Source organism: Bos indicus x Bos taurus, chromosome 4 (assembly GCF_003369695.1).
Source record: "Bos indicus x Bos taurus breed Angus x Brahman F1 hybrid chromosome 4, Bos_hybrid_MaternalHap_v2.0, whole genome shotgun sequence".
Classification (NCBI taxonomy): Eukaryota; Metazoa; Chordata; class Mammalia; order Artiodactyla; family Bovidae; genus Bos; species Bos indicus x Bos taurus.
In genome coordinates this window covers 105,172,886-105,317,064 of record NC_040079.1, presented here as the reverse complement: position 1 = coordinate 105,317,064, position 144,179 = coordinate 105,172,886, and the positions used below count along the sequence as shown (strand labels likewise).

Here is a 144,179-nt window from a genome sequence, read left to right as displayed (position 1 = left end):
GGCAAAACCAATGTCTGCTCTACTGAAAACATGAGGTTTTTAGCATTTGTTTAATTAAATACGGCTGCTTCCACAAGCTTCTGAGCCGGTGTTTTGAAGAAATAAACTCTCTTTAAAGAAAAACTTATTCATTTCATTTTATTTGCACAGTTGATGCCAAGTTTTCCAACCAACTCTCTTTCCAGACCTGTAATAATATCCAGGGGAACTCAGGGAAATATGTGAAAAATGGATTGACTACAGAGTGTTTAGAGTAGGGATTTGGGTTCAGCTCTGGGTGCTCACAAGTTCATATTTAGCGACCCGATTTAGCTGTAAAATGCTGGTGGCATTTACAGCTTGCCTGATTTCTTGCCATCGGAACGCACACCCAGAAAGATCCAGTTGCTGAGGTCGTGATGCTTGTTGGAAGGATTTAGTGGATTAGACTAGAGGAAACAGGATTTTGGTTTCTGGCTCTGTTAGTGATTGTCTGTGTTACTTCAGACAAGTTACTTAGCTGCTTTGTGTACCCCTTTCCCACGTTTCCCCCCAGCAATGAAACGGGCAGTGAAAAATCAAGGGGAAGAATACAATACTAACTTACATTTCAGGGCCAACAAAAGTAAATCTGAACTGATGCTTGGTGGTACCTTGTCTCTTTGTGATCAAAACAGAAAAAAGTGTGATTATTCAGACAAAAGAAGAAGTCATCTTATGTAGGGTTTCCCAGGTGATGCAGTGGTAAAGAATCCACCTGCCAGTGTGGGAGATGCAGGAGACCCTGGGTTCGGTCCCTGGGTTGGGAAGATCCCCTGGAGGAGGGCATGGCAATCTGCTTCAGTATTCGTGCCTAGAGAATTACATAGACAGAGGAGCCTGGCGGGCTACAGTCTATGGGGTCGCAAAGAGTGGGACATGACTGAGCACACATGCATCTTATGTAACACGGTCCTTTTGTTTACACTTTGAGAGAATTCTTTTATTATATGCTTCCCTGCATTGTTGAACAAATTCACGTCAGTCAGCTTCTCATGGTTTATATATATCTGAACCCCATAAGCTGGAAAGTGTATCTGTTTTCAAGAGATAGTTTTCCATTATTATTTTTTACAAAGGTTTTTATTGTTCAATTTCATGCAAGACAAATTTCGCTCAGAGGAAAAGATAATAATGACTGGTGTGTCAAAGGAAGTTTGTCTGGGCATGCATTAAGGATACAACTTGATGTTTTCATAAAATACTGTGCACAATAGATCTAGTCCTGTGCCTGCTTTTAGCAGTTGCCTACTTCTAAAAGAGAGCATTAGTTTTTGTCTGTGGGCAGGAAAGCACTTGGTAATTGATCACCTGCAAGTATATTCTGCCTGTTATAAATGACCACTTTGTGATGATTTGCTCCTCAACCCCGTTTAGCCTAGGAGCATTTACCCAGTTGAAGGCACGGAAATACACGTATGCTATGTGCCATGAGGTCTAAAGTTAGGGACTGTGTGATTTTCCTTAGTCCAGCTCAGGGCTATGATGTTTGCTGCTCCCTGCTCAACTGGGTTGACTCCATCCCTTGGCATTAAGATTGGCACATGGTCCAGGCCTCACAGATGAAGGTGCCACTCTGTTCCTTACCCATGGTGACTGGCTCTGTCTGTCACCCTATCCAGGCCAGTGATGGTCAGTTTGGGAAAGAAAGGCTCTTCGAGCTGGCACTGCTCTGCTAGTAGGAGGTAAGCCTAAAGCTAATATTGCCCATCTTTGCCGTCATACTCTATTCATTTTTGTAAAGGGACATAAGTTTTTAAGGTAGAAATTTCAGTAATTTTTTTCATACCCAGGACTCATTTATTTTGTAACTGTAAATCTGTACCTCTTAATCTCCCTAATCTATTTTGTTCCCCTCCCCAGCTTCCTCCCCTCTGACCCACCTGTTTGTTCTCTTTATCTACGACTCTTATTCCTGTTTAGTTATGTAGATTTTACAGATAAGTGAAATCACACAGTATGTCTTTCTAAGACCTTACTTCACTGAACATAATACTCTCTCGGTCCATCCATGTAGTCACAAATGGCAGAATTTCATTCTTTTTTATGATTGCATAATATTCCATTGTGTATATATATATATATATATATATATATATAAAACATCTTCTTTATCTATTCGTCTTTTGACGGACAATTATGTTGCTTCCACATTTTGACCATTGTAAATAATGCTGCAACAAACATAGGATGCGTATATATTTTTGAATTAGTGTTGTTACTTTCTTTGGATAAATACCTAGGAGTGAAATTGCTGAATCATATACTGTTTTCCATAATGCCTGTTGTAATGTTTTTTTGAAAACAATTGAAAATACTTATTAATATTCTTTGTCAGTATCATGTTCTTTGGGAACAGACAACTGGGAACCTATTCTAAAAAAATATTTCTAGATATTGAAGAATTTTGGGCACAAAACCACAAACAACTATTGTCCAAAAAGAAGAAAATATTAAGTAAATTAAAGTCGATACATTTGACATTTTAAGGTCAAGTGAAGAAAGCAGAATAAAAAAATGTACTCTCATAGTCCCTAAGTATCATTTATATTATAGTTATAATTGATTTGCTATAATATGATTTGAGATAGTATGATAATATGAGATGGTTAGAGAGCATCGCTGACTCAACGGACATGAATTTGAGTCAACTCCAGGAGGTAGTGGAGGACAGAGGAGGCTGGCATGGGACTTCAGAGTTGTACACAACTTAGCAACTGAACAAATAATATAATTTGTCTCTGATATTTTGCCTTAAAATATACATATTAAACAACAACTGCTGTACACTTTGAATATCTTTCCACACGTATTCCAAGCTCTAGTATGCTGTCTCAGCCAGTGGTACAGTGGAGTCTTAGGCCAAAGGCCTCCAGCCTCAGCTCGCCCACATTCAGCATATTGTGCGGGAGATGCTGTTTGTCCTTCCAGGGTCTCTCTTCTGCCATTCAGTGTGTACTTAGGGAAGAGTTTTGCCTTCAAATGGTTGACAAAAGTGTGTACTAGCAGTAGTGGAGCAACTGTTCCCAAGCGTCAGATCTTAAAACTAAAGTTTTCTGGAAGCTCAAGGAGTCTTCATGGAGATGGGCAGAGGCAGTAATAAATAAAAATAAAGAGGATCAGGAGATTGGCGGTTGGTGGAAATCCTCCAACCTCTTGAAAGCATATACACATCACTGCAAGTCAGCAAAATTTTTTAGGACAGCATTCCTCTCTCTCTGGGAAAACAGCTCTTTGTGGTTGTGTAACCTGTAATACATAATAAAAAAACAAAAACCTTCTACGTAATACATACGTAACACCCTACAGAATAAAAACTCTTTCAGACTGCATACTTTGCAAGATAAAAATGTGGAGCCCTTGTTTGGAAAGCAGGTGGAAAAGTGCTCTTCCAGGTATACAAGAAGTATTTTCCTTTTTACCATCATCTCTCTTGACCTTGCCATGGTGTTTTATTTATTTTTTTTAATGTCATTCTAAGTAGAGAAAAAATAGATATTAAATTAGATATTAAATGAGTATTCCCACTTGTCTTTATATTCAGTGAGTAAACTGGTCAGTCACGTCCCAGTCTTTGTGATCCCACGGACTGTAGCCTGCCAGGCTGCTCTGTCCATGGAATTCTCCAGGCACCTGTACCAGAGCAGGTTGCCATTTCCTTCTTCAGGGGATCTTCCTGACCCAGGGATGGAACCTGCGTCTCCCTCATTGCTGGCAGATTCTTTACCATCTGAGCCACTGGGGAATCCGTCTCTTTATATTGTGCCATGCCACTTTGAGATACAAATATCAGAGCACCATATAAAAATGAAGGGGAAATATTTCCTGGTTCTTAGCAGAGAAGGCAGTGGCACCCCACTCCAGTACTTTTGCCTAGAAAATCCCATGGACGGAGGAGCCTGGTGGGCTGCAGTCCATGGGGTCGCTAAGAGTCGGACACGACTGAGCGACTTCACTTTCACTTTTCACTTTCATGCATTGGAGAAGGAAATGGCAACCCACTCCAGTGTTCTTGCCTGGAGAATCCCAGGGACAGGAAACCTGGTGGGCTGCCGTCTACAGGGTCGCACAGAGTCGGACACGACTGAAGTGACTTAGCAGCAGCAGCAGCAGGGGCCAGAAGAGACAAATACCAGCGATACTCAGGCAGAGTGGAAGGAGGAAGAGAGGACCCCCAAACAGGAGCTGGGGGTACTTGTGGGATGAGTGCAGCCCCTCACAGCCTCCCAAGGCCCGACAGTTATCACCTTCTGCTCCTGACAGCTCAGGAGGCAGGCCAGCAGCTTCAGTGGGAGGCGGGGTCTTGGGCTTCCCTGGCGGCTCAGCTGGTAAAGAATCCACCTGCAATGTGGGAGACCTGGGTTCAATCCCTGGGTTGGGAAGATCCCGGGAAGAAGAGAACGGCTACCCACTCCAATATTCTGGCCTGGAGAGTCCATGGGTCGCAAAGAGTTGGACTGAGCAACTTTCACTTTCACGACGGTAGCTGGGGCTTCCCAGGTTGCGCTGGTAGTAAAGAACCTACATGCCAATGCGGAAGAGGTAAGAGACACAGGTTTGATCCCTGAGTCTGGAAGATCCCCTGGAGAAGGAAATGGCGACCCACCTCAGTATTCTTGTCTGGAGAATCCCATGGACAGAGGAGCCCAGCGGGGTACAGTCCATGGGGTTGCAAAGAGTCGAATATGACTGGAACAACTTAGCACGCTAGGGAAGTTGAGGCCAGAGCAGAAAGATGACCACCTGAGATCTTTAAAGCACAGGGCCGGCATGTGCCTCGGATCTGCATTGGAGTAGCAAAGAGGCTCGCCCGCGCCCAGACACGGCCTCTGGCGTGCTTGCTGCCCAGCAGATGCAATGCCCACCGTCATCACTTTAGTTCCCCTGCTGAGCCCAGGCTCCTGCCAGTGGCGAGGGTGGCAGCCGTCCTGGGGCACGAAGGGGGAGGTGGGACTGCCTAGTGTGGGGAGTGTGGCGGGGGGCAGCAGACCCCTGAGAACCCGTTCTGGGGAGATGCAGGGAGGCGGGGTCACACTGGAGCTGAGGCGCTAAGATCCTGGTGCATGCTCCGTTGCCCCACCGGACTTGACTCACAAAATCCACATCCAAAGATAACATTATTAAGACTTTCAAGACGGCAACCACAGAGTGTTAAACCCCAACTATGGGGCCCTTCCAGCACCTGGGCCTGTGTGACTGCGCTGGCTTTACAGCCCTGACTTTTTGCGGGAGGCACCTGGGCGAGGTAATCTTGCCGCAGCCTTCCAGTTTCAGGATATGTGGTCCCAGCCTGGGTCACGTTTCTGTCTCTGTACGCATATGGCATTCAAGATTCTATAACCTAATTCAGTACTTATTAAAAAAAATACAGCCCCAGTGAAACCACCTGGACACCAATCAGACCCTTAGGTGTTCAAGACAGTGTGGATATTACCTGTCATTTTCTTATACTGAGGGTTCTGTCTCCCCTGCTGGCTTGTTAACGCCTCGGAGGACAGAGACCTTGGTTTTTACTTCTGTAATCCCCTTGCCTGTCATCATCACCTCCTCATTGCCTAACATGTGACCTGAGTCTTCTATGTATAGTGGTGGCAAGATGGTGTGTTTGAAGTTTTCTCTCTCCAAAGGAGGTAGTTCCCTTCTTTAGAACAGCAAACTCAAACCTAGTCTTAGAGAAATATTTATGATTCCTTAAGAAAGAATATTGAGTCTTAGGATTTTAAAGTTGGAAGGAAGATGGGGGATCCCAGTGGATTTGCACTGCTGGTATAGAGTCACACAGCTTATTATTGACAGGTCAGGATGAGAAAACATCTCAAAATTCCAGCTCAGAACCTTTTTATAATATATGATACCTCTTCTGCTGCAAGTTAAATTAGGAACCTACTTTGAATCTTCATAAGCTCAGAGCTTGTTGTACTGTACACAGTGGGGAGATGACTTATGGGTATCTGAGAAAGAAGAACAGATTATGAGAGTTATTTGTTTTAGAATGTGATTTATGAGCAATTATTGAGAAGGATAATGAGAAAAAGGAATGGCTTGTTCACATAATATAAGTAATACTGCTGTCTGTATTTTTTCTGTTAAATCTCTGTGGCCTCCATGAAGTATATTCTTTGTGGTATAGAAATGGAAAATGTAAATTCCAGATCAGCTTCCTCCATCATTCTCCCATCTGGCTAGCAGCCTTCCTTCACCATTTATAATGCTAATGTTAACATTAATTTGCTGCTCCTCGAAGATATCTCAGTTTATATCCCCCAATTATCCTGTGAATGAAACTGAACATATTTTTGCTGAAAAACTGTACTGTGTTAGATACGTGGCAGGATATAAAAATAATTAAACAAACAAATCAAAACAACCCCAGGGACTTCCCTGGTGGTCCAGTGGTTAAGAGTCCGCCTTCCAAAGCAGAGGACATGGGTTCGATCCCTGGTCAGGGAACTAAGATTCCACGTCCGTGGGGCAACTAACCTGGCACACCACAACTAGAGAAGCACCCCCCATGCAGTAACCAGAGAAAGCATGAACCACAGTAAAGACCCCGTGTAGCCAAAAAAAAGTTTGAAGAAGCCCAGGAACAAGGAAAAGGTACACCGAGTTGATTTGCTGTTTTGTTTAATCCAGGTCACCTCTTACTAGGACTAATCAAAAGTTGAGATGTAATGGAAAAAACAAACAGCAGATGGGGAAGCTGGAGACATGGAATCTAGTTCTTACTCAACTTCTAATTAGCTATATGACCTTGGGCAGGTCACTTAATCACAATGGACCTCAGTATTTTTTTCATCTCTAAAATGACAGGTTTAGATAGGAAATAATTTCAAAGCTCCCTTCAAAGTCCAAAGTCTCAATTTATGATTACAATATATTTATGTGAACCAAGCAATCATCTAATTTATTCCAGATTATGTCAAAATTAACTTATAATTAACCGATGTTACCCTCACTTTAATTCAAGAGCTCTGAATAAAACTGAAATTACAAATTGAAATAAAAATGAAACAAAGCTTTTAGTGTTAGTGATGTTGGCAAGAAAGTTGATACTTAAGGTTCAATATTCTTTTTGTTTAGCTTTTGCCCAATCCATAGTTGCTGAGTGGGAAAGCCTTACTGTCTGATGTCTTTTTATTCTTCTTTAAGGTATGAAGCACATGCACACGCGCGCACACACACACACACACAGATACAAGCCCTATTTAAGGAAGAGAAAGGTGAAAGAAGGCATTTGGACCCAGGGCTCACAATTCACCTATTCTTTGCACCAAGTGAGGGTTCCTCTCAGCTGTGGTTGATCATGCTTTCTGTGTGGAGCCTTGGGCAGGCTGGTACAGATGCATATACAACTTTGCCACAGATCGTGCCCTCACAGCTAAAAGCTGTGCATTGGTGGTCTTGACCCTTAGGAGCCCTTTTTGACAGGGTACAGTATAGGAGAACTCACATTCTTGCTGGTGTGCTCAAAAAAAAAAATTTTTTTTTTAACATTTCAGCATATCTTTGCTTTCCTTTGATTCTTCTGAGGTTTAAGGGTGGTCATTGGCAGAATTACACAAATAGAGTGTTCACAGCTCAGCAGTCCTTGGAGCCACATTTGGAGTTCTACGTGGGTGGCACAAGAATAAATGCCAATAAGAAGCCAGGACAGATCTGTTAACAGAAATTAAGTGACTCAGGCTACAGCTCTGAAAGCTTCCATTAAAAAGCCCGAAACACTTAAGAATTATCATCGTAGGAAAAAGGCTGATTAAAAATTGCTTTGAATCCATTAATCTTTTCAAAAACATGAATCTTTTCATATGTCCAACAATTAGTATTTTTAATACTTTGAAAAATGAGAGGCAAAGTAGCCTTTAGCATCGAGTTTTGCTTCACATTAGATTTTTAAAAATTGAAGCCAGAAACAAAATTTCTTTGTGTTCCTACTCTGGCAAAAAAAAAATGGGTTTGTGGAAAGTGATTTTAAAAATGAGGAAAATGTTACTCAAAATATAGCCTATGAAATACAGCATGTTTTTCTACCTTTATATCTTTCTATGGGATGTTATCAGTTATATTCATGCAATCAAAATCATTTTCTCTGATTCAACATAAGTTTTTAATTAACTTTCCAGAATCCTAATTAGTGCAGTATCAATGATCTGTGCTCATCTTTCTTTTTTCAAAAATATTGAGCTTGGCTGGCCTTACTGTTAATAAATAGCTTGTTCAAAAATTTTACTCAAAAATTATAAGGATTGAATGATGCATTTTGCATATGTGTAGAAGTATAGACATATATCTTTCAGAAAGTAGTCTCAATTTTAGCAGTTAGGGTAGCAGCTATTTCTGGTTCTGCTTCTGTCTGGGTACGGGCAGGATAAATGTTGAAATATACAGTGAAAATAATTAATTTTCAATATTTTCCTTTAACCATTGAACATTAGAAGCAACCTACGTTGAGAACTGTCCCCGCAGTTGCTGCCCACCTGGTTGGCTGGCCACCCATGCTGGGAAGCCACAGACCCTGATTTCTATATCAAAGCACTATTTTCCTTCAGTAGTCCCCATACCACGCTGCTGCTGCTGCTAAGTCGCTTCAGTCGTGTTCGATTCTGTGCGACCCCATAGACGGAAGCCCACCAGGCCCCACCGTCCCTGGGATTCTCCAGGCAAGAACAGTGGAGTGGGTTGCCATTTCCTCCTCCAATGCATGAAAGTGAAAAGTGAAAGAACGATGGCCTCAGACAAGGCTTTCCTGGGACACTGTAATGTGTCCTTCCCTTCCTCCTTGGCAGGGTGATTGTTCTCAGTGGAAAAGAACTATTTCCAGAGGGATTATCAGAGACTTGCTGGCTGCCCAAAGAGGAATTTTGAAAAGAAGTGTGATGCTGGAAGAAATGATCCTAACCGTGTGTGTTCCCTGATATCTCACAGAGAGCAAAGCCGAGAAAAAGAGGTCCTTTAGAGAGAAGACTTATTCTCCTGTTTCACCCATTGAAAACCCCCCAGGGCCTGCTGCTATAGAGTCTGTTGTTGTTTAGTGACTTCAGTTGTGTCTGACTCTTTGCAACTCCATGGACTGTAGCCCGCCAGACTCCTCTGTCCATGGGATTCTCCAGGCAAGAATACTGGAATGGGTTTCCATTTCCTTCTCCAAGGGGTCTTCCCAACCCAGGGATTGAACCCATATCTCCTGCATTGGCAGGATTCTTCACCACAGAGCCACCGGGGAAGCCCCACTTTGGAGTTGCAGAATAGAGATTTAGGATGGGAAGCAGCCTTTAGGATGTGAAGAGCTTGTGCCGTCCATCTGTAATCAGAAGGTAACTGACATTGAGTTGAACTGGCATCCATGAACTCTATTTGAGTCTGTGCAGATGCACTACAGGAAGTTGGCTCATCAAACTGTTGTTTGACGAGGTAAGTGGGCATGAGGATATGAAGCCACAGTGGCATTTACTGAACACTTGCCTTGGGAGTATTGTTCCTCCTCTGTCCTGTTGATCGTCACAACCTTCCTAAAAGCTCCTTAGGCTCTTTGTAGATGTGGAATCAAAAAACTCAGGTGAATTGCTTAAATCCATCCTCTTTAGGCAAGTTGGAGCAAAAAAAGGTAAAGACTAAGCATCTTACCTCCAAACCCTGTGGTCTGTATGTGAAAATTCTCAGGCAGCAAGGCTTCTGGCCAGAAAATCTCTTTCCCTCAGGGCCCCAGCAGAATTAGGTAGTGAGCTCTGTGCTTTTGATGACTGTTCTAGTTATCTGTGCTGTGTAACAAACTACCCCAAAAGTTGGTGGCTTAAAATAACAACATATCTTATAATATTTTGTGGGTTTTGTGGGATAGCAATTCAAGAAGGGCTCAGCTAGGTAGTTTCTGGCTCAGAATTTCTCATCTGATTATAGTTAGACAGTGGTTGGAGCTGGAATAGTAGAAGATTAGAACGTCTGGAAGCTAACCAGTCATCTGTCCCTTGCTATAGTCCTGGAGGCCTTTCCCTGTGGACTCACTGTGTAGGTTTAGTTTGGGCTTCTTTACAGCATGGCAGCCCCAAGGTAGAACCTCTTCACATGGCATCCCAGGGCTTCAGCGCAAATGTTTGAGCAATCTGGGTGGGCACTGTCTCTGAAATTGTATCCTAGCTGGAATCTAGGCATGGGCCTCTCCCTAAGTGTAAGGAGAACTGGACACTATGATGTCAGCTTGGCAACTCGGTGTTCAGTTAAAATGTGAGATTTCTAAAAGGGAGAAGGGAGGATAGAATTAGGGGCAATAAATAGTCTCTGCCACAAAATTATCATGGAGTTGCAGAGTCCACGTAGAAATGCTGGTAGCAGGTATGCTTACAATGAAGACACTGTGCCTTCTTCATTCTCACCTGACCCGCTGCAACCATGTATAATTTGAGTGTATTGAGACTGTAAAAGGGGTCTGGCTGGCTGAGGGTCCGAAAGGAGTGAAGCTGGATAGCTGATCAGCTCCAGATTTACAAGGGATTTTTTTTTTTACTTTATGGTATTTCTTTTTTAAAAAACTGTATTGAAGTATAATTGATTTACAATGTTGTGTTTAATTTCTGCTGTGCAGCAAAGTGATTCAGTTAAACACACACACACACATATTCTTTTCTATTATGGCTTATCATAGGATATCGAATATAGTTCCCTGTACTGCACAGTAGAACCTTGTTGTTTATTCATTCTGTGTATAATACTTTGCATCTGCTAATCCCCAACTCCCCATCCTTCCCTCCCCGACCCTAACCGTCTTGGCAACTGGAAGCCTGTTTTCCATATATATGAGTCTGTTTTGTTTTATATATATGTTCATTTGTGTCATATTTTAGGTTCAGCATATAAGGGATACATGGTATTTGTCTTTCTCTTTCTGACTTACTTAGATTAGTATGATAAATCTCTAGGTCTATCCATTTTGCTGCAACTGGCATGATTTCATTATTTTTAATGGCTGAGTAATATTCTAGTATACACCCCCCCACACACACACATATATATACACCACATCTTCTTTATCTATTCATCTGTTGATAGACATTTAGATTGTTTCTATGCCTTGTCTATTGTAAATAATGCTGGTGTGAGCATAAAAGTGCATACATCTTTTAGAATTATAGTTTTGTCTGGATATACGCCCCACTGGTTTCCATAGTAGCTCCACCAGTTGACATTCCTACCAGTAGTGTGAGATGGCTCCCTTTTCTTCACACACTCTTCAGCATTTATTAGACTTTTTGATGATGGCCATTCTGACAGGTGTGAGGTGATACCTCATTGTAGTTTTGATTTGCATTTCTCTAATGATTAGCAGTGATGAGCACCTTTTCCTACTGGCCATCTGTGTGTCTTCTTTGGAGAAATGTCTGTTTAGGTCTTCTGCTCACTTTTTGATTGTTTTTTTTTTTTTTCCTGGTTATTGAATTGTTTGCGCTGTTTGTGTATTTTGGACATTAAGCCCTTGTTGATCACACTGTTTGCAAATATTTCCTCCCATTCTGTAGGTTGTCTTTTCATTTTGTTTTTGATCTCCTTTGCTATGCAAAAGCTTATAGGTTTGATTATGTCACATTTGTTTATTTTTGTTTTTATTTCTATTGCTTTGGGAGACTGACCTAAGAAAACATTGGTACGATTTATGTCACAGAATGTTTTGCCTTTTGTCTCTTCTTGGAGTTTTATGGAATCGTGTCTTATATGTAAATCTTTAAGCCATTTTGCATTTACTTTTCTGTATGATGTGAGGAAGTGTTCTATCCTCATTGATTCACATGTGGCACTCCAGCTTTCCCAACATCACTTGCTAAAGACACTGTCTTTTCTTCATTAAATATTCTTGCCTCCTTTGTCAAGATTGATTGTTCACAGGTGTGTGAGTTTATTTTTGGTCTCTATATTCTGATCCATTGATCCATGTGTCTGTTTTTGTGCCAATACCACACTGTTTTCACTGCTGTAACTTTGTAGTATTGTCTGAAGTTTGGGAGAGTTATGCCTCCTGCTTTGTTCTTTTTCCTCAGAATGGCTTTGGCAATTCTGAGTCTTTCATCAATTCAGTCATTCAGTCGTATCTGTCTCTTTGCAACCTCATGGACTGCAGCATGCCAGGCCTCCCTGTCCATCACCAACTCCCGGAGCCTGCTCAAACTCATGTCCATCAAGTTGATGAGGCCATTCAACCAGCTCATCCTCTGTCATCCCCATATCCTCCTGCCTTCAACTTTTCCCAGCATCAGGGTCTTTTCCAATGAGTCAGTCTTTGCATCAGGTGGCCAAAGTATTGGAACTTCAATTTCAGCGTCAGTCCTTCCAATGAATATTCAGGACTGATTTCCTTTAGGATGGACTGGTTGGATCTCCCTGCAGTCCAAGGGACTCTCAAGAGTCTTCTCCAACACCACAGTTCAAAAGCATCAATTCTTCAGTGCTCAGATTTCTTTATAGTCCAACTCTCACATCCATACATAACTACTGGAAAAACCATAGCTTTGGCTAGATGGACTTTTGTTGGCAAGGTAATGTCTCTGCTTTTTAATATGCTGTCTAGGTTGTTCATAGCTTTTCTTTCAAGGAGGCTGCTGCTGCTAAGTCACTTCAGTTGTGTCTGACTCTGTGCGACCCCATAGACGGCAGCCCACCAGGCCCTGCCGTCCCTGGGATTGTCCAGGCAAGAACACTGGAGTGGGTTGCCATTTCCTCCTCCAATGCATGAAAGTGAAAAGTGAAAGTGAAGTCGCTCAGTCGTGTCCGACTCTTTGAGACCCCATGGACTGCAGCCTACCAGGCTCCTCTGTCCATGGGACTTTCCAGGCAAGAGTACTGGAGTGGGGTGCCATTGCCTTCTGGCTTCAGTCACCATCTGCAGTGATTTTGGAGCCCCCAAAAATAAAGTCTGTCACAGTTTTCATTGTTTCCCCATCTATTTGCCATGAAGTGATGGGACCAAATGCCATGATCTTAGTTTTCCGAATGTTGAGTTTTAAGCCAACTTTTTCACTCTCCTCTTTCACTTTCATCAAGAGGTTCTTTAGTTCTTCTTCACTTTCTGCCATAAGGGCAGTGTCATCTGCATATCTGAGGTTATTGGTATTTCTCCCAGAAGTCTTGATTCCAGCTTGTGCTTCATCCAGCCTGGCATTTCACATAATGTACTCTCCATATAAGTTAAATAACCAGGGTGAAAATAACAGCCTTGACATATTCCTTTCCTAATTTGGAACCAGTCTGTTGTTCCATGCCCAGTTCTAACTGTTGCTTCCTAACCTGCATACAGATTTCTCAGGAGGCAGGTCAGGTGGTCTGGTATTCCCATCTCTTTCAGAGTTTTCCACAGTTTGTTGCAATCCACACAGTCAAAGGCTTTGGCATGGTCAATAAAGCAGAAGTAGATTTTTTCTGGAACTTTCTTGCTTTTTTGATGATTCAGTAGATGTTGGCAATTTGATCTCTGGTTCCTCTACCTTTTCTAAATCCAGCTTGAATATCTGGAAGTTCACGGTTCATGTACTGTTGAAGCCTGGCTTGGAGAATTTTGACCATTACTTTGCTAGCATGTGAGATGAGTGCAATTGTGCAGTAGTTTGAACATTCTTTGGCATTGCCTTTCTTTGGGATTGGAATGAAAACTGACCTTTTCCAGTCCCATGGCCACTGCTGAGTTTTCCAAATTTGCTGGCATATTGAGTGCAATCCTTTCACAGCATCATCTTTTAGGATTTGAAATAGCTCAACTGGAACTCCATCACCTCCACTAGCTTTGTTCGTAGTGATGCTTCCTAAGGCCCCCTTGACTTTGCATTCCAGGATGTCTGGTTCTAGGTGAGTGATCACACCATCATTGTTATCTGGGTCATTAAGATGTTTTTTGTATAGTTCTATGTATTCTTGCCACCTCTTCTTAATATCTTCTGCTTCTGTTAGGTCCATACCATTTCTGTCCTTTATTGAGCCTATCTTTGCATGAAATGTTCCCTTGGTATCTCTAATTTTCTTGAAGAGATCTCTAGTCTGTCCCATCCTATTGTTTCATCATTCCATATAAACGTAGTCTTTCATGGTTCCATATAAACTTTAGGATTAGTTGCTCTAGTTCTGTGAAAGCTGTCATGAGTATTTCTATGGAACAACTTTTTCACTGATAGTATTGAATAAAAACATCAAGAAGCACTAATCTGTTGAGCACCGAAAATATGCAGAGTGTTGCCTTGGGAACCTGAGAGATAAAAGGAGTATGAGATGATAGTTGTCTCCAAAGAACACGAAGTCTACTTGGATGGGTAGACTCAGTGTTGAAAAGTTAAAGAGGCATGAGTTTATAAAATGATTACTGAACATTTCTTTGGTTACTCGTCACATGCTCTGTAACACAAAAGGACCCTACATCCCATTGAAGATCCATCTAAGCTCTCTATTAGATGGGCTGTCTTATGCAGGCTAAAGATAAGCAAAACCAAAACAGCAGTACTGAGTGGTAAGGAGCTGGAGAGAGAAGATGCTCTGAGAGTGTGTGGACTGGGGACTGACCTGACCGTCTCACCCAATCCCAGCCATTTACCCCTTAGTCCCACTCATGGCCTCATGAGCTCTATAGAGAGAAGCATAGTGGAGTCCAAGGATAGGGGGCAATCTGGAGGTTCAAGTCCTCTTAGGGAGTTTCTCATTAAGAAATAAATGTCCCCTGAAGAATGGATAGAATGGAGAAAAGAAATCTTTTGAGATTAAGAGACAAGGGGAACATATTTTAATTAAATATGTTTAAATTAAAAACATATTTTAATTAAAAAAAAGAGAGACAAGGGGAAGAGAGAGGCATATTCTAGGCCTTGCTAGTTATGCCGATTGACTGGAGTGAAAGGTCTTGCAGACACAGAGTGTGAGGAACAAGAGTTGTCATCAGTATATGAAGGACCATGAATGCCCGTTCAAGAAATTTTTTCATATGCTGTCTGTTGTGGAAAGCAGCAGGGTGGGCTTGGCAGCAGATGTTTTTAAATAACACGCTACACCTAGACAGTGAAGGCACACCACTTAGCTACATTAGACTTTAAATGTTAGCTGGAAGTTGTTAATCACAGTGGTTTCTTCTGGAACCTGGGGCATACACAAAAGTTCCATTTTGAAGATCTGTATTTAACTAGCTAAGCATCTTTTCCAGACTTTGGTCTTTGAGCGTTTAATCAGTTTTTGTTTATCCTGTTTGATGAGCCTGGTCTCACAGAGCCTTCGTTGGGGGCTTCCTAAATATGAGTGTCTTCAGAAGGGAGAGGAGCAGGGGGTCCACAGGCCGTCTCTTCAAGCGTGTCCCTACCTAAAGGGGTGTGGGGACTGCTGTACCATTACTGCTCCTTGGCACAGAGCCACAGAAAGATGGACAAGAGGCCTGTACATTTGTGTTTTCCCATGGCTAAAGGCAGTTACGTTGGCAGGATCAAGGAACATTACTTTCACTAAAGATCAGAACAAAGTGATAAAGTTTCCTTAGAGTGAGTCTGCTCTCAGTGACATTAAGAAACGGTGGAGAGGGAAGCTTTAGAGCAAGGGGATATATATATACAGACACACACATACATATGGCTGATTTGCATTGTTGTACAGGAGAAACCAACATAATGATTGTAAAGAATTATCCTCCAATTAAAAATTTAAAAAATAAAGAATGGTGGAGAACAAGGAGAAATTTATTAGAGGATCAGATGTAAGTTGGAGCCTACATTTCTAACACTTTTCCGTAGGTTAGTGAAGAGCATTTGGCTAATACTTGTTTGATAAAAACATGTATGTATAATAGTGCATTCTCATGCCAAGCACAGCGCCTGGGACATAGGAGAGTCCTAATAAATTGTGTTGAATGACTGAATTAAGTAATCTATATAAAATAGTTGTGGAACAAGTATCAATAAGAGAAATCATTAATCATGCTTCTGCTTGTGGAATAGTCTTTTATGTTTGCTTGCTTTGGTTTTAAATGGCTCTGCATACAGATTTCAGAAATTTAGGGGGAGAGGAGAAGAGACACATAATGAAAAGAATCACCTTTAATTTTACCTTTCAAAGGTAATCACCTTTATCATGTAAGTATATTTCTTCCATGGGCTTCCCTGGTGGCTCAGATGGTAAAGTATCTGCCTGCAATTCAGGAGACCCGGGTTTGATCCCTGGATTGGGAAGATCCCCTGGAAAAGGAAATGGCTACCCACTCCGGTATTCTTGCCTGGAGAATTCCATGGACAGAGGAGCCTGGTGGGCTACACAGTCCATGGGATCGCAAAGAGTTGGACATGACTGAGTGACTAACACTTTCATATTTCTTGTCATCTTCTTTTCTATATACATCTATGTTCATGTATAAATTCTAATTTGTTTAAACCAAGTGCATAACCTGAAGAACAGAAGCATAAATTAAAGAATACTGTATAGATTTATGGGCTTCCCAAGAGGCACTAATGGTAAAGAACTCACTTGCCAATGCAGGAGATGTAAGAGACATGGGTTCAATCCCTTGGTTGGGAAGATCTTCTGGAGGAGGGCATGGCAGTCCACTCCAGTATTCTTGCCTGGAGAATTCCGTGGACAGAGGAGCCTAGCGGGCTACGGTCCGTGGGGTCACAAAGAGTTTGACACTACTGGAGTGATTTAGCATGCACACATGCATATAGATTTATTAAGTCTTCTTCTCTGCTGTAGCCTTAAGACACAAACATGGTATGTAAACATATACCTATATTTTATATGAGTCACCATTCACTTAATCACACATTTGGAGCCTGCTATATCAACACACAACTCATATTATACACATGTTCATTTTTGCTCTCTGTTTTAGCAGTGTGCAGGTCTAATGTGAAAACTCAAAACCAAATCCACAACAAAAATGCAAAAACTCAGGACGTTTTGAGGCCATTCAGCCTTCTGGTAATAATCCGACAGCTGTTCAGCGCGTGACCATTTGTCAGACCTTGCCTTCCTGGCTGAGACTTGAATAAAAGAAGTCAGAGTCCTGTGCATTTGCTGAGATGTGATTACCACCTCTGAAATTGGCCTGCAGAGGAGCCTCCAGGCCAGGGATCTATGGTGAAGATAGCACGGGGCCCAGTGAAATATTCTAGTACATTGGCACTAGAAAATTGGACACTGTCCTTGTTTTCTATAAGCCTTAGAAGGCTGGCCATGTACTCAATGTTAAGGGTTTTGAGTGTCTCCCATTCTGTCAATAGGGTTGGAAAATAATGGGCTTTTCTTAGGTGAAATAAGGGGGGTTCCGTGAAGGGCATGTATTGCACAGCTGGGAGGTTTTGCCCTCTTTTTTCTCTTGCTTTCTCATTGAGCTCTACAGGAGGAAGGGCCATACGAGGAGGCTGGTATGTGCTCTCCCAACCCTTCACCACAAACCCGGCTGCCTAAGCTGAAGCAGCCACACAGAGAGCTAAGGAAACTTTAAAAACTTAATTAAGGGAAAAAAGCAAACAAAATAATGCTGTAGTGGATTTACTTAGGGCTGTAGCCTTGCCAGGAAAACCACAGAGTCTGCATGTATATGTTTCTTATATAAGACATATCTAATTAAAACGGGAGACGGGACAGCAAGCTTTCTTCTAAGTTCATTTAAATACATGTTTATGTTGTATTTAAATTCCCTGTGGGGTAATGTAATGCTGATCCAAAGACATAAGAGCAATTTGATTAGGCAACTGCAGGCCTCTGTGAATACTTTGAGCCTGAAGTACTTAAGACTTAATCTCCCCCGTACCCTATACCCCATACCAAGGTTACCCACGGAGGCTGGGCCAGCCCCACCCCTGACGGCAGTACCTCTGAGGCTGGACTGATTCATCTTCCCTTTGTAACGCCTTTTACTCTCCTGCCGTGGTTCTTTAACTCAAGGTTATCCTACTCAAGCCTTCTTTTTGCTTTTCTCTGCTCTCGATGATTTATGTTATCCTTTCAGATGACATTTTAACTTAAAAAAAATTTAAAGAAAAGAGTAATTCTTCTTTCTCTTTGCTTCTCATGCCACTTCTTTTTGAGGGCAATGAAAATATTCTAAATAGAACTTCAGTTTGCAGAAATGTAAAATGTTTCCAAGTCCGCCAAAATCTCCACTTGTATATGTCTAAACAAGAAGATGACGTTTGGGGAAGTAAAATGTCATTGTCTGTTTGCTTGTGATGTGGATTACGGTTTAGGACTTCGCTTCTTAAAGCGGGCATCGTCAGCATCATTCCCTGCAAGCTTGCGGGAGACGCAGAATCTCAGGGCCACCCCCAGGCTGACTGAATCAGAGTCTGCACTTTAATAAGAGACCCAGGTGATTAGTGAGCACGTTATTAATTAGGTACCAATTTAGGCACCGCTTTAAACACCGATTTAGGATAAATTTGCCTGCTGGACACATCATTTTTTCCTCAGGCCCATCTTCTTGAAATTTTATATAGGTTCTCCAATAGGAAGACTACGGAAAATGTTCTGTGCGCTCAGATTAGATTCTGCCTTGGGCGTCTTGAATAGCCTTTTTATGGACTTATTAGAAATGTGCTACATGGAATAAAAGTGAAGAATCACTGCCCAAGGTTTGAGGTCCCCCCCTTTAATTACGTCTGAATTTAATTTATAATAGTTCTGGACTGAAATTAGTATATTAAAAATTGATTTACTATGCATTTATGAATATATTTAAATAGAGTACTTGTGAGCAAAATATTTTATTTAGGATAATATACCTGTATATACCAAAGTAGATTCTCTGTAGAATATTTATTCTGCATAGTTCTTGAAAAAGACTATAATTCCATCATATATCCATAAAGGAAGGCTAGTGTTATGTTCTTTTTTTTAATCCTTTCCCTCTTCATATTTTCCCCTTTATTTCATTTTTTTGTTTGTTTTTCTACTTTTTTATTGAAGTATAATTGCTTTACAATGTTATTTAGTTTTTGCTGTACAACAAAGTAAATCAGCTATATATGTATACATTTTTCCTATCTTTTTTATTTTAAATTCATTTTTAATTGGAGGAGAATCGCTTTACCATATTGTGTTAGTTTCTGACCTGCAACAACTTGAATCAACTTTAAGGACATACAACCCCCTCTCTTCTGAGCCTCCCTCCTACCCCCACACCCAATCCCACCTGTCCAGGTCATCACAGAGCAGCGAGCTGAGCTCCCTGTGCTACACAGCCTCCGCCCACTAGCGCTCTATTTTACACATGCTGGTGCATCTATGTCCATGCTAGTCTCTTCATTCGTCCCGCTCTCTCCCGCCACCTTCCCATGTCCACAAGGCCATTTTCTGTGTCTACGTTTTTATTCCTGCCCTGAAAATAGGTTCTCACATTTTAAAGTTGGATCTTTCCTGCCTCTGTTAATCTGATTATGTCCCACCAACCGTGAGTTTTGGAAGCTCCGTTTCCAGGCCCAGTTATTTTAAGCCACTTTCTTATTAGGTCCAAGGACTGAGATCCATATTCCACGACACTTACTGTCGTACTTTCTTTCATCTCGAGTTGACTTGGGGGGTGTGTCCTCTCATTTCTCCTTGCCACTCCCCTCTTCCTTCATAGCGTCTCTTAAACTTGCCTCCTTGAGCTTTCCACACCCTCAGGTTTTCAGCAGCGGTAGGACCTCAGTTGGAATACGGTGTTGATACCTGCTGTGGTTGTTATTGGTTTTTAAAATTTATTTATTTTTAATTGAAGGATAATTGCTTTACAATATCATGCTTTTGGCCGTACATCAGCATGAATCAGCCATAGGTACACACATGTCCCCTCCCTATGTTCTTTTTCTTCTTAAAACTTGTGTTAACATAGACCCTATCAGACCTAACTGAAATGGATATGTCATTACTGACTGCATATGGTATCACCTTCTTGAAAGAGGCTATAATTCCAGCATATGTCCATTTTAAAATAATCTCATCTGCTTAAAAACATTATTATACTATCTGAAAGGCCATTTGGGGTTCAGTTAAACAAGTGACTAAAATAAATTTATGATTTCTTCTAAAGCTTGAGTTGAATTCTAACACCTATATAATATTTGCTGTTACATTTTAAAGAAATACAGTAACCACTCACTGCCGAAGTCTGGTTTTATGGAGGAAGAACACATGCTTCCTTGTTTAGCCATTCTTGCTGCAATCTTGAAATTAAGTTTTTTTTTTTTTTTTATGAAAGTGACTTCAACTTTTATTACAATTTAACTTCATATACCAAAACACATATACATAAGATTTTAAAGGTATACTAAACACTATACATACATATATTTTCTGAATTATTACAGAGTAAAAAGAATGCTTTTTTTCTACCCTCATTTTCATCTACTCTAAAAACACAAACAGTAAACGTGGTTTTCAAAAATCTCAGAAGCTCCTCTATTTCCCAATGCTTAATGAAATCTCCTTCTAAACAGATTTTTAGAAAAATTGAAAACTTAATTTTCAATGTGGATATCAGAATGCCCTTTTTCCTTCTCTAATCCTAATAGAATGTTGTTAGGTGATATTTCTTAATATATAAATAGTGAAACAGTTACTGAAGGATATCTCCTCCTCATCAATTACTGAAAAAACTACATTCAACTAACCTTCTAGCACTGCCCACCTCCCTTCATACAGCAGTGAATGAAGCTAATGGCAGCTATTCTGTGGACTTATTTTCTTTCACCCTAGAGAAAAGGCATGGGACAATTTCTAAATAAAAATATTTCTTAAATTATAGGCTTAAATAATAATGCCATTTGTTATATGCCCAATATAGTAAATGTAAAAAAATGGTATCAAAGTAATATTACCATATTTTTTGCTTAAGAAATATGTAATCATTTATATATAAGTATAAATGCCTGAAAAAAAAGTGAAAAGAAGTTATATATGAGTGGAAGGATTACACATAAATAAGACAGGAGGTTTTTAAAATTTTTTTTGCTTTTTTAACTTTACATTTATATTATCCGATTTCCCTACAATGAATACAATAATATTAATTTAAAAAACATACCATCATTAACTCGGTAACATAAGTTACATTTCCATCTCCTTTGATCAAGAAAGCTGACAAAAGGGTTGATGTATGTCCTGCATGAACGGCATCTCACAATTGTACTAGAGGTAACCACAGGCAATTGCACTAGGTCTTTAAAAGGATGAAGCAGCAGTCCCAGAGGAAGTTTGGCTTTATTCAGTAAGGCCTGAGTCTGAGGAATGCTGGTCAGTGTGCAGCGAAATAACTCTGGGTTACAATTCAGCTTCTGGATATCTTCATGCAAATTTGGAACTGGAGGCTGCAAAGGTGTCGATGGAAGCATGTTTCTTTCTTGAAGAAGATTGATAACTCTTAGCCCCTCTGGATGTAGGCTTAATCCACTCATACTTGAAGTTAAATGATTAGCACCTAAAGGAGTCTAAAGAAATATAACTGAGTAAAAGCTTGTGGACCACTTGGGTAATTCAAGGAAGAGGGTGGTAGTCCTGCTCCTGTTGTACTAGGTGGTGCTGTGTTCTGATAACCGGGTGGTAAGGTGGGATATGAATATCCAACACTTCGGCTCATTGTGGGATTCTTAGTAGTAGGCTGTGATGTTGCCAAGAAGCCACCGCCTTCAATTTCATCATAATTATTGTGAACCACCATAGATCCATTATTGGTATTTGATATAATACCTTCTTGGTTGCTAGTTGAATTAAATGAGGGCTGGGGCACAGTTCTAGGTGTCAATTTCTGAGGAGTAAGGGCCCTCACTGGAGGTGGTCCTCCAGTTGGAGGGGGGCCAAGAGGAGCTCCTGGTTGAAAAGTAGTAGGCAGAGGTGGATTCGCTAAGGGCAGTGCAGACCCTGATTTTATGATGTTGTTTTGAAGTGAAGAATCTCCAGAAGAAACATATTGAGGACTCATCAAATTTGTATTCCCAGTCATGGTTGGTTGGGATGACGCACGAGGACAATGGTTTGTCTGTGACAAATAGTTATACTGCCAATTCAAAGGTGATGATACACTGGCTCCAGGAAGAAAGCTACCGGAAGGCATTGGTGTAGCAGCTGGGTTCTGAGAAGTAGGTAGTGGCATTTGGGGACTAGGACCACTACGGAGTGAAGGTGTCACTGGATGAGAGGCCACAGGTGGTCCATAAAGAGCTTGTCCAGGTCCCTGATAATTACTTAATGGAGAAACAGTCTGGGAACCACCAGAGTTAGACTGTCCGGAGACTGGATTCAAGGTCTTTGCTGGTATTAGATGAGGGTAGGATCCTGGAAGCTGAGAATTATACCCTTGGCTCACTGACACTTGTGAAGACATCAGGGCATTCTGGACAGGACCATTCGTGTAGGGAGACCCCGAGGCCGAGGCGGCCCCGTTCTGGGCCTGGAGGCCGGTGGAGGAGCCGCCAGAGGCGGGTATCCTGGGCTGGGACATGACGACGAAATTAAGTTTTAAGAAGTTATTGGTTCAGAATTATGTGGTTTCCAGAATTATCCAGCCCCTCACTCTATTCTATAAGTGACCCTCGTTCCTTATCCTACGGCTACAAAGTCGTAGACAGAGACTAAACACTATTTTTTGTTTCATTTGTCAGAAAAATAATAGCCATCATGAATAATAGCAATTCAAGTGATTTCAAAACACAAGATTGAACAGTCCTGTTCCCATTGTTGATGCTGAGGGTCTGTCAGATACTCATAACATTGTACAGGAGGTGGTGACCTAAACCATCTCAAAGAAAAAGAAATCAAGAAGGCAAAGTGGTTGTCTGAGGAAGCCTTGCAAATAACCGAAAAGAAGACAAGTGAAAGGCAAAGGAGAAAGGAAAAGATATACCCAAATGAATGCAGAGTTCCAGAGAATAGCAAGGAGAGATAAGAAAGCCTTCTTAGATGAACAATGCAAAGAAATAGAGGAAAACAATAGAATGGGAAAGACTAGAGCCCTCTTCAAGAAAATGGAAGATACGAAGGGAACATTTCATGCAAGGATGGGCACAATAAAGGACAAATGGCAAGGATCTAACAGAAGCAGAAGATATTAAGAAGAGGTGGCAAGAATACATAGAACTATACAAAAAAGGTCTTAATGACCCAGATAACCAGGATGATGTGGTCACTTACCTAGAGCCAGACATCCTGGACTGTGAAGTCAAGTGGGCCTTAGAAGCATTACTACGAATCAAGCTAGTGGAGGTGATGGAATTCCAGTTGAGCTATTTTAAATCCTAAAAGATGATGCTGTTAAAGTGCTGCACTCAATATGCCAGCAAATTTGGAAAACTCAGCAATTGCCACAGGACTGGAAAAAAGTCAGTTTTCATTCCAATCCCAAAGAAAGGCAATGCCAAAGAATGCTCAAACTACCATACAGTTGTGCTCATTTCACATGCTAGCAAGGTAGTGCTCAAAATTCTCCAAGCCAGGCTTCAGCAGTATGTGAACCAATAACTTCCAGATGTTCAAGCTGGATTTAGAAAAGGCAGAGGAACCAGAGATCAAACTGCCAACATCCATTGGATCATAGAGAAAGCAAAATTCCAGAAAAATCTACTTCTGCTTCAATGACTATGCTAAAGTCTTTGACTGTGTGGATCACAGTAAACTGTGGAAAATTCTTAAAGAGATGGGAATACCAGACCACCTGACCTGCCTCCTGAGAAACCTGTATGCAGGCCAAGAAGCAACAGTTAGAACCAGACATGGAACAACAGACTGGTTCCAAATTGGGAAAGGAGTACATTAAGGCTGTATATTGTCACTATGCTTATTTAACTTATATGCAGAGTACATCATGTGAAATTCCGGGCTACATGAGCTACAAGCTGGAATCAAGATTGCTGGGAAAAATATCAGCAACCTCAGATACACAGATGATACCACTGTAATGGCATAAAGTGAAGAGGAACTCAAGAGCCTCTTGAAGAAGGTGAAAGGAGAGTGAAAAACTAGCTTAAAACTCAACATTCAGAAAACTAAGATCATGGCAAATAGATGGGGGAAAAGTGGAAACAGTGGCAGGTTTTATTTTCTTGGTCTGCGAAATCACGGTGGATAGTGGCTGCAGCCATGAAATTAAAAGACACTTGCTCCTTGGAAGGAAAGGTATGATGAACCTAGACAGCACAGTAAAAAGCAGAGAAATCACTTTGCCGACAGAGGTCCATATAGTCAAACCTATGGTTTTTCCAGTAGTCGTGTATGGATGTGAGAGTTGGACCATAAAGAAGGCTTAGAGCTGAAGAATTGATGCTTTTTAACTGTGGTGCTGGAGAAGACTCTGAAGAGTCTCTTGGACAGCAAGGAGATCAAACCAGTCAACCCTAAAGGAAATCAACCCTGAATATTCATTGGAAGGACTGATCCTGAAGCTCCAATACTTTGGCCACCTGATGTGAAGAGCTCACTCATTTGAAAAGACCTTGATGCTGGGAACATTGAGGATAGGAGAAGGGGGCAACAGAAGATGAGATAGTTGGATGGCATCATGGACTCAACAGACATGAGTTTGAGCAAACTCCAGGAGATAGTGAAGGACAGAGAAACCTGCCATGCTGCAGTTCATGGAGTGGCAAAGAGTCAGACACGACTTAGTGACTGAACAACAACAGGTACTCGGAATTTATCTTGCATCAGTAAACACTGTCCAGATTTACAGGAGGTGCTCACCCCAAGAACAATTGTTATTGTTGCTCAACGAAAGCCATCATGCTTGTAGGAGCTCAGGCACAAACTCGGGTTCAGAATTTTAGATGTCACAGTATAATTGCATTATATCATTTCAGTTCCATATCGCTAAGACTGTTACATTCTGAAGCAGCAAACAGTTTAAAAACCTTACTTTTAAAACTAAGATTCACGGTTTTTACTGGCTGTCATTTTATGTCACCATCATTATTCGTGACACCTTTTGCACTTTCTATGTGCTGTAGACAAGCTAGTCTAAATCCCTTTTCCATATCAAATCACTAAAACACGTAGGATTTTTAGAGACATGATATTATTCTCATTTTAAAAGAGGGAAACTTGAGACCCAGAGAGCTTAAGCCTCTAGTTCCAGGTCACATAGTTAAGAAACAATAAAGCTGGAACCTAACTGTATATGAATATAGAGTTTATTCCTCTTAAATTTGTGAGCATGAAAAACACATATTGTGAAATTATTCCAGTTTGGGGTGGTGGAGAATGCCTTGTCTTGGAGGACAGTTATTTTTCGCATTTGTTTATATACTTTACTTTTGCTTTCTTCAGGTTAAAAATATAACGGCATTATAAAGTTGAAATCTCTGTCTGAATTTATCATTTAAAAATTTTTCCTTCAGTTTTAAGAAAATTGGATAATATACAATATTATAATGAAAAATGTACTTTTATACATGTATAATATAATGAAACAGTGGATTAATAATAGCTACTAGCCTTGCCTTTGGTTGCAATGTGATTTTTAAAATCCAGTTTTATATCCTAGGAACATATATTTTACCCCAGAAAAGGACAATGGAAAATCTTTCAAAGATTTTGAACAAAGGAAATCCAATTAGAAGACTGTTAGAATCTTTTAAACAAGGGATAGAGTCTGGAAAGGTGGGAAAATGACATGGGAAAAAGTGACTGATTTAAAAAAAAGTCTCAACAGAGGTTCCTCAGTAACAAGATATATGAAAAGGGTGAAAGATATTACAGATCCTTTGTAAGCCTTGAGTCTAGGTCAATTTAAGAATGGTGGATAGAGAAACATCTTTGAAGAAAAATGACGAGTATAATTTGGGACACGGACTCTGAAAGGTTGACAGAGCATCCAGTTTGAACTTATTCAGTGGTTAGAAAAGGAAGGTTGAACCTGGAGATGTCAGGTTAAGATGCCCTGGCATTTTTCCAGCTAAGGGTCCTACGAGGGCCTCCGGAATGGTGAAAATGGGCTTGGCCGGGTGGGGGCAGCAGAGCCTCACCGATTACTGAGGACAGCTGGCTGGGACACGGGCACAGACCGTGGATGTTTGGACCGAGCCTTTGGATGTGCTCTCACTCAGAGGCAGGTGGCAGAGGACACTGAGGCCATGGGGCCTTAGAAGTGACCTGCACAATATAAACCACGGAAGCTGAAAGATGGACGGTTTCTAGACGGTCAGGGGAGAGTAGATGCGCCGTCAGAAGCAAATAACCAGGGACTCTGGAGAAAGTGATTTTAAAAGAGTAGAGCGGCCAATAATAGATTGAAAGGGGTTCAGCAGGGAATGAGAATGGAGATGGAGAAATATTTTTTTCAAGTTTGCAATGAAGGAAGCAGGGTGATAGGATGGTGGTTTGAAGGGGAAGGAGTATAGATGGAGTGTTTTTTTGTTGTTGAGGTATTCTTGTGAATGTTTATGAGCTGAATGGACTACTCTGATGAAGGGAATAGTTGAGGATTCCAGTGAGAGGAAGAATGAGGGATAATTATGAAGCTCCCTCTCAGAGGAGTTGGGGATACAATCAGGAGTTCTAGTGGAACGCTTGGGCTGGAGGAGAGTACAGAGAACAGAGGTTTTGTGCATCTTTATTAAGAGCACCAACTGTGGGTAAGAAAGCTGTGTTTCGAATGTTCATTTGGAAAGCTTAAACCATTTCCTTGGGGGAAATACGGTAGTGTTGTGGATGTGGCATGGGGGACGTGGGATGACTCTGCCATGAGCTCTTCAGACGGCCCTTAAGGTATTAATCCCCTCCTGTCAATAAATGTGCATACAGCCTGGAGTTACAGCATTTCTTTTTTCACTCTTACACTCTCTTTCTCACAGGCGTTTAGTTTTTTTCCTTTCTCTCGCCTTCCCCCCCACCCTACCCCCCAAGAGAGAGTCTGATGACTTTAGTTTTTTAAAATGTATTTATTTTAATTAAAGGATAACTGTGTCAATATCGTGTTGGTTTCTGCCATACATCAACACAAATCAGCCATAGGTATACATATGTCCCCTCCCTCTTTCTCTTTTTGATTATATTTTTAAACTTTTTTATTGGAGTATAGTTCCTTTACAATGTTGTGTTAGTTTCAGGTGTATAGCAAAGTGAATCACTTATACATAGATTCACTCTTTTTTAGATTCTTTTCTCATATAGGTTATTACAGAGTATTGAGTTCCCTGTGCTATATAGGGGGTTCTTATTATTAACAGTTATTTATTTTATATATAGTAATGTGTATGTATCAATTCTAGTTTCCAAGTTTCTCGCTTCCTCCATTTTATTTTTAGGATATTTTTAGCTGTGTCAAAATCTTTATCCCCATTATTGCAGGAACACTTTAGTATTAAAGCACTAGATGTTTAGTAACCAATTTTTAACAGTGTCTTAATATCCTGAATACTCTTCCTAGAACCCAAATGTCTCCAAGTTGGAAATTTAGACCACCGGTTCTCAATCCTGGCTGCACATTAGACTCACTTGGAGGGGCATCTAAGCAAAAGCAATGCCGCTCCCCACTCGCAGAGATTCTGATTCAAGTGGTTTGTAGTGGGGCCCTATTATCAGTCTTTTTAAAACCATTTTCCCCTAGTAATTGTAATATACAGTCAAAGGTAAAACCACTGACGTAGACAAATGGCAAATTGTTTGTCTGTGCTTAGTTGCTAAGTGGTGTCTGACTCTTTGCGCCCCCTTGGACAGTAGCCTGCCAGGCTCCTTTGTCCATGGGATTTTCCAGGAAAGAATACTGGAGTGGGTTGCCATTTCCTACTGCAGAGGATCTTCCCCACCTAGGGTTTGAACCCACATCTCCTGCATTGGTAGGCAAAGTCTTTACCACTGAGCCACCTGGGAAGCCCTAATAGCAAATTACACTGTTACTATCAATGGCACCCCACTCCAGTACTCTTGCCTGGAAAATCGCATGGACGGAGGAGCCTGGTAGGCTGTAGTCCATGGGGTCGAGAAGAGTCAGACATGACTGAGAGACTTCACTTTCACTTTTCACTTTCATGCATTGGAGAAGGAAATAGCAACCCACGCCAGTATTCTTGCCTGGAGAGTCCCAGGGACGGGGGAGCCTGGTGGGCTGCCGTCTCTGGGGTTGCACAGAGTCGGACAGGACTGAAGCGACTTAGCAGCAGCAGCAGCATTAGGTAATTTGTTCAATGCATCTTTTAACATAGGCTGTCCCTGCAAACTCAGTAGGACTAAAGTAAAATGTGTTTCCAAAAGCAATTTCCCCTTCTGATTTTTCTTTGTCAATTACACCTCCATAAAGGAAAATATGGAAACCTCTTTGATTCAAGTTTTGAGGAATTTTCCCTTTGTTTTTAAATAAAAATCTTTTCAACACAGTTATTTCAGAGTGGGTTACATATCTGCTTCTGTGTGCTGAATCGCTCAGTCATGTCCGACTCTTTGTGACCCCATGGACTGTAGCCCACCAGGCTCTTCTGTCCATGGGGATTCTCCAGGCAAGAATACTGGAGTGGGTTGCCATGCCTTCCTCCAGGGGATCTTCCGACCCAAGGATCGAACCCAGGTCTCCCCAATTGCAGGCAGATTCTTTACCATCTGAGCCACCAGGGAAGCCCTATCTGCTTCTACTTTTGCAAAAAAATTTGGAGGGGAGTGGGTACAAAACATGATTAGACTAGCAGTTGAAACCTGAGAATTAACCTAACCCCACTTTGACACATGAGAAAATCTAGGCCCAGAGTGATTGAGTGACTTGCCGAGTAATACAGAGGAAAATAGACTACATGGAGGAAGGATAGGGAAAGGTTTGCATGAAGTGTACTTATCTGGATTAGTGGCCAGGAACAGAACTCAGATCTTAGTTTTAGTTCATGGCTATTTTGACCACAAAAGGAAAACTGGTCAGCCTAAACTGGAAGGTGAAAGAAACAGAAAATTTTGTCCTCAAAACATAACTCCCTGTCCAGCCCACCATAAAAAATAAAGGTCATATACCATTATTCTCACCGTTATTCTGGATTTTTCTCAAGTCCTAACCACACCATTATGTCTTGGCTTCTCTCTTACCCATCATTTGCCATTTTTGAGCGTTGATTGCCCAAAGCTTTCTGGACCTTTTCTGCTTCCTTTATGCTGAATTAATTCTTTTATTGTTATTTTTTATTAATTTATTGGCAGAATTTTCCCCACATTTTTATAAGAGCTTTGGCTCTGATAGAAGTATTTATTATACATGTACTTTAACCCCAAAGGAAACCAGAAAAAAAGTAACCTGGAACAATAAATTAATTTTTAATTTACAGGGATATTAGGAGATGAAGTATGGTTAGAAAAAATTTCCTGAAGTAAAATAACCATGCTGCCATTCAATCCTTGCCATGAATGTGGTTTGTCAAAAAACCAAATTAAATCCATTAAAAAAATTTTTCTGTGCTCTTTTAAATAAATATTTTTCCAAAATTTAAGCAAAAGGAAAAAGTCCATTCAAGGTAATAAATGTTAGAGTGCTCACTATTCGTAAGGCACTGCTGCCGTGGGGCCTGAAAAGAATACTAAAATGACTACAGCCTTGCCTTTGGGAGAGAGATGTGCGTCTTTTTGTCTTTCAAAAGTCTTTGCATAAACAAACCTCTGGAATCTGGGAGGGAATCACAGAAATTTCCCCCTACTCTTGCCCCTTCATCACCAGCAGGTCATTTAAGTCACTGACACACACAGAGTCACAAAATCCCTGCCCTCCTGGAATTTGTAATCTAGTGGGGGCAAGGGGGAGGGCAGGCAATAAACAAACAAGTAAAATATGTAAGTGTTATAGAGAAAAATAGGGCTTCCCTGGTGGCTCAGTGGTAAGAATCTGCCTGCAATGCAGGAGACTGGGGTTCGATCCCTGGGTTGGGAAGATCCCCTGGAGGGGAGGGCATGGCAACCCGCTCCAGTATCCTTGCCTGGAGAATCCCCAGGACAGAGGAACCTGATGGGCTACAGTCAGACATGACTGAGGTGACTTAGCAGCAGCAGCAGCATAAAGAAAAATAAAGCCGAGAGGGACTTAGAGACTTTTTTGCATGATGTGGTAGCAATATTAAATATGGTTGCCAGGGAGGGTCTCATCAGAACCAGACCTGAAGTAATGAGCTTGTTAGCGGAAGACTATAGAGACCATTTCTCCTGTGGACCTCACGTCTTGGTAGGGACGCAAAGAAGAATCTAAGGTCTTACCTGTTGCAAGGAAGTTTATTAACCATAAGGAAAGAAAGATCAGGTGGCAAAGAGTTGGATACGACTGAGCTACTTGAGCACACCCAAAGGAGAGAACAACTCAAGAGAGAAGGGGCCACACCAAGGGAGGCAAATGGCCCCAGAGGTCTGGAGTCCAGTTTTTAAGGCAGAGTCATTTGCATAATCCAGAAGGGGTCGTTGATTGACAGCCTTGATTGACAACTGCAGGTTATATAAAAAGATGTGCTAGCTACCATGCACATCCCATAAAGGTCATAATTAGATGTATGAATTCATGGACTACTTATGAGCAGTAAAAGAGTCCAGTGGCCGCCAAAGGTTACTTTAGTACAGGATAGTGTGAGGTGAGCGCATGTGCCAGAGTAGGGAAAGTCCTGGCAGTCTCTGGTGAGTTTTTTTTTTCCCCCACTGGGCCCCTTATGTGGCAAGAGTGGTAAAGAACCTGCCTGCCCATGCAGGAGAGGTAAGAGACACAGGTTCAATCCCTGGGTGGGGAAGATCCCCTGAAGGAGGGCATAGCAACCCACTCCAGTATTCTTGCCTGGAGAATCCCATGGACAAAGGAGCCTGGTATGCTACAGTTCATGGGGTCACAAAGAATGGGACACGACTGAAGCTACTTAGGATGCATGGACTATTTTTGGAGTCCTGGTGGGGGCCTAGAAGGGGCCAGGCTGGTAAATGGCTTGGTGAGATTAGGCGGCTGCTGCTGCTGTGAAGTTGCTTCAGTTGTGTCCGACTCTGTGTGACCTCATAGACTCATTGGAATTGACTCATTGGAAAAGACCCTGATGCTGGGAAAGATTGAAAGCAGGAGGAGAAGGGGACGACAGAGGATGAGATAGTTGGATGGCATCACGGACTTGATGGACATGAGTTTGAGCAAGCTCCAGGAGTTGGTCATGGACAGGGAAGCCTGGAATGCTGCAGTCCATGGGGTCACAAAGAGTCAGAATGACTGAGCAACTGAACTGAACTGACTGAGGACCAAAGTTGATCATGGCAGAAGCAGAAACACAAAAAGTTACTACCACATCCAATAAACAGACGATAGTGGTGGAGGGACTAGTGAGAAGTGATCAAATTCTGCATATATTTTGTTGGGGGAGCCATCAGAGTTTGTTGAAGGACTAAACGTGATGGGACAGAAAGAACGAGGCCAAGTTGCTGCCAGCTTTCATTGGTCACACTCTATAGCCTTTGTAAAAGGTGAAGATTTGTGTACCTCCCGATTCTACATTTTCCTCTCAGACTATTTAATCATAATCTCCAGTATCATGGCCTTGGAAACAATACATTTAAAAGGTTCCCTAATGATTCTTCTTCAGCCAACCCGACTTCAGCTAAGGGTTGCTACCTGCTGGCTCAGGTCTCACTTGAGTTACAGGAAAGAATCCACTCCTTTGGGGCACAAATTAGGAGCACAACACTGCAAGGTACGTAGGTGGTTGGGCTTGTGGATGAAGAGATTCATCTCATTGCTTGAAGGCAGGAACACTCTGCTGCTAAGTCGCTTCAGTCGTCTCCGACTCTGTGCGACACCATAGACGGCAGCCCACCAGGCTCCGCCGTCCCTGGGATTGTCCAGGCAAGAACACTGGAGTGGGTTGCCATTTTCTTCTCCACTGCATGAAAGTGAAAAGTGGAAGTGAAGTCCGACCCTTAGCGACGCCATGGACTGCAGCCTAGCAGGCTCCTCCGTCCATGGGATTTTCCAGCAAGAGTACTGGAGTGGGGTGCCATTGCCTTCTCCGGAGGAACACTCTAAGACATCTTAAATGGCTTGAATTAAGGCATGGGAGGCTTCCTGGAGGAGCCCGATTTTGACGACGGCTTTTAGAGAAAGGGGTAAGATTAATGGACAAGATGATGGGGTGTGAATGAGGGGTGACAAGAGGTCCAGGTCAGACTCTTGGTGGAGGACCCCCTCGGCCCAGGACTCAGTCCTTGAGTGGTAGCATCCCAAGCTCTCCACGAAAGCCACGCCCCTTTGGAAGGAGGACGGGCCCGTATCCCGCCTGCTGCTCCCGCTCGTGTTTCAGGAAGGTCCTCATATTAGAACGTACCAAACCGGATGAAGGTCGCGTGCCCTCTTCCGCTTGTGTTCGGGTTACTTATATCCGGCTTGGAAAGAGAGGCAAGCGGGCGCTGACCTTCTGCGCAGGCGCGGCCTGGGGTCCACGCGCGGCATTATGTCTGCTCTGCACGTCTCGCGTGTCCGGGCCTTGTATCGGCGCATTTTGCTGCTACACCGGGTTCTGCCCCCAGACCTCAAAGACCTTGGCGACCGGTACGTGAAGGACGAATTTAGGAGACACAAGACCGCTGGTTCTAAAGAGGCCGAACGATTCCTGCAGGAATGGGAGGCAAGTAACTGGTTTTCATCGCCCCAGACCTTTGGGGTCTCTCGGAGATGTCCCGGTTTGTAGTTAGGAGAGACCGCCTGACCTGGCTGGTTTCCCGGGCCCCACACAAGCTCGGACGGAGCGGCAGCCTGTTCCGTTTGAATTGAACAGCGCAGAGCCGTTTAAACAATACCTCCCAAAGTTACATCCCAAGCCAGTCTCTGTCCCACGGGTCCTCGCTGCAGCACATCTCATACACCAGCGCTTCAAATTCAGTTGACTTTTGCCTGGCGCTGGAGGAGTGAGGATGGAGGTTACAAAATTGACTAAGTCACCTGGTCAAGTTTTTAAAGAGCTTCCCGTTTGGCAGCTTTTTGTCCCCTCCAGTGCCTTGCACTTAGCAAGCGCCTGTTGATAATAGTTTTCTCCTTACTGGTTTTCAGAATTTTAGAGGCTTGTTTCTATAATCACCATTTTTAAATCCCAGTGCTCTTTGTTGGGTCTTAATATTCTCATTTTATATCATGACTGATAACAGAAATGGGAAAAGCCTGGGGTTTATTACAAGCGGTGGGCAAAAATGCTGGTCAGAGTTAAGTTAGGTGAAAGTTGGTTTCTTCGTAATCATCTACTTCGTTTCACGTAGTCACGTTACTTTTTAATTTGTATCATTGCACTAGATCTTAAGCAGGCAGAGGCATTGGCTCCTTTGATTTCCCTTCCTTTTTCTGAGTGAAGTCAGAAGATATTCAGAGTATATATTTTTAAATAACTTTATTTATTTTTTTGCCATGCTGGGTCTTGGCTGCTGCGCGAGTGTTTCTGTAGTTGTGGCCAGCGAGGACTACTCTCTGGTTGCAGTGCGTGGGCTTGATTGCCGTGGCTTCTCTCATTGCGGAGCTCGGGCTCTAGGCACGCGGGCTTGGTAGTTGTCCGCAGGTGGGCTCAATAGTTCCGGCTCCTGGGCTCTAGAGCACAGGCTCAGTAGTTGTGGCCCACGGGCTTAGATGCTCCCTGGCATGTGGGATCTTACCCAATCAGAGATTGAACCGTGCCTCCTGTATTAGCTGGCGGATTCTTTACCACTCAGCCACCAGGAAAGCCCCCAGAATAGAGTATTTCGTGGGGTTAGGAGCCATGCAGGATTACCCCTAGATATGCTTTGCAAATAGCAAGAAAGGAATGGAATTGACTATTAAAGGGACAGGCATTTGAAAGCACGTAGTAGTGCTTGTTGGTTGAAGAACCTAGTTAAGCAATTTCTTACCCTAAAAAGTTGATGACTACAGAAACTACTGAAGGCTGTTTAAAAAAAAAAAAAAAAAAAAGCCAAAAGAGTGAACATTAGGGTGAACACAGAACTTTTTAACTGAGTCACAGGATTTTTTATTGTACAAGCCTCATTGACGCTTTCAAAAGGGACATTTAGGACGAGGGTGAAATGTAGAATTTGCCTAAAAATTATATGTATTAGATGCAATAAGGTTGCCTAGAGCCAGGGAAGTTGAATCTTTTTAAATGCAGACTGCTTTCTTTTAATATGGTAACTTGATCTTGAAGTCAGAAGAACTGGATTCAAATTAAAGTACTGGCATTTATAAATGTTATATCGCTTTTCCTAATTTTATTATCTCATCTGCAAAATAATAACAGTAATTACAATATGCACCTCTAAATTAGGGCCTCCCAAGTGGCTCAGTGGTTAAAAAAACAAACAAACAAACAAACAAAAACCCACCTGCCAGTGCAGGCAATGCATGAGAGATGAACTGGATACCTGGGTGGGGAGGATCCCCTAGAGGAGGAAATAGCAGCCCACTCCAGTATTCTTGCCTGGAGAACGCCGTGGACAGAGGAGCCTGGTGGGCTACAGTACATTGTGTTGTAAAGACTGGCACCCGACTGAGCACACACACACACAGCTCTAAATTAGTGTATGTAAATATAAGTGACATCTTTTAAACCAGATCAGTTTGTGGCAGGAGCAGGAGTTTAGCTTTATATTGGGAAGAAATAAGGGCATTTTGGGAGGTCCTAAAACTGGGAAACTTTTTAGGGAAAGAATAGGAACCCAGAATACCAGTAGGCTGAAAGTTGCTCAGAAGTGTCCGACTCTTTGCGACCCCATGAACTATACAGTCTGTGGAATTCTCCAGGCCAGTGCACTGGAGTAGATAGCCTTTCCCTTCTCCAGCAGATCTTCCCAACCCAGGGATCAAACCAGGGTCTCCTGCATTGCAGGTGTATGTTTTTTTGTTTTAACCAACTGAGCTATCAGGGAAGCCCGATAATAGGCTAGAGACAGTAATAAGAATATACATTAAAAAAAAACTAGAGTAAAAAAAAAAAACACTGTTGATCAACCCATTAGAATTGGTGTCAGGAATTCAGCTTAAAAAAAAAATTATTCCAGTGCTGTGTGGCTTGGTCTTTGGGATTCTTTCACACACTTCTAAAATTAGTTGTGAACTTGAATTTGTTTTACTTTAAGGAGCAAAGTTGTGTGTGGGTACTACTGGAGAAGAGAAAGGGGAAGGATCAGGAATGCTAGGGGGCTCAGTATTGGGAGGAGGGTTCTCTATTCCCTTCTCTGATCCCAGAAAACTGTTATAAATCTTAGAGCGAGTTCAACTGGGCAAATTTCTCTTCACGGACCATTTGAGGGATGGTAAAAGGAAAGTATTTCATTTTATCTTAAGGATAGAAATGTAAATGCGTATTTGCAAAGTAGTGAACCAATGTTAATTTCTTATGATAAAAGAAAAAAAAGTTAAGTTCAGGAAAATATGTTGGGATTCTATGGAGAATGATAACTGGTTAGTAAAATACCCATTGTAATCTTACTCCCAAGTCTTTTAAGAGACAACTCTATAAAGAGTGGAATTGGGGTTGGGTGGATCGGGTGGGGTTCTTACTTATTATAGAACTTTAAAAATTCTAATTATGCTCAGTTTTGAAGAATAGCTGATTTAGGTAATACTTCCCATTTTTCTTTCTGTGCTGACCCAGTTGCAGAGAGAACAACTTTTTACCATTTATTTTCTTGGAAATCAGAATAAGCACTGAAAATTAAATAGCAAGTATGACACGTTTGTGTTAGAACGTGAGACGTTTCTCAGAAACAACTTTGAAAAGTATATTTAATTTTTCATTTTTTGGGCCCCACTTACTGCTTTCTTGCCTGGTTTCAGTTGTTTTCCTTAAGTAGCTGCTTTGTTCTGTGTCTCTGGGCAAGGCTGATAGTGAAAGTTTCTGGAAAAAGCAAAAATTCTTCAACATTCTTTAGTTATTGATCACTTATTGCGAGGCAGAGTGCTAGCATTGTGGGACACAAAAATGAATAATATATGTATTTCACTTATATGGTGTCCAAGTTTCAAGTTAGTAAACATTTGTAGTATGGAAGGATGTCTGTTAAAATGCTGTGGGACCAAAGAAGGAATGGAAGTCGAGGCCACGTGTGGTGAATGAGAGGACGTTTGGGCGAATCAGAGTTGCCTTGTCAAGAAAAAGACCCTGGTAAAGTGGAAATAAAGCATCTGCAGAGGTATTGAGGTAAGAAACAGTCCAAGTTTTTCCAGGATCTGCAGTGACCAGAATTTAGTGTATTATATGGGAGATTAGAAAGAGATTAAAGATAAAGAGGTGACAAGAAACAGGATATTCTTCTAAGGATTTTAGGTCTTTATTTTGAGTCATTGAAAGATTTTAAGCAGTGGTGATGAAAATGATTCAAATTATATTCTAGAAAGATCATTTCAACATGAGTAGAAAGGAATGATTGAAGAATTAAGCCAGATTGAAGGCAGGGAGAGCTTTTAGGAGAGATGTAGTAATCCCAAATATGAGTTGGAAAAAAGTTCACCTGAGTTTTTCTGTAAGATTTAAAAAAAAAGGTTTTACAGAACTTTATATATATATATATATATAAATATATATATAAACCCTAATATATATAACATGTATTAATGTAACTATGTATAAACTATTCATTTATATTTTATATAGATAATATGTTATATAAATATACAACATATTTATAAACATCTGATATATATTAATAAATATAAATACAATATAAATATTAATATAATATATTCAAATATATTTTATATGTGATGTATAAATATTTTATATTGATAAAATAATATAAATATTAACATATTAATTTATGTGTATAATTTGTATATATATAAATATATATGTTTATGTATATAAGATATATATAAAATGTAACCAACAGCCCTAATATATTTATGTAATTGAACCAAGACAGAGCTGTTGAGCATGGAGAGTATGGATTTTTGTGTTACTCTTTTTACAGTAGACTAGAACTTGAGTTGGTGACCAATACAAGATTAGTTAGAGGGGAGGAAATAGAATGGATAACTCTTAAGTTTTGGAATATGATACCAATAACCAGAATAGGTGTGTGTGTGTGTGTGTGTGTGTGTGTGTGTGTGTACAGAGGGAACAGTGGCAGATGAGTTCATTATCGTTCATTTTTGTGTTAAAAATTCTGATGGGACAGTCAAGTGACAATGTTCTGAAATACATATTCCTCTGATACTCAGGTGACAGATTGTGACTGGAGACAGGGAGTTAAAATTTATTACTTGTAGTCGGTCGGTAGGCCAAAGATGTGAATGGAAGTGCCCAGGCTGGAAGGTGGTCACAGACAGACCACTAACCTTGAAGAGAATGAAGGTGGTAGTGTAGTGCTGGAACGCTCTCTCCTTTCCTTTTCCTGTGTTCTGTTGTTCTAGCTACTTCTGCAAAGCAACGTACTCTTTCCTTTCCTGATGATGTTTAAGTCTTTAGGCTTGTATGATTGTCCTTATTATAATACTTGCTTTTTTTATTTTGTTGTACTCATTTTTGAGGCAAGAAAATGCTTCAGATTCATGTAATTGTCCATTTGTAACTCCTATATCTTTTTCTTATTTATAACTTTGATTATCAGATTTAACAGTGTATGATGAAGTTGCATGTCATCTATGTTCAGAGTTTCCTTAACTTCATATAATTAGGGTTAGGTGGGTATTTTGCAGTTTTTATAATTGTACACCTCTCTTACCTAATTTGAAGACCTCATTGCTTTTTTGCTTTTGGACATCCTGATTTGTACTTTGTACTTTAGTTTGTGGGAGAAAGGGAATGAATCACCTCTGTTGATGGATTATACATGTGGGGGATCATCTACCAAGTGTGAGGGAGTCATCTGGGAGCCTCTTGGTTGCACCGTTTGCTGTGCGTGTTCCTCTGTTTTTGTGATGGTTTACTGGATGATGATGGTTGATTGGATGGTGATGTGTTACACATGTGTTTTCTACAGTAAGCTTTACCATTTAAAAATTTTTAGCTGGGCTGTGGTTCTTAACTAATGGTTGAAAAAGGGTTGCTGCTGCTGCTGCTGCTGCTGCTAAGTCGCTTCAGTCGTGTCCGACTCTGTGCGACCCCATGGACGGCAGCCCACTAGGATCCTCTGTCCCTGGGATTCTCCAGGCAAGAGCACTGGAGTGGGTTGCCATTGCCCAGTCGTACCCGACTCTTAGCGAGCCCATGGACTGCAGCCCACCAGGCTCCTCCGTCCATGGGACTTTCCAAGCAAGAGTACCGGAGTGGGGTGCCATTGCCGTCTCCAGAAAAAGGGTTAAAGGAAAGGATTTGAAACAGTATATCCTTGGAATATAAAATGTTGCTGTTTTAAATTTCTGAACCATTTGAAAGTTTTTAAGATACTGTTTGTTTAGAGAAATACTTTTAATTGGTGTCATGAGATGTGTTAGAACAGTGCTTATCTTTGAAGTAGCTAAAGATGTTTTTAAAAAATAATAGTTTGATCAACATTGCATGTATTATCGACTTTATACTATGTTACTGGAACATAGGGGTATGTCTTTTTATTTAAATGATTTTAAATGTATTTGAATTTATAGATTTAAAATAATGATAATAGCATGATAATATGCTAGTGGTTATGGTTCTAAAACAAGACTGTATGTGTTTGTAGAGGTGTGTGTATCTGTATAGCACACAGAGTTAAGAATTTGAAAGTTTTGCGTTGAATTTAAAGATTTTGTATGCATAGTATTAATCTTACTGGTTTACTTATTTTATGACATAATTATGTGTTACAGTTGCTTAATAAGAGCAAATGTCTGAAATTTTACATAGGGAGAGTATTAGAATTGATTGAAAGGACTTCAGTAAACTTTTTTTTCAGTTAATGCACTTAAGCTTTTTTGAAAAACCAAAGTATGTATGCATGTGGTTAAAAAAACTAAATTGTGTAGAAGGGCTTATAATAAGGGCCAATATTCTTTTTTATTCCTTAATTTCTCTCCTGGGGACAGTTTTTATTTTACTTTGGTGTCTTTTTTTCAGTTTTCCAGTATCTTGTGAATTTTGGTTATCTGTCTAAATTTATAAGTAAAGCAATAATAAACTAAGAACTCTGCATATAGTGAGGTGTGTGGATTAGAAAGTTAGCATTTATTTGTTTGTTTTTAGAGAATTACTTTTTGAATTAGAGTCTCAGTTAGTCTCCCTTGCATTTGCTTCCGCCTCCCCCTCCTCCTTACCTCCCTGGTGTGCGCGTTCAGTTGATTCTAGCAGTTTGGCTTTGTCCTCAGATCTTTTCTGTTTTGAAGCTGTGACTGCTTTTATCGAGGCTATTTTATTCATTACATTCCTCCACCTGCTTTCCATCTTGAGAAATTTATTGAACTCTGTCTTCTAATGGCTCCTTTCCTTAATTATTATGGATTGCTCCTTTAAAAGTGTCTTTATTATCAGATCACTGGAATTTTGGAAGGGTGAAGAAGTAGGAAATAAGCTGCTGTGATTTCTCTAATCTGCTGTCTCAAACTGGGGCTCCTTAGATTTTTCGTTTTAAAGCTGAAGAAACTAAGGCTTGTAGAAGTGAAATGCCTTGTGTGGTGTAACACAAGTAGTTGCAGTGAAAACCTTGTGCTCTTACCTCATGATCATCAGTTATTTTTGAAATGTTTCCCAAAAACGATTCAACTTTTGTTTAATATAGAATGATTACATATTTTTTTCTTACTACAGTTTATTTGTATATTTGGTTTGTTTTCCATTTTGGATATTTTTCTTAAGGGACAGGGAAATTTTTTAAAGTCATATTTCTATCAAATACACCTCTAGCTTAATAGGGAAATGTTTAGGTGTTGTTTAGGTAATTTAATGTTTATTAACCCAAGATGCTAATTGGGATACATTTCTCTCTCAAAGATTGTTTTCCTTAACGAAATGAGAATGGAAGTTACTGCAGTGTCAGACAAATGTGTCCTGTGTGATTACTGGGAATTTTCTTTGGACCTTATTTTTGTCTTTGTAGGGGAAGTAATATTTTACCCTTGAGATTAAGGATGGACTGAGTTCTCTTTTACCTAAGATATGGTTATATTAGGAGATGAGTTAAAACTGTATCAAATGGCCTAACCTACTTTACACTTTTCATTGGCACCACTGATTTTTCTCTTTAATCTTCTCTTTTAGTTTCAGGGCTTTGTATTACTATAGTGATAGAATGGATAATAAAAACAAAATATATTTTATTTGTCTTTGTAATAGTTACCATTAACATAAAATTAATAATTCCTGAATTAAAAATAATAGAAAGGCAAATGAAATACATTTGGGATTAATGTGGTAGATGATTGATAGCATTAGTATAAGAAGAGCTTGGATTAGGAAAACACTGGTAGCTTTAATAAAGGAACGGGCAAAAGGGACTCTAATAAGAGGTCATTCTGATTTATATACAAATTTAACTGCTGTGCTTAATGTATATGATAATAGTGAAAACTTTAAAGCAGTGTGGATATCCAGTGATGGGAGAAGAATGAAATTATAACATAGCCATATGATGGATGGGTTAGTATGGAGCTCTTAGTAATGGTGCTTCAGAAAAATTAATGCTGTAGAAAACTGCTCATGATACAATTAAACATAAACAGTGTTTATCTTTGGGTGATAAGATTAAGGATAATTATTATTTTCTTCCTTGTATCTCAAAATTCCAGATCATGTGCTACTTTAGTAATTATAGGAAAGCCAATAAATGTGATTTTTTAAAAAATGCAGTTGAATATGCTCAGTATTTCTGTTTCTGATTATATCACAAAGCATAGGCAATCTCATTCAGTGAGTCAACTAGCACATTATAAATATATTTTGTAATTTTACCCTTTAAATTATTTAGGGTAAACTTAGACTTCTTCATGTTTAATGAATCTCAGTGATATATTTTATTATTTCTTGCTGAGCTTTGTAAAATTAAAACAATCTAAATGTGTAGACTTTTAGTATTATAAATAACCACTGAAATAAGACAAGAGAAGAAATAAAAGGCATCCAGATTGAAAAGAAAAAAATAAAACTGCCTTTATTTACAGGTGATAAGATTATGTAGACAATTTGATGTAATCTACAAAGAATCTTCTGGAATTTAGTAAGTCAGTTTAGCAATGTTGTATGATACATGACTAATATATAAGAATTAACTGTACTTTTTTATACTAGCAGTGAAAACTTGGAAAATAAAATTTTAAAATACCATTTGCCATAAAAAACTATGAAATACGAAGGGAAACTTCAGATAAAGGATGTACAAACCTGTACACTGAAAACTATAAACTCTTGCTGGAAAAGAATAAATATGTGTGGATTAAAAATGAAACTTTAGTTATTACTCTTTTTCCCTATATAATTCTTAATATATTTAAGAATTTAGAACCTTTAGAGCTGTAAATTGAGATTAGAAAAGAGTCAGCAGGACTATCCACCTGGTATAGTTTTAAGTCTTTTTAAGCAAGGTGAAGAATCTTCTCATGTTAATTTCTTAGAGATCATGTTTAAATAGTGATAATTCTCCAATAATTTAATTTGATCAAAATTGTTACTTAACTTAGAAATCCATTTTAATTTTTTACCTTTTCTTTTTCTAACTATTGTAGAAGGTTGCAGGAAGGCTGACAGTGAATTATAACTGGCAGAGGAGATTGCTTAACTGTTAGTTTGTCTTCTGGAAGGTCAGACAGAGGATGGAAGGTGGCTTGGAAGACAGTAGGCTTAGGATGGAGATTCTAGACAGATTTGTGCCACCTGGGCTTGTCAGCATAAGCCCTGGTAATTGTTTTTGTAGATTTGGAATTGGACTTTTATCAGTATACCTAGAGATGATAACATATTCACACTAACTTCAGTTCAGTCGCTCATTCGTGTCTGACTCTTTGTTACCCCATGGACTGCAGCATGTCCGGCCTCCCTGTCCATCACCAACTCCCAGAGTAAAGTCGGTGAGGCCATCCAACCATCTCATCCTCTGTCAACCCCTTCTCCTCTTGCCTTCAATCTTTCCCAGGATCAGGGTCTTTTCCAATGAATCAGTTTTTCGCATTAGGTGGCCAAAGTATTGGAGTTTCAGCATCAGTCCTTCCAAAGAATATTCAGGACTGATTTCCTTTCGGATGGACTGGTTGGATCTCCTTGCAGTCCAAGGGACTCTCAAGAGTCTTCTCGAACACCACAGTTCAAAAGCATCAATCCTTCGGCACTCAGCTTTCTTTACAGTCCAACTCTCACATCCTTAAATGACTACTGGAAAAACCATAGCTTTGACTAGACAGACCTTTGTTGACAAAGTAATGTCTCTGCTTTTTAATATGCTGTCTAGGTTGGTCATAACTTGTCTTCCAAGGAGTGAGTGTCTCTTAATTTCATGGCTGCAGTCACCATCTGCACTGATTTTGGAGCCCCAAAAAATAGTCTGTCACTGTTTCCATTGTTTCCCCATCTATTTGCCATGAAGTAACGGGACCAGATGTCATGATCTTAGTTTTCTGAATGTTGAGTTTTAAGCCAACTTTTCCACTCTCCTCTTTCATCAAGGGGCTCTTTAGTTCTTCTTTGCTTTCTGCCATAAAGGTGATGTCATTTGCATATCTGAGGTTATTGATATTTCTCCTGGCAGTCTTGATTCCAGCTTGTGCTTCATTCAGCCCAGAGTTTCTCGTGATGTACTCTGCATATAAGTCAAATAAGCAGGGTGACAATATACAGCCTTGACGTACTCCTTTTCCTATTTGGAACCAGTCTGTTGTTCCATGTCCAATTCTAACTGTTGCTTCCTGACCTGCATACAGATTTCTCGGGAGGCAGGTTAGATGGTCTAGTATTCCCATCTCTTTAAGGATTTTCCATAGTTTGTTATGATCCACACAGCCAAAGGCTTTGGCATAGTCAATAAAGCAGAAATAGATGTTTTTCAGGAACTCTCTTGCTTTCTCTATGATCCAACGGATGTTGGCAGTTTGATCTCTGGTTCCTCTGCCTTTTCTAAATCCAGCTTGAACATGTAGAAGTTCATGGTTCAGGTACTGTTGAAGCCTGGCTTGGAGAATTTTGACTATTACTTTACTAGCGTGTGAGATGAGTGCAACTGTGCGGTAGTTTGAGCATTCTTTGGCATTGCCTTTCTTTGGGGTTGGAATGAAAACTGACCTTTTCCAGTCCCGTGGCTACTGCTGAGTTTTCCAAATTTGCTGGCATATTGAGTGCAGCACTTTCACGGCATCATCTTCCAGGATTTGAAATAGCTCATCTGGGATTCCATCACCTCCACTAGTTTTTTTCGCAGTGATGCTTTCTAAGGCCCACTTGACTTCGCATTCCAGGATGTCTGGCTCTAGGTGAGTGATCACACCATCGTGATTATCTTGGTTGTGATTCTGTATAGTTCTTCTGTGTATTCTTGCCACCTCTTCTTAATATCTTCTGCTTCTGTTAGGTCCATACCATTTCTGTCCTTTATCACACTAACTAAATTTATATAATACTGAACTATATGGATCATAGAAAAAGCAAGAGAGTTCCAGAAAAACATCTATTTCTGCTTTATTGACTATGCGAAAGCCTTTGACTGTGTGGATCACAATAAACTGTGGAAAATTCTGAAAGAGATGGGAATACCAGACCACCTGATCTGCCTCTTGAGAAATTTGTATGCAGGTCAGGAAGCAACAGTTAGAACTGGACATGGAACAACAGACTGGTTCCAAATAGGAAAAGGAGTTCATCAAGGCTGTATATTGTCACCCTGTTTATTTAACTTATATGCATATAAGTTAAATACATCACGAAAAATGCTGGACTAGAAGAAACGCAAGCTGGAATCAAGATTGCCGGGAGAAATATCAATAACCTCAGATATGCACATGACACCACCCTTAAGGCAGAAAGTGAAGAGGGACTAAAACGCCTCTTGATGAAAGTGAAAGTGGAGAGTGAAAAAGTTGGTTAAAGCTCAACATTCAGAAAATGAAGATCATGGCATCCGGTCCCACCACTTCATGGGAAGTAGATGGGGAAACAGTGGAAACAGTGTCCGACTTTATTTTTCTGGGCTCCAAAATCACTACAGATGGTGACCGCAGCCATGAAATTACAAGACACTTACTCCTTGGAAGGAAAGTTATGACCAACCTAGATAGCATATTCAAAAGCAGAGACATTACTTTGCCAACAATGGTTCGTCTAGTCAAGGCTATGGTTTTTCCTGTGGTCATGTATGGATGTGAGAGTTGGACTGTGAAGAAGGCTGAGCACTGAAGAATTGATGCTTTTGAACTGTGGTGTTGGAGAAGACTCTCGAGAGTCCCTTGGACTGCAAGGAGATCCAACCAGTCCATTCTGAAGGAGATCAGCCCTGGGATTTCTTTGGAAGGAATGATGCTAAAGCTGAAACTCCAGTACTTTGGCCACCTCATGTGAAGAGTTGACTCATTGGAAAAGACCTTGATGCTGGGAGGGATTGGGGGTAGGAGGAGAAGGGGATGGCAGAGGATGAGATGGCTGGATGGCATCACTGACTCGATGGATGCGAGTCTGAGTGAACTCCCAGAGTTGGTGATGGACAGGGAGGCCTGGTGTGCTGCAATTCATGGGGTCGAAAAAAGTCGGACATGACTGAGCGACTGATCTGATCTGATCTGAACTATATGGTAGAATGCTGATTTCTCTGGGTAGGGGAATGGGGCTGGTGAAGCCCAGGAGTCAGAATATTTATATTTAGATCCAGGGACACTTCTTTCAGAGGTGCCTTAGAATTTAGAATTTTTAGATTTTAGAAAGGTAAGGAGTGTGATTGGATTGTAAGAAACCCTCCAGTGGGATCTGGAGTGGCACCCTATAATCAAGTAGATTCATATTTCTGCAGCAAAGCTTTCAACTTTTCATATTAAGTGGAGTAAATAAAAGCTGCATGGCCATTTAGGTCAGGATTTGCCACCAGATGAGTTCTAAAAGGAGCTTTTGTTTTTTGAAACTTCTTTGACTTCAGAATTGTGAGTCAGGGATGGTGGACCTCTGTTAAGCTTTCTGGGAAAGTGAATTAGTGTTTAGAAGGTTGCCTGGTAAACATGGAATTAAAATAATGGGAAGCAAGTCCGCATGAGAGATTGCTCACCAGGGCTCACTGTGCTCGTAGAAGAAAACATCCATTTAGTTAACAGTGGAAAACATCATGGGGCCTCCTGCGTCTCTACCCTTTTCTCCTGGATGGTGCAGAACACGTATTTAGGGAGTTTGCCCCCTCTTGTTACTTTATTTTTTTTTTTTTCTTGTTACTTTATTTTAAGCACCTTTTTCTTCTGTCAAAGCATTATTATTATTATTAGTGTGTGTTAATAGATTAAGCTACCTGATCTGTCTTCTGGGCCTGAGAGAATTCAGGTATTTCCCATTGCATGTTGATTTAATTAGCTCAGTTCCCAAGGGCTGCTGCTGCTGCTGCTAAGTTGCTTCAGTCCTGTCCGACTCTGTGCGACCCCATAGACGACAGCCCACCAGGCTCCCCTGTCCCTAGGATTCTCCGGGCAAGAACACTGGAGTGGGTTGCCATTTCCTTCTCCAATGCATGAAAGTGAAAAGTGAAGGTGAAGTCGATCAGCTGTGTCCGACCCTTAGTGACCCCATGGACTGCAGCCTACCAGGCTCCTCTGTCCATGGGATTTTGCAGGCAAGAGTACTGGAGTGGGGTGCCATTTCCTTCTCCGGTTCCCAGGGGAGGATCGTATTTATCTTATTTACAAGTCTTTGGTCTTCTTTGGTCTTGAATCAGTAGAACTTGAAGCATTTCTAAAATAAATTGAATTTTGGCTTTCAGGCACTGAAATATTTTTGCTTTATCTGAATAGATTTTAAACATGTACACAGTCTTTTTTTTTTCCCCCCAAAAAAACATTATAAACATACAAAAAAGTAGACTGCTGTTTGCTGTATGGTTAAGTTGCAAAGGATTCTGGACTTTGCTTTAGTCATGCTTTGGTGAAGATGAAGCTGTCCACAGTTTGTTTAAAACTATCCCATTGAATGAAAAAAATCATGCACTTCTGATAGGAACTTCTCCCTTTTCAAACTAAGGTTGGCAGCTTATCACACAGCAAATACATACATGTATATATATGTTTATGTATGTATATATAAACAACTACAGCCACATCAGCACACAGCATCCGTGGGTGCAGCTTCACAGCACATGCCCAAAGCTCTGACACCTCCCAAAGGCACCGTGTTCACTGCCTCACGCTTCCCAGCCTGGCTGTCTGAGTTAGTTATTCTGTAAGGTACAGATATGTGCAATTGATAATGCAGGATTTCTAGCCAGTAACCATATTTAACACCATTCAAAAACACCATGAGGCTTCCCAAGTGGCGCTAGTGGTAAAGAACTCACCTGCCAATGCAGGAGACAGAAGAGGCACGATTCATTCCCTGGGTTGGGAAGATTCCCTGGAGGAGGGCATGGCAACCCACTCCAGTATTCTTGCCTGGAGAATTCCATGGACAGAGGCGCCTCGTGGCCTACAGTCCATAGGGTTGCAAAGAGTTGAACAAAAGTGTGGTAATGTAGCACACATGCAGAAATACCACAGGCATTTAAATGCCTTTACAAAGCTAGTATAAGCAAGATGCACAGAGTGAGCAAAGCTTCTTATTTTAAAATGTTTGGAAATATGTACAATTTTGATATAGTTTCAGAGTGTTCATAACACCCTTGGCTACTTCATGTAAACTGCTTAAAATTCCCAGTGCACTTTTAGAAACTGCAATAGGATCATAATCTAATTCAGTCTAATGCAGGCAGAGCCACCTCAGAGAGGTTTGTTATGGGGTTTTCTCTGCTCTGGGATTCATATGGCGTTAGATGCTCAATTTTATTTCTCTGGCCTTTTTGGCCCTCTCCCCCTCTTGTCCTCCGGTCCTCCTCTTCATCTTCCTTTTTTTCAGGCAGCAGCTGTCTCTTTTGCACCAGATTTCCTCAGCTGGCTAAGTGTTTCTCCTCCAGCCTCACTGCCTTATTATTGGAAGGCTGCTTTTTTGCTGTCCAGTTACTCCGTGTGTGTCTGGTCTTTGGTGGAGGTGCGGGGCTCGTGGGCGTGGTCCCAGGGTGGAGCATGGAACAGGGAATACACCCAGTAGTTGCCCACTTGGGAACGTTAGGAGTCCTTCCTGCTTCCTTCAGTTGTTCCAAAATGCTCCATGTCTAGATCATCAGATTTGGATTTCCTTTTCCCAGACGTTGTCGTCTGTATCTCAGAGCACTTCTTCAGTTCAGTTCAGTCGCTCAGTCATGTCCGACTCTGCGACCCCGTGAATTGCAGCACGCCAGGGCTCCCTGTCCATCACCAACTCCCGGAGTTCACTCAAACTCACGTCCGTTGAGTCGGTGATGCCATCCAGCCATCTCATCCTCTGTCGGCCCCTTCTCCTCCTGCCCCCAATCCCTCCCAGCATCAGAGACTTTTCCAGTGAGTCAACTCTTCGCATGAGGTGGTCAAAGTACTGGAGTTTCAGCTTTAGCATCATTCCTTCCAAAGAACACCCAGGGCTGATCTCCTTTAGAATGGACTGGTTGGATCTCTTTGCAGTCCAAGGGACTCTCACGAGTCTTCTCAGAACACTGCAGAAGCAAAGCAACAGCTGCAGTGCTGATGGGATTCCTGGCTATTTCTTCTTTTTGTACCTCTGGCTTGCCTACACAATGAAGGCAGAGAAGCCCCGTTGCTCTTTGGTTTCTTAGGTTACTTTTAGCCATATTTACTCATTGTTTGCTAGCCTCTGGATAAAATTTTAAAGAAGAATTGGGTAGTTTCTTGATGATTAGGATAGTCATGCACGTATGCATTTAAAAACTATAGTAAATACACCTTTCTGTGCCATTTTAAGCAGTTGTATTTAATCTTTTTGTGTCCCAGGCTAGATTAGTCAAGCAGTTGAGACAGTTTGTAATAATAACATATTGGAAGCTTAATACTTTTGTAACTACTTTTATGCTATGAGTACATTTCTGAAAAGTTGTTTATAAGTTGATTTTTAAAAATTTTAACTGTATTTTAAGTATACTGGCAGGATTAACTATTTAAAGAAATTCTTTTGTTAATCCTTTTGTAAAATGAATAATCAGCCCATAATTTCTTTCTCTGTGTAAACCTGCATTTGCATACATCAAATTTGTTTTAAAGAGGGTATGTCTACAAATGTCAAGACATGTGTCTAAAAAGAAGAAAATTTAATTTCTGTTTGATGTGAAGAACAAAATTCAGATATGGCACCTTTGATAAGTGAGACATACTGGATTCTTTTAGTTCTTTTCTTTTCAACTAAATGCTATCAAAATATGCTCTACACCTTTAATTAAGAGGTGGCAAGAAGTTCATATATTAAGATTGAACTGCAGTATGTTTTTAAACTATATTTTCTTAAATAGTAATAGGGCTAGTATGAAGTTATATAAAGTTTAAAAAGTTATTTAGTAGTTTTATCTTTTTTTAAAGCATAACTGGAATCTCACATCTTAATGATTCTTTTCCTTTAAAAATTTTGCTTTGCCTTAGTTATAGAAGTAAATGTATTTGTTGGTTTTAATTATATTTGTTAGCTTTCTACTTAAGTGTAGTTTGGTGATAATACTCAGAAGTTTATTGCTCTGCTTAATACCTGGATGGTAATTCATCCTTTTTTTAGTATGGATACTGAAGTCTTATTAACCAGTATTAACCATAAACAGCTATTTATTTAGTCCACAATATAGCATAAATACAGTAGATTTATCATGAAAAAAATAATGTAGTTGCCATTGTGTAATACTTTAACTGCGCTGTGGTTAAATAGATTTTTTCTGCAGGGCTGTCTGGAAGCCTAATTACCAGTTGTTACACTGTTTCTCTGGGAAAGTATATACAAATTAAACCCTAGAGTATTGGAAACTTGACCCCATCTCTCAGACCCTCTGCACAGCCTATTGGATAGTCAGTCAAAAGAGAATCCTCTCCTGATTTCAGATGGGTACCGTTTGATTCCATGGAAAGTAAAGCCTTCCCTCCATAACTGAGGAAGAACACAGTGGGTTAGAGAACCGTTGGAAATGTTCTGGGATCCCGTACAGACATCTCCCAGTATACCAATAAATAAGGCCAGGCATTTGTTTGTTCATGGCTTTAACAATTTGAGTGTCGGGTAATCTAGAAGACATTGGTAAGGACAAAAACTGGAAAGCAGAGAAGCAGGAGCAGAGGTTTCAGCAACGAGTTCATGGAGAAATTGTTCCAAACGTAGGTCTTGAATTGTGTGAGGATGTTGGTCACACTCTGCCAGGGAGAACTAGACAGAAGGAATTCAACTGAGTTTATTTGTTCCCTCATTCATTCAGTACCTACTGTTTTTCAGGGGATACAGAAGATATATGTGGTCAGTATATTTAAGGGGTTTTTAAGTCTGGTACAGGTCTGTATAAGACTAAGACTCATCGTATTCTAAAGAATCGTAGTTTAGAATGTTGGTCTTTTGGCATCGGGGCAAACTGGTATGAGTACAGGAGGAAACTTCTCTTTCCCTTAGCCATCCAGTTTATGATTATTAGATTGTTTTCTGCTCACTGTATCTACCCTGCCATTTGCTGTTCCTTCATCTGACTCTCTCCTGTTAGATTTTGAAGATCTTTTTATCTTTGAGTTTCTTTTTAAAATATAACTGTCCTGTGAGAAATTTCATTTTAAATTATTGTCAACTAATACTTTAATGATTAACAGTGACATTGATTAACATCTAACTGTTTACTATGTGGCTCAGAGGTAAAGCCTTTGTCTGCAGTGCGGGAGACCCAGGTTTGACCCCTGGGTCAGGAAGATCCCCTGGAGAAGGAAATGGCAACCCACTCCACTACTCTTGCCTGGAAGATTCCGTGGGCTACAATCTTTGGGGTCGCAAAGAGTCGGACACAACTGAGCGACTTCACTTTCACTTTCACTTACTGTGTGAACTTGGATAGTGAAGCCTCAGTTTCCTCATCAGTAAAATGAGAATACCAACAGTACTTACTTCAGAAACTAAGGATTGAATAGGATAATAAATACATGCACAGTAGTTGCCTTGCACATAGTAAGTTCTCAGTAAATGTTAGCTGTTTCAGCTCTAGTGTATGGTAGGAAGGAGATTGCTAGGAAGAAATCTCAAAGGTACTGAAAACGAAGTTTGTAATTTCATTTTTCTTACTTCTTCCTTCTCTCCTGTCTCCCATACCCAGTTTGTTGTCAAACCTGTTGATTCCTTTTACAATATCCGAACTCTGAGCTGTTGCCTCCATTTCCATTGCCTCTGGATGTTTGTAGTAATTTCATGAATAATTTTGCCTTTAGTCCCTTTTAACTAGCAGCTTGTAAAACACAACTTTGATCACATTATTGCCCTTGTGAAAAGCCATCGCTGTTTTCCTGTTGACGTCTCTTTAACGTGGAGTTCAAAACTATTCAAAATCTGACTTAAGTATGTTTTTCCTGCCTTACATCTCAAAATTCTTTGTCAAGTCTCCTCAGTTTCAGTCATATTCAACTGAGCGTTGTCTCTAAATGTGGCCTAATGTTGTCTTGGCCTCACTATTCGTTCGGCCTAAAGGTTTTCCTGTCTTTTTCTGTATAGCCAAATCCAAAATGTCTTTCCAAACAGCTCTAGTCCTTTGCTATCAACTCTTTCTTGATTAATTCTCCCAATTAAAAGCAAAATTCTATATTTTTTCTTTTTGATTTTTTACTGAATGCTGTTTACAGTGTATTATAGTTATTTGCTGTACATCTTTTTCTTGTGTTCAGATCAGATCAGTCACTCAGTTGTGTCCGACTCTTTGCGACCCCATGAATCGCAGCACACCAGGCCTCCCTGTCCATCACCAACTCCCGGACTTCACTCAGACTCACGTCCATCGAGTCAGTGATGCCATCCAGCTATCTCATCCTCTGTCGTCCCCTTCTCCTCTTGTCCCCAATCTCTCCCAGCATCAGAATCTTTTCCAATGAGTCAACTCTTCACATGAGGTGGCCAAAGTACTGGAGTTTCAGCTTTAGCATCATTCCTTCCAAAGAAATCCCAGGGCTGATCTCCTTCAGAATGGACTGGTTGGATCTCCTTGCAGTCCAGGGGACTGTCAAGAGTCCTTCTCCACCACCACAGTTCAAAAGCATCAATTCTTCGGCGCTCAGCCTTCTTCACAGTCCAACTCTCACATCCATACATGACCACAGGAAAAACCATAGCCTTGACTAGCCGGACCTTTGTTGGCAAAGTAATGTCTCTGCTTTTGAATATGCTATCTAGGTTGGTCATAACTTTCCTTCCAAGGAGTAAGCGTCTTGTAATTTTATGGCTGCAGTCACCATCTGCAGTGATTTTGGAGCCCAGAAAAATAAAGTCTGACACTGTTTCCACTGTTTCCCCATCTATTTCCCATGAAGTGATGGGACCAGATGCCGTGATCTTTGTCTTCTGAATGTTGAGCTTTAAGCCAACGTTTTCACTCTCCACTTTCACTTTCATCAAGAGGCGTTTTAGTTCCTCTTCACTTTCTGCCATAAGGGTGGTGTTATCTGCATATCTGAGGTTATTGATATTTCTCCCGGCAATCTTGATTCCAGCTTGTGTTTCTTCCAGTCCAGCATTTCTTGTGTTAGTAGAGGGTAAATTCCTTGGGAACAAAAATGATGTTTTACCTATCTTTGTGTGCTTTAAAGCTCTTAGGACAGTATTTTGCTTATAATAGATGCTCAGTAGATCTTGTTTTTTTTTCCTCCAAAAGAAAAAATGTAATTTTTCAGGTGAAGACCAACAACATGTTGGATTAAAAACTTAACCATTCGAATATGTGAATTATAGTTTGTAAAAATTAATAATTTAAGGAAAGGCTTTTATCCTGATTATGGGAATTCTTAAATTATATTTTGTAAATAAATGAGAATTCAGTGTTATATTTCATAGCATACTAAGCTTATTGCAAGCACTTTAATCCGTGTGTTTAATCTAGATATACTTTCAAGTCATCAGGCATATGAATGTATGAATAGCTGGTTCCTTTTTAAATATGTATATATATGGTTGTTTTTTTTGCTATGTGTGAAACTTTTATCAAGCATCTGTGGTTCCTAATGATTCAAGATAAAGTAGCTTACTCTGATTTTTTTTTTTCCCTTTTTAATATAGTGTTTTACGTGCGTTAGGTTGGGGAAAGATAAGTAAAGAGTAAGAAATTTACGATCACAAACTGGGAGAGTCCTAGGATGGCCGGAACTGCAGAGTCTTGGAAACAAAGAGGCGGCGTGTCAGGCATGCAGTTTCCATAAGCTACAGTGAACATCATCTTCCCTCCGGAAGAAGAGAGAAGATAGTAACAGCTGTGCCTGGTTATTTTCACTAAATTTTTCTAAGAATACTTACCTTGTTTACAAGTGGAGTCATTCTTGCTAGTATTGACTGGAATACTCCAGTCAGATAAAGGAATTTTTTGTGTAACTGTAATTTCAAAAATTTCCACATGATGGCAGAAGATCCTTTTATCTAGAAACACATTATTGAGTGAAAGTCAGAAAACTTTGTATTTCAACTTTATCTAAAATAGTATGTGTCTTTTCATATCTCTACTAGTAATTTTCATACTTGTTTTATCTGATAGTTATGTTATTGCCATTTAAAACATTTTAAATGTCTTCACTGATTTAAAATTTTAAAAAGAATTTTTTTTTCTGATTTCTTGTGTATAATTTTATTTTTGAAGGTTTCATGGGTTTCCCCTGAATAGTGTTTTAAATACTTGTTTTTGTAAATGTCTTTTTTTTTTTTTAGTAAGACAGTTTGAGAAAATTGAGTGCAGTTATTTACTCTTTATAAATAAATGTATGAAACTGAATACGTGTACTTTTATTTGACTTTATTTTAGAAATTAAGGAACTGACTCAACATACATTCTTTTGTGTGAATGGCCACCTAATGCTGTCTTAACTGTTTTGTTTTTTGGCTCCCTTCTCTATCACCGTCAGGTCTTCTCTAAAATCATCCCTGTCTTAATTTAAGAAATTCATTCATTCTGGGAATGAATGGGTCCAGTGGTGAAGACTCTGCGCTTGAACTGCAGGGTTTGGCTGGCTTCCCTAGTGGCTCAGACGGTAAAGAATCTGCCTGCAGTGCAGGAAACCCAGGTTCAGTCCCTGGGTTGGGAAGATCCCCCGGAGAAGGGAATGGCAACCCACTCCAGTGTCATTTCATTCTTTCATCATTTTCTCTCACTTTCTCTCTCATCCCCTGGAGAAGGGAATGACAGCCCACTCCAGTGTCATTTTTTCCTGGAGAAAACCATGGACGGAGGAGCCTGGCAGGCTGCAGTTCATGCAGTCACAGAGAGTCAGACGGGACTGAGCGACTAACACTTTCAGTTTCACGTTGGGAACTAAGATCCTGTACATTGCATGGTGTGGCTAAAAGAAAAAAGAAAGAAATTCATTCATTCTGTAAATGTTTATTAAATATTTGGTTTTTCATATACTGCCCTCAACATTAATAATTCGTAGTATTAGAAAAAGTCACCAGATATAATCCTCATTTTTTGGAGTTCACATCTTACAAGGCAGATAACTACCAATTAGATGATTGTGGTTGAGTTAATTTTTGTGATTCTTAGTAAAACAGTATTTTTTTTTTGTTTGTTTAGTTGCTAAGTTGTGTCTGATTCTTTGTGGGCCCATGGACTGTAGCCCATCAGGCTTCTCTGTCCGTGGGATTCTCCAGGCAAAAATACTGGAGTGGGTTGCCGTGCCCTCCCCCAGGGTATCTTCCTGACTCGGGGATTGAACCCACGTCTTCTGCTGCTTCTGCATTGCAGGCGGATTCTGTACCTGTTGAGCCAGCTGGGTAGCCACCTAAAATAATATACTTTGCTTAAAATTTTAAGGAGTATGCATCTTTTACATAGGTATGGTAGATTAATTGTGAAAGCATGAGTTAGATGAATGATGACATGAGAAAGATCAAAGTAAAGATTTGGAAATTTTGTGCAAGCTTAGACCAAAGTATTTTTGTTTATTTTTTGAACACTAGATGATAGATTATCTAGTTTAAAAAGTGAAGGGCGTTTACATGGCATTTTTTGTTTTGGTTAGTAATAGTCTGCCCCCCCCTCCCCTTTTTTGTAAATGATGTATATCAAGAAACTTCTATTTTTATTTTTTGATGTTCATTAAACTTTATTTTTTATTGTAGTTGATCTGACCTTTTCAATGTGCAGATGTTTTATATGTGAATTTGATTGTGTAATTTGTTAAAATTAGGACACTTGAGAGTTCAGAAATACTAAAATGAAATCATAAACATATCTGAAATGTTTATTTACTTATAAATTTGGTTTATTGATGGAACTATAAAATAGTTTTTTATGAAAACTGTTCTCAAAAATAAGTTTTTAAAATGTAAAAACTATATATATATCTATCTATATATCTGTTTAAGGCTAAAAATAATTGCCTTTTATAATGACTATATAAGCACTACAAAAAAGTACATAAATAGAACAGTTATTCTTGGGATATATTACTTTCTTTTTAGCTGTTTTTCCCCATAATATTGTCAGTTTTTCCTGATTTTGCAATATGGTTTTATTTAAATTTTTTTCTTAAAATTGCCTGCCAGCTTTATCAGCGTTACATTTTATAATGAATACAATTGAATTGTTGACTTCTTTAATTGAGAAAACCATCTTTCTGTAAGTGTTGAAATATCAAAGGAACTCAGGGCAAATTCTTCTTGATGGAGGATATTTTAAAATCAATATTTTTTGTATTGGAATTATGTAAATATTTAAGCCCCAGTATTTTGACAAGTACTTTTCAGTCTTCGTTTATGGTAGCTTTCAGATTTCTCAGGTGGTCCAGTTGTTAAGACTCTGCACTTGCACTGCAGTGGACATGGGCTTGATCCCTGGTCAAGGAATTGAGATCCCATATGCTGTGCAGCCTGGCCAAAAAAAAAAATAGAGATTGTTGTATGTAGTAGCTTTCTTTCACAACAAAAAAAGTTTTTTGGCTGTGCCACACAGCTTAACGGGATCTTAGTTCCCTGACAAGGAATTGAACCCATGCCCTCTGCAGTGGGAGCTCAGAGCCTTAACTACTGGACTGCCAGGGAAGTCAGGACAAGTAGTATTATGAGACAAAACTTGTCAGGTAAATTGTCTTTTTTATTGGTTGTTTTGAATGTTTTATCAAATTCAGATGATCCAAAATCACATGCCTTTTAAATTTTCATCCATTTTTGTATGAATATTATTGTTGTTCAGTTGCTAAGTTGTGTCCAACTCCTTGTGATCCCATGCAGCATGCCAGGCTCCTCTGTTCTGCACTATCTCCTCGAGTTTGCTCAAATTCATGTCCATCAAGTCAGTGATGCTATCTTAACCATCTCATTCTCTGCTGCCCCCTTCTCCCTCCAGTCTTTCCCAGCATCAGGGTCTTTTCCTATGAGTGGGTTCTTCACATCAGGTGACCAGGGTATTGGAGTTTCAGCTTCAGCATCAGTCCTTCCAATGATTATTCAGGGTTGATTTCCTTGAGGATTGTCTGGTTTGATCTCCTTGCAGTCCAAGGGACTCTCAAGAGTCTTTTCCAACACCACAGTTCAAAAGTGTCAGTTCTTTGGCGCTCAGCCTTCTTTCTGGTCTGACTCTCACATCTGTACATGACTGTTGGAAAAACTATAGCTTTGACTGTATGAACCTTGGTCAGCAAAGTGATGTCTCTGCTTTTTCAAATGGTATGAATATAAATACATCCAACTATAAATATTGGCACTCCTTTAAAAGGTTGTTCCTGTAAGTTGAGATAAATAGGCAATGATAAAATTTCAAAGTTAAATCTTGTATACCATTTGTGTTCTTAAAATTTAATTATATTGTTTCTTGTTTTTTAAATTTATTTTAATTGGAGGATAATTACTTTACAATATGGTGATGGATACATCAACATGAATTGGCCACAGGTATACATGTGTCCCCCCCATCTTAAACCCCCTCTCACCTCCCTCCCCACCCTATCCCTCTGGGTTGTCCCAGACAACTGGCTTTGGGTGTCCTGCTTCTTGCACTGAACTTGCATTGGTCATCTGTTTTACATATGGTAATGTACATGTTTCAATGCTGCTCTCTCAAATCATCCCACCCTCCCCTTCTCCCACTGAGACCAAAAGTCCGTTCTTTTTTAAAAAAAAATAATTTATTTAAATGAAACAAAGATGAATAGTTTTAACGATAAAAGGTACAATTCACAAAGAAGATAGACATCATAAACCACTAGACACTTCAACAACAAAGAAACAAAGATACATAAAGCAAAAATCAGAAGAAATATAAGGAAAAGAAAAATATATAATCATAGACATATTAACATTTCTCTGAGAATATTTTATCAAGGGCAGAAAAAAAGAATAGCGTCTTGAATTTTGTCATTAATAATTTAAATATAATAGGTTTATACTTAATTTTATATTAATCATATCCTACATAAATGTATGTAAAATTTTGTATCTCATACATTGTTATTAGATGTCCATAGGACATTTGGAAAAACTGGCAAAAAGCTAAACATTACTAAATTTCAAAAAGTAGAATTCTTTTTTGTGTGTGTGATTCAGTTATACTCATGTTATTTTTGAAACTATTTTCCATTAAAAGTTATTACAAGATATTGACTGTAGTTCCCTGTTCTATACAGTAAACCTTTGTTGCTTGTTGCATATCTATTTTTTTAAGTTAGAAATCTAGCATTCTGTTCATACTAAGTCACATAAAATTAAAATGTCATAAATTTTTTAGTTAGGCAAAAATTTGTAAGTTTTCTAAAATATATTTTATATGTATATATATGTATACAAAAGCTTTTCTACTATGCTTGCTAAAAGTTTGAGAAAGAACATTTAAAAAAAAGAGATGGAGAAATTGGAAAACATAAACTAGATGAATTGGGAGCACTGAATATGAAATAGAAAAAGTGAAACAAACTAGATAAAAGTAGAAGATCCTCATATAGTCCAGTTGTTTTTAAACATGGATGCTCATTAGAAATATATCTGGAGCTTTGGCAAAAAAAAAAAAAAAAGCAGTACTTGGGCATTTGTATTTTTAAAAAAATTCTGAGATAATTCTGATATGCATCTGGATTTTAAAAAGTGATTACAGGTTTTTCTATTAAATGGTAGTTTTAGTGATACAGAGGGCTTCCCTGATAGCTCAGTTGGTAAAGAATTCACCTGCAATGGAGGAGACCCTGGTTCAATTACTGGGTCGGGAAGATCCTGTGGAGAAGGGATAGGCTACCCACTCCAGTATTCTTGGGGTTCCCTGTTACTCAGCTGGTAAAGAATCACCTGCAATGCAGGAGACCTGGGTTCAATCCCTGGGTTGGGAAGATCTGTAGAGAAGGGAAAGGCTACCCACTCCAGTATTCTGGCCTGGAGAATTCCATGGACTGTATAGTCCATGGGGTTGCAAAGAGTCAGACATGACTGAGCAACTTTTACTTTCACTTTCAACTTGGTGATACAGAATTCTATAATTTTTCTATTGACCAATCATGATACAGTGGTATTGAGTAATAGTTACATAATCACAATAGTAAAAAAGATGTTTATCAGTTTTCACAATCAATAACCAGATGAAAAATAAAAGTAATTACAATTGCAGGTGATAATGGGAACACGATTAACCAAACAATATAAAATAATTACAATTTGAGGGGTCAAGCAGAGTGATGAGGTAAGTGGAAGTGCATACATGCACGTGTTTTTAGCTAGTCTGTGTCTTTTTAGTTGGTGCATTTAATCCATTTACATTTAAGGAAACTATATAATATATATGTCCAAGATATGTATGATGCTGTTACCATTTTCTTAATTGTTTTGGGTAGGGCTTTTCATTTTCTTGTTTTCTGCCTAGAGAAGTTCCTTTTGCATTTGTTGTAAAGCTGGTATGGTGGTGCTGAATTCTCTTAACTTTTGATTTTCCATCAAATCTGAAGGAGAGTTTTGCCAGCTAGAATCTTCTTGGTTGTAGGTTCTTCCCTTTCAGCACTTAAAATATGTCATGCCATTCCCTTCTGGCATATAGAGTTGCTGTTGAGAAATCAGCTGATAGCCTGATGGAATTTCCCTTGTGTGTTACTTGTCATTTTCCCCTTGTTGTTTTTAATTTTATCTCTGTCTTTAATTTTTGTCAGTTTGATTTCTGTGTGTCTTAGTGTGTTCCTCCTTGGGTTTATCCTTCCTGGGATTTTCTGGGCTTCCTGAACTTGGTTGACTGTTTCCTTTCCCATGTTTTCAGCTATTATCTCTTCAAATATTTTCTCAGTTTCTTTTTCTCTCTCTTCTCCTGGGGTCCCTATAATGCAAATATTCGTATGTTTAATGTTGTTCCAGAGATCTCTTGGGCTGTCTTCATTTCTTTTCATTCTTTTTTCTGTATTCTGTTCTGCAACAGTGATTTCCACCATTCTGTCCTCCAGGTCCGTGTTTCTGCCTCAGTTATTCTGTGGCAGAATTCAGTTAATCACTGTGGATTCCTTCTAGTGAACTATTCATCTCTGTTTGTTCTTTAGTTCTTGTAGGTCTCTGGTAAACATTTCTTACATTTTCTCAGTCTTTGCCTTCATTCTTTTTCTGAGATCCTGAATCATATTCACTATCATTATTCTGATTTCTTTTTCTGGAAGATTGCTTATCTCCACTTCATTTAGTTGTTTTTCTGGGGTTTTATGTTGTCCCTTTTTCTGGGATGTAACTTTCTGCTTTTTCATGCTGATTAATTTTCTGTAATGTGGTTTTGTTTTAGTTGGTGTGGGATTGTGGTTCTTGCTGCTTCTGTCTGCCCTCTGATGGAGGAAGCTAAGAGGCTCCTGTAAGCTTCCTGATGGGAGGGAGTGGTGGTAGAAAAAACTGGGTGTTGGCTCTGGTGGGCAGGGTCTTGCTCAGTAAAGCTTTAATCCAATTATCTGCTGATTGGTGGGGTTGTACTCTCTCCCTGGTATTTTTTTGGCCTGAGGTGGCTCATTGCTGTGGTTGGGTTAATGGCGACCCATGGTGCTGCAGTCCATGGGTTTGCAAAGAGTTGGACAGGATTGAGTGACTGAACAAGAAGAAGAGTGTTTACACCAAGGGTAAGTTTCTTAGACACCTGCCGCCAGGCGCCCCCACCGCCCCTCCCCGTGGAAGTCTTGTAATCAAATCCCTCTGGGCTTCAAGGTCAGATTTCCTGGAGGTTCCCATTTGATTTTATCATGATTGTGGCCCTCCTGCCATCTCCCTTTGGCTTCTTCTTTGTCTCTGGACGTGGGATACTTTTTTTTGGTAGGTTCCAGTGTCCTGTCAGTGGTTGTTCAACAGCTAGTTGTGATTTTGGTCTCGCAGGAGAAGATGAGTGCACATCCTTCTACTCCACCATCTTGAACTGGAAGGAAAACCCCCAAATCTGTTCTTTACATCTATGTCTCCTTTGCGTGTAGAATCGTCGGTACCATTTATATGCATTAATACACCATATTCGTCTTTCTGACTTACTTCACTCTGTATAATAGGGTCCAGGTTCATCCACCTCATTAGAACTGACTCAAATGCATTCCTTTTTATAGGTGAGTAATATTCCATTGTGTATATTTACCACAACTTCCTTATCCATTCATCTGCCAATGGACATCTAGGTTGCTTCCATGTCCTAGCTATTGTAAATAGTGCTGCAGTGAACGTTGGGGTGCGTGTTTCTCTTTCAGTTCTGGTTTACTCAGGGTATATGCCCAGCAGTGGGATTGCTGGGTTGTATGGCATTTCTATTCTCAGTTTTTCAAGGAGTCTCCACACCATTCTCCGTAGTGGGTGTACCAGTTTGCATTTCCACCAACAGTGTAAGAGGGTTCCCTTTTCTCCACACCCTTTCCAGCATTTACTGTTTATAGAGTTTTTGATGGCGGCCGTTCTGACCATTGTGAGAAGATACCTCATTGTGGTTTTGATTTGCAGTTCTCTAATAATAAGTGGTGTTGAGCATCTTTCATGTGTTTATTAGCCATCTGTATGTGTTCTTTGGAGAAATACCTGTTTAGGTCTTTTGCCCACTTTTTGATTGGGTTCTTCATTTTTCTGATATTGAGCTGCGTGTATATTTTGGATTTTAATTCTTTGTCAGTTGTTTCATTTGCCGTTATTTTCTCCCATTCCGAGGGCTGTCTTTTCACCTTGCTTATAGTTTGCTTCATTGTGCAAAAGCTTCTTTCTTGTTTTTGTAGCAGTAAATTTCAGTTTTTCTGTTTATAAGCTTTACTTTTAAAAAATGCCATTTAAGAGTTAAGAGCTTAAGCTTTTTGCCTGTATCTCATATTTTAAGAATTCCTACTGATTTGAACAAATGCAACCAAAACATAAGAAATTCCTTTGCAAAAATTCAGTATCACTGTGGGGACACTTAGGTTAATTTACAAATTAGTTTTTTAAAAGCTCCAGTGTTTCTAAAATTTGTTCATGGTAGGCAGCACAAAGAGAAAGTTCCACAGCCATGCTGAATAATTGTGTTCAGTGTCAGCCATGTCATAAAGTTTTGTAGATTATTCTTTCTGTATAAAAAGAATTTTATTTTTTTAAGTATCAGTTTTGACAACAGATTTTTTTTTTTTGAGTATTAGAATGCATAAATTTGGCGTAGCTATAAATTAGGTACACAACACAGTCAATGCCAAGTGCCTTCCTTCTCTAGGGGTCTTTAAATTTAATAATAATATTTCTTCTTGGCATTCTGTTCTACCAAGATTTATATTCCTGTTATCACTTTAAAAACAAATAATTTTGCCTTTCATGCTGAACTTTGAAACAGAATTTATAGTAGCACTCAATAATGTCAGATGTGTCACCTTTAAGGATGAATTTCTAATAGCTTTACTTTGATTCCATGAACTGGATAAAAAAAATAAAGCTGTTATTCGATTCAGTGTAATTGGTTTTCTATTTGAAGCATCTGGTATCACTGATACCAAGCTGATATCGTTTAACTTTTTGCAAAGTTGTTTTGCAAACAGTTTCACGATTGCTTTATATTTAAGCATAAGATAATCTAAGATAAAAAAGAGTAAAATTAATTTAGATGATTAGGGATTTGAGCTAATTGAGACAAATGCTATTAGTATAATGTATAAACATTCTGTCTGTAGCTATGTGTGTTAGATTGTTTCCATGTACAGCCTTCTTAAAATAATTTAAAATATCTTTAAACTAGATACTGGTGCTGAATCAGTGAATTTGTATCATCTGCTTTTCATGTGGTCAGTGATACTACAGTAGTGTCCATGTTGCATATTTATTATCAAATTATTTTAGGAATGGAAATTCCATACTTAATTTTTTATTTAAGATGCATTTTTAAACACTGATGTCAAAAGTTTATGACAAAATGAAAAAGCATTCAGTTCAGTCGCTCAGTTGTGTCCAACTCTTTGCGACCCCATGAACCGCAGCACACCAGGCCTCCCTGTCCATCACCAAGTCCCGGAGTTCATTCAGACTCACGTCCATCGAGTCAGTGATGCCATACAGCCATCTTGTCCTCTGTCGTCCCTTTCTCCTCTTGCCCTCAATCTTTCCCAGCATCAGGGTCTTTTCAAATGAGTCAGCTCTTTGCATCAGGTGGCCAAAATATTGGAGTTTCGGCTTCAACATCAATCCTTCCAATGAACACCCAGGACTGATCTCCTTTAGGGTGGACTGGTTGGATCTCCTTGCAGTTCAAGGGACTTTTAAGAGTCTTCTCCAATACCACAGTTCAAAAGCATCAATTCTTCAGCGCTCAGCTTTCTTTATGGTCCAACTCTCACATCCATACATGACCACTGGAAAAACCATAGCCTTGATTAGACAGACCTTTATTGACAAAGTAATGTCTCTGCTTTTTAATATGCTGTCTAGGTTGGTCACTTTCCTGCCAAGGAGTAAGTGTCTTTTAATTTCATGGCTGCAGTTGCCATCTGCAGTGATCTTGGAGCCCAGAAAAATAAAGTCAGCCACTGTTTCCATTGTTTCTCCATCTATTTGCCATGAAGTGATGGGACTGGATGCCATGATCTTCATTTTCTGAATGTTGAGCTTTAAGCCAACGTTTTCACTCTCCTCTTTCACTTTCATCAAGAGGCTTGTTAGTTCTTCTTCACTTTCTGCCATAAGGGTGGTGTCACCTGCATATCTGAGGTTATTGATATTTCTCCTGGCAATCTTGATTCCAGCTTGCGCTTCCTTTAGCCCAGTGTTTCTCATGATGTACTCTGCATGTAAGTTAAATGAGCAGGGTGACAATATACAGCCTTGATGTATTCCTTTCCCAATTTGGAACCAGTCTGTTGTTCCATGTCCAGTTTTAACTGTTGCTTCCTGACCTGCATACAGGTTTCTCAAGAGGCAGATTAGGTGGCCTGGTATTCCCATCTCTTTCAGAATTTTCCACAGTTTATTGTGATCCACACAGTCAAAGGCTTTGGCATAGTCAATAAAGCAGAAATAGATGTTTTTCTGGAACTCTCTTGCTTTTTTGATGATTCAGTAGATGTTGGCAATTTGATCTCTGGTTCCTCTGCCTTTTCTAAAACCAGCTTGAACATCAGGAATTTCACGGTTCATGTATTGCTGAAGCCTGGCTTGGAGAATTTCGATCACTACTTTACTAGTGTGTGAGATGAGTGCAATTGTGCGGTAGTTTGAGCATTCTTTGGCATTGCCTTTCTTTGGGGTTGGAATGAAAACTGACCTTTTCCAGTCCTGTGGCTACTGTTGAGTTTTCCAAATTTGCTGGCATATTGAGTGCAGCACTTTCACAGCATCATCTTTCAGGATTGAAATAGTTCAACTGGAATTCCATCACCTCCACTAGCTTTGTCCATAGTGATGCTTCCTAAGGCCCACTTAACTTCAGATTCCAGGATGTCTGGCTCTCGGTGAGTGTGAGTGACCACACCATCGTGATTATCTGGGTCGTGAAGATCTTTTTTGTACAGTTCTTCTGTGTATTCTTGCCACCTCTTCTTCATATCTTCTGCTTCTGTTAGGTCCATTCCATTTCTGTCCTTTATTACCAGAAAAAGCATTACCAGGCAATATACATAAATAGTTGTAAACAGAGATTCGTGCTGTATGTTAAATGACAGAACTGCTCTGGTAGGATGGAACTCTCGTATACTGAGTTTGTTCCCTTGCATATTTCACAGGTATCTAACCTGTAATGTCCCATATTTCCCGCTGAGCCTGCGGAATGGCCGCTCTGTATTTGACTGAAGCACAGACCGGAGCAGAACCGCCTTGTAGATTAAGTATCTGGTGAGGAAAGTAGAGTCAAAAACTTATTTGACTGTTCTAGTCCAGAACAGAAGGAGTTGTATCTCTGGACCAGTGTACTTGCTTTTACTTGTTACGTAGCTGGCCAAAGCTATACGCTCAGGTCTTGTTAAAAATTGTTTACATATTTTTTATTTGACATATAATTGATTTAAGGTAACTGATTTTATCAGTTCTTTAACTTTTGAGAGGAATCTTACCAAAATCACTGTTTACTAAATATATCTCTCCAGATTTTCTGTTATCTGTAAAGTACTTTTTTACAGGCCTGGGACCAGTCAGGAGGGGAAACCACACAGGAGATGGGAATAACAGAGAGATTGGCCAGCAAGAAGTGAAGAGACTAGGATCAACATAAACGGAACCACCACTCCCTTCAGAACTGAGAAAGAGTGGACACAGCTGAGATCCAGACCTTGTTGGAGGGGGCACAGCCATGGTTGTCGGGATAGCAGAGAAGTTGCTGTGGTACCATGCTGGTGGAACTTGCCAGAAATGAACACCTAAGCATGCTAGGAAAGCGTTTACAGGGACGTGTCTCACTGCGGACATCTGAGGGGGTGACTAGAGGAGTGTGGGCTGCTGGTTGCTCTTGGCCACTGGGTACTGCAGGAGATGCGAGTCCCACAGGAGAGGGTCTGGAGAAAACTGTGCACGCTCCAGTGCTCCAGATAAGGAGCGAAATCTTCCCCCTGCGCTCTCAGCTGTGCCCCCTCCTGACTAAGCTTTATGTCAAGCCTGCTGGTAAAGGAAACATAGTCAGAGGGCCCAAATTCATTTCACAGAGCTGGCTTTGGGTGAATTTGGAGCTGTGGCTATAAATTAATAACTGGCACAAAAACGAGCACCCTTCTCATTTTGTTGTGCTCTAGTAAATTTTAGTTTCAAATTTCAATGTGAAGTTTGTAATACCTTCTGTTTTTGTTTTTTTTTTAATATTTTGGTCATAGTACTAGATTTTGTATCTGCTCGATTCTGCATCAACATGTCTATTAAATTTAAAAAGTTGTGCATACTATTTTTTAAGCTTAAAAATTATATTTTAACTTTACAACTATTTTGACTTAATTACCAATTAATAGATATCATTGTCATTCTGTCTTGCATCAAATATTCTAATATACCTTACATTGTTGCCTATGAAAATACCACTTGAGCTGAACCAGTCCACTCACGCTAACTGGTTTGGAGGTATGCTTGTGTGTAATACTAGAAGTCATGGTTGTATTCCCCTCTCCTTAGTATAATACAATAGCGATATCTTACACAAAGCAACTGTTACACTGAAATCAAAACAAAGTTGTATTTACTGGAAGATATTTTATGCAGGTTGTTTTTTCTAAAAACTTTATTTTGAATTCAGTATAGATTCATAGGACATTGCAAAGAAGTGTACAGGGGCCTTGACTTGATTTTGCCCAGTGTTAACATTATGTATAACTTGCAGTACCATATCAAAACCAAGTCACTGGCATTGTTTACAATCCAGAGAACTTACTCACATTTCCCTAGTTACAAATGCCCTTGTGTGTGTGTAGATCTGCGCGATTTTAAACGGGTAGGTGAGCATCACCACAGTGAAGATACAGATCTGTGCCATCGCTTAGGGCTTTTAGTACTATCCCTGTGTAGCCACGTTTACCCCATCCCTGATTTCTGGCCACCAATCTGATCTCCATTTTCATAATTTTGTTATTCAAAAATGTTATATAGATGGAATCCTGTAACTTTTTGAGGTTTATCTTTTTACTTAGTACAGTTCTCTTGAGGTTCATCCAAACTGCTTTGTGTATCGCCAGTTCTTCTTTATTGCTGAGTAATACTCCATGGTGTAGCTGTACCACAGTTGGTTTAATAAACCACTGTTCATTGAAAGACATTTAGGTACTTTGCAGTTTTTAGCTATTCTGAATAAAACTGTTACGAACACTTGTATGTAAGCTCCTATATGAAATGTCTTGATTTTTCTGAGCTAAATCCCCAAGAGCACAATTGTTGGGATGTATGGTAAGTCTATTTGAAAGAAATTTCCAGGCTATATTCCAGAGTGACTACCATTTTATATATCTACCTGCAATATATAATTGTCCAATTTCTCTATATCCTCATTAGTGTCTGTTGTCACTATTTTTAATTTTAGCCATTTTGGTAGGTGTGCAGTGATATCTCATTGTGTTTTAATTTGCAATTTCCTAGAGACTAAGGCGATGGCACCCCACTCCAGTACTCTTGCCTGGAAAATCCCAGGGACGGGGGAGCCTGGTGGGCTGCCGTCTCTGGGGTTGCACAGAGTTGGACACGACTGAAGCAACTTAGCAGCAGCAACAGAGACTAAGGTGGTGAATATCTTTTCATGTGCTTATTTGCCATTTGGTAAAATGTCTGTTCATGCCTTTTGCCCATTTTCTTTCTCTTGAGTTTTGAGAATTCTTTTTTTTTTTTTTCTTTTTTTTATTCTTCCAATTTTATTTTATTTTTAAACTTTACATAATTGTATTAGTTTTGCCAAATATCAAAATGAATCCACCACAGGTATACATGTGTTCCCCATCCCGAACCCTCCTCCCTCCTCCCTCCCCATACCATCCCTCTGGGCCATCCCAGTGTACCAGCCCCAAGCATCCAGCATCGTGCATCGAACCTGGACTGGCAACTCGTTTCCTACATGATATTTTACATGTTTCATTGCCATTCTCCCAAATCTTCCCACCCTCTCCCTCTCCCACAGAGTCCATAAGACTGTTCTATACATCAGTGTCTCTTTTGCTGTCTCGTACACAGGGTTATTGTTACCATCTTTCTAAATTCCATATATATGCGTTAGTATACTGTATTTATGTTTTTCCTTCTGGCTTACTTCACTCTGTATAATAGGCTCCAGTTTCATCCACCTCATTAGAACTGATTCAAATGTATTCTTTTTAATGGCTGAGTAATACTTCATTGTGTATATGTACCACAGCTTTCTTATCCATTCATCTGCTGATGGACGTCTAGGTTGCTTCCATGTCTTGGCTATTATAAACAGTGCTGCGATGAACATTGGGGTACACGTGTCTCTTTCCCTTCTGGTTTCCTCAGTGTGTATGCCCAGCAGTGGGGTTGCTGGATCATAAGGCAGTTCTATTTCCAGTTTTTTAAGGAATCTCCACACTGTTCTCCATAGTGGCTGTACTAGTTTGCATTCCCACCAACAGTGTAAGAGGGTTCCCTTTTCTTTTTATATTCTAGTTCTAGGCTTTTGTCAGATACATGAGTTGTACATATTTCTTCTGTAGTATCTTTTTAAAAAATCGGGATATAGTTGCTTTACAAAATTTGTTAGTTTTTGCTGTACAATGAAGTGAACCAGCTGTATATGTACATTTGTCCCCTCACTCTTAGACCTCCCTCCCACCCCCACTTCCATCCCACCCCTCTAGATGGTCACAGAGCATGGAGCTGAGCTCCCTGTGCTGTGCAGCAGGTTCATACTAGCTGTCTGCTTTATCCATTGCAGTGTATCTGTGTCAATCCCAATTCATGCCACCCCCTTCCCCCTCACCTCCCAAGTCTACACATCTGTTCTCTACATCTGCATCTCTGTTCCTGCCCTGCAGATAGGTTCAACTGTAACATTTTTCTAGATTCCACATATATGCGTTCATGTAGAATACTTGTTTTTCTCTTTCTGACTTCACTCTGTATGACACACATCACGTTCATCCACCTCACTACAACTCACCCAATTTTGTTTTAATGGCTGAAGAATAATCCATTGTGGCTATGTACCACATCTTTATCCATTCCTCTAATCAGTGGACACTTAGAGTGCCTTCATGTCCTGGCTGTTGTAAATAGTGCTGCGGTGAACATTGGGATGCGTGTCTTTTTGAATTATGGTTGTCTCTGGGTGTATACCAGCAGTGGGATTGCTGTATCATATAGAGTTCTGTTTTTAGTTTTTTGAGGACCCTCCATACAGTTTTCCATAGTGGCTGTATCAATTTACATTCCCAGCAATGGTGCAAATACTGCTGTGCTGAGTCACTTCATTCGTGTCCAACTCTTTGTGACCCTATGGACTGTAGCCCACCAGGCTCCTCTGTCCATGGGATTCTCCAGGCAAGCATACTGGAGTGGGTTGTCATGCCCTCCTCCAGGGGATCTTCCCAATCCAGGGATCGAACCGGCATCTCTTATGTCTCCTGCATTGGCAAGCGGGTTCTTTACCACTGGCCCCACCTGGGAAGCCCAGTAGTGCAAGAGTTCCCTATTTCCCTCTCCCTCTCCAGCATTTATTCATAAAACTTCTTTTCTAAACTATCCTCCAAAGTGGAGGATAAGTACTTCACAGTGTTGTGTTGGTTTCTCTGTGCATCGTCGTGAATCAGCTGTGAGTGTACACGTATGTCCTCTCTCTCAAGCCTCCCTCCCTCCCTCCTGTCCCACCTTTCTAGGTTATCACAGAGCACCAAGCTGAGCTCCCTCGTGATACAGCAGCTTCCTGCTTGCTGTCTGTTTACACATGGCAGTGTTTATGTGTCAGTGCTACTCGCTGTATCTGTCCCACCCTCTCCTTCCCCTGCTGCATCCGTGAGTCTTCTCTATGTCTGCATCTCTGTGCCTGTCCTGCAAGTAGGTTCATCAGTGCTGTTTTTCTAGATTCTACATATATGCGTTAATACAAGGTTTTTTTTTTTTTTCTCTTTCTGACTTCACTCTGTATGACACACACTACATTCATCTACCTCATTCCACCTGGCTCAATTTTGTTCTTTTTATGACTAATATTCCGTTGTATATATGTACCCCGACTTCTTTATCCATTCATCTGTTGATGGACGTGTAGGTTGCTTCCGTGTCCTGGCTCTTGTAAATGGTGCTGCATTGAGCACTGGGGTACATGTCTTTTTATGTTTTTTTCAGGGTATACGCTCAGAAGTGGGGTTGCTGGGTCATATGGTAACTTTATTCCTGTTTTTTAAAAGAATCTCCATACTCTTCTCCATAGTTGCTGTATCAATTTACATTCCTACCAGCAGTGCAAGAGGGTTCTCTTTTCTCCATATCCTCTCCAGCATTTATTGTTTGTAGATTTTAAAAAATAATTTAATTTATTTGGCTGTGCTAGGTTTTCGTTGCTTTAAGGCCATTCCCTAGTTGCGGCGAGCAGGGGCCATAATATCCGTTTAGGCTTCCTGTTGCGGTAGCCTCTTTGTTGCAGAACACAGGTTCTAGAGCATTTGGACTTCAATATCTGTGGGTCCCGGGCTCGGGAGCACAGGCTCAGTAGTTGTGGCACACAGCTAAGCATACAGGCTTAGTGCCCTGGGGCCTGTGGGGTCTTCCAGGGATTGAATCTGTGTCTCCTTCAGTGGCAGGCAGGTTCTCTATCTCTGAGCCACCAGGGAAGCCCTGTTTGTAGATTTTTTGATAATGGCCATTCTTTCCAGTTGTAGTGACTCCTCATTGAGGTTTTGATTTGCACTTCTCTAATGATGAGTGATGGTGAGCATCTTTGCATGTTTGTTGGCTGTATCTGTTTGTCCTCTTTGGAGAAATATCTGTTTAGGTCTTCCACCCATGTTTTGATTTGGGTTGTTTGTTTTTCTGATATTGAGCTGCATGAACTGCTTGTATATTTTGGAGAGTAATCCTTTGTCAGTTGCAATTATTTTCTTCCATTCTGAGGGTTGTCTTTTCATCTTGTTTATGGTTTCCTTTGCTTTGCTAAAGCTTTCAAGTTTAATTAGATCCTGTTTGTTTTTATTCTCTTTAGGAGATAGGTCAAAAAAGGTCTTGCTGTGATTTATGTCAGAGTTTTCTGCCTGTGTTTTCCTGTAAGAGTTTTATAGTGTCCAGTTTTACATTTAGGTCCTTAATCCATTTTGAGTTTATTTTTGTGTATGGTGTTAGAGAATGTTCTAATTTCATTCTTCTGCACAGAGCTGTCCAGTTTTACCAGCAGCACTTATTGAAGAGACTGCTTTTTTTCTCCACCGTATATTATTGCTTCTTTTGCCATAGATTAGGTGACCATAGTTGTATGGGTTCATCTGTGGGCTTTCTGTCCGGTTCCATTGATCCTGTATAGATTCTATATAGATCCTGTTCCATTGATCTATATTTCTGTTTTTGTGCCAGTATAATACTGTCTTGATTGCTGTAGCTTTGTTTGTAATACAGTCTGAAATCCGAAGCCTGATTCCTCCAGCTCCATTTTTCTTTCTCAAGATTGCTTTGGCTATTTGAGGCCTTTTGTGTTTCCATAGAAACTTTAAAAATGTTTTGTCCTAATTTTGTGAAAAATGCCATTGGTAATTTGATAGGGATTCCATTCATTGAGTCTGTAGATCGCTTTGGGTGGTATAGTCATTCTCACAGTTTTGATCCTGCCAATCCAAGAACATGGTTTATCTCTTCATGTAGTTGTGTGTTGATTTCTGTCATCAGTATCTTAAAGTTCTCTCTCTGGGTATAGGTCTTTTGGACCTATACACCTTAGGTAGGTGTATTCCTACCTATTTTTTTTTGTTTTTGTTGTGATGGTAAATGAGATTGTTTCCTTAATTTCTTTTCCTGATCTTTCATTGTTAATGTATAGGAATATAAGAGATTTCTGTGCAGTAATTTTTGTATCTTGTAACTCTACCAAATTCATTGATTAACTCTAGTAGTTTTCTGGTGGTGCTTTTAGGATTTTCAGTGTGTAGTACCATGTCATCTGCAAACAGCGACAGTTTTACTTCTTTTCCAATTTGGATTCCTTTTATTTCTTTTTCTGCTCTGATTGCCATGGCTAGGACTTTCAAAACTATATTGAATGGTGGCAAGCATGGACATCCTTGTCTTGTTCTTGATCTTAAATGCTTTCTGTTTTTCTTTATTCAGAATGATGTTTGCTGTGGGTTTGTCTTACATGGCTTTTACTATGTTGAGATAGGTTCCTTTTAAACTAACTTTCTGGAGGAGAAGGCGATGGCACCCCACTCCAGTACTCTTGCCTGGAAAACCCCATGGACGGAGGAGCCTGATGGGCTGCAGTCCATGGGGTCACTGAGGGTCGGACACGACTGAGCGACTTCACTTTCACTTTTCACTTTTCACTTTCATGCATTGGAGAAGGAAATGGCAACCCACTCCAGTGATCTTGCCTGGAGAATCCCAGGGATGGGGGAGCCTGGTGGGCTGCTGTCTATGGGGTCGCACAGAGTCGGACACGACTGAAGCGACTTAGCAGCAGCAAACTAACTTTCTGGAGAACTTTTGTCATACATTGGTGTTGAGTTTTTGTCAAAAGCTTTTTCTGCATCTATTGAGATGATCATATGGTTTTTATTCTTCAGTTGGTTAGTATATCACATTGATTTACATATATTGAATCCCGCTTGATCATGGTGTATGATTCTTTTAATGTGCTGTTGGATTCTATTTGCTAGTATTTTGTTGAGGATTTTTGCATTATGTTCATCAGTGATATTGGCCTGTAGTTTTCTTTTTGTGTGATATCTTTGTTTGGTTTTGGTATCAAGGTGATGTTGGCTTCATAGAATGAACCTGGGAGCATTCCTTACTCTGCAGTTGTTTGGAAGCATTTGAGAAGGATGGGTGTTGGCTCTTCTCTAAATGTTTAATAGAATTTGCCATCTGGTCCTGGATTTTTGTTCATTGGAAGATTTTTCATCACAGTTTTAATTTCACTACTTGTGGTTGGTCTGCTTATGTTTTCTTTTTCTTCCCAGTTCAGTCTTAGAAGGTTGCACTTTTCTAAGAATTTGTCCATTTCTTCTAGGTTGTCCATTTTATTGGCATATAGTTGATTGCAGTAGTCTCTTACGATCCTTTGTATTTCTGTGGCATCTGTTGTAATACCTCTTGTTTCATTTCTAATATTATTGACTTGAATCCTCATTTTCTTGATGAGTCTGGCTAAAGGTTTATCAATTTTGTTTATCTTAAAGAACCAGCTTTTAGTTTCATTAATTTTTGCTATTGTTTTCTTCATTTTTATTTCATCTGTTTCTGCTCTGATTTTTATTATTTCTTTCCTTCTACTAACTTTGGGTTTTCTTTTTTCTTTCTCTAGTTGTTTTAGGTGTAAGGTTAGGTTGTTTATTTGAGATTTTCCTTATTTCTTAAGGTGGGATCACACTGTTGTATAAACGTCCCTGCTTTTGCCGCATCCCATAGATTTTGGGTTGTCATGTTTTTGTTGTCATTTCTTTTTATGTATTTTTTAATTTCCTCTGATTTCTTCAGTGATCTCTAATTAGAGTTTCTGTCTCTTGAGCTTTGAGAATCCTTTGTATATTCTAATACTAGTCTTCTGTCAGGTATGTGGTTTGTACATATTTCTGCTAGTCTGTAGTTTGTTTTTCATCTTCTTAACAGAGTTTTTCTTAGAGCAGAAGTTTTACATTTTGATGAAGTCCAATTTATTGTTTTCTTTACTTTTATGGGTCATGTGTTTGATGTCAAGTCTAAGAACTGCTAATTTACTCACAGGTCTGAAGATTTGTTCCCATTTTTTTTAATGTAAAGTTTTATAGTTTAAAACTATAGTTTTATAGCTTCAGGCAGTGAATCCTTTTGAACTAACTTTTGCATATGATGTGAGGTTTAACTCAGTGTTCATTTTTTGACCTATGGGTGTCCAGTAGCTTCAGCACCATTGGAATTAACTTCCATTGAAGTACTTTTGCGCCTGAAAAATCAAGTAGGTATGTTTAAGTGAGTCTGTTTCTGGGTTCTCTGTGTAACGTTGATCTTTGTGTATATGCTTTGTGTATATACTGTCTTGTTTGCTGTGGCTGTAGAGTGAGCCATAACATCAGGAAGTGTGATTCCTCTCACTTTTGCAAAACTGTTTTGGCCATTCCAGGACCTTTCCTTTTCCATATACATTTTAAGATAAGTTTGTCTGTCTAAAAGAAAAATAATTTGTAGGCTTTTAACAGCAATCTTGTTAAACTTTGGAAACTCGTCATTTGGAGCGTTGAAATCTTTACCACGCTGAATTACTTCAGTTTTTAAATTTAAATGAGATAAAATTAAGAATTCAGATTCTCAGTAATCCTGTTTCAGGTACTCAGTAAGTCATGTTGGCTTATGGCTGCTCTGTTAGACAGTGTAGTTCCAGACTCTTCCCTGTTTCTGGAACACCCTTCTCCTGTTCAAGAAGCGTTAATCAACTTCTTACTCTTTTAGACTCAGCTTAGATGGCACCTTGTCCTAGACATGTTCTCTGTCCCATGTCTCACTTCTTAGCCCAGGTCTTCCCATCGAACTCCATGTTCATTTCTATTTATGGTGATTATTATGTACTCACTCCTGTTCAGGGTTGCATTGTATGCTGATTACCTTTTTACTTGTCTGCTCCATCACTAAATTATAAGCTACTTTGAATCAAATTGTGTGATTATCCTTGTATCTCTAGTACCTCACATATAAATAATTGGGGAGATATGAATAGTTGTATCACATCTAGTTAATTTGCTTACCATTTTCTAGAATTGTGGCCCCTCAGCTTTTGGAGCATGTATTACCTATGGTATATATATTTATTATAAAATCTGAACCTGTGTTATGATTAGCTAATATCTGCAGCATATTATAGTTTAGAGTGGAGCATTTATCATTAACAACAGTGGCTGTAAATTTGTGTTTCAAATAGTCTTGATACTTTTGAAAATTTGTGGCTGAGTTTTTCTTTTTTAGATCTGATTATATTTCCATTTTTAAAAAGTATGGTACCTCTGTCACAACGAATGAACCAGTATTGAAATACTGTTACTTACTGAAGTCCATTCTTTATGATTATTTGCTTAGATTTTACCTAAGGACCTCTTTCTGATTTAGGATCCCATTCAGGTGACCATATTACATTTAGTTGTCATATCTCTTTAGCCTTTTCTAGCCTTTTCTCACCCTGTTGTTGATTAACTTAACAGTTTGAGAAGTCAGAGTATTTTGTGCGATGTCCTCCAAATGGAATTTAATGTTTTTCTTCATGAATAAACTGGAAGTACAGATTTTGGGGGGAAGATCACAGAAGAAGTAAATGCCATTATTGCCATTGTTTTTGCCTCATTAATGTGACTGTTAATGTACTAGTCATTGGAAGTGTCCATTCTCCATCGTCTTCTTTGCTTGTGCTTGCATTACTAATACCGTATTGAATGAGAAGTTTCTCTGTAGACATCTTTTAAAGCCATTGTTCATTTTGTGTTAGTTTACTTAAACTTGGTAGTATAAGCTATAAATCCTTTTAACTTGCCTGTCACAGTAGAGCACATCCAAATACAGCACGCCAGGAGCAGATGCACCGGTTGTATGGTGAGGTCTCTATCAGTCTGGTGACTTGGAGGTACTGGAGAACTAACCTCACGTTATTTTTTTGTCTGAATTTTACATGACTTTGAATATATTATACAGTTATGAGGATGCCAGTGACAGCCTGTAATTTAAATACCACAAAAATAAAATTTCTCTTATATTTTAAATGAGAAACTTAAATAGAAGTTCTGATGTTTTCTTCCCTTAATCCCAGTGGATTGCCTTGCTGTAATCCCTGTATCCCTGAAGTGCTCACATCTGACTCTGGAGACAAGTGATCTAGAGAACTGGAAGAATTTCAAAGGTCATTTTACTGCCTCCTTAAATTGATTCTTCTCTGCATCCTCCAGACTTCCTCACATTATTATTCCTTTGTGCACCATATCCTTGTTATGACATTCCTTCTGTTTTCTGCTAACAAGACTGGATATACATTACTACATTCCAGTTACTTAGAACCTGGAATCCATATAGAAATCCCAGCCATAGCTAGATTACTTGTCTTAAAATTTTTCTTTTGGGGAGTGGGTTAATTAGGAGGGCATTTCTAGGAGGCTGACATTTTTATATTCTCTGCTGCTACTAAGTCACTTCAGTCATGTCCGACTCTGTGCGACCCCATAGACGGCAGCCCAGCAGGCTCCGCCATCCCTGGGATTCTCCAGGCAAGAACTAGGAATATAGAATTTGAATGATTTCACTCTTTCGTCTTTTAAGTCTTCAGTGCTTTTCATCTTATAAACACCTTCCTATTTCCCCAATGGTTGTGAATAATTCTTTGAAATGGGAAGATGCATGTGTATAACACTGGGAAAAATTAGAAAATAATACAGACCAGGATCATTTTAAGGACATGCAGTATACAGCATATGAACCTAAATCATGATGAATTAGGACTGATTATTTATCTCCAAAGGGATTTTTTAACATTAACAAAGTATTTAGGAGAGAAACCCATTCATTCCATTTATTGTATATAGTTCATTTAATATAATTCAACTTGTCAAAATTTGTTTCATGAAACTTTTTCAGAATTTTCCACTATACAGTGAGGCATATATCTCTAGGCATTTATGACTGATTCCTGTTGTTACTGAAAATCGCTCAGTTGTGTCTGACTCTTTGCAACCCCGTGGACTGTAGCCTGCCAGGCTCCTCTGTCCATGGCATTCTCCAGGCAGGAATACCAGAGTGGGTAGCCTTTCCCTTCTCCAGGGAATCTTCCCAACCCAGGGCTCGAACCCAGGTCTCCCACATTGTAGGCAGATTCTTTACCAGCTGAGCCACCAGGGAAGCCCTGTTGTTAAGAGTTTCCAGTTAATGGATGCTATATAAGGCAGTACTTGGACAATCGATACTACTGTATGTTATTATACTTAACAAATGTAATATCAGAAGTTAATGATACACATTTTATTGGGGGGTCTTGATTATCTATAATCTTTTTAAGAAAACTATAATGTATTCTGTTTTACTTCATATAATATTATATATATTATATAATATTTCTATGTGACTTTTACTTATTTCAGCATTTGTGGCCTATGTAATAATCAGAAAATTCAGCTTAACACTAACTACATAATACTAAAATCAAAGTCTCTAAATATGATAGATAAATTACAAAATTTAGAAACTGGCATTTTGATGCAACAGTAAGGGAAAGAAATTCATGATACTTTCTAAGTATGGTGTATGGCAGCATGCTCAAGGAAGTTAGTATTTTATGTCTGTTTGACATTTTTTGGGATGCTGCTTCCTGAATTCTTTTTTTTTAGTGCATGTGTGTACGTTTTAACAAATTTTGTGACACTTGTTAAATTTTTTGTTTAAAAATATTTATTCAAGTTAAATGCAGATTTTGGTCATTCCTGGCAAACTGTTAACAATTGCATGTTTTTTCATTTGTTACTTTGCCTTCCCATTGTTTCAAATGATTCTCTTTTTATTATTGAGAGCTATTCTATTCTCTTGTCATATGTTCCTCATCTGAAGCATTATTATTCAGAAGAATAATTGAATGAATTTGAATACACTCTGAATAGATTTGTGTTGACTGTGTTATCTACAACTTTAGCTCAGAACTAGTCATGGTTATTATTTTCAGTTATTTCTCCCAGTTGCTAATACTAAAACTCTGACTCACATGAAACTTTCCTTATAAGATAGATTCTAGCAAAGTTAACTTGAGCATATATAATTCCATTTACCTAGTGATTTATATTACAAAATATAAGATTGGTGGCAGTGGCCAACATACACTGCTCTAACTTACTGAAAAGTATATCTATATACACATTTAAACTGCGGGTTTTTTTTGTTGTTTTTTCCTTTTGATGTTTTTGTTAGTGAGTCAACAATATAAATAAAATCTAATTGCTGAGAGCCTAAATAAACAGCAACATAGTATAAAGAATCAGTCATTTTTCTTTAAGCAGGTTCTTTTCTTTTACAACAGTATAGCATGTATATCTTCCAGGTTCTTTAGATTCTAGGTCTGTATTACTCATGTAATTAACACCAACTTGTGAAGCACATAATCCCCAGATCTTAGTGGCTTAATATAAAAATTTTTGTCTTGGTCTTGAGAAGTGTATGTAGATGTTTCTGTTTAGACAGCTTTCCCAGAAGGATCTCCTCTAAGCAGTGACTCTGGAGTCTAAACTCCTTCAGCATTTTACACTGTGGCCAATTGTGTGACCTTTTAAAGTCTCAGAAATATGTGGGTGTTTTTCAAAACTCTTATTTTTTTTGAACATGGAAACATTTTGTATTTGGGTATAGTCAATTAACAATGTTGTGATGGTTTCAGGTGAACTGTGAAGGGACTCAGCCGTACATATACCTGTATCCACTCTCCCCCGAACTTCTCTACCATCCAGGCTGGCACATAACATTGAGCAGAGTTCCATGTGCTATACAGTAGGTTTTTGTTGGTTATCCATTTTAAATATACCAGTATGTACATGACTTTCCCAAAGTCCCTTCCCTGCGGCAACTGTGAGTTTGCTTTCTCAGTCTGTGAATCTCTTTCTGTTTTGAAAGTAAGTTCATTTGTATCATTTCTTTTTAGATTCCAGATATAAGGGATGTCATATGGTATTTCTCTTTCTCTGACTTACTTCACTCAGGATGACACTCTCTGGGTCCATCCATGTTGCTGAAAATGGCCTTATTTCCTTCTCTTTACTGGCTGGGTAATAGTTCATTGTGAATCCCCAAGGCATCTCATTCAACAGCCATTCCTTCCTGGGCTTTCGGTTACCCTGTTGTTTGCCTCAGCTGTTATCCCTTGCCCCAGGTATCAGTGTGCATTTACCTTACATGTTTCTGACAAATGTGTCTTGGAGGTCCCCCAGCACTGGGCAGGTTCCAAGTAGGAGGAGATAAAGGAATGCTGCTCCTCCAGGAGTGGAGAAGGCAATGGCACCCCACTCCAGTACTCTTGCCTGGAAAATCCCATGGACGGAGGAGCCTGGTGGGCTGCAGTCCATGGGGTCGCTAGGAGTCGGACACAACTGAGCAACTTCACTTTGACTTTTCACTTTCATGCACTGGAGAAGGAAATGGCAATCCACTCCAGTGTTTTTGCCTGGAGAATCCCAGGGATGGGGGAGCCTGGTGGGCTGCTGTCTGTGCGGTTGCACAGAGTCGGACATGACTGACATGACTTAGCAGCAGCAGCAGCAGCTCCTCCAGGGAGTCACCAAACAGGTCACAGCAATCCCAGTTGTTCAAGGATAAGGTTTGTTCTATTCTGTCTGATACTGGGTACCTGTGCTGGGACCAGGAGCTGTTGTCTTCAAGACCAGCCCCTCATCTGGAGAGCATGGGACAGAACCAGACTTAGTTAAAATACACAGAGGTCTCTGACTGGGATTCAACTTTTTTCCCTTGAGTTTCCATAACATTTACCTGATTATCACAAACTTATTAGTTTCTAGGGTTCTGAAAAAATTGGTTTTGACAGTTTTTGCCAGTGTATCTGTTACTTTTGTGGAGGAGTTAATTATTGGGGAATTCCCATTCCACCATTTTTGCTGACATCTGGTTCTACAATTTTTAATGTTCAAGAATGGTTCTATCCTAGGACATTAGGAAACAAGAGGTGATAATGACAAGGAGATGTTACACATTGGATACTAATGGAAGAGTACCCAAATGGAGATACACTGTTCAGTTCAGTTCAGTCGCTCAGTCGTGTCTGACTCTTTGCGGCCCCATGAATTGCAGCACGCCAGGCTTCCCTGTCCATCACCAACTCCCGGAGTTCACTCAGACTCACGTCCATCGAGTCAGTGATGCCATCCAGCCATCTCATCCTCTGTCGTCCCCTTCTCCTCCCGCCCCCAATCCCTCCCAGCATCAGAGTCTTTTCCAGTGAGTCAAGTCTTCACATGAGGTGGCCAAAGTACTGGAGTTTCAGCTTCAGCATCATTCCCTCCAAAGAAATCCCAGGGCTGATCTCCTTCAGAATGGACTGGTTGAATCTCCTTGCAGTCCAAGGGACTCTCAAGAGTCTTCTCCAACACCACAGTTCAAAAGCATCAATTCTTTGGCGCTCAGCCTTCTTCACAGTCCAACTCTCACATCCATACGTGACTACTGGAAAAATCATAGCCTTGACTAGACGGACCTTTGTTGGCAAAGTAATGTCTCTGCTTTTGAATATGCTGTCTAGGTTGATCATAACTTTTCTTCCAAGGAGTAAGCGTCTTTTAGCCAAATTCAGATACACTGTAGGCAGTTGTAAATGTGGGACTGTAGTGAAAGGCAGAGGTGTCAGGGTTTGAGGTCAGACTTTGGATTTGGTGATGTTGACCCTTGGAACTTGGAAGTGAATTCGTAGAAAGAATAGTAAAGGGCTGCTGAGGCCTTAGATTTGGAGAATGGCCTACAGTATAGTTGTGTAAAAGGAAATAAATTAGTGTGGTGCAGTAGAACTTCTTTTTCAAAAATTATTTTTGGAATTCGATGTAAACTAGCACATCACTTTCTAATTGAGTCAATTTCGGTCATTTCTGAAAAAGATAGCGTACATAGTCTTTGGGACTCCACAATTAACTGTTATCGGTTGGGATTGGAAGAAGGAATTATTCCAATTGTAGTATATCTCTGCTTAGTTTTGAATCAGAGGACTGCTGATTTGTCATTTTTCTTTCACTTTGTCAATTCCTTACCCCTTTTCAAGCTCAGGTAGATTATTTGTAGTTACCATTAATGCCAGAACTTTTAAAATCTCTGCTGAATCATTTTGAACAACCAATTTAGTGAAACTAACAATGGAAATCCACTCCAATATTCTTGCTGGGAAAATCCCACAGACAGAAGAGCCTAGCGTTGGGTCTCAAAAAGTCAGACACAACTGAGCATACACACACAACTTTCTGTTATCTAGCCAGTCCTTCAAGTATTCAAACCAATCTTACCCTGTTTTCCATTTCTTCATATTCTCCTTTCCCTTCCAGTCTTTGTTTCTCTCATATTTAATTACAGGCATTTATGAAAAGGCAATGAGATGAAATTTATAAAAATTCCAGTATACTTCACCAATTTCCAGAATAAAATACTGGAGGCTTTAATTATTTGCAATTGCCAAAAATCCCATTAAATTTCAAGATTGTAGTTCATAAATATAATATAGACTGAATCATAACCTCTTGGGAATTTCAAAAGTAATTTCTCTCTAGTGACTTGTAAGTTATTTGTCTTTTAAAAATCAATCCATAATTAGACTGTAAGAGAAAGGATATGATCAGGGAAGTTTTAATTGCTCCCTATGTGTATTTTACCAAAGTAGTAACATTTTGGAAAAATTGGAATAGGACAGTATACTATATAGACTGGGTTTTAGAAACACCAAAAGCATTTCCCCTTGCGTATTGGTTTAGATCATGTTAACAATTTGTAAATGGACTAATAAAGTATACAGGTTTTAAGGAAAATTCTGTTTATAACTGAATATTCGCTTTTGTGAATATGTATTCTTTATTCCTACACTGTCTGTAGGAGTACTATAAAAACTTATGTTGTCTCTATGCACTGGAGGTCATGTGCGCGCCTTGGAAGCTGGTCTCATAAGGCCAGGGCCTAGCTCAATGAAATGGGGAAACTTGTAAAGGGACATAAGGACAAGAATCCTGTGGCCTGCAACTGCAGCATCTCCACTTCCCTGTGTTTTCTTACTGTCTTAATATGACCTTACAAAACTGGGGAATGAGGACGGTGACAATTAGAGCATGCTGGCGGGGTTCCCCTTTACTCACTTGGCAGCGTGGGAGACGGGTCCCACCTACTCAGTCATTGTCTCATTCTTCTTGGAATGTGTAGGGACTGAGATTTTTAGTAGCTCTAGTGATTCTATCTCAGCTTGTTTAAAACTGGGGTCTAGCAGGGCAGACCACCTTTGGAAAAAGATCCTAAGAGAAGTGACCATCGAACTTAGTGGAGTGTACATCAGTTTAACCCTGTGTGATCTGTATGTCTCTTCAGTACTATGATAATTGAGAATTGCTTGTTATGGAAATTAATAATGTTTACATTTTACTGGGATTTTGTAGTTAAGTTATATTTGAGTCTTTTAAAAGATAAGTTCTGAATTCTGTTTAAGTATTTTTTTTAAAAAATTGGATAAGACTGTATGAAATGGCATATTTGTTTTGTGAAAGAATTATTTTTCTTAAGCTGATTTTATTACAGTACATAAGCCAGAACTTACAGTTGAACTTAGAGTAGGCAAATGCATTATAAATGATCAGAAACATTTTCATGTTTTTCATTTTGAGTCATTGTAATGATTGACCATCATGCAAACATGTCTAGTTTCTCCTTATGATTTAAGTCTAGAATTTTTACTTAATAACTGTGGGATTATTTGGTATATGTAACATAATCTGCACCACTTAGTTTCTCATAAGTCTAGGCTAATGTGTTTATGTCCATGAATATCCCAGAAGCTTTCCTGTGCAAAATGATATAGAAAGCTGTATATTGTAGAATATTTTTCTTAGGTTAATAATGAATTATAAGTCTCTTACTTTCATCCTGAGATCATATTGAATATGTTAAATTTCCATTTTAATATATTGAATAAAGATTTTATTGAAGAAAGTAACCCCCCCTCTAAGCCCTTGATAGCATCCGAATGTTAATATTTTTGTGTTTGTTTAAAATTTGAAATTTAGGATGTACCAGAGTAGAATAAAATTACAAAAAAATCTTACTAAGTAAAACTCTGGCCTTAATAGTCACTGTAATTTTATACTGATAAACTAAAACTAGTGAAAAATTACGATTTTAGTACCTCTATTGAAACTTACTTTGGTACTAAGTTAAACTCCATTTAACTCTATTACTTTCTTTTCCAACACACATTCAGTTGTTTCAGTAACATTCCAGGGTCCACGTTAGCTTTTTATCTTGATTTTTCCAAGTATTTATTGGTGTGACGTATTTAAGACACGTGATGTGACTTTAAGAATAGTAGTATTTTTATTTGGATAAGCTTTGCTATTATAAAGTTTTTGAAGTTTAAAAATATTCCTTAGAAGCTATGTCTTGATTTATTAGCATTTACGAACATATGCTACAGAATATGTTCTGTGGTTTTATTTGATTATAAGAATTAGAAGATAAGTCAAAGTGGTAAAAGTGTGATGTTTAAAGTAAACCCACTTTTTTAGTGTATTTAGAGTATTGATAGTTGTCTTTGTACCTTATGGTTAAGGAGGGTACTTTTATTTGGTGAAAAGATCTCTAAGGCATCCTTTTTGTACTAATTCTTTTCGTTAAACACTTAAAGACATTTCAGATTTGTGACTAAATACCTGTCAGTTCCTGGATATTAAAGGGCAGAATAAAGAGCGGTATTTATCACAATTGGTGCCTTCTCCCTAGGTATTTATGTTAAGAGAACTGAGCTTCTGTGTGGACTGTGCACTTATGTATATGGTTGTGTGGAAATTGACAGGACGCAGCCTTTGTGAAGGAAGGAGTCAGGAAAAGAGAGTGTCAAGCCATCAGAGTAGCTGTTCTCAAACTTTAGGGTACCTAAGAATCGTCTGGAGGGCTTCTTAAACACACGTTGCTGGATCCCAGTTGAAGTTTCTGATTTTGAAGATCTGGGATGAGATATGAATATTTGTGTATTTAACAAGTTCTCGGGTGATGCCAACACTGTTTTTTGTTTCAGAAACAAGACGGATAAGGTTGACAGGGAAATCAGAAGGAAGACTTCACTTTAAAAATGAAGGCAGGTTAGAAATCTAAGAGGCGGTTAGGTAACAGGGTTATGGAAAAATTGGTTCTAATTCACAAACACCTATCCTACCTGCCAGAGAGACAATGTTATCAAATGTTCTCTTAAATTTTTTTAAAGGTTTTAGGCTTGCATAGTTTCAGAAGTCAATTTTATAAAAACCTTTGTTTAATAAGTTAAAACATATATAATTAAAAAAAATCATTACCCTATCCTCTCCTTTTTCATTCCTGCATTTTTGCCTCTTAAAGGCAATCACATTTCATTCTTAAATCCTAAGTCACATTATTAATGTTCAGCTGATAGATCTCACTCGTGAACACTAAAATGCCTTTTTACTATATGTATGTTACCTATACTGAAGAATTGATAAGCATATGGTTGAAATACAGAAAAGGGAAAGCATAAACATTTCTAATATTACAAATAAATAGAATTGAGTGAATAATACTGATTTAATATGTATAAAATATCATTGATACTGACCTTACTTTGCTGTCTACGATTGTTGTTCTTTTTATAATATGAACCCCAAAATATGAAGGGCTTTTATAGCTATAGTTTCAGCCTTGGTCTCCCTATCATCCCTATAAAGTTTTAGATTAATAAACAAGAAAAAAAGGGCATTTTAGGTGGAGAGAATGGCTAGAGTAGAAGTTTAGAGGCAGGATAAAGCAGGTAGAGAGATTGCTCCAATGAGAAAGGTGATTTGGTATTTATTTGCTTGCTTAGTTCATTCATTGATGGTTCATTGTCTATTATGTGAATAAAAAAACATTTTTCCTTCCAAGGAGGAGATTTAGGCTCAATAGCTGTGATAGATATAGAAATGAAAAATGAATAAAACTGTGATAAAAGCCAGAGTAGAGTTGGATACATATATATATATATATATATATATATGTATGTATGTATTACATTACTGTGGGCATAGATAATACCAATTAAATTTAAGTTGAAAATAATTTTGGATTGGTTGTCTAGGGTTGGTTGATAGAATTTAAATTTGATCCAGTGGGAACTGGAACACCATTGTGGTTTCTAACATAAAAGAATGACTGTGTTAATGTCATTGTTTCTGAATGTGTTGTGGCAAAGTAATAATTACCGGCAAAGTAATAATTACCTCCAAACTAAACACAAAGTGATTGATGGTTCTTTTACATTGCTCTGACTGTTAACGCCATCAGCCATCTTGATGAATTGTTTGAGTTGTTCACAGTGAATCACTAGGGGTGAAGTTTCAGAGTGAAACTAGCTTATAATTTGGGGAAGAAGAGAGGATAGGATAGACTAACATAATTTCTCATAATTTTGCTGCATACTGAAGCCAATATATCATCATCATATAATAACTATATAGTGAACTTAAACTATAGGAAAGACAGCAAAATAAGTTTATTAGGAACATAGTTTAAAGTGATGCATCATGGCTATGAAGAAATTCTAGTGGAAAGCAGTAGCTTGGAGTTCCTTGATCAGTGGAGTAACTCACTTTTTAAAAGATTAAATAGTAGCTGTGAAAAGCAAAGAGAGTGTCTTTATGAGAATCACGTCTGAAAACAATGGTTTTTGTTAAGCAGTCAAGGATTTATCATCAATTGAAAAATTTACACGTAAATAAAGTAGCTACATTGATAAAAGTGAAATCGCTCAGTCTTGTCTGACTCTTTGCAACCCCATGGTCTGTATTGCCTGCCAGGCTTCGTGTCCATGGAATTCTCTAGGCAAGAATACTGGAGTGGAGATCCTTCTCCGGGGGATCTTCCCGACCCAGGGATGAAACCTGGGTCTCCCGCATTGCAGGCAGATTCTTTACTGTCTGAGCCAAAAGGGAGGCCTCACTGATGCTAACTATCCTTTACATAAAAATAAAACAAAAGCTAAAGGAAACTGATGTGATAAATTATTTACTACAGAGACCATTATTTTTAGTGATGCAGGTTTCACATGTATAGAGAGAAAAGAGAAAGGCATGGACATTCTTAGAACTGTTTTGAGGTTGAATTTTTAAGAGGTCAAGCTACAATTGTACTTTTACAACTGTATAAATGTATATACAGTTAAGTTTTGCTGTATATACAGCAAAATTAATTTCTTGACTTCAAATTAGAATACGAAACTTTTTTCCTGTTTTTGTTTTGTAGCTTGTTTTGCTTTTATTTTGGTTGATGTTTAGTATTTTATTAATATGTTTTTTTAAGTATTTTATTTATTTGAAAGTTAACAGTTGACTTTCAAATATAGGATTAAAGAGACCTTTCTGTCTCTTTAATAATATTTTTTGATTAAAAAATAAAGTGATCTTAGCGGAGATATTGTAAAACAGTATAAAGGGAAATTTAAAACCACCCTCAAATAATCATGTTTATAGTAATCTTCAATGAATAGCCTTTTTATTAGGATAAATCAGAGTCTGAAGTCTAATTTTAAATTTGCAAGTTTATTCAGATTGATGTGTCAAGTTCCCTGTGTTCTTGTGGTAATTTAGACTACAGTGCTGAATTGGCAATTTCCTTTGTGAAGCCTTCAAAGTCTGACACAAACAACATAATAACATAAATAAACTGCCTACCTTAAGATGAGTGCTGTAAGAAATATGTACAGAGTGCCCACAGAGCACTAGAAGCAAACCTAAGGTGAGGGTACAGTCATCACAGAAAAGAAAGTGACATTTGAGCTGAGTCTCGAAGTTTTCTGCCATGAAGTATAAGGACAGTCCACACAGGGGGAATATGTGGCTGCTGATGCATGAATGAGCCGGAACGTATCTAGGAACTACAGGCAATTTGTTATGAGGCTGGTGATGTCGGCAGGAGCCAGATGATGAAGGGTCTTATTAGTAGATTAGTAGAAAGAATTGTTACCATCATCGAAGTTTGAAGAATCAAATGCATATCTGAAAGTTATTCATTAAGCATACTCATTTTCTTGGGGTCCAGAATCAATGCAGATGGTGACAGCAGCCCTGAAATTAAAAGATGCTTGCTCCTTCGAAGAATAGCTATGTCAAACCTAGACAGTGTTTTAAAAAGCAGAGATATCACTTTGCCAACAAAGGTCCCTATAGTCAAAGCTATGGTTTTTCCAGTAGTCATGTGCAGATGTGAGAGTTGGACCAGAAAGAAGGCTGAGTGCCGAAGAATTGATGCTTTTTAACTGTGGTGCTGGAGAAGACTCTTGAGAGTCCCTTGGGCAACAAGGAGATCAAACCAGTCAATCCTAAAGGAAATCAACCTTGAATATTCATTGGAAGGACTGATGCTAAAGCTGAAGCTCCAATACTTTGGCCACCTGAGGCAAAGAACTAACTCATTTGAAAAAACTCTGATGCTGGGAAAAATTGAGGGCAGGAGGAGAAGGGAGTGACAGAGAATGAGATGGTTGAAGGGCGTCACTGACTCAATGGACATGAGTTTTGAGGAAACTTGGGGAGATAGTGAAGGACAAAGAAGTCTGGCATGCTGCAGTTCATTGGGTTTCAAAGAGTCAGACACGACTTGGTGACTGAACAACGGCAGCAGCAACTATGTAAGGGCTTTTACAACTAAGCTTTTACAGTGATATGCCTTTTCTACTCTAAGGTTGTGCTCAAGGATCGAAACACTCATTTCTAGCCTCTCACTTGAAAATGCTTGATAACATCTTAAAACTTTAAGTGCCTTTTTTCACGCCAGGGCAGTGAAAGAGGGCTGTATTCAGATGGATTTACACTTGGGCTTTTTGTTTTCCTCATGCCTTTTACTAGTTTTAAAAGCATTGCTCTATAAACGGATTTTTGTTTCCTCATCCTGTTATTTTTCTTTTTAAACCTATGAAGAAATATCCTAAAGTTCATTTTTTGTATGCTTCATCATGCAGTCCTCTTTAGTGATTGAGTTATTTTTTGTTTGCTTGTTTCTGTTTTAGTTATAGATATGTGTTTTCTGGGTAGCTTGCATAACATAATTGTTGTGATGATAATGCTACATTCCCTCATCTGGTTCATTCAAATAATATTTAAGTGTAGAAAAATAACTTAAGACATAGTATATTTTAATTTTCTGTTAAAATTTGTCTTTCAGAAACAAAGTAGTATTTAATGTAATAATAGTCTGTTTTGGATCATGGCATACAACCCAACATTGAAGTGGGAAATTACTGCCAATTTCATGTGATCTTTAAAATACATTTTTAATTTGATAAAGTAACTCACTTGATCTTGTAATAGATATCTTTGGAGAGTGTCTGAGAATTTTGTAGGTTAATATGGGTTTTTTTCATGTACCTCAGAATATTAAACAGTAATTATTTAGAAAACATACTGCTCATTGTATTTTCTTGATAAAATCTTGAAGATTTTCTAAAAAAAGATTACATGAAAGTATGATTTGAATGCATCATTTTTCTTAGTTTATGTAATAATTTTATTTATTCTTTTTTAAAATACAGAATTATCCTGTGTTGTAGATAAACAGGTAACAGTAAAAAAAAATTCTCTATTGGTAAATGAAACAAATAGAGTTTAGGAAAATATGCAGAATTTATAAACTTTTCATCTACAAAATATGTGGCTGTAGAGTGAAAAAGAAAAAGTGAATTATAAAAATTTTACCATTTTATTTCTTGTATGTTTTTGTGATTTTTTTTTTTTCCCCTTGTATAAATGAAATAACGGCGGGGGTGGGGGGCGGTGGTGTGTGGTGGTTATATCAACTTGAAAAGAAAAATCAAAGTATAATGTTGAATTCTGTGTAGTATTATCTTCCCATTTACCCCCCCATTTTCTTGTTTATTATTAAACATTGTTTTTGATGCTTTAAAATTCTAATGGTTAATACGTATTTGATAAGGAAAGAGGATTTTTTTAAATGCCTTTTGAATTTTGTCTTTGATCAGTGTATCAGCAATGAAAGCTAATTTATTACATCAGTTACGTATATGCATTCTTATTTCATTGTATTCTTGCCATCTTTAGCTATTATAGCTAATTTCATTTCCTAGCTAATTTTCTGTCCTCTCCTCCCCTTCAGTGGCATCAAGTTGTGAATAGGGAGTAGGTAAGGAGGGAGTTGGCTAGTTCCTTTTTCTTAAGCTTTATTGTGGTACCATTGATGTACAGTGAGTTGCACATATTAAAAGTGTAAAATGGGGTGAATTTTGGCCTGTGTAGACACCCATGAAACCATCATGGGTTACCACAGTAACAATATAGCATCACTCCAAAAAGATTCCATGAGCCTTACTTTATTCTGTTCTCTATTGCACCCCTCCCCTTACTCACGGGCCCAAGACAGCACTGTTTGTTTCTCTCTTTTTTTTTGGTCACTATAGATAAGTTTATATTTTTTTAAATTTTATATAAATAGTACTATTCAGTAAGTACTTGTTTTTTTCTGACTTTCACTCATTATACTTATTTTGGGGATTTGTCAGTGTTGCCAGAGAAGGCAATGGCAACCCACTCCAATATTCTTGCCTGGAGAGTCCCAGGGACGGGGCAGCCTGGTGGTCTGCCATCTACAGGGTTGCACGGAGTCAGACACGACTGAAGCGATTTAGCAGCAGCAGCAGCAGCAGCAGTGTTTGTAGCTGACTAATGTGCTGTGTGTGCTCAGTTATGTCTTCCTCTCTGAAACCCCATGGACTATAGCTTGCCAGGCTCCTCTGTCCATGGAATTTTCCAGGCAAGAATACTGGAGCAAATTGACATTTCTTACTCCAAGGGATCTTCCTGACCTAGGGATTGAACCCCCAGCTGAGTAATAATGCACTGTATGGCCCTAACAGGATTTCTTTATTCATTTATCCCTTGTTGAACAATTTGGGTTTTTTATAATTTTGGTTATTATAAAGAAATCTGCTATGAGCATATGTGATCAGGTCTTTGTATGGTCATATGCTTTTATTTCTCTTGAGTAAATATCTAAGACTGAAATAGCTTGGTCATTTTTTTCTTTCACATTTTAAGAAACTACCCTACTGTTTTCCAAAGTGGCTGTACCATTTTACATTGCCACCAGCAGTGTTTGAGAGTTCTAGTTGCTCTGCATCCTTACTAACACTTCATATGGTAAGTCCTTTTAATTTTAGCCATTCTAATAGGTGTGTGAATACGGCTCACTGTGGTTTTAATTTGCATTTCTTTAAATTTTTTTTTTTAGTAATTTGTGGCTGCAGTGGGTCTCTGGTACTGCACCCAGGCTTTCTCCAGTTGTGGTGCAGTGGGGCTTGCTGTGGTGCGTGTGGGCTTCTCATTGCAGTGGCTTCTTTTGTTGCAGAGTACAGGCTCCAGGGCTTGTGGTCTTCAGCAGTTGTGGCGCATAGGCTTAGTCGCTCTGACCACTGGACTACCAAGGAAGTTCTGCATCTTCTTGATAACTACTGATTTTGAGCATCTTTTCATGTGTTTATTGTGATCCCTATATTTTTGGTGAAGTATCTGTTCAAATTTTTTGCCTTCTTCCAGTCCTTTTAAAATTGAAGTATAGTTGACTTACAGTATTGTGTTAGTTTCAGGTGTATAGCACAGTGATTCCGTTATATATATTCTTTTTTAGATTATTTTCCATTGTAGGTTATTACAACATCTTGAATGTCATTGCCTGTGTTAACAGCAGTAAATCCTTGCTGCTTATCTGTTTTGTATAGAATACTGTATATCTATTAATCCCATACTCCTATTTATCCCTCCCCACCATCCGCTTTGGTAACCATACATTTGTTTTCTATGTCTGTGAGTCTGTTTGTGTTTTGTAAATAGATTGATTTGTATTAATTTTTTTAGATTTCACATGTAAATGACATCGTAACAATACTTGTCTTTGTCTAACTTCACTCAGGATATACACTAGGTTTATCCATGTTGCTGAAAATGGCGATCTTCTTTTTTATGGCTAATATTCTATTGTATATATGTACCACGTCGTCTTTATTCATTCATCTATTGATGGACACTTCATTTGCTTCCATGTCTTGGCTGTTATAAATAGTGCTGCTATGAACACTGGAGTACATGTATCTTTTCAAGTTAGAGTTTTTATCTTTTCAGGATATATGCCTAGGGGTGGAATTGCTAGATTATCAGTTCAGTTCAGTTGCTCAGTCATGTACTACTCTTTGCGACCCCATGAATCACAGCACGCCAGGCCTCCTTGTCCATCACCAACTCTCGGAGTTCACTCAAACTCACGTCCATCAAGTTGGTGATGCCATCCAGCCATCTCATCCTCTGTCGTCTCCTTTTCCTCCTGCACCCAATCCCTCCCAGCAACAGAGTCTTTTCCAATGAGTCAACTCTTCGCATGAGGTGGCCAAATCATATGGTAGCTCAATTTTTAGTTTTGTAAGGAGCCTCCATGCTGTTCTCCATAGGGACTGTACCAATTTACATTCCCACCAGCTGTCGCAGGGAGTTGCTTTCCTGCACACCCTCTCCAGCATTTATTGTTTGTAGATTCTTTGATGATGAGCATTCTGATCTGTGTGAAGTAATACCTCATTGTGGTTTTGATTTTCATTTCTCTAATAATTATCGATGTTGAGCATCTTTTCATGTGCCTATTGGCCGGCTTCTTTGGTGAAATGTCTATTTAGGTCTTTTGTCCATTTTTTGACTGGATGGTCTGTTTTTTTGGTACAGAGTTGTATGAGCTATTTGTAAATTAACCCTTGTCAGTCTCAAGGTTTTATTTGAATTGGTTGCCTCTTTATTGAATTGGTTGTCTCTTTATTTTTGAGTTATTAGTATAAGTCCTTTGTCAGATATGCTTTGATAAATATGTTAATCCAATCTATGCCTTGCCTTTTCATTTTTCTAACAGTGTCTTTAGAAAAGCAAATGCTTAAAATGTTTACTAAACCCAGTTTACCATTTTTTTTCTATATGGATTTTCTAGTGTCATGTTTAAGAAAGTTTTGTATACCTGAAGGTCACAAAAATCTTTCCTTGATTTTTTTTACCCTAGAGGTTTTAACTTTTGGATATGTGATCAATTTTGAGTTAATTTTTCTTAATTGTGTACTGTATGGATTGAGTTTCACTTTTTTGCATATGAATCTCCAGTTGTCCTAGTACATTTTATTGGAAAGATGATCCTTTTTCCATTGAGTTGTTTTTGTACCTTACAAAAAGTCATTTGGCTGTGGGGGCTAGACCTGGCTTCTCCATTTCATTTTGTTCTTTGTGTCTGCCTTGTTTTGCCAGTACCACACTATCTGGATTATTGTAGTTTTACAGTAAAATCTTTAAATCAAGTAAGCAAATCTTTCAACTTTGTTGTTGTTTTCCAAAACTGTACTCTTCTAGTTCCTTTGGCTTTACTACATAGATGTTTTAGAATCAACATGTCAGTTCCTGTACAAACATCATAGTGTCATTCTGATTGTGACTACATTGAATCTGTGAATCAGTTTGGGCAGAATTGACATAGAAATGTTTTAATTTTGCTGTGCATTTTGATACTGACTCCTTTTTCCTGAGTGCCTGTATTTATCCTAATAATTTTAGTCAATTTTTTAAAGTTTCATTAATAACTATGTTATATGCAATAATTTTCCTCTTTTCCAGGAGTTTTATCTCACTTATTTTATATCTTACTGAGTTGCCCATACATCTCATTTTGACTTGTGTTTTCTCCTAAATAGAAGTCAAAAAGATTTGTGTTTTTTAATAGATTGTATTTTTGTTAAATCCTTACATCAGATAGATAATTGACAACTGAAGTAAGCATTTAATGAAAGAGAAATGCAGACTCCGGAAAGAATAGTGGCTCTTCTCTGAGGCAAGGTGGAATCTTAGTTTTAGAGTTTCTAATCATAGTGATATGTTTGCAGGTGTGTTCTTTGAGATCTTTTTAATCTCCTCATTAAAGAGGTTCTGTAGACATGTTTTTGGGACATTGTATTAATCAATTTTATAGTTTTTATTATTATTATTTTTTTTTACTTTGGTACTTTTCAAACCCGTAATAATGGCATGTAATGTGCAGCATTTTCCAGATACATCTAAACAGAGAATTCTGTTTTCTAAGGAAGAGTGGTATTAGAGATCCATGGAAGACACTTTGGGAAAGAGTGTAATTGATGGTGCAAAACCAGTGTTAGGTAGAACTACTGGCACCTGAGCAGAAATTGAGGCATGGCACAGGTAGTATTCTGTTCATCTCTGCCTTGCACTTGCACTTTTTAAAAGCCAATTTTAATACTTGCCTTAACAAAACAGTAAACATTAACAATTTTATTAAACCCTGACCTTTGAGTACATGTCTTTTTAATTTTCTCTGTAAAGAAATGGGAAGCACTCATGAAGCAGTTCGGTTTTGTTGGGTAGTTAGAATAGGAAAAAGGAGCCCAGAATGGCGGTGGCTAAAAGACAAGGAAGGGAAAAGCCCATGAAAATAGAACAAAGGAAGGTCCGAGGACCAGAGTGAGGACCTCAGGTAGAACAAACAGCATTCCTGTCTAGCCCAATTTACACAGGGCAGGCCCAGGGAGGGAGGAAAATCACATAAAAAGAGGAGCCAAAGGGCTGGGGCGCTCTCTCTCTCTTCTCTTTGGGTTGGCATGCCCTTGCGCCTCAAGGATATATTTTTCTGCTATTTTCTAAATAAAACTGAGCTGTAATACGGAGCTGTAACAGTGATCTAAGAGCTGTAACACGGTCTGTTCAAGACCCCAGAGCTATAACACCGTCTGTCTTAGAGCTGTGACACGCCGAGGGCTTTAATGTCCGTCACTTCAAATTTTTGTTGAGACGAGACAGAACTGAGGAGATTACACTTGCCTGACAGTTTCATACCAAAGTATCATGATTGTCATGAGTAAAAGCATTTGTGCATATATTTGAGTTGCATGTCAGTCACTTTTTAACTTGTGCAACATTTTTATCTAAAAAATACAACTGGCAAATAATCATTATTCAAACTTAGGTATTTGCATTTTATCAAAAATTAGTGGAATGAGCTTGTCACTTCACGGAAAATAACTGACATTCACTGCCAAAGATAAAATTTGAGCTTTCAAGAAAAAAAATTAGGATTTTTTTGCTTTTATTTACCACTGTAAGCTTGACAGTTCCCACACTTAAATATTTCTCTCATTTTTATCAGTGGTGATATTAACAAGTACATATTATATTGTATAATGTCAGGATTTGGGAGATCAGCATAACCCAGTAAGCCAATGGTTTTCAAATGACCAATGCATGATATTAGAGAATTATGTATGGATCAAAAAATTTATTTAGAAGGTGAAATACAGCAATGAATTTTTATGCAATAGAGTAAAAAATGTTCATTGATATGATATATTGCAACTAACATTTCAGAAACTGGCATTGTCCAGTTTTCTTGTAGTGTCAAGAAATTCTATCTACAGTTATCAGAAAAAAGTATTAAAATACTCCCTTTTCCAACTCTTATTATGTCAGTGTGAGGCTTTCTTTATATATACTTCAACCAAAATTATATATATCCCAGCACATAAGCGAATCCAGCTGTCTTTTAATAAGCCAGACATTATATTTGCAGAACTAGAAAACAGTGCCATTCTTCTAAGAAGTTTTTTCTTTCTGAAAAATCTTTTTTAATAAAAATGTGCTGTTACTTTGGGATTATATTTGTCAAGCTTATGAAGTCATGGGTAATACCTATATTATTTTTAATGAATTTTTAAAAATCTGTTTTAATTTCTAAGATAAATATCGATAAATGTTTAGATAAAATAGGTAAAATCCACATAACAAAAACTCTTTTCTTTTTTAGAAGAGTACAAAGGAATTCTGAGACCAAAACATTTGAGAACCACTGAGCGGAGAAGGCAACCTTTGAAAATGTCATCAGTAAGAAATAGGATATTAAGGGCAGTATCACTGTTTCCATAAAGTAAAAATATAAAAATCTTGTATTATGAATTCTTTTAAAAAACTAGAGTGTATTTGAAGATTAGACATTTGACATTGTGCCTGGAAGAGTAGTTTCTAGTAGATGTTTGGACAGCATTCATTTATTCATCTTTAAGATGATAATTACTGAACAGTTTTTTTTTTTTAATCCAGGCACCATGTGAGATCAAAGAAATTCAGTAGTGAGAAAGACATATGTGTTCCTATCTTGTGTGGATTTTTTCATTCCAGTGAGGGAATTAAAATAATATATTAGGGTAAAAGCCAAGCAGGAAATTTAGGGTACTGAGAAAGAGAGTAATGGTTACATAAGGTGAATAAGGAAGCCCTTTCTGAGGAAGTGATATTTAAGCTGTGACCTGAGGGAGAAGCAGCAGCCAGCTACAAGAAGAGCGTTTCAAGTAAGTGTACTCCCAAGACATATAACCACCAAGAGGATTCTATAGTATTTTGCAGCCTAGATACAAACACCTTTTAAAATAGTTTGTCATTTAATCTCACAAAAGTATTGTACAGTACACATTTGGTGGGTCTAATAAGAATGTCCAGTTAATTGGAATGCTTGGTAACATTTTAAAATCATTTTTCAATATCCTGTGTTAATAGGTCACAGTATTATTGCTTGATTCTATTATCTATAACATAATTGAATATTGTAAAGCTTGGTTGTTGTTCAGTTGCTAAGTTGTGTCTGACTCTGCGACCCCATGGACTATATCCCTCCAGGCTCCTCTGTCCATGGCATTTCCCAGGCAAGAATACTGGAGTGGGTTGCCATTTCCTTCTCCAGGGGATCTTCCCGACCCAGGGACAGAACCACATCTCCTGCGTTAACCAGAGGATTCTTTAGTGCTGAACCACCAGGGAAGCCCCTATTGTAAAACTTAGGCAAATTATATAAATTACAGAAAGAATACAGTTATTATATAAAGCATAAAATGTACACATAATCCATTTAATTTCATAGTTCTCTAAGTGATCAGTATAATGATCATCAAATTACTTTTCTGAATATATTTTTAGGTGGTGGGGGGCTTCCCTAGTGTCTCAGAAAGTAAAGAATCTATCTGCCTGCAATGCAGGAGACCTGGGTTTGATCATCATCAAAGTACTTTTATGAATATATTTTTAGGTGGCGAAGAGTTGCCTTTAAGTAAAATGCTACATAGTAATATTCACCTTAAGTACAGTCTGTTGTTAATAGGCTTCTAGGAACTTTTAGCAGAGAAGGCAATGGCACCCCACTCCAGTACTCTTGCCTGGAAAATCCCATGGAGGAGCCTGGTAGGCTGCAGTCCATGGGGTCGCTAAGAGTCAGACACGACTGAGCGACTTCACTTTCACTTTTCACTTTCATGTATTAGAGAAGGAAATGGCAACCCACTCCAGTGTTCTTGCCTGGAGAATCCCAGGGACGGGGCAGCCTGGTGGGCTGCCGTCTATGGGGTCGCACAGAGTTGGACACAACTGAAGCGACTTAGCAGCAGCAGGAACTTTTAGATGAATTTCATAAATAGGAATGTGCTTATTTGTTTGTGCTGACTTCCCCTTTCTGCCATCATGACATATTTGATTTGTATATGTCTATAGAATTCATAGTAAACAAGTGTACAGAGCATTTGTGAACTAGATGGTCTACATTTCCTTACTATTTCCCTAACCAAGAACTCTCCATGCTCTGGTTTTTAGTCTTTTTTTTCCCCTGCTTTAAGTACAGCTGCAACTAATACCCTTTTTTGTTCGTCTCGAGTCACAAGGTGAGTCCTTAGTCTGATTTACTGCGCTGGGCAGGTGAACCTGGGGAACTCACTTCCAGAGGGGCCCAGTGTCATGGCCACCTGAGAAATACTCTGGTGACGCCAGTGCTACTTTCTGTTCTTGTTTGTGTTCTGTGATGCGTAAAAGTGTTTAGGGCCTATGAGATTGCATGGGTGGTGTTTGATCTGTGTGTGTGTGTGTGGTGTGAAAATGGATAATCTGTCATCTTTGACTTGAAAATCATAAAACCTAAATAAAGAGAGCCAGGAAATCAAATTTATTATCATGGTCAACATAGATTCCTTTTTCCTGTAATGTAAAATACTCTGTATTAATGACTTGGGCAGCTGTGCCTCAAATCCCCACGGTGTCTTTGAATTTAGTCATTGTAATTCAGGTAACTTCAAGGTTTCTTACAGGGTGGGTGTTTTTGTTGCTTTGTTCTGTGAGGAGGAGGCATGGCATTTTTAATCAGTTCTCTGGGGGAAAGCTTGACTACATGCTCCAAACTTAAGTTTGTTGATTCAGTGTTGCTAAATAAAATTTTAAAATAATTGAATAACTTGGGCAGAAAGATCTTTGTCCTTTTAGATCTAATAGCTGTCATCCAGTTTGTGAGTTTACATTAAGGAATATAAATAGTTTAGTTCTCCAAAACTGAAAAATTATTGTCATTTTAGCCTTTCAGGAAATTGTGAGTATGGCAGCACTATATATGTCTTACAATGGAACTAATAATAATGATTTATGTAGTTCAAAAGCAAAACAGGTACCTTAAACCATTTGGTTTCATTAAAGGGGTCTATGATAAATACATTTCTAAGTATGAATATTTTGGGGGGATACAATTGTCCTTTTATTTACTGAGTTTGACAGTTTCAATTTTCATGTGTCATGGTTTCTTACAGGATCCAAAGTGTCTCTGACTGTACTTTTGGGATAGTTAGTTGTAATTTTCTTCAAGGAACAAAGAAGGACAAATGTGATTAAACACAATAATGAAATTTGAGTTTCCTTTTGTTAATCTTTATCGCTGAGTTAATTAAGTACAACAGGCAACTTGTACAAGTGATGCAAAAGCACTTATAAACTTCCTCCATTATAAAATTTCTCCTATAAGCTTCTCTCCTCTTTGCTTTCTTTCCTTCCCATTTAACTACTTAAATAATGTTAACTATTGAGATAATGTTCACTTGTAAAAGATCAAAATGATACAGAGATGAAATGTTCAGAAAAAATGTGAAAGACCACGCCCCAAACTTTGGTGGGCATTCTGTCAGCTTCTCTATTTACATAAATATATAAACATCTAGCACTTAAATTTGTACATATTTAAAAATAAACATAAATGGCATGGTGTTTACATAGTATTCTGCAAGTTGCCTTTTTCGCTTGTCTTGGGAAACTGTGTCAGTACATTTTTTACTTTATTCTTTTTAACTGTTGCATACTATTCTATAGTATAGTTGTACCATAGTTAATTTGACCAATCCTTATATCTTTTTCTACATACGTATATTTCTTCAAGATACGAATATGTCAGTAGCTTTTCTGCCCTAATTCTCCTGTTGTTGTTGTTGCTTAGTGGCTAAGTCTTGTCTGACTCTTTTGCAAACCCAAAGACTATATAGCCCACTAGGCTCCTCTGTCTGTGGGGTTTCTCAGGCAAGAATATTGGACTGAGTTGCCGTTTTCTTCTCCAGAGGATCTTCCTGACCCAGGGATTGAACCTGGGTCTCCTGCATTGCAGGAGGATTCTTACTACTTGGCCACCAGGGAAGCCAGTCTTCCTATTGCTTGCACTTAAAGTCTCTGTTCTCTGAAATCTGTAGATTATTGGCATTCTGAGACTCCGTCACCATCTCATATTCAATTTCATTCTCTTCTCTTCTTGCCAGTGGTGTTTTTATTGGCATCTTAGAAAGTCGTGGCCCAGATATGTTTGTAAGAACCAGTCAGTCTCAAGTTTTATATGTCAGGTGTATAAGGAATTTTATTGCACTTTGGTGCTAGCCTGTGGGATCAGGTAGCACAAATCCAGTGATTCACATTAATTATAAATACAGATGGTAATTAAATGGTGCACACAGTGAATTTATTCAGCAGTCAAAAGTGTGTGTCAAAGTAACTATTAAAAATTCTGTTCTTTTGGTGAGGAAATTGTTGTGAAATCTATTTTTAAATGATTTTGATATGTTTTACTTAGATTTAAAAATGACTGTCTTAAAAAATAATATTTCTAAGCTATTTAAGAATATTTCCAGAAACAAAAAATAGAAAAACTGATGGTAAGTGTAGGGTTTTTCTGAACTAAAGAACTGTAGTGTGCTCTCTAATGAACACTTAAGAGACAGGAAGGACAAGCCTAAAGAAATGGTGAATTGGCAGCAGGAGAGAATGAGGCTCATGTAGGAGTAACAGCAAGAACTAAAAGGGATTGAACTTTGTTACCCAGGGGATCACTGTGGCTTCACTGCAAACCGAGTTCTCAAGATTGAGAAAAGATACCCTCAAAGCTAAGTAGCTTTCTTATTTGAACCCTGACGAATTCACAAACAAACCAAAAAACCCTGAAGAGTTTTAGAAGTTGAGATAGCAAAGAACAAATAATATTTGTATCTGAATAAAAGTTTGCCTTTTTTCTGTGCTGCTTCATAAAAATTAACTTAAATTTAGCATTGAAGACACTTAGTCTCTCTCACTCATTGAAAGAAGAATTGAGGGCTATGATTTTCGGTTTGAGAAGTTAAAGCAGTGTGAGAGAACTCTCTAGAGTTTTGGGGTTAGATTAGGCCAAAGGTGGCATTTCAGTGTTTGGGAAGCTCTGTTAGGCAAGTTAAATTTCAAACTCATAGTTTAAATTTACAAGTGATTGAAACAGTTTTAGTTGATTGCTATTTACACATTGTTAATTCTATTTATGTGTTGTGTGTGTATACACACATAGTTAATTCTGTTTAAGGTATGTGTTGTGTGTGTGTATACATACGCACACTTTTTTTTAGTTAATGGAAAAATTTTCAGACATGGACAAGTGTAGAGAGAATATCATGAACCACCGTCATGTACCTATCACTCGGTTTCCATCATTTATCAATTTAAGGCCAATCTTGTCTCCTCTGTACTCCCACCTACTGTTCCTCTCAACCCTAGGTTATTTTAAAACAAATGACAAGCATATAATTTTAATCACAAATATTTAAGTATTTCTCTAGCAGACTTTAATGGCCATAATACCATGGTCATTAATAATAATGACCATAATACCTCCAAAACTAGAAATAATTCCTAATAACATGTATCATCAAACGTCTAATCAGTTTTTAAAATTTCCTGGTTGTCTTTTTGTCATGTTTGACTCTTTGCAACCCCATGGACTGTAGCCTGCCAGGCTCCTCTGTCCATGGGATTTCCCAGGCAGGGATGCTAGAGTGGGTTGCCATTTCCTTCTCCAGGGGATCTTCCCAACCCGGGGATTGAACCTGTGCCTCCTGCCAAGGCAGGCAGATTCTTTATCACTGCACCACCTGGGAATCCTTGTTTCAATAAGAACCCAAATAAACTGATGCACTGTAATTTGTTAATATATCTATTAAATCTCTTTTTGAAAAAAAAATTTTTTAGCTTTATATTTTCAGTTACTGTTTTGCGGGTTTTTTTATTTTGGCCATGTTGCTTGGCATGAGGGATCTCAGTTTCCCAGGCAGAGATTGAACCTGTGCCCCTTACAGTGGAAGCATGGAGTCCTAATCATGGACCGTCAGGGAATTCCCTTGAGTTAATTTTACAGAAGGGTTGTAAAAATAGTACAGCTTCCCTACCTGTTAACATCTTACATAGTTATAGTACAGTTATCGGAACTAAGAAATTAACATTGGTGCAATATTAGTTACTAAGTGTATTATATTTCCCGTTTTTACACTGATGCTCCTTTCCTGTTCCAGGACCTAATCTAGTGTTCCATGTTGCATTTGGTTGTCGTGCTGCCTTAGTTTCTTCTAATCTGATAGTTCTGTAGTTCTTTCTTATCTTTGGGACATTAAAACTTTTGAAGGCTCCTGGTCTGTTATTTTGTCGAGTGTCTATTTTGATTAGATTGAGGTTGTACATTATTGTGAAGAATATTACAGAGTCAATATACACGTCTCAGTGTGTACCCATCTGAGGGAATGTGTTATTACCACCTGTTGTTTTTTATTTTTCTTTATTGAGGTAGCATTGGTTTATAACTTTGTTTTACATATACCTTATAATTTTACTTCTGTATACAGTACAGTGTGCTGACCGCTGAAAGTTTAATGTCCGCTGTCAGCATTCAGTCCATCCTCTTTACTTGTTTCACTCTGCCCTGCACACCCTTCCCTCTCCGGCAACTACTACTCTGTTCTCTGTGCCTATGTGTTTATTTCTATTTTTTTGTTTGGTTTGTCTTCTTCACTTAGTTTTTTATATTCCACACAAGTGAATCATATGGTGTTCATCTTTCTGTCTGACTTATTTCGCTTAGAATAATACCCTCAAGGTTTATCTCTTTTGTCACAAGGCAAGATTTCATCTCTTTTGTGACCGAGTGGTTATAGACACACACACATATACACACCCCGTTTCTTCTTTAGCTATTCATCTGATAATGGGCATTCGGTTTTTTCCATCTTTTGGCTGTTGTATAATATGCTGCCATTAATATAGGGAAGCACATATCTTTTTGAATTAGTGTTTTCATATTCTTTGGATAAATTTCCAGAAGAGGAATAGCTGGATTGTTTGTCATTATTCAGTTGCTGAGTCCTGCCTGACTCTTTGTGACCCCACGGACGGCAGCGTGCCAGGCTTTCCTGTCCTCTACTGTCATCCAGAGTTTGCTCAAATTCACATCCATTGAGTCAGTGGTGCTATCTAACCATTACATTTATGCTGCTCCCTTCTCCTGTTGCCTTCAGTCATTCCCAGCATCAGGGTCTTTTCCAATGAATGGACTCTTCACATCAGGTGGCCAAAGTATTGGAGCTTCAGTTTCAGCAGCAATCCTTTCAGTGAATATTCAGGGTTGATTTCCTTTAGGATTGACTGGTTTGATCTCTTTGCAGTCCAAGGGACTCTCAGGAATCTTCTCCAACACCACAATTCAAAAGCATCAATTCTTTGGCTTTCAGCCTTCTTTATGGTCCAGTTCTCACATCCATACATGACTGCTGGAAAAACCATAGCTTTATGGGCCTTTGTCAGCAAAGTGATGTCTCTGCTTTTAAATACCCTGTCTAGGTTTGTCATAGCTCTTCTTCCAAGGAGCAAGCCTCTTTTAATTTCATGGCTACAGTCACTATCTGCAGTGATTTTGGAACCCCGGAAAATAAAATCTGTCACTGCTTCCACTTTTTCCCCTTCTGTTTGCCATGAAGTGATGGGACCAGATGCCATGATCTTAGTTTTTTGAATATTGAGTTTTAAGCCAGCTTTTTCACTCTCCTCTTCAGCTGGATTATATTGTAGTTCTGTTTTTGTTTTTTTTTTTTTTTTTTTTGCCTAGTGGTTCTGCCTTTATTTATTTATTTATTTTAATTTAATTTTTAAACTTTACACAATTGTGTTAGTTTCACCAAACATCAAAATGAATCCATCACAGGCACACATGTGCTCCCCACATTGAACCCTCCTCCCTCCTCCCTCCCCACACCGTCCCTCTGGGTTGTCCCAGTGCACTAGCCCCAAGCATCCAGTATTGAGAGAGTCATTTCCTAGGCAGGTTGATAGGGAGTCTAGGGGTCCCCAAAGAGAGAGGGGTCTGGAATTCTCAAGGAGGAAGAAAGGACAAACTTTTTTCTTTCTCCACATTCCTTAGGATTATATACCAATAATGTATCCTGCCTAAGGACAGTCTTTGGATTCAACCTTCTGTTATTTTAAAATGTTAATTATGGGAGTATACCTGGTCTTTACAAGGATGTATGTTGCCTGAGGACAGTGTTATCTTAAAATGTAAATTATGGGAGTAGGTCGGAGGAGGTCTTTACAACCTCCAGACATTCTTTGGATTATATAACCTCATTATTAACACTAGCAAGCGGGTACTCTTTCTGCCCCCTTCTGATGCCTATGTCAGAAGCTTTCCCTATCTCCTTTATACTTTAATAAAACTTTATTACACAAAAGCTCCAAGCGATGAAGCCTCGTCTCTGGCCCCGGATTGAATTCTTCTCCTCCGGGGGCCAAGAATCCCGGTGTATTCGTGTGATTCAATAACAACCTTTCAGTATCATGCATTGAACCTGGACTGGCATCTCGTTTCATACATGATATTTTACATGTTTCAATGCCAGGAGTCTCCATACTGTTTTCCAAAGTGACTGTACCAATTTACTTATTGCCAGCAGTGTAGTGTTTTCTCCAGATCCTTGCCAATGCTTGTTTTTGACAATAGCCATTCTGACGCGTAAGAGGTAATGTCTCATTGTGGGTTTGATTTGCCTATCCCTAATAGTGATGTTGAACATCTTTTCATATGTCTTTTGGCCATCTGTATGTCTTCTTTGGAAAAATGTCTATTCAGTTCCTCTGCCTATTATTTAATCAGGTGGTTTGAGTTGTATGCATTCTTTATGTATTTTGAATATTGATCCTTTATCAAATATATGATTTGCAAATATCTTCTTCCATTTGATAGATTGTGTTTTATTTTGCTGGCGGTTTTCTTTACTGTGCAGAAGCTTTTTAGTTTGATGTCCCATTCCGTCATTTTTACTTTTGTTGCTTCTTGCTTGAGGAGACATGTCCAGAAATATATTACTAAGACTGATGTCAGAGTGTACTGCCTATAGTTTTTGTCTAGGAGTTTTATGGTTTCAGGTCTTACATTCAAGTCCTTAATCCATTTTGAGTTAATTTTGTGTATGGTATAAGATGAGGGTCTAGTTTCATTCTTTTGCATGTGACTATCCAGTGTTCCAACACCGTCTGTTGAAGAGACCGTCCTATTTCTGTTGTATAGTTTTGACTCCTTTGTCATAAATGAGTTGACCACATATAAGTGTGTTTACCTCTGGGCTCTCATTTCTGTTCCATTGATCTATGTATCTGTGTTTTTTTTTTTTTTTCTCAGTTTCCATTTTTTTTTCCCCTGTAGTTTTTGCTTCTGCTCTGGATTTGTGTTTTATAGTTACGATGAGGTTTGTATAGAATGTCTCATAAGTTAAAATAGCCCTTTCTCTGATGCTAGCTTCTTGTCTTCGTTTGCCTATATGGGTTCTGGCCTTTTCCTCTCCTCTGCCACCCTTGTTTTTGTTGTCTCAAATTATCCTTTTTTATGTTGTGAGTTTATTACCAAATCGAAGTAGCTATAGTTACTGTTACTGCTTTTTTTTCCTCTTTAACATTTATGCTTTAATGTTTTTTTATTTTGTGGAAAAACCTATTTTGAGGCTTGAAAGTTCTAATGCAGTTCTGAGAATATAAAGAAGTATTGTTTAAAAAAAAAGCAAACAGGAAAGTAATGTGTAATATAGTATTATTAACTGAAGTATAGATTTTTTCAGATTTCACAAAATTTTATGCTTGTGTCCATTATTTGTTTTCATACCTTATTCAAAATTCTGCACTCTGGTTAGTTGCATAGAGCAACTCAGTTGCATGCCACAAGTTCTGATAAATTCTCTTTTCACTTTCATTCTGTTACAGGTATTTTCTAATTTTACTTGTTATAGCTTCTTAGATACACCCATCATTTAAAAATGGACATTTATTTTCCAAATACATGGGATTTTTAAAGTATCTTTACTAAATTTTCATTTAAATGCGTTCTTCTTGGCAATCACCTACTGTGTTTTTTCAGTCTTTTAACTTTATCGAGGCTTCCAGTGGCTAAGTCAAAGATCTCTCTTGATAAGTGTCACACTGCACTTGAAAATATGTAAGTTACTTTTGAGTATCTTTTGATACTGATTTCTAACATAATTCAGTGATAAGAGAACAGACTCAATATGATTTCAGTACCTTTAGACCATGAAATTTTTGCATCTTGTGTTACGTCCCTGAATGTGTTCCAGTGTCTCCTGATTTGTAGTCTCTTGAATAGAATTTATATCAGCTGTTGTGTGAAAATTGTGTAAATCTTAATTGTGTTGAATTAGTTCATAGTACTTTTCAGGTTTATATCCTTCTACTTCTCTGTATGTTCATTCTATTAGTTTTTCAAAGTTTGATACTGAAACTCCCAACTAAAAATCTTAATTTTCTACTTAAAAAATAATTATAATATATTGTAGAACTATATGTAATTTTGTTCTGTATTTTCCAAGTCTCCTATAAATGTGTTATCATACTTTCATAATTTAAAAGAGAAAAAAAAAAACACCTGATATAGAGTTGAAATCTTTGATTTCTGCTTACTCATCACTTTATTCAGAGTCCTCTGTACTCTTGTCTTTTGTTTCTTGTAGAAGAGCTCCTTTCTACATTTCTTGTAAGGCAGGTCTGATGTTGAACTCCTTCAGCTTTTGTTTGACAGGAAAGTATTTGTCCTGCGTACCTGCATAACTTTGCTGGCTAGAGGGTCTTTGGCTGACAGTGCTTGTCTTTGAGAATTTTGACCTTTTCATTTCACTGTCGCCTGGGCTGCGGCATCTGCTCCTTTCCTAGTGGTGGTGCCTGTGTCGGTTACCATATGTTTTTTTCCTGGCTGCCTCTAAATTTCATTATTGACTTTGACAGTTTTAATATAGTGTGTCTTGGAGATGTATTTTTGCACTGAGGTGATTATGTGTTCTTGTAGGTTCATGGACTTGTATATCCAATTCCTTTTGGGGATTGGGAAGTTCTCAGCTATTATTTCTTCAGACAAACTATGCTTCCTTCTCAGGTGCTTGTTATCCTAATGTTGCCTTTCCTAAAAGAGTCAGATAGTTCTTACAGAATTTCTTCTTTTTAAAAAATATTTTATTTATTATTGAAGAGTATTTGATTTACAGTATTAGTTTCTGCTGTACAGCATTGTGAATCAGCTATACATATGTCCACACTTTTTCTGATTATTTCCTCTTACTAGGTCATTACAGAGTATCAAGTACAGTTCCCTGTGCTGTATATTACAGTCGGGTCCTTATTAGTGATCTGTTTCATATGTAGTGGTGTATATATGTCAGTCCCAATCTCCCAGCTTATCCCTGCCCTCCCACTTTCTCTCTCAGTAAACCATAGGTTTGTTTTTTACATCTGTGACTCTCTTTCTGTTTTGTGAATAAGTTCATTAATACTTCTTTTTTAGATTCCACGTATAAGCAACATCATGATATCTGCTTTCCCTGACCTCACTCAGTGTGACAGTCTCTAGGTCCATCCATGTTGCTGCAAAGGGCATGATTTCTTTTTTCTCTTTTTGATGACCTATTCCTCTGCTGGTTCATTTGAAGTAGCAAACGTCTTTCTTCTTTAGGTAGTTTTTGGTTTGGGTTTTTTGTTTTTGTTTTGGTTCTAATGAGTCAACAGTTTAGAAATTAGAGTCTTTTTTTGCCAGTGGGTGGTACTATAACACAAACTTTTTGTTTTTCTTAACCTTAGCTGCCTCTGGTTATGTTTGAGCCTTGGCACGGTGCACCTCTGTCACAGGTGTTGCCCATTGACATTGTTGGTGTGTTGCTGCTGTGGCATTGCTGGCATTGCCACCTGGGACACTGGGATGGTGACTGCTTCTGCTGTGTCCAGGATCTCTCAAGCCGCAGGCCCTGCCACAGGTGGGGAGGAGCTGGGGCAAGGTTGCCCTTGCTGTGTCTGGGATTGTTGTCTTTGCAGGCAGCACTGCTCTGGGCAAGGGGTCAGAGTTGTGGGTGCCTCTGTACCTGAAGGAATGGCGTCATAGGCCCCTCTGCCACTGCTGTCCAGTTATTTGTGACCATGAGAGCCACTGTGGCCAGGAGGCTGGAGTCACATGTGCTACCTCCTCTGCTGCTACTGGCTTCCCTAGGGCTGTGGGCTCAGCTGCTGCGACCAAGTAGCTGGAATGGCAGGCACTGCCTTTGTATTCTGGAGAAGGCAATGGCACCCCACTCCAGTACTCCTGCCTGGAAAATCCCATGGACGGAGGAGCCTGGTGGGCTGCAGTTCATGGGGCTGCTAGAGTCGGACACGACTGAGCGACTTCACTGTCACTTTTCACTTGCATGCATTGGAGAAAGAAATGGCAACCCACTCCAGTGTTCTTGCCTGGAGAATCCCAGGGACGGGGGAGCCTGGTGGGCTGCCATCTATGGGGTTGCGCAGAGTCAGACACGACTGAAGCGACTTAGCAGCAGCAGCAGCAGCAGCCTTTGTATTCCTCTGGTCTGTTTCCTCTGTGTGTTCCAGTCTACCCACCTTTAGGTGTTCAGATGTGTGAAACTCTGGCATCACAGCGTGTTGGGCAGAGGTACCTTTGTTGAGTGCAGATGTTTAGTGGTTGCAGATTAAAGGGGAGAGACAAAGGTAGCATCTCACTTCATCACGATGCTTTCAGTATCACTCATTATTGGTGGTGTTAATCGTGATCATTTGCTCAGTCTTCTAGATTTCTCCACTGTTAAGTTGATGTTTTTTCTTTATTGATTCTAAGACTGGGGTTGTTTGTTTTTGTCTTTTCAGAGTCTCCATTTCTCTAATGGAATTTCCAGAGTGATATTTCACATATTCTGTAAGTTGTCTTAAAAGTAGAGGCTTATTCCGTACAGATTGATTTTCAGTGTAGGTGGTTAAGTACTTCCATCAGGTGGTGGTGGTTTGGTCGCTAAGTTGTGTCCTACTCTTGTGACCCCATGGACTATAGCCTGCCAAGCTCCCCTGTCCATGGAATTTTCCAGGCAAGAATACTGGAGTGCATTCCCATTTCCTTCTCCAGGGGATCTTCCCAACCCACGGATCAAACTCATGTCTCTTGCATTGCAGGCAGATTCTTTACTGACTGAGCCACCAGGGAAGGTACTTCTATCAGGAGGCCATGATATCTGATTGTTTTTCTTGTGTTATTCCTTTAGTTTTTTAGGTCTCAAATCTGGTTTAAAAGAAAATCAATACAGTTTATTCGTAAAAAAATCTTTGCCAGCATTTTGCTGATACTTTGATGTAATTTTATTACACTGATAGCTTATTTTTAAATCTTTTAAAGTCATATTATAAAAGATTCTGTCTAGTTTGTTCCCAGTAATTCAGTGGTATCAGTTGATTTCAGACTATAGACAAGTTGAATTCATAGGTAGAGAATAAAAGTACAATGAAGTCATAACTAATCTCTCAAAATATTTGTAATTATTATCCCTATAAGACTAGGTACCCTGGTACTCTAGGTCCTCTGCTTTTTCAAAAACTCTAGTGAGAAGCAGAATTAGCAAGCCACACTTAATTTGCCTTTTTGGTAACAATTTGTTATCATAGCATGAAGGGTAGTTTTTCTCGTTACAAAAGTTCCCTGACGTGTTTCTGTAGTTCACTGCTGTATTAGTTTCCTGGGACTGCTGTGACAAATTAGCACAACTTGGTGACTTAACAACGGAATTTTATTCTCTCACACAGTTCTGGAGGCTGTATGTCCTAATTAAGACGTTGGGGGTTCTCAGCGAGAATCTGCTTTGCTGCTCTTGGCTTCTAGAGGCTGGGGGCATTCCTTGACTTGTGGCGACACCATCCTGTGTTCACGACACCTGCTCCTCTGGCGTATCTAATTTCTCTCAGCCTCCCTCCTTTAAGAACATGTGTGATGATATTTAGAGCACACCAGGATAATCTCCTCGGTGCAGAGATTCTTAATTTAAATACATCTGCAGACTGTGTGCTGTATAAAATAACACTCACTGGTTTCAAGACTTGTTATCTTTGGAGGACACCATTCAGCCCACTACATCTTCTCTCACTGTACTCAAAGACTCTTTCTTTGTTTGACGGCTTTCCTTATGTCTTTTTTGTCTTAAAATCTGTCTTATCTGATATATAGCTACCCTAGCTTTGTTTTGGTTTCCACTTGCATGGAATATCTTTTTCCACGTGTCTTTGTGTGTCCTTAAAGCTGAATTGAGTTTCTTATAGGCAGCATATAGTTAGGTCCATTTTTTAATCCATTCAGCCCTCTGTATCTTTTGATTAATTCAGTTTATTTACATTTAAAATAACTATTGATAGATATGGACTTACTATTGACATTTTGTTAATTGTTTTCTGTTTTGTGATTCTTTGGTTACTTTTCATGCTCTCTCCCTTTGTAATCTGAGGATTTTCTGTAGTGGTATTGTTAGATTTCCTTTGTCTTTTGTGAATCTCATAGATTTTTGCTTTGTGTTTACTGTGAAGCTTATATGAAACATTTCAGGTTATTTTAAGCTGATAACATCAAATGCACACTAAAACTCCACGCTTTTCACTCCTCTACTCCATGTTTTCTATTTTTGATTTCACAATTTGCACCATTTTACCATCTGTATCCATAATACTTTTGTGTTTCAACTTCATACTAGATTTATAACTGATTTATCCACCATCATTATAACATTAGAGTATTCTCAGTTTGGTGGCACTAATGGTAAAGAATCCACCTGCCAATGCAGGAGACACAAGACATGCAGTTCCAATCCCTAGGTTGGGAAGAGCCCCAGGAGAAGGAAATGGCAACATGCTCCAGGAAAATTCCATGGACAGAGGAACCTGGCGGGCTACAGTCCATGGGGCTGCAAGGAGTCAGACACAACTGAGCACCCTATACTACTACACTACTTACCTTGACCAGTGACATTTGTGTTTCTGTGTTTTCCTGTTATTTATTAGCATCCTTTTGTTTCAGCTGGATAGGTCTTTTATCAATTCTTGTGAGGCTGATCTAATACTCATGAACTCTTTCAGCTTTCATGTCTCTGGAAAACTTTTTCTCTCTCCTTCAATTCTGAGCTGGGTAGAATATTATGAATTGACTTTTTTTTTTCTTTTTTCTTTTAGCACTTTGCAGGCAAGAAGAAAGTAACACAATGTAGTCAAAGTACCTACTGAAAAATCTGCTTAAGTCTTATGGGTGGTGTACATAACATAACAAGTTTTTGTTGTTGTTGTTGCTCTTAAGATTCTGTCCTTTAATTTTTTATAATGCTGACTTTGAAAAATACATAATGTGAGAGTTATGAGTTAAGTTTTACTGGCAATATGAGGACTATAGCCCAGGAGATAGCGTTTCAGATAGCTCTGAGAAACTGCTCCAAAGAGATAAGGGGAAGGTCAGTATGTATGTGATCTTGGTGAAGAGGGAATACTTGTAATCAAGCACATATTTTTTGCAGAAGAGATTTCTCCTAGTCACGAGGAGCAAACATCATCATGAAGGAATTTAGTGCTTTTCTGGATATGAGGAGATGCAAGAATTGGGCTCCTGAATACATCTATGTGAAGACCTGTTCTGCCAGTTTTCCAGAGCACAGAGTGCCTCATTTCTGCCTCCACCCTGAACTCCCCTCAGGGGTGTTGAAGGTCAGCAGCTGCAGTGGCCATGACTTAGTCTTGTAGAGGTAGGTGGCAAGTGCCCATGGCAGGTGCCGGTTTGTAGTTGACAAGTTAATCATAGTGTGTCTTTGTCTTATGGATTCATCTTATGGAACTTTCTGGGATTCCTGGCTCTGGACATTTGTTTTCTTTTCCATGTTAGGGAAGTTTTCGGGCATTATTTCTTTAATATGCTTTCTCCCCCTTTTCTGTCTTTTCTCCTTCCATTATCCCTGGTAATGCAAATATTGATTCAAAGATGTTGTGCCAGAAGTCCCTTAAGCTGTCTTCACTATTTTTCATTTTGTTCCTCTGAGTGGATGAATTTCACTGTCCTCTTGTGGAGTTCACTCATCTTCCCCCCAGATTAGATATCATCTAATCTGTTTCTGAACCTCTCTGTGGAGCTTTTCATTTGTTATTGTATTCTTCAGCTCTGTGATTTCTGTTTAGTATTTTCTTATATTTTTCTCTTTGTTGAAATTCACTTTATTCATGCATCATTCTCCTGACCTTGATAAGCATCTTTATTGTCATCATTTTGAGCTCTTTATAAGGTAAATCACTTATCTCCATTTTATTAATAAGGCTTTTCCCCTGGGGTTTTATCTTGTTTTTTATTTGGAACATATTTATTCATTTTCTTGGACTCCATGTTGATTTCTGTGCATTAGATAAAACAGTTAATTTCCTCCATTCCTGAACGAGCGGCCCTGTTTAGGAGATGAAGCTTATTGTTCAACCTTCCCTGTCTTTTGTCTCTGAAACTTTTGCGATTGTCTAAGGAGCCCTCTGTGTCTTAATGGCTCTGGGTACTTGGGGTGTGCCAACTCATATCAGTGTCCCGAAGTGGGATCTCAGTCAGTACCTTGATGCACACTGTTTAGAATTTGGGCCATCAGGCAAGGGCTTTAGAGTATGCAGATAGATCTCTTTCAGGGGAAGATTGGGAGGTGGGCGTTTCTGCCTACTCTGTCTGCACGGAAGCCCTGGATGGTGGTTACCGATTGTTCCCTCTTTTACTAATGTCCTTCTGAAACAGTGAAAGCAAGCCTAAGTGGCCACCAGAACCAGGCTGTCAAGAGATGTGTCCTCTTGGCAGCAGCTATGAAGATTGGGACAGCAGACCTGTGCGCAGGCTGCTTTTATAGTGACTGACAACCTGGGAGCATGGGACAAGCTGGGAGTGTACCAGGATGGTGCCCGCCTATTTGCAGATCCTCAGGGCTGAGATGGGGTTTATGGGGAGAATGTCTCAGCCTCTTACCTGTTTCAGTGTGGATTTTTTTTTCTTATTTATCCAGTATGTAAGAGTCATGCAGCTAGTTTCTGCATTGTTTTTCAGAGGGAATTGTTCCATATGTAGTTGTGGATTTGGTGTGTTTGTGGGAAGAGAGGCATTCAGGAGCCTTCTTTTGTTACCTATCATCTTTAACTGGGACCACCTCTTCACACTTCTTTGTGAAATGCATTTCTAGTTTTCTCAAGAAACATAGAGTTGCACTGAAACATATGCATTACCATGTGTAATATAGGTAGTGGGGATTTGCTGTATGACACAGGGAGCTCAACCCGGTGCACTGTGACAACCTAGAGGGGCGGGATTGGGGGAGTGTGGGGATAGGGAAGATGGGGGAAGGAGGTTCAAGACGGAGGGGACATACTTATGGCAGGGCAGAGCCGCAGGAGACATGGGTTAGATCCCTGGGTCCGGAAGATCCCCTGGAGGAGGGATGGCAACCTACCCCAGAATGCCATGGACAGAGGAGCCTGCTGGGCTACAGTCCATAGGGTCACAGAGAGTGGGACATGACCGAAGTAACTTAGCATGCACACATGGCTGCTTCATGTTGTAATGCAGAAACCAACACAAGGATGTTAAACAATTATCCACCAGTTAAAAATAAAATTTAAAAAATTTAGATAAGCATTAGTTTGTTACCTTATTATAAATTATACCCCAGTGAAAATATTCTGGTATTTTACATTTTTAAACTTATAAGTGTAAAATTAGAAAAAATTCCAAAATATACAGGAAGAAGAAAATTATATACATGTGTGTATCCACCACCCACATTTAATACTGACATTTTACAGTATTTGCTTTAGGTTAGCCTTTTAAAAAGCAAATTGAATACTAAAAGTACAGCTAAAACTTTATCCCAGTCTTTGCCTCTGCAGAATAAGGAAGGAGGAAATCAGTGTCCTGACATTGGTATCTCTTTCCATACTTGTTTTCATTTATTTTGAGTATATGTATATATCTACAAAGAATATATATTTTCTATACATGTGGTCATACTGTTTATAAATTTCTTTATGATTTTAATTTATGGATCCTTTTCAACAATCTGACTACTATATGCCTAGGTGTGTCTTCATTTGAATCTATCTTGTTAGGGGCTTGCTAAGCTTTATGAACCTATATACATATTTTTCAGATATTGATTTTCCAAAAATATTTTTGCCTCATTTTCCTGTGGGATTCCACCGAAACATGTTTTTGACACTGTCCCACAGATATTTGATCTTAAGTTCATTTTTAATAGCTTTCCAGATTGGACAACTTCTCTGTTATACTTTCAAGTTCATTGGATCTTTTCTCAATGCCAGTATGCTATTAACATTCAGTGATAATGTATAACATTTAGTGTATAAACACCCACAGGAGACTTGCCTGTGGGTGTCCGGGAGTCTCTGGTGAAGGTGTGGGTCGGTGGTGGCCTGCTGCAGGGCTAGGGGCATGGACTGTAGCAGTACATGCATAGGATCTTTTGAGGGAAGTCACCATTATCTTCATTACCTCCACCATAGTTTGGCCCCAGGTAAATAGCAGAGAGGGAACACAGCTCCACCCATCAACAGAAAATTGGATTTAAGATTTACTGAGCATGGCCCCGCCCATCAGAACAAGACCCAGTTTCCCTCTCAGTCTATCCCATCATAAGCCTCTTACCCTTCTCCATCAGAGGGCAGAGAGACTGAAGCCACAATCACAGAAAACTAACCAGTCTAATCACATGGACCACAGCCTTGTCTAACTCAGTGAAACTATGAGCCATGCCATGTAGAGCCACCCAAGATGGCCAGGTCATGGTGGAGAGTTCTGACAGAATGTGGTCCACTGGAGAAGGGAATGGCAAACCACTTCGGTATTCCTGCCTTGAGAACCCCATGAACAGTATGAAAAGGCAAAAACATACGACACTGAAAGATGAACTCCCAGGTCAGTAGGTGCCCAATATGTTACTGAAGATCAGTAGAGAAATAACTTCAGAAAGAATGAAGAGACGGAACCAAAGCAAAAACAACACACAGTTGTGGATGTGACTGGTTATTGAAAGCAAGGTTTGACGCTGTAAAGAGCAATATTTCATAGGAACCTGGAATGTTAGGTCCATGAATCAAGGCAAATTGGAAGTGGTCAAATAGGAGGTGGCAGGAGTGAACATCAACATTTTAGGAATCAATGAACTAAAATGGACTGGAATTGGTGAGTTTAACTCAGATGACCATTATATCTACTACTGCGGGCAGGAATCCCTTAGAAGAAATGGAGTAGCCATCGTGGTCAACAAAAGAGTCCGAAATGCAGTACTTGGATGCGATCTCAAAAACGACAGAATGATCTCTGTTCGTCTCCAAGACAAACCACTCAATATCACGGTAATCCAAGTCTATGCCCTAACCAGTAATGCTGAAGAAGCTGAAGTTGAATGGTTCTATGAAGACCTACAAGACCTTTTAGAACTAACACCCCAAAAAAATGTCCTTTTCATTATTGGGGACTGGAATGCAAAAGTAGGAAGTCAAGAAACACCGGAGTAACAGGCAAATTTGGCCTTGAAGTACAGAATGAAGCAGGGCAAAGGCTAATAGAGTTCTGCAAAGAGAACACACTGGTCATAGCAAACACCCTCTTCCAACACACAAGAGAAGACTCTCTACATGGACATCACCAGATGGTCAACACCGAAATCAGATTGATTATATTCTTTGCAGCCAAAGATGGAGAAGCTCTATACAGTCCTCAAAAACAAGACCGGGAGCTGACTGTGGCTCAGATCATGAACTCCTTATTGTAAAATTCAGACTTAAATTGAAGAAAGTAGAGAAAACTACTAGACTATTCAGGTATGACCTAAATCAAATCCCTAACGAATGTGGGATTATACAGCGGAAGTGAGAAATAGATTTAAGGGACTAGATCTGATAGAGTGCCTGATGAATTATGGACAGAGGTTTGTACATTGTACAGGAGACAGGGAGCAAGACCATCCCCAAGAAAAAGAAATGCAAAAAGGCAAAATGGTTGTCTGAGGAGGCCTTACAAATAGCTGTGAAAAGAAGAGAAGTGAAAAGCAAAGGAGAAAAAGAAAGATATACCCATTTGAATGCAGAGTTCCAGAGAATAGCAAAGAGAGATAAGAAAGCCTTCCTCAATGATCAGTGCAAAGAAATAGAGGAAAACAATAGAATGGGAAAGACTAGAGATGTCTTCAAGAAATTAGTTGCTGAGGGAACATTTCACACAAAGATGGGCTCAATAAAGGACAGAAATGGTAGGGACCTAACAGAAGCAGAAGATATTAAGAAGAGGTGGCGAGAACACACAGAAGAACTATACAAAAAAGATCTTCACGACCCAGATAATCATGATAGTGTGATCACTCACACTCACCTAGAACCAGACATCCTGGAATGTGAAGTCAAGTGGGTCTTAGGAAGCATCCCTATGAACGAAGCTAGTGGAAGTGATGGAATTCCAATTGAGCTATTTCAAATCCTGGAAGATGATGCTGTGAAAATGCTGCACTCAATATGCCAGCAAATTTGGAAAACTCAGCAGTGGCCACAGGACTGGAAAAGGTCAGTTTTCATTCCAATCCCTAAGAAAAGCAATGCCAAAGAATGCTCAAACTACCACACAATTGCACTCATCTCACACATTACCAAGGTAATGCTCAAAATTCTCCAAGCCAGACTTCAACAATATGTGACCCGTGAACTTCCAGATGATCAAGCTGGTTTTAGAAAAGGCAGAGTAACCAGAGATCAAATTGCCAACATCTGCTGGATCATCAAAAAAGCAAGAGAGTTCCAGTAAAACATCTGCTTTATTGACTATGCCAAAGCCTTTGTGTGGATCACAATAAACTATGGAAAATTCTGAAAGAGATGGGAATACCAGACCACCTGACCTGCCTCTTGAGAAATCTGTATGCAGGTCAGGAAACAACAGTTAGAACCAGACGTGGAGCAACAGACTGGTTCCAAATAGGCAAAGGAGTATGTCAAGGCTGTATATTGTCACCCTGCTTATTTAACTTATATGCAGAATACATCATGAGAAACGCTGGGCTGGAAGAAGCACAAGCTGGAATCAAGATTGCTGGGAGAAATATCAATAACTTCAGATATGCAGATGACACGACTGTTACGGCAGAAAGTGAAGAGGAACTAAAAAGCCTCTTGATGAAAGTGAAAGAGGAGAGTAAAAAAGTTGGCTTAAAGCTCAACATTCAGAAAACGAAGATCATGGCATCTGGTTCCATTACTTCATGGCAAATAGATGGAGAAACAGTGGAAACAGTGTCCGACTTTATTTTTCTGGGCTCCAGAATCACTGCAGATGGTGACTGCAGCCATGAAATTAAAAGATGCTTACTCCTTGGATAAATAGTTGTGACCAACCTAGACAGCATATTAAAAAGCAGAGACATTACTTTGCCAACAAAGGTCTGTCTAGTAAAGGCTATGGTGTTTCCAGTAGTCACGTATGGATGTGAGAGTTGGACTATAAAGAGAGCTGAGCACCAAAGAATTGATGGTTTTGAACTGTGGTGTTGGAGAAGTCCTTGGACTGCAAGGAGATCCAACCAGTCCGTCCTAAAGGAAATCGGTCCTGAATGTTCATTGATGTTGAAGCTGAAACTCCAGTACTTTGGCCACCTGATGCGAAGAACTGACTCATTTGAAAAGCCTGAAAAGACCCTGATGTTGGGAAAGATTGAAGGTGAGAGGAGAAGGGAACGACAGAGGATGAGATGGTTGGATGGCATCACCGACTCAATGAACTTGAGTCTGAGTAATCTCCAGGAGTTGGTGATGGACAGGGAGGCCTGGCCTGCTGCAGTCCATGGGGTCACAAAGAGTCGGACACGACTGAGCGACTGAACTGAACTGAACAGTCAGTGAAGATTTTTAAGTTTCCAACAGTGCATTTAAGAGTTCTAGAGTTTTTATTTGGTTCTTACAGTTTTTTACTTGTGCTGAGATTTCTCATTTGTGCATTTATTATGACCATATTTTATTTTATGTATTTAAACATACTCAGCTACTTTAGAATCCTTTGCTGCTAATTTTAATGTCTGAGTCATTTCAGGCATTGTTTTTTCTCTTGATTATCAGTCACATTTTCTGTTTCTTCATGTTTCTTGTGATTTTAGATTTTTTTTCTGGACACTGTGATGATATATAAATTGTAGAGACATTCTTCCACTATATTCTTTCAAAGTGTATTGAATGTTGTTTCATCAAGCAGTTAACTTGGTGTAACTTGTTCTCTAAATTCTTATTTATTTATTTATTTAATTTTATTTTATTTTTAAACTTTACAAATTGTGTTAGTTTTGCCAAATATCAAAATGAATCCGCCACAGGTATACATGTGTTCCCCATCCTGAACCCTCCTCCCTCCTCCCTCCCCATACGATCCCTCTGGGTTGTCCCAGTGCACCAGCCCCAAGCATCCAGTATTGTGCATCGAACCTGGACTGGCGACTCGTTTCATATATGATATTATACGTATTTCAGTGCCGTTCTCTAAATTCTGTGTTCACCTTGACAAGAACCACCGGAAGAATTATCTATTAGTTCTTTTTGCCTTAGCTGACCTTTGTCCTGGGCATACATAGTTAAGGGGTCAACTAGAGATTTTGTCAGAGTTTATTTACAGAATTTGGGGATCCTCTTTTGCAGATCTTTTTCTGAGATTTCCCTTTCTTATTTTTCAACTCCTCCTGTTCTCCCACACTGCTGTGAGTCCTCAGTCACCTTGCAGTACCAACTGGCATCTTCCCTCAGGAAAAAAGTCATAAAAATGGCAACCTGACCCAGTGTTCTCTGCCATTCTCCATTCTGTCAAATCCTTTCTACTTTCTGACTGGTTGCTCTCCAGCGTCTTTGGATTGCTGTTGGATTATGTTTTGTCTGGACTTCATGTTACCTGTAGAAGGGTTGGTCTGAGAGAAGGCACTCCTCACATACCTTTTCTTTTTAGTGTGGTAGAAATATAGTTAAAGTTTGCCTTTTAGCCTTTTAAGTGTACATTCAGGGGCGTTAATTGCATTTACAGTCTTGTTCATCAGTTCCCACTGTCTTTACCCCAAACGTTTTCTTATCCAAATAGAGACTGTGTCCCAAAAGCAGTGCATCTCCGCCCTCTCTCCCCTACCCTCTGATAACCTCTAATATACTTTCTGTCTCATTAAAATTGCCTGTTCGACATGTTTCTCATGAGTGGAATCCTACAATATTTGTTCTTTTATGTCTGGCTTATTTCAGTTTTAGCATGATGTTTTCAAGTTTCATCCATGTTGTAGAATGTATCAGAACTCTTTTTAAGCCTGAATACTGTTCCATCGTACAGATAGGTTTTATGTATCCATTGGTCTGTTAATATCCATTTGGGTTGTTGCCACACACTTGCTGTGGTAAATAATGGATGCTGTAATGAATATGGATGTAAAAGTGTCTGTTTGAGTTCCTGCTTTCATTTATTTAGGGTATATATCTATTAGTAGAGTTGGATTATATGGTAATTCTTTAACTTCTTGAGGAACTAACTGCCAAACTGTTTTCCACAGTGGCTATACTATTTTATATTCCTACTAGTAATTATAAGTTTGCAGTTTCTTCAGATTCTCGCCCACATGTATTTTCCTTTTATTTATTTATTATTATAGTCATCCTAGTGGGTATAAAGTGGTGTCTTATTGTGATTTTGATTTTTGTGTCTCTAATGAGTGACTTGGAGAAGGCAATGGCACCCCACTCCAGTACTCTTGCCTGGAAAATCCCATGGACAGAGGAGCCTGGTAGGCTGCAGACCATTGGAGTATCGAAGAGTCGGACACAACTGAGTGACTTCACTTTCCCTTTTCCCTTTCATGCATTGGAGAAGGAAATGGCAACCCACTCCACTGTTCTTGCCTGGAGAATCCCAGGGACGGGGGAGCCTGGTGGGCCACCGTCTATGGGGTCACACAGAGCCGGACACGACTGAAGCGACTTAGCAGCAGCAGCAGCAATGACTGACTGTGTTGAGTGTCTTTTCATGTTCTTGTTGATGGTTTATATATGTTTGGAGAAATGTCTATTCAAGTTTTCTGCCCATTTTTTGAATGGTCTTTTTTATTGTTAACTTGTCAGAATTCTTTATATATTCTGGTTATTAAATGCTTATCAGACATGGTTTACAAATATTTTTTCCCATTCTGTAGTTTTTCCACTTTGAGTGTCTTCTGATGCACAAAAGTTTTTAATTTTGATGAATCCAATTTATCTAGTTTTTCTTTTCTTGTTTATACTTTTGCTATATTTTAGACTCCACTGCCAAATCCGAGGTCATGAAAATTCACTCATTTTTTTCTAGGAGTTTTATGATTTTAGCTTGTTCGTTTATGTTTTTCATCCATCTCACAGCATTAATTTCTATATATTGTGGGAGGTAGGGATGCAGCTTTCCATGTGGAAATCCAGTTTTCCCAGCAGTATCTATTGAAGAGATATTCTTTCCCCTCATTGATGGACTTGATTGCCTTTATCAAAAATCAGTTTGCCATATGTGTAAGGGTTTATTTCTGAACTCTCAGTTCTATTCCATTGGTGTATATATCTACCCTAAAGCCAGTATCACACTATTTTGATTATTTAGTGTAACTTTGTAGTAAGTTTTAAAATTGAGAACTGAATACTCCAACAGATTGTCTTGGCTATTCAAGGCTTCACATTTTCATATGAATTTGAGTTTTGGTTTTTCCATTTCTATAAATGAATAACTTCTTAAAAAACTTGCTCTTTGGATTCTGATTACTTTAGAGATTTAATCAGGTCAATACATACATTTAATTCACATAATGGCTTATAAAGAAGTGTCTAAACACTTGTCCTTTCTTCTGTTGAAGTACAATTGAATAGTTTCCAGTGTTTTGCTTTTATAAACAATGCCATAATGAACATTCTCTGCTTGATACTTGTCCATGTGTTGGAAAGTTTTGTTAGGACAGTAGTTCTCAACCTGGGCAGTTTTGTCTGCAAGAGAACATTGGCAGTGTTTGGAGACGTTTTTGACTATCAAGACTGAGGAGGAGTGCTACAGGCACGTAGCAGGTGGAGAGACCAGAAAGTGAAAGTGAAGTCGCTCAGTCGTGTCCGACTCTTTGTGACCCCATGGCCTGCAGCCTGCCAGGCTTCTCTGTTCATGGGATTTTCCAGGCAAGAATACTGGAGTGGGCTGCTATTTCCTTCTCCAGGAGATCTTCCCAACCAGGGATGGAACCCAGGTCTCCCACATTGTAGGCAGATGCTTTTACCGTCTGAGCCACCAGGGAGAGACCGGAGGTGCTGCTAAACATGCCACAGCGGTGGAGCAGATTCCCACCCACCGGACTACAAAGCATGATCCAAATTATACAATTTGTAAATAGTACCGAGGTTGAGAAACTCTGCTCTGGGGCATATACTTAGAAGTGGGATTTATAAAGCCCTAGAATGCTTCCCTGGTGGCTCAGGTGGTAAAGGATCTGCCTGCAAAGTTTGAGACCCAGGTTCGATCCCTGGGTTGGGAAGATCCCCTGGAGAAGGAAATGACAACCCACTCTAGTGTTCTTGCCTGGAGAATCCCATGGACAAGGGAGCCTGGTGGGCTGTGGTCCATGGGGTCACAAAGAGTTAGACACAACTGAATGACTAACACTTTGACTTTCAAGATGTGTAGTTTTTTTGTTATTATATTAATGGATTTCTATAAAACATGAAGATATTATTTCCAATTCAAGTAAAGGTTTTATTTGGAATACCTGGAATTAAAATGAAGGTTTCTTTGGTGATGCTGGTAATCCAGCAGTTATAAGCAATTTAATTGTCTTAAACCAGATGAAATAGCAGCATTATCCAGAGTTCACTTAATTTGTTTACTTGCCCAGAGGGGGCACATAATTTTTTAACTTTGTGAACTGTACTTCCTGCCTGATTACAATGTTGATTTTAGAGTAAGAATCTGCTGCTAATTAATCTGTGCTGAACAACGGTTGACTGAATGAGAAAAAAATTACAGTGTGAAAAATGTAGAATTTTTTTTTCTGACAAAGATGTTTGTTAAATATTGAAAGCTTAAAGTTTGAAAAGTTTCTCTCTGTAATTTAAATTGGTTTTTAAATTGAAGACAGAGGAATGAACCTTAAGAATTTCGAAACTCACTTTTAAGCCTGTAAGACCCATAGTTCTGCATCTGAAAATGTGATGGGATTTATGCCTGGGAACTGTGTGCTTTTGTGTACGTGCCATTTTGCATATGATTTTGGGTGGTTTATGTGTGTTCCCGAAGCCTGTTTGTGGACCACTCCTACTCCCTTTGAAACTTCCAGATTTTCAGATTCAGGACTTTGGTAAAATTCTTAAAATGCTAATAATAAGATACAGGTATTTGAAATTATCACTGAGTAGTGAAGACACAGCTATATATTGTTCATGTCTGATTTGCCAAATGCATAAGACTCGGTGGTAGAATTAAGTCCTTCAATGTTAAATGAATGAATACAGATCTTATTTTAACATCTATAACCTTCATTTTGTTGTTGTTGTTCTTTTTACTAGGCATATGCAGCAGTGCTGTGGCAACAAGCTAATGAAAGCAGACAAAATTCAACTGAAAAAGCGTGTTTTGGAATCTCCCTACCAGAAGAAAAACTTAATGACTTTCGTGATGAACAGATTGGACAATTGCAGGAACTGATGCAAGAGGCCACTAAACCCAACAGGCAATTTAATATCACTGAGTCTAGGAAACCAAAGCTTTAGTCTATATAATAAAGCTTAAAAAAGCATTTCAAGTTCAGAGCCCTCTAATTGGTTTTTAAAATTTGTTTCTTAAGCATTTAGGTTTTGAGAATGCCTGGTGTTAATGAAATATTCTTTTATTTGGGGATATTTTGAATGTTGTAATATACAAATCAGGATCATGAGTGGATGAAACTACATTTATTGAAGTAGTAACAGTTGCTGGATAGGATTTGTGTTTTGGACTACATAAGAAAGAATGGTTGTAAACTGGACAAGCTTGTGAAATTTTCCCCAAAATTTTATATGTAAATTTGTTTTAATGCTGTTCATGTTTAAGCATTAATCTTGTGGCTCTAGATGTATCAGATAAGTATATCATAATCATGATAGATACAGAATTCCATGTTCATTATTTAATTCCTATTTGCATGGAATACCTTTTTCTACCCTCTCACTTTCAGTATCCCTAGATCTGAAGTGGGTCTCTTATAAACAGCATTTATAGGGATCTTGTTTTTGTGTCCATTCAGCCAGTCTGTTTTTTGGTTGGAGCATTTACTCCATTAAGATTTAACGTAATTATCAATATATATGTTCTTACTGCCATTTTATTAATTATTTTGAATTTGTTTTTGTAGGTCTTTTTTTTTTTTTTTTTGGTTTATGGTTGCCATGAAGTTTTAATATAGCAGTCTATATTTTAAGTTGCTGGTCTCAAATGCATTTCCAGTGTCCTGCATTTGTACTCTCTTCTCTTCTCACAGTCACTGGTTTTGATAGATTTGTGTGTGGATGATTGCCTACTTTTACTGTATGTTTGCCTTTATGGGTGAGCTTTCCTGTTTGTAATTTTCTTATTTCTAGTTGTAGCCTTTTTCTTTTCTGTCTATAGAGTTCTTTAGCATTTGTTATAAAATTGGTTTAGTGGTGCTGAATTCTCTTAGCTATTGATTGTCTATAAAACTTCTGATTTCTCTGTCAAATCTGAATGAGAGCTTTGCTGGGTAGACTATTATTGTGTAATGTGAAATTGCTCAGTTGTGTCTGACTCTTTGTGACCCCATAGACACTAGCCTGCACCAGGCTCCTACATCCATGGAATTTTCTAGGCAAGAGTACTGGAGTGGGTTGCCATTTCCTTCTCCAGGGAATCTTGACCCAGGGATTGAACCCAGGTCTCCTGCATTGATAGACAGACACTTTACTGTCTGAGCCACCAGGGAATCAAAAGAATATCTGGAGGTTGTGAAGACCTCACTAGACCTACTCCCATAATTTACATTTTAAGATTACAGGACTAGCCAGAAGGTTTTTTCCAGAGACTGTCCTCAAGCAGGATACATTATTGTTATATATCCTAAGAAATGTAGAGGGAAAAAAAGTTAGTCCTTTCTGCCTCCTTGAGAATTCCAGACCCCAGAGTATTATTAGTTGTAGGTTTTTCCCTTTCATTACTTTAAATAAATAAATCATGCCACTCCCTTCTGGCCTGCAGAGTTTCCACTGAAAAACTGCTAACATATAAGGAATCCCCATAAAGTTAATTGTTGCTTTCCCCTTGTTGCTGTTCATGTTCTCACTTTGTCTTTAATTTTAATCAGATATTAATGTGTGTCTTGGTGTGTTCCTCCTTGTGTTTATCCCTTTGGGTGGGGCCAGGTCTCAGTGTCAGAATGACGGCCTCCAGGAGAGCTCACACCAACAGGCATTTCCTGGGGCCCCCACCACCTGAGCCGCAAGAGACCCTCCAAGAGCGGCAGGTGGGTCTGGCCCGGGCTCCTGTGGAGCCACTGCTTTGTCCCGGGCCCCAGCACATGTGAAGCCTTGTGTGCACCCTTCCAGAGTGGAGGCTGTTTCGTGCAGTCCTGTGGAGCTCCTGCACTCAAGCCCTGCTGCCCTTCAGAACTCCGGGGGCTCCTCACCCCCAGTGACAGACCCCGAAGGCTGGGGAGCCTGCCGTGGGGCCAGAAGCCTCACTCCTGTGGAAGAACATCTGTGATGTAATTACTTTCCAGATGCCCGTTGCCCACCAGCAGGTCTGGGATTTGATGATGATGTGAAAGTGCCCCTCCCCCTCTCACTGTGACTTCTTCGTCTGTGGGTATAGAAAGTCTTTGGGGGTGGATTCAAGTCTAGTTTGTCAATGGTTGTTCCGCAGTCAGTTGTGATTTTGGTGTTTTCATGAGAGGTGGTGACCTGAAGTCCTGCAAGGTTATTATTTAAATACATTGTTATCCTGAAAACTTCATCAATTCTGCTTTTAATAGTACATAAGATTACTCTTTTAAGTATTCCTTCTTCCTAAGTCATTGTTTATTTACAATGAAAGGTTAAAAAGTAGCTTTAGAATTCAGATTTATACATGTTATCATTTGTCTAATAGATTATACAATGTATAATACATTTCTATGGTGTTTGTTAGTAACAGATGACCCCTTAAATAATTTGTAGTTACCTGGAGAATCTCATGGCCTAGTTCATGGTGAGATAAAAACACTTTCATTATTTTTTTTCTTATACTTGATTTATAAACTGAAAAAATCAAATGAAAATACCATTCATATTCTAAAATGCTTAGGAGTTTTAAAAATATATTACACACTAAAATGACTTGGATATTAATTATGTATGTTTACTCTGAGATTAAGTGATCATTTTCAGATGCAGTTGTTTATATCAGCTTTTTAAAAAATTAATTCATATTTGCTCTGTTTTGCTGTCTTGCCCTTGTTAGTCCAAACTCTCACCTCTCTTACTTGGAATATTAAGAACTTACTGCTAATCATTTTCTCTGCATCCTCTGTGACCACATACAATCCATCTCATACAAATATCAGAGTAATATTTTTAAAATGTACATGTATGGCCGCCAGGTCCCTCAGTCCTTTCTTCCATCTATCTTGGAATCAGTCTGTAGATGGATGGGTGAGGCTTTCTGCATAAGCTAAGTGGTCAGTAATTAGTCTTTACATTATAACAGGCTCTAGGAATAGACAGTGAACAATATAAAACTCTTACCCTGAAGTTTAAAATCTCAACTACTTGCAGGAATGCTGTTTCATCATAAACAGATACACTACTTCCTCAAAACTGTATAGTACTATTTTCAATTTGGTTATAATTTGTTTTTCTTGTTCTTTGGTTCCAGACTCCTATCTCTTCATCTCATGTCTGCCATCATTTTAGTGACCTTAGTATTAATCCACGTGGCCGACTTACCTAGTAAGCAGATGATTCTCTGTTGGTTTCACTAATGCAGCCACCCGTTTTCTTGGTTACACTTAAAACTGCTTTATTCAAAACTGAATAAAGCTTCAATTTTGAAATTATTAATTGCAGCATTCCATGCTTTTGTCATTGCTTTTTAATGTGATTAGATTTTCACTCCTGCTGTACCTGGTCATTCTTTCATCAAATCCCTGTTGTCCTGGTGAACCTATCCGCAGAGCAGCAATGGAGACAGACACTGAGCACAGACTTCTGGACATGGTTGGCAGGGAGGAGGGAGAGGGTGAGAGGCTCGGAGAAAGTAACCAGGAAACATTCATTACCACATGTAAAATAGACAGCCAGTGGGAACTCGCTGTGTGACTCAGGGAACTCAAGCTGCGGCTCGGTAACAATAGAGGGGTGGGATGGGGAGGGATGTTCACGTGGGAGGGGACATGGGTAGACCTATGACTGATCCATGTTGATGTTTGGTAGAAACCAACACAAAACTGTAAAGCAATGATCCTTCAATTAAAAATAAATAAATAAAATACCTGCTGAGAACCTTCATATGCCAGGCATCATTTTAGAGATGAATACAATACTTGTCAAAGACCAAATGTCTGTCCCTACAGAATTTACATCCTAAAGGAGAGGAACGAAATGCACAAAATAGGTAGGTGGTAAGAATCATGAAGAAAAATAAAGCAGGGGTGGGGGCCAGAGCCGTGGTTCCCACATTATGAACGCTGACCCCCAGGGCACCACAGAGGCCCTGCAGTGGTGGTACCACGTATGCCAGGTTTTTCAGGAAACCACAGCTCTGTTGATTGGATGTCACACAGTACTTGCTTGAGGTAGTTCATAGTTTACTGTTTATTGCAACCTTCTTTTGGATGATGTATCTTTGTCAACCTGGGCTTTAGCAATTGATGTGAGAAAAGCAAATAGCACACAAAAATTAGTGACAGAAAATGTTCAGTATGATTACAATATTTGAAGCTGTGGTGTCCAACAGGTGCTAAATTGTTAGGCCTTTAATACTTCTGAGTTGTTTGAACTGTGTTCTGAAACTGTTGTGGAATTCCGTTTCATGGAGGTGTACCGTGCAAACTGGTGGAATCAGCAGTGTTGGAGAATGGTGTGTAACTGAACTCATTAGTCTTCTTACCACTCAGTTTGTTCCCTATTATTCCTTTATTACCTTCCTTTCCATCCCAATCTGCCCTCATTTCTGTGATCTTTCACTTCGGCCATGTAGCAATACCCTTGATGTCACTGCTTTTCCCTCATCTGCTGCTCCACCAAGGTAACCGCTCACTTGCCAAAATTAATAGTGTATTCATCAGTATAAGATCGATATGTTACCCTGTGAGACTTGAGAATGTTGTTTACTCTCTCCTGCTTTTAAATCACTACTGCCTGGTTTGTATACTGCCTAACTCTCCTTTAGGTTATAGTTTTTCTTTTAAAATAGTGGTATTCTCTGGGATTTCATGTTTAGGACTCCCACTTTATACATCCATTACTTCAGATATTAGCTGTACTCAAATCTATAGCACCAACCTAAACCTCATTTCTGAGCTCCAGATCTGTGTTTGAAATTCTGTTTGGCATTTCCAACTCATATTTAAAACTAAACTTATTTTTCTTCCCTCCTCAGGGAATGAATGATATTAACATATACTCAGTCCAGAATTCTGTAACTTAGCCTAGATCTTCACGATTTGCCTGGAGGCCGCCTCATCATTATTCAGTTCTAACAACTCCAGGTGGTGGATTGCAAAATAACCGTAGTTCTCCATCATTCCTGGTACCCATGGCCTTTGCACTATGACTGTGCAGCTCCTCCCATTGGCAATGCCATCCATTTTACAATTCCCTAAACCTGGAACTGGTCTTGTTTCTTGATTTGCTAGAAAGAATGTGGGCAGTGTGACATTAGGAAAGCTTAGGCGCTAGGTTGTGGAGCTGTGTCCTTTCACACCTGTGCTGCTGCAAACCTGCCCGGCTGCCGTGTGAACAAACCCAGCCCTGTGGAGAATGTGGAGCAGAGGCAAAGCCATCCTGCACCAGCCAGCTCACAGCCAAGTGCAGACGCACCAAGGACCCCAGCCAAGCTCTGAAGGACCGCCTGGCTGATCCCACCAGCCCAGACTGCCAAGTGTAAGTTAAGTAAAGGAGAGTTCTTTTAAATCCCTATGTTTTGTTATATAGAAAAAATAACTAAGTTTAAAATCATTACTTTTTCTCTACCTGAGATTTTAGACTTAGAATTTTTTTTTCCCTATAGTAACTTACATGTGGTTTCCTTGTCTTTGGCATACTTCTTAATATATTCTCTATGTGGCTGTAAATGTTGCCTTATTGACATGCACATCTGATCTGGAAATGTACAGTTAGCATCCTACCATGGTGGTGATAGTTTAGGGGAAGTAACACAGGTTCAGTTCAGTTCAGTCGCTCAGTTGTGTCCAACTCATTGCGACCCCACAAACCGCAGCACACCAGGCCTCCCTGTCCATCACCAACTCCCGGAGTCTACCCAAACATGTCCATTGAGTTGGTGATGCCATCCAACCATCTCATCCTCTGTCGTCCCCTTCTCCTCCTGCCCTCCATCTTCCCCAGCATCAGGGTCTTTTCAAATGAGTCAGCTCTTCGCATCAGATGGCCCAAGTATTGGAATTTTAGCTTCAAAATCAGTCCTTCCAGTGAACACCCAGGACTGATCTCCTTTAAGATGGACTGGTTGGATCTCCTTGCAGTCCAAGGGACTCTCAACAGCCTTCTCCACCACCACAGTTCAAAAGCATCAATTCTTCGGTGCTCAGCTTTCTTTATAGTCCAACTCTCACATCCATACATGACCACTGGAAAAACCATAGCCTTGACAAGACAGACCTTTGCTGACAAAGTAATTAATGTCTCTGCTTTTTATTATGCCGTCTAGGTTGGTCATAACTTTCCTCCCAAGGCGTAAGTGTCTTTTAATTTCATGGCTGTAATCACCATCTGCACTGATTTTGGAGCCCAGAAAAATAAAGTCTGACACTGTTTCCACCGTTTCCCCATCTATTTGCCATGAAGTGTGGGACTGGATGCCATGATCTTCGTTTTCTGAATGTTGAGCTTTAAGCCAACTTTTCACTCTTCTCTTACACTTTCATCAAGAGGCTCCTTAGTTCTTCTTCACTTTCTGCCATAAGGGTGGTGTCATCTGCATATCTGAGGTTATTGATATTTCTCCCAGCAATCTTGATTCCAGTTTGTGCTTCCTCCAGCCCAGCATTTCTCATGATGTACTCTGCATATAATTTAAATAAGCAGGGTGACAATACACAGCCTTGACGTACTCCTTTTCCTATTTGGAACCAGTCTGTTGTTCCATGTCCAGTTCTAACTGTTGCTTCCTGACCTGCATACAGGTTTCTCAAGAGGCAGGTCAGGTGGTCTGGTATTCCCATCTCTTTCAGAATTTTCCACAGTTTATTGTGATCCACACAGTCAAAGGCTTTGGCATAGTCAATAAAGCAGAAGTAGATGTTTTTCTGGAAATCTCTTGCTTTTTCAATGATTCAGTGGATGTTGGCAATTTATTCTTTGGTTCCTCTGCCTTTTCTAAAACCAGCTTGAACATCTGGAAGTTCACAGTTCCCATATTGCTGAAGCCTGGCTTGGAGAATTTTGAGCATTACTTTACTAGCGTGTGAGATGAGTACAATTGTGCGGTAGTTTGAGCATTCTTTGGCATTGCCTTTCTTTGGGACTGGAATGAAAACTGACCTTTTCCAGTCCTGTGGCCACTGCTGAGTTTTCCAAATTTGCTGGCATATTGAGTGCAGCACTTTCACAGCATCATTTTTCAGGATTTGAAATAGGTCAGCTGGAATTCCATCACCTCCACTAGCTTTGTCCATAATGATGATTCCTAAGGCCCACTTGACTTCACATTCCAGGGTGTCTGGCTCTAGGTGAGTGATCACACCATCATGATTATCTTGGTTGTGAAGATCTTTTTCATATAGTTCTTCTGTGTATTCTTGCCACCTCTTCTTAATATCTTCTGCTTCTGTTAGGTCCCTGCCATTTCTGTCCTTTATTGAGCCCATCTTTGCATGAAGTGTTTCCTTCATATCTCTAATTATCTTGAAGAGATCTCTAGTCTTTCCCATTCTGTTGTTTTCCTCTATTTCTTTGCATTGATCACAGAGGAAGGCTTTCTTATCTCTCCTTGCTATTCTTTGGAACTCTGCATTCAAATGGGCATATCTTTCCTTTTCTCCTTTTCTTTTCACTTCCCTTCTTTTCACAGCTATTTATACGGCCTCCACAGATGGTCATTTTGCTTTTTTGCAATTTTTCTTGGGGATGATCTTGATTCCTGTCTCCTGTGCAATGTCATGAACCTCTGGCCATAGTTCATCAGGCACTCTGTCTATCAGATCCAGTCCCTTAAATCTATTTCTCACTTCCACTGTATAGTCAAAAAGGATTTGATTTAGGTCATATCTGAATGGTCTAGTGGTTTTCTCCAATTTAAGTCTGAATTTGGCAATAAGGAGTTCATGATCTGAGCCACAGTCAGCTTCTGGTCTTGTTTTTGCTGACTGCATAGAGCTTCTCCATCTTTGGCAAAGAATATAATCAGTCTGATTTCGGTGTTGACCATCTGGTGATATCCATGTGTAGAGACTTGTCTTATGTTGTTGGAAGAGGATATTTGCTATGACCAGTGCATTCTCTTAGCAGAACTCTATCAGCCTTTGCCCTGCTTTATTCTGTACTCCAAGGCCAGATTTGCTTGTTACTCCAGGTGTTTCTTGACTTCCTGCTTTTGCATTCCAGTCCCCTATAATGATTCAACATTTTTTTAGGGTGTTAGTTCTAGAAGGTCTTGTACGTTTTCATAGAACTGTTCAACTTCAGCTTCTTCAGCATTACTGTTCAGGATTACCTGGATTACTGTAATATGAATGGTTTGCCTTGGAAATGAACAGAGATCATTTTGTCATTTTTGAGATTGCACCCAAGTACTGCATTTTGGACTCTCTTGTTGACAATGATGGCTGCTTCATTTCTTTAAGGGATTCCTGCCCACAGTAGGAGATATAATGGTCATCTGAGTTAAATTCACCCATTCCAGTCCATCTTAGTTCGCTGATCCCTAGAATGTCGACATTCACTCTTGCCATCTCCTGTTTGACCACTTCCAATTTGCCTTGATTCATGGACCTGACATTCCATGTTCCTATGCAATATTGCTCTTTACAGCATCGGACCTTGCTTCTATCACCAGTCCCATCCACAACTGGATGTTGTTTTTGCTTTGGCTCCATCCCTTCATTCTTTCTGGAGTTATTTCTCCACTGATCTCCAGTAGCATATTGGGCACCTACCGACCTAGGGAGTTCCTCTTTCAGTATCCTATCATTTTGCCTTTTCATGATGTTCATGGGGTTCTCAAGGCAAGCATACTGAAGTGGTTTGCCATTCCCTTCTTCAGTGGACCACATTCTGTCAGACCTCTCCACCATGACCCACCCATCTTGGGTGGCCCCACATGGCATGGCTTAGTTTCATTGAGTTAGACAAGGCTGTGGTCCGTATGATCAGATTGGCTAATTTCCTGTGATTGTGGTTTCAATGTGTCTGCCCTCTGATGCCCTCTCACAACACCTACCGTCTTACTTGGGTTTCTCTTACCTTAGATGTGGGGTATCTCTTCACAGCTGCTCCAGCAAAGCGCAGCTGCCCCTTCTTAACTTGTACGTGGGGTAGCTCCTTTCCACCGTGGAAATCAGTTGGCAATGTGTATTGATAACTTTAAAAATTATCATACCTTTTTGGACCTAGTAACTCTTTCTAGAATCCTATCCTAAGGGGAAAAAATTAGAAGTGTGGACAAAGCCTTTGATATAAACATGTTATTAGAATTGGTGTTTAAAAGAGTCAAAATTTGAGAACAAAAATTTCCCATATGTCAGAAAGATTGAGTTGTAATTACTTGATAATTGAAAAATTTAAATTTAGGTTTACAAACGGTTTTTAAGGACATGGGAAATTTCTTGACATTAATAAGCATGGAAAGGATGCTATGAAGTAGACAACATTCTCAACAAAGATGTTAGATTTCCTTTTCAGTACTCTGGCAGACTTTGTTAACAGTTCTCATGAAAATGAACTTTTAGGCAGAATTTAAAAGCATTTTTGAGAAGCATTTAGAGTTGGCAATATCCTAAGAGAGTATGTAATTATAAGGCCAATATCTCAGTGAAACTGCTGAAGCCTCTTTTGCCCCAGGGGTAAATTTCAGCTTTGGTTTTGACGGTCCTTTTGAACCCAGTAGGCAGAAGACAAAAGGTACAGCCCAGCAGAGGTGGGGAAAGCCAGCCCCTAAGGACTACACCCTCAAGGTAAGAGTGAGCCAGAAGTAAACCAGCTCCAGTGTTGCTGCAGAATTGGTCACCCCAAATTCAAATTGTCTGGGTGCTAAAACAACTTAAGTTGTGAATTTAGTGGCCCCAGAATGAATACCTGGCAGATGTGGACAAACCTTTGGAGGATGCTAGGTTCACAAACAGTTTTCCTAGGAAATGAATGCCTTTTAAGTTTAAATTAACAAAGTCCGTAAGGAAGAGACTAGCATCATGAATGAAAGGCAGCAAAGACCACAAGAGAACAACTTTGAAATTAGCACATGTATAGTACAGAACATCTGTGTTCATATGTTTAAAAAATAAAAATCAAGTTTTAAAATATCTACAGGGAACAAGGTATTATGAAAACTGACTTAGCATATGTGAAAAAGAACCAAGTAGAAATTCTAGAAATGGAAAATAGAAGAATTAAAAATAAGCCAATGAGGAGGTTTAACTCAGGATTCGACGGGCCTGAAAAGAGAACCAGTGAATACAGAACAGAACAGGATGTAACACTGAAGGGAAACTTGAAAATGAGAGTGGAGCCAGAAAATTACTAGAAATAATCAATGACTATAGTAAAGTTGCAGGATATAAAATCAACACACAGAAATCCCTTGCATTCCTATACACTAATAATGAGAAAACAGAAAGAGAAATTAAGGAAACAATTCCATTCACCATTGCAACGGAAAGAATAAAATACTTAGGAATATATCTACCAAAAGAAACTAAAGACCTCTATATAGAAAACTATAAAACACTGGTGAAAGAAATCAAAGAGGACACTAATAGATGGAGAAATATACCATGTTCATGGATTGGAAGAATCAATATAGTGAAAATGAGTATACTACCCAAAGCAATTTATAGATTCAATGCAATCCCTATCAAGCTACCAACGGTATTCTTCACAGAGCTAGAACAAATAATTTCACAATTTGTATGGAAATACAAAAAACCTCGAATAGCCAAAGCGATCTTGAGAAAGAAAAATGGAACTGGAGGAATCAACCTACCTGACTTCAGGCTCTACTACAAAGCCACGGTTATCAAGACAGTGTGGTACTGGCACAAAGACAGAAATATAGATCAATGGAACAAAATAGAAAGCCCAGAGATAAATCCACGCACATATGGACACCTTATCTTTGACAAAGGAGGCAAGAATATACAATGGATTAAAGACAATCTCTTTAACAAGTGGTGCTGGGAAATCTGGTCAACCACTTGTAAAAGAATGAAACTAGACCACTTTCTAACACCATACACAAAAATAAACTCAAAATGGATTAAAGATCTAAATGTAAGACCAGAAACTATAAAACTCCTAGAGGAGAACATAGGCAAAACACTCTCTGACATACATCACAGCAGGATCCTCTATGACCCACCTCCCAGAATATTGGAAATAAAAGCAAAAATAAACAAATGGGACCTAATTAACCTTAAAAGCTTCTGCACATCAAAGGAAACTATTAGCAAGGTGAAAAGACAGCCTTCAGAATGGGAGAAAATAATAGCAAATGAAGCAATTGACAAACAACTAATCTCAAAAATATACAAGCAACTCCTACAGCTCAACTCTGGAAAAATAAATGACCCAATCAAAAAATGGGCCAAAGAACTAAATAGACATTTCTCCAAAGAAGACATACAGATGGCTAACAAACACATGAAAAGATGCTCAACATCACTCATTATCAGAGAAATGCAAATCAAAACCACTATGAGGTACCATTTTACACCAGTCAGAATGGCTGCGATCCAAAAGTCTACAAATAATAAATGCTGGAGAGGGTGTGGAGAAAAGGGAACCCTCTTACACTGTTGGTGGGAATGCAAACTAGTACAGCCACTATGGAGAACAGTGTGGAGATTCCTTAAAAAACTGGAAATAGAACTGCCTTATGATCCAGCAATCCCACTGCTAGGCATACACACTGAGAAAACCAGAAGGGAAAGAGACACGTGTACCCCAATGTTCATCGCAGCACTGTTTATAATAGCCAGGACATGGAAGCAACCTAGATGTCCATCAGCAGATGAATGGATAAGAAAGCAGTGGTACATATACCAATGGAGTATTACTCAGCCATTAAAAAGAATACATTTGAATCAGTTCTAATGAGGTGGATGAAACTGGAGCCTATTATACAGAGTGAAGTAAGCCAGAAAGAAAAACATCAATACAGTTATACTAACACATATATATGGAATTTAGAAAGGTGGTAACAATAACCCGGTGAACGAGACAGCAAAAGAGACACTGAAGTATAGAACAGTCTTATGGACTCTGTGGGAGAGGGAGAGGGTGGGAAGATTTGGGAGAATGACATTGAAACATGTAAAATATCATGTAAGAAACGAGTTGCCAGTCCAGGTTCAATGCACGATACTGGATGCTTGGGGCTAGTGCACTGGGACGACCCAGAGGGATGGTATGCGGAGGCAGGAGGGAGGAGGGTTCAGGATGGGGAACACATGTATACCTGTGGCGGATTCATTTTGATATTTGGCAAAACTAATATAATTATGTAAAGTTTTAAAATAAAATAAAATTTAAAAAAAATGAGAGTGGAGAATGAAGCTAAAGGGTCTAATGTCTAGCTGATAATAGTCTCAGGTAGATAAATGGGGCAGAAGCAATATTTGAAGAAATAACTGATGAGAATTTTTAAATCAATGAAAAATATCAGTTCACAGATTTTATTCCAAGTAGGACAAGGATGAAATGCTCAGTTGGGTAAACAATGGTGAAACAGTAGGATGCTAAAGACAAAAAGTTGTGAAAGCAGCCAACAGAAGTCGTGTAATAACTTTCAGAGCAGAGCCAGCTAGACTTTTCTTTAGCTGACTTCTCAACAGCAGCAGTGGAAGCCAGAAACCAGTTGGACACTGTCTACAATGTGTGAGAGAAAAATAATTTTCAACTTAAAATTCTACACTCAGCAAATTTATCTCAAGAATGATGGTTGAATACAGTTTCAGACGGCAAAGCATGAGCATGGTTGCCCCCTGCAGGTTCGTTCTTATTAAAGGAAATGCTTTATATGGTATATAGAAAGGTAATGAAAGAAGGAATAAAAGACCAAAACTGTTACTTAGATTAATCTAAAGGAACATTTAACATATGGAACAGTAATGATGTTTCCTGGGGTTAAGAAGTGAGGGATTTAAAAACACAAGAATAACATACAAGTTGGTAGAGTAGTGATTGGAACAAAATCCATTACTTTTTTTTCATTAAAAGGATTAAAGAGTACAAATGCAAGCCTCAGAGTATGAAGAAATGGTTGCACCTCAGATAATGGCCAAAGAAATAATACTCAGAACATCTAAATTCCTACATATCAGTGAGAAAGATGTAAAATCAAATAGAAAATAGGCAAAAAAACTTGAACAAGAAATTCACAAATAGGAAACCCACATGATCAGTAAACATAAAAGATATCCTTTGCCTCATTTGTAATAGAGAAATGAAAATATAAATCAGTGGTACTGCATCACACAACTTCCAGATTAAAATAAGGAAGTTGACAAATAACAAATGCTGTCAAAGATAGGAAGTAATGGAAACTCTGTTATCCTACTAATAGGATTATAACCTCTTTGGAAAACATTTTGACATTCTCTTACAAATTTGAAGGTGTTATAGTAAACCCACTCAAGCACTCTTGCCTGGAAAATTCCATGGATGGAGGAGCCTGGTAGGCTACAGCCAGGAAAAGAGTTGGACATGACTGAGCGACTTCCTTTTCCTTTCCTTTCCATAGTCTGTACTTACTGTTGCATTATGATGTGGTAATTGAGTACAGACTTTGCTGCCCACTATATGGACTTGATTCCCATCTTTCTAGTTCTGTGACCTTGAGCATATGACTTTATGTATAAAAAGAGTAAGATTTTGTCTCTCCTCCCCTAGCCCCTTCCTGCAAGAATCAGTTTTTGCCTTCTTAAGATTTTTGTGAGGGTTAAGTGAGTTAATCTATGTGAACTACTCAGAACAGTACCTGGAAAATAATAAACACTATAAAGTGTTTTTCTATCATTGTTACTTGCTAATCCTATTCTTATTAATATTACTTTACCACCAACAAAACCACTCCTGCGTATACTTGTGGAAGATTAGGGTGCTATACAAGAATGTTCATGTGAAATGAGAATTATTTTAGCAGCTACAAGTTGGAAACGGTCCTAATGTCCTTCATCAGTAGAATGGATAAGAAGTTATGGTATAGTCATGTAGAAATGAAACGGAACCGTATACCTTCTCATAATACTAATTGAAAGAAGTCAAATACATATAGTATGAATTCATTTGAAGAAGTTCAAAAACAGGCCAAATGAAACAAAAGTTGTAAGAGATGCAGATATTAATGGTAAACTTGTCAAGAAAAGCAAGTAAATAATAGTCATAAAAACTGGGAGGGTGGTTGTTTGCATGGGAACAAGGTCGTGTGACTGGGAATGGACACATGGGGTCTTCTGTGGTCCTGGGAGGCAGTGTTGTATATTTTGGGTGATGTTCGTGTGAATATTTATCATTATTCTTTAACTATGTTTTATGCATTCTCCTGTATATGTGGTATACCTCACTGTTTCATTTTTTAAACTAGTAAAAACTTTGGAAGTGGGAAAGCTAGCTATTGTTCAAAATAACAGCAAAGGAAACAGAAATAATAAAAATCTCTAAATAAACTGAAAGATTTTTGGAGACATTTGCTTAAGGTCATAGAAAAAAGGTAAGATCGTTGAAGAAGATACCAATAACCTCCTGCCCTGCCCAATACCCAGCATAGTGGGCCTTGTTTAAAGAGCATTTCACCATTGACTATGGTGTTGGATTTTTAAAACTACAAATTACTGGGTAATTATTTTCCTTCTTTATTGGTATGGGATAGATTACCAGTTTAGAGGCTTAGAGTTTTTAAAAGCTCTTTAGGAAATTTTGACGTATTTCTGGGTAATTATTTTCCTTCTTTATTGGTATGGGATAGATTACCAGTTTAGAGGCTTAGAGTTTTTAAAAGCTCTTTAGGAAATTTTGACGTATTTCTGAGATTGAGTTTTACTGCTTTACAAAAACAACAGTCCATCATTAAATAAAACCAATAAAGCAGGGAAATAATTATTTTATTTCAATTAAGGAGCAACCACAAGTTTTCTTTCCATCAGCTTAGTTAGCTCCCCTCTTTTAGCATAAACCAACTCCACAATTTTGATGTATTCATAACATTTCATGAAGTTGGTCAAAATGGTGATGTAAGAACTTACCCATTTGTGAGAGAAATAAAAGTGTTAGTTCTGTGTCTGCACTTGTTGCTTTAATTCATCTGTTATAAAAGTCTTTGCTTTCTAGCCCTGGCACCATTTTATATTGATATGTTTCAAATAAACTTGGCTTTGCAGTAAACACTTGGGGTTGTTTGCATTTTCTCTTTGGTTTGTAATTTTGTTCTTTCATTGAGAGACCTGGTAGAAAAAAGACTAGAGGATCTTTGTAATGTCAGTTAGATTCATACAAAATTATTGACTTTGAAGATGGGAAGTTTATATAGCCTAATGTTGTTTTTCATCCTTTGATTCTCAGAAATGATTTAGAAATGTGTTTTGACTCTCAAGATGAGTGAATTTGAAACGGAAATTCACTTGTTCCAACTAATTTTGTGTTCTGGATTTCTGACATAAACATACAGAAATGCTGGGTTCAGTTGGCAGTTATGAGCTTTAACAGATACGTCATTTCTGTACAAATTTTAAGATTAACTCGTTCTATTTTAGCAAAGAAATAATAGAATTCAGTGCTATATACCTGAAATAGTACATTCTTCAGAGTTTAAAACATATTAGTGCAAAAGCTGATAAAAGTTGAATAATTGTTGCTAAGCAACTTTGAAATAAATATCTACATAGTAATAGCATATCTAATGATACTGCCACTCACCCTAGATGACTGAAAGGGGAACCAACCACCAGGATAGAAAAGAATAGTAAAATTTTAAACTTAAAGATATATTATTAATGAACTTGTAAGACAAGCTCACTCAAAAGCATTTTGATTTTTAAATATGATTAAAAAGATTATGGTAAAAACAGTTGAATGAACTGGATTTGAATTCGTCAGTATTTTAAACCAACTTTTCTAAAGTATTTGGAGGAGATGAGTCTCCAGGTCAAATCTATTTTTCTTGAGCACTATATCTCAATCCAACCACCACCCCCCAATGTCTTAAGACCTAAAGACCACAGTTCAAAACTGAATTGATGGAACTGCTCTAAACCTGATTACCCTTCAGTGTTGGGGCTTCTTTTTCTGAACTGACTCACCAGAGTCTGCATATCATCCTCGATGGTGTCCTTTCTCACCTCCAAGTGAAATAAATTCCTTCTTCCTTCCCACTTTGGTGCCATTCATCACCAATTCCCATTCTAACGGCTCTTACATTCATTCATTTTTTTCTGTCAACACTTTCACTTCACTCAAGCCAGTATCTCATCTGTATTTCTGCCCTACCTGCTTAACTGTCTCTAGTCTTGACCCCTCCAACCTATTCTGAGTGCAGCCAGGACAATTTTTCTCAAATTCAAATCTGATTATGTCACTTTCCTGCATTAAAAACTCTTAAACCATTTTATTGAGAAGTCCAAACTTCTTACCAGGTTTCGTAGGATGCTTTATGATCCATTTTGTGTCTTTTGAATCAGGGGTCATGCAGGAGACAGAAACCATACCAGACACTTTTACTGGGCTAATATAAAGACTTATTAAGTAGTTACTGAAGAACTGAGAAAGCAAAAAGAGAACACTAAGGTATCAGAGAGATTCCAGAAAGCAGCTCTCAGTTCTAGGGCTGGGAGTAAAAATGGAGAGGTTGAAAGGATTAAGCTTTAGAAGCTTAGAGATAGTGATTTGAGCAGCTGAAGCCCAGACCTTTGAGGAGAGGGCAGTGGACAGCTGGTGTTTGTGTCTCTGAGATGGGCTGATGAGGCTAGTTTGCAAATGTCAGAGAATGAGTTGCCACTTTTAAAGTGAATGGGGCGACATTGATAGGCAAGCCCACCTGTCCAGTAGTGTTCCTCTGGCGCCCCCTAGTGGCAGAGACTAATAAAGCCTTCTGGCAAAGCGAAGGGATCTGTAGAGTTCCAAACCCAACGTCACAAAACGGTGGGTTTAAAGCGAAGGGACAATTAATTACCTAATAATTGACAAACTCCATTCCTTCGACTACTCAGCACTTATCCGTATCCTTTATATGCCTATCTTTCTTCAAACAATGACAACAACATTTTCACTCAGAAATGCAACTATGCTTGGTTCAAATATATTCTCACCCTTTTCTGAAAATAAATGAATCTACCTTCATTGTTAGTCACACTATTTATCTCTGGACTGTATTAATTATTCCAGAACTTCAGTCCCAGTTCTGTCTGAATATTTGGTCACCTAAATTGTAAACTTGTATAAAATAATAAGTGGAAGGACATGAAAGAAAAATAAATTTGTATTTACAAATACACAGACATACACCCACTCATTGAAGAAGCAAAGAGGAAATAACGTAGAGCCATTTTACTCACTGTTTCTGCAGCTAGTCACAGGATGTAACTCCCTTCTTCCACTCCCATCTCATGTTTCCTGGCCTCTCAGCCATAACTTCAGAAGGTTATGGTTTCATGCCTGGTGGGGTGTTCTAAACCTTCATTCCTGAAGGGTCAGAATCTTCAGTGCACTTGCTTTGGAGGGGCGTAGAGGAATTCTGGAATCCAAATAATCCTCTCTGTTCATGTAGAGCAGCAACCCAGTTTCTTTTCAGTAATCAGGGTCAGTCATCTCAGCACCGGACTCAGCCCACCTTTACCTAGAGGAGCAGTAGGAGCGTGAGCAGTCAGGTGCTGCCTTCTGCCTCCAAGTCACACGCGGCCAGACCCTTAATGCCTGGTCACCAGAGTGAGTTTCCCGTTTGGCTTGTTACCCAGACTATCAGGGCACAGTAGGCTTACCCAGCTCAATGACTGGGCTTCTGAGGTGGTGCTAGTGGGGAAGCAGCAGCCTGCCAATACAGGAGGTGTAAGGGACCCGGGTTCGATCCCTGGGTCAGGACGATCCCCTGGGGGAGGAAACAGCAACCCACTCCAGTATTCTTGCATGGGGAATCCCATGAACAGAGGAGCCTGGCGGGCTGTGGCCCATAGGATCGGGCCACAAAGAGTCGGATATGATTGAAGTGCTTTAGCACACAGCACAGCACAGTGGTTACTTAGCTTTAAGAAAGGATCCAGGAGAGAGACTTTCATTCACATTCATAATCCTCAATTTTACAAATTTGAAATCTCTATTTTTAAATTATTCTGGATATTTAATTTATGGAAAAATATTTTTATGAACAAAATAGCACTACATAAAAAATTAGGTGGCATCAACTGTAGATACAAAAGCAAAAGTACCTCCATTGAACCTAAATCCATAGTAGACAGAAGTGTCAGATCATTATCTTCTAAGTTAAAATCTCAAAAGGCACTTCTGTGTACACACACACAAAGTGAAGTGACGTGAAAGTCACTCAGTCGTGTCCGACTCTTTGCGACCCCATGGACTATCCAGTCCATGGAATTCCCCAGGCCAGAATACTGGAGTGGGTAGCCTTTCCCTTCTCCAGGGGATCTTCCCAACCCAGGGATTGAACCCATGTCTCCTGCATTGCAAGTGGATTCTTTGCCAGCTGAGCCATAAGGGAAGCCCAAGAATACTGGAATGGGATCTTCCCAACGCAGGAATTGAACTGGGGTCTCCTGCATTGCAGGCAGATTCTTCACCAACTGAGCTATCAGGGAACACACACAAAACCACATTTTAATCAATGGTTGTGTATCCATGATGTCTATATGTGGCCATTTATTTATGCCTTGGGATTGAGAGGGTAACAGGCAGGAAGGCCAGGGGTCTCCAAATGGAGGAAATAGCCTTCAAGTGTCAGACATTTTTATCTCTCTTAAGCGGCAGGAGGAAACAAACTAGCAATATTTTTTCCTTCTCTATACAAATTTAAAGGGAGGTTTCTCTTAAAATACTGTGTTGCCATAATGACACCTTGTTTCGCCTGAAGTTAGCTATTCTCGAGCCTAGAGATAACCAATGCCTTTTTCTTATGGAAACGTTCATCTTAAGCTATGCTAATGTACTATGCCTTTACCCCAAACTCTGTCTCCAAGTCAGTTCCGCCTCTTGGCCCAGAACCTACTTGACAAACCAGTATGGATATTGTTCCCCTAATCTATGTAAATGAAACTATTTGTATGGTGGTCTGCCCTTCTTCAAGATTCAAGTTAATCGTTTTATGGCCCAGGATAAACAATTTGGTGCCAAGATTATCCCAAAATGCATCTTATGGGTGAGGGGCCTGGTGCCATTCTGAATTTTAAGACATTCCTTTCTTTCATTAACAGACTGCTAGTGACTATATAACATCCAGCTGAAGACTAGCAGGGGGGTACTCTTTCTGCCCCCTTCTGATGCCTATGTCAGAAGATTTCTCTATCTCCTTTATACTTCAATAAAACTTTATTACACAAAAGCTCTGAGCGATCAAGCCTCGTCTCTGGCCCCAGATTGAATTCTTCTCCTCCGGGGGCCAAGAATCCTGGTGTATTCGCGTGATTCAACAACAACCTTTCAGGATCTTTCCATCTGACGTAGCTTTCCTCACAAATCTGCCTCTTAAGTGCTTTTGCCACAGGAATGGTAGAGGTCTATTCATTATCTTTTTAGAATGGTAAAACTTCTTAGTGAAAGGGCATAATGACTACAGAAGCAGAACTGATAGATAAGCTATGAATAAATTAGAAATGAAAAATCCTCTCACCGCAAGTGATAATGCACCTCACTGCACTGGTCACCAGACCACCTCTCTCTCCCCAAGTTGGTTATTTTTACAAGTTTAATGGACTGAAACCTAATGGTGTCCAGTCACTTAGTGTAGTAGGGATAACTAAGAAGATACGAAAAACATTAACATATTTTGGCAAATTCTTTTGAATACTTCTCAGGGGCATTATCTTTCACCTTTGAGGGTGTGACTGATTTTGGAAAATAGTCAAGTGTAGTAAATACAGTGGATGAGTTATCTGACGCTATACCTGGCGTATTATACAAAAAGTTAATGATAAACAAGGCTGATTTCCTGGGCAGGTGAGAACCAGTTCTGTTGAGGAATTGGACATACGGTTGATAAGGCTCCTACGTGGAGGATTTCGTGTTCCGGTATTCACTTGCACAGTTCTTCATGGTCCACCCTAATTCCCAACCCTCTCAGTTTTTAAACTCGGAGGCTAGGTTATAGGTCTTAAATTACTTACTTCTCAAAATGACCTCCAACTCTTTTGGCTTTTTCCTCCTAGTTTTACAGCAAGTCTATAATGGAAGAGACCAGAATGTGCTTTTACCTGAAAAGGTCTGAAATCCTTTATTGACTGGGGAATTTAGAGAGTGGGCAGGCCAGAAGAGCCGCTGGAAAGCTTAGCAACCTCTGAGGGAAATAAATATAAAATGAGTCCCTTCATTTGTCCACCTCTGTGACATAAGAACAAATCACCAGGACTTTGTGAGGTCTACACGTCTATCCCTTTTACACTCAAAGTGCTCAGAGATCCAGTTGCCATGGCTTCGTTAAGTTTAGAGTTGGGGAAAGATTTTCTATTTTATATCTTTGTCTTTAGAAATGTTTTCATCACATAAATAATCCTAATATATAAAAGAGCAAGCTTGTAACCACATACTATCCTGTCCCTAATAAAGAAAGGGGACACTTCAAAATTGGATCAAATAAAAAGAGTGGAGTGAGTAGCAACACATAAATGTGCCAAATAAAGTTGGGGAAAAAAGACTTTAAAGTGCAGCCTGAAAATACGAGGTTGCTCCTGGGAAGATGGTGTGGCCATGGAAGGATTCCTAGGAAGAACATTCCTTTACCAGTTTGTTTCAGGGTTGCCCTAATGTGTGCCTTGGCGACAGGGAAAAGACAGGAGTGGAAATTACTAGAGGTCTACTACTACTGTCACGTCAGAAGAATGTGACAGGACACTTCGTTTTTCAACTAGGACGTTAGAGTGGAAACGGGCACTGACTCAAGATAGTGGGTTCACTTGGGAGGGAACGCTGAGCAGGTTCAGTTCAGCTCAGTCGCTCAGTTGTGTCCGACTCTTTGCGACCCCATAGGACCTACCTGCTCAGTTTTCTGTGCTAGGTCCTAGCAAAAGATGAATCACAGTCTCTGAGAGGAGATGTGAGCAGGCAGGAAGGAATCTTAGAGGCAGTGCTGACAGATTTGATAACAAAATAAAGCATGCAACACAGGAACAAAAACAAACCGGACACTCAGTCACATTTGAATTTCAGAGAAAAAATTGTCGTCGTTTTTGTCAGTCCCAATAGACACACTAGATGATTAATCCAATGAATATACTCAGTTCAAATTTAACCGGGCATTTCTTTCATCTCAAAGGAACCCGAGACAGTCTCCTAGAGGAGAGCATGGGCACAGGGCTGCAGCAGAGACAGGGCCTGACGCTGGTGCTGTTTTTGGCAGGGACGGGAAGGAAGCAGTGGCTGAAAGAGGGCTGCAAGAGGGGCCAGAACCGGCTGCCTTGGGAGCATGCTGGGTTTCCGGAAGTGTCCCGTCCTCTATCGTGGTTATCCCACCTGGCTGGAGGCATAAAGGACAAAGCCACAGGACAGAGGAGTTCTCTACTGAGCATCTCAAACTCTCCGGACTGTACAGCTGACAAATACACGTGAAGCTACGTGACACCACTCTCATCTACTTTCTGGAAGCGTGAAGCTTTTTCCGGTCTTTCATTTTCTTATGTTTGGTCTAGACATGAGTACCAAAAGCGTTTTTCTTTCATAAGAAAAATGACATAGCACACACATACGATCAATGGTAGATGTTGGGGAGGCAGAGGGTATGGTAAGGAGCACATCCACAGGATCGCCAACATCTGGGTCCTGTCTGAGAAGGCAGAATCCAAACCCAGGGAAGGTACAACCCAAAGACCGAACCCTAATGTGAACTGTGGCTTCAGTTAATAATAGCACAGCAATATTGACTCCGCTGCACAGTGACCCACATTAATGCAAGATGTTAATAAAAGGGAATACTAAGCGTGCGTGTAGGTCTTCCCTGGTGGCTCACGTGGTAAAGAATCTGCCTGCAATGCAGGAGACCCAGGTTCCATCCTTGGGTTGGGAAGGTCCCCCGGAGAAGGAAATGGCAACCCACTCCAGTATTCTTGCCTGGGAAATCCCATGGACAGAGGAGCCTGGTGGGCTCCATGGGGTGCTTTCGTGAAAGAATAGATCCCAATGCCAGCAAACAGCCTCACCTTGCTAGAGGGGGTGGGTGCTGACCAGCATCACCTGGAGCTCCTTAGAGTTGAGGCCTCCCAGGCCCCTCCTGAAGGGGGAGGAGTCAGAATCTGCATTTGAACAAGAGCCTGGAGAGGTTTCCAGGCAGGATAAGCAGCCCTAGCAGAGGTCAGAAACATGGGGTATGGTATCAGGTGGTCTTGGTTCTGAGTTCGATTTATCACATGCTTGCTTCTAAGTGGGCCCCTGTGGTTACCTGAATGTCTTTAAGCCTCAGTTTCTAAATTTCCAATACAAGGGGAGTGAGAGTACATATGTCAACGGGTTATAGGAGGATAAAATGAGGTCATGCTTGTAAAGCTCTTAGCATGGTGCTTAGCAACCCTCTCAAACAGTACAAACGAACATAGTCAGTGAAGGTTAAGGATTGGTATTGCTAGTAACGTCAATGATAGCAAATGTCGAGGAAGAATTTGAATTTCTTATGTTAGAGTTTTGCCTTTTTAACTTCCAATATAGTCCCCCCTCCCCCCGCAACCAAAAAAAGAAGGAAGAACGAGGGTGACTAAAGGAAAAAAGGAAAAAAAGTTATTTTTTAAAGGAATCATTATGTTTAAGTTACTCCTCAGATAATTGTCTGTGGACATGATGGGTCTGGTTCTCTTGATATTCTGCATAAAAAATGAATGAATCACTTAGTCCAAATGACTCCTTGCTAGCTACTCATCTGACTTTCTTTCACACAGAAAGAAATACAAGGGTCCCCTTCTAGTCCTGGGCTTCCTTGATGGCTTAGATGGCAAAGAATCTGCCTGCAATGCAGGAGACCTGGCTTCAATCCCTGGGTTGGTAAGATCCCCTGGAGAAGGTAATGGCAACCCACTCCAGTATTCTTGACTGGGAAATCCATGGACAGAGGAGCCTGGCAAGCTATAGACCTTGGGGACACAAAGAGTCAGACACGACCAAGCACTTAACACACACACATGTCCTAGCAAAAGTCCTAATGTGTCTCACCTAGAAGACATATTCCCATGAGCTGCCACGCTGGGACAGCACTGGGACCCGGAACCTGCCACTGGTGTTTGTTTTGGATCCTCCCATTTCAAAAAAGGTGTTTAATGCTAAAATAATTTAAGGTGGGCAACTTAGGAAGTAGCATTGCGTTTGATCTACACTGGACTCAGTGGTAATAAAGGTGTTTGTCTTCATCACGCCTTTTTATCTTCTGCGTTTCAGATGCTTTGACTCTGGGTGCCTTGCTGACCCTAGAGGGTCTGTCCCTCCCAGGGCTGCCAAGTCCTGGAGGCAGTAAACTCGGTAAAGGCAGGAGCATAACCTTCATACACAAACTAACCAGCCCAGACATGGACACCATGTATCCTCTATCTGGCTCTCACACTCTGGACTGCTTTTCACCCACCCTGCTCACCCTGGCACCGGACAACCAGAGACAGCCCTCACACCCCAGAGACCTCTGAAATGATCCAAACCAGCCAGCCCCAGCCTGCTTACCTTGCTCCTCCTGTTCCTCCCCACAGAAACCACAACAAAGGTTATTATTGTCATGTTCTCCTCCAATTGCCTCTGCCTCCTGACTAATCCCACTGCTCCCCCCACGGCATCCATGGTATGCTGTGCCATCTCGGGAAATGAAACAGACTTTGTGCATGAAACAAAGGGATACCTTAGGGTAACTCCTCTCACTATCAGAAGGTATACGGTTCGTTTGAATGAATAGGAGGAGGTCATCACTGTGTTTGAACACGGACAGTGATTCAGCTATGAAGTGAAGTGTTAGTCGCTCGGTTGTGTCCGACTCTTTGCGACCCCATGGACTGCAGCCCGCCGCGGGGCTCCTCTATCCACGGGATTCTCCAGGCACGAATACTGGAGTGGGTTGCCACGCACTTCTCCAAGGGATCTTCCCAACCCAGGGATTGAACCTGGGTCTCCTGCATTGCAGGCAGTTTCTGTGCTGTCTGAGCCACCAGGGAAGTCCCACAGTAAAATATTATTGTGGGGTCCTTTCCTAATACTATTCCATTTCAAAAGTCCTTGTTCCTTCCATTTCCTTACAATTCCTATGTGTTCCTTCCATCTGGCCTAAAGCACCTCCTCTGTGAAGCCCTCCTCAGCTCCCTTGGGCACAGCTGACGTGTTTGCACTCACTGTCTTTGGTGCTCATTTCTGTCTCATTCTGGGCAACCCTCTGCTTAGTGTTGGCCTTTGGTGTGTCTGCCTCCCCCAGCCCTGCTCCCCTGGAAACGGGGCTCATGCCATTCATCTCTGGCACGTGGTGTAGAGAGACAGCAGTGGACACCCAAATACTCACTGACTAAGTGAAGTAGCAGCAGAGCTATTTCTTGGAAGGTGTATTAGTTTTCTAGGGCTGCTGTAATGAAGTGACACAAGCTGAGTGGCTTCAAACAATAGAAATCTATTCTCTCTCAGTTCTGAAGGCTGCACGTCTGGAATTACGTGTCATTGAGCCATACCTGCTACAAAACGTCCAGGAGAGACTCTGTTCTTGCCTCTGCCAGCTTCTGGAAGCCCCAGATGTTCCTTGGCTTGGACAGCACAACTCCAGTTTGCTTCAGCCTTCACATGACCCTCTTCCCTCTGTGTCTTTGTTCGAATCCCTCTCTTCTTATGTGGACACCAGTCATGTTGGATTAAAAGCCCACACCACTCCAGCACAACCTCATCTTAACTACTGACATCTGCAACAACCCCATTCCCCAATAAAGTCACGTTGTGAAGTATGTGGGGGTTATGTATCTTTTGTGGGGATGCAATTCAAGCCATAACACATAGTAAGAATCTTATGGGAAACTCCTTGGAAGGCATGGTCTGTGTCTTCCTCACCATCTTTCACAGGCCAATCCTGATGCAGAATTAAGATCACAGGCTGCTGTAATAAATAGCATTGTGGAAATTGAATGTTAGAGAAAATCTGTTAAATGAATGAAAATTAATTTTTGATGGTCACAGGCCTGATCCAGGTATTAGAATCCTAAATACTCACTGTTATTTTATGCTAACCAAAATACATTTGACAATTTATCAAAGTGTTGGCAGCTTAGTTTGAATAACTTTAGACAATGACAAGAGAAAAGCAGGTGAATTAATTCTTGAGGACGGCATTAGGAATACTGAAAAGGATGTTGCGATGTTAAACGCC

General features: G+C 39.3%; 2 protein-coding genes across 2 annotated transcripts; one reads left to right on the top strand and one right to left on the bottom strand.

Annotated features, from left to right (window-relative positions):
- Positions 1-20,372: 20,372 nt before the first annotated feature.
- LOC113891704 (protein transport protein Sec24A-like) lies at positions 20,373-22,432 on the bottom strand. Its single transcript, XM_027540100.1, is given in 3 exon segments — positions 20,373-20,687; positions 21,020-21,434; positions 21,437-22,432. Coding segments are annotated over 3 exon segments (1,416 nt in total). The 3' UTR covers positions 20,373-20,682.
- Positions 22,433-32,273: 9,841 nt separating this feature from the next.
- SDHAF3 (succinate dehydrogenase complex assembly factor 3) lies at positions 32,274-119,988 on the top strand. Its single transcript, XM_027540099.1, has 2 exons — positions 32,274-32,525; positions 118,814-119,988. Exons 1-2 carry the CDS (start codon positions 32,352-32,354, stop codon positions 119,015-119,017), a joined length of 378 nt encoding a protein of 125 aa, XP_027395900.1. The 5' UTR covers positions 32,274-32,351; the 3' UTR covers positions 119,018-119,988.
- Positions 119,989-144,179: the final 24,191 nt, after the last annotated feature.

What these genes read in the sequence shown, in the direction of transcription:
- SDHAF3 (XM_027540099.1), top strand. Translation starts at nt 32,352, where the DNA reads ATGTCTGCTCTGCACGTCTCGCGTGTCCGGGCCTTGTATCGGCGCATT. An exon ending in GATTCCTGCAGGAATGGGAG is followed by an intron (nt 32,526 to 118,813) that starts GCAAGTAACTGG and finishes TCTTTTTACTAG; the next exon opens with GCATATGCAGCAGTGCTGTG.